Here is a 140,675-nt window from a genome sequence, read left to right as displayed (position 1 = left end):
TGGGACACCCCAGGGGCGGAGGCAGGTGTGAGTTGAGTGTGGGCAGTTGCCCATACGAAACCGAAAATTTTTCTTAATTTTGGATTGATATTTTTGAGTTTTTTTTTTTCTTAATTACATGTTGGTCTTCCTTAAAATTTCAATTTTTTATATATTTGGTGCTCCTAGATTTTCTGGCTCCGCTCTACTTCTGGGACACCCTTAAAACGCCTACCAAATCCCGCTGATTCGATTGGAATAGAGTGAGATTGGTCCCAACCCACCCTCGGATAGAGACCTGCACATGGCACATGGTCCCAACAATATCTGTCATTTTGTGAACCCAGGCTAACCACGTTGCCGGCCTTGTTCCACGTGGGTCAAGTCCAACCCGAGTTAGTAGCCGGCTGGCTTCCGATCTTCACTTAGTGGTTAGGCCAAGGGCCTCTTTCAATTAAATTTTATTACAAACGAACGAAGTGAAAGCTTATATCAATTATCAAGTGTACATGTACGCCTTGACCTATTCGGTTTGGCTTCTTGACCACTAGTTAACTCTCTAGCTCGGATGCGCCAACCTTCTTTTGACATGCAATCTTCCATATCTTATTCTTTGTTAAGTAGAAGAAGCTAGTAGTGAAACCAAGAGGAGTTTGCCTATCTAATTTTCTAAGAAAGCTTCTCTAAATATGATGAAGCATTTGATGCATTTCTAGAGTAAGAAAAGAAGAAGAAGAAGAAGAAGAAGAAGAAGAAGAAGAGCGACTTTATCTAGGTCAAGTTAGATGGCTTTGAACAAGTTATTTACGACAAGAGAACGATGAAGAATTTGACTCAATGTTTCGCGGCCATGTAGAGCCAAATTTATCGAGCGCGGACCACATTCATTAGTTGACCACGTATATTATACTATTCAAAAAATTTTCGATGAAATCTTTGAAATGCAAAACATTTTCTTTTTCATCCATTGTTTTTACAGTACAGTAGAAAGTTGTTCCGAACAAGATAGAGGAGCTCTAAAGCAAATTATGGCGTTATGGGAGGAGACTGTCTTTTATTTATTTACTTCCTTGCCGAACAATTTCTTTGGTACCACTGCAATTTCCTCAACAACTCATCTTAAAATAATTTTTGCTGCACAACACTTGTCCGGCAGAAGCTTTTCAAGATTTCCAGTCGGAATCAGGCTCTCCAACTGTGATTCAAAATCTAAGAAAACTCATGCAAAAGCGCTCTTAAAGGAGAAAGAGCCAATTCTCTCCCCGTCGATGATCGTAAAAAGTAAAAAAAAAAAAACAAGAAAACTGAGAATGACGGCGGCCTGAGGGTTGGTTAACTCCACCTTCTAGAAAGATCTTACACGTAGAGCAACAAGTACCCGGCAAAAGCTCCAAAAGGGAGAAGGGGGAGGGACAAGAGAGGCGGGGCCCACCCGTACCCCAACGTACGGTACTCCCTAGCTGTGAAGGAACTGTCCAGAAGATCCTCGCTACCGCTGGCCCCCACTCTCTTTCTTTCTCAAGCACTATATATCCTTTTAATAAATTTATTTTCACTGGTAAATAGTTAGTGGATTTCTTTTTCGCGTCTTCCTGGCAATTTCTTTTTACTTTTTTGTTTAACTCGTTTTCTTTTCTTTCTTTTTTCTTTTTTTCTTAAAGATCGCGTTCGCACTTTAGTAGAAAAACAGTTTCTAAATTTATAAGTTTGTCTTCAAGAGGTTAGTTCGTATAACTCTGTGCTTTTACTGCCCTCGCATCAACTCTTATGAAAAATATATGAATAGAAAAAAACAAGTTTACCATGTTATTGCTTTTTATATCAACATGCATTTGTAGGACACATTTGGATCATCCAGTATTTTCTACTCCATTTGTTGGAGCTTGAACTCAATTCCAAGTTGAGTTGAGCTAAAAAGTATGATCGTATCAAAGTTGAACTCTCTTTGTTGACATACCACAATGAATTTGAAACCAAAGTTAAAGCACTCTTGGGGTTCCGAAATGAAGCCATGACCAAAGTTAAATATTGTACTGCCTTTTTCCTTAATTTTCAACTGGCGGCCCAAGGAAAAGTCTCTCATCGTAAGAGAGAGAGCAGTGCCTGCTTCGTCAACAAGTTGCAGCTCTCTTGCACACCACGGCAATATGCTCTTCCTAACAAGGAATATGCTCTTCCACATAAGTCCAGAGCCACTACTGGTTGATTACCAAAATTTGCAGTTAAATTGCGGAAGCTAAACAGTCTCGATTCCATCTCTAAGATGGACGAACATGATTCTTCTTAAAACTTTGCCGCTGCGTGAAGCAACAGCAGCTCCTCTTTTTTTCTCTCTCCCTCCTATTAATTTAAGGTGGGGCAGCGTTAACCATGCTCTAACATCGCCCTAAGTCGATGGGAAATCAATTATATATATTTTTATTGTTAAAATGTCTGGTTGACGAATTTCAGAATTTTCTCAGCAATATTAACTAAGTGTGGCGGCAGATGAGGAAGGACGTTTTGGTCATTTGACCCGATTCATAGTCCCGGAAGTAAAGCCGGGGGGCAACTAATTCCGTCATTTGAGGATGGATCGGGATCACCTCAAACAGTAGCAGCAGATAACTTTTGAACTCTCTGATTGCTCTGGTAGGATATGTCAATCAAAAAGTTTATACTGAAATATGCTTTATCAATTCCGGAGACTCTGGTTGTTATGGTAAGATATGTCAATCGATAAGTTTAGAGAGAGAGACTCGAGAACATCACTTCGCTAATATTTCAACAAGAAAAGCAGCTCGATATGGTAATCTCTGCATTCTATCTCTTGAAAACTTTTCACTTTTTCCGGTTGGGTTTCTATGCCCTAAATCTCACTAGTAACTTTTAAAAGGTAAAAGTAGGACTCTTTTAACTTTTGAAGATAAGACTCTTGGGTTCAAAAGAAGCGTTTCAGTTTATATACATGGGGGCACTTGTCACATTTTTCTTAAAATAAAAGAGGAAGAAAGAAGAAAAGGATTTGCCTTATACAATTTCTCCTAAAATGAATACTAAAGAAAGAAAGGAAGGAAGAAACAAACAAAAAGCAACACGCAATGGGTGAGTGAAGAACAAGTGCAGACTATTATGTTCACAAGTTTTTCACACGCGGAAGAGACGCGCCCTCCAGTTCAAGACAGAAGAGGGGACATCACCTTCAACTTGGTGCCTGGTGGGCCTCCAGGCTTCATATGTATCGCCTTGCCAAAGGAACGTGGTCTGTCGTTTATTCTCACAGTGGTCTGTCGTTTATTACTGTGAGAAGGAAAGATGGCAAAGCATATGAACAATTTTTTTAGTGAAGCGTGTCCGTCGTTATTCCCGGCGTTGGTTTGTGTGGAAATCTTTCTCTCTCTTGGCCCTCTCTCTTGGTCCTATATATGTACCTCTTACAGCACCGTTCAGATTAAAAAAAACAAAAACTTCCTTCTTCCCCAAGCTCACACCATCCGTGCTTCTCAGATATAGCGGCTAATCTTTTCCTTCTCCTGCCACAGTTAGAAATTCTGGAATCTTTCGGGAACTACCCTTTTCTTAGTCCTCACCAACATCCTTCAATCTGGCATCTCATTGCCATCTCGCAGGTAATCCCTCTCTCTCTCTCTCACTCGTGCAGCTTCTTTTTTGAATTGCGGAAAGCCTTTTAATGAAGAGTGAGTGTTCCGCCACGATTGGTTTAATGGGGTCTTCCTGTTTCTTTTTTTCTTTCTCCTTTGCGGTTATTTCACTGTTCGATGTTGGTGGTAAGTGAAAACGCATGCTTGTGAAATTGGTAATGGTTGAGAAGATTGTGCAGATGATCTTTGATGGTTTCTTCTTGTTCTGTTGTTTGCTGCAGTTGGTTGGCATGTGCGGTTTTTTTATGCCTTTTTGTGCCCGTTGTGCAGGTTTGGATATCTGCGTTCATTATCTGTGGCTTGTGACTCTTGCCTTTCACTCTGGCCGCTAAGGTAGCGTCTTGTTGGCCCTTGCGGAAGGTGTGGGGTGTCGACGACCTGCCTGTTCTACTCATCCTTCATTGCCCGAGCTCAAATCCTTCATGCATTTGGAGACTCTGCCGATTGAGCAGAGGGTTTCCTATTGATTATGGCTAATGGTCGTGCATAGATGATTTCTGTCATACGCTGGCCCCTGTTCTTCTAGAAGAACTAATCCTAAGTTGGAGTAGGAATTGAGATGTGTTAGATTTTTTCGGTGTTTGAATTTTGAATTTGGTATCCTATAAATCGTACCGAAGCTTGTAGAAGAGTCGGTAATTTGTTCTCGTTGTGTAGCAATGGCCAAGTTTTCATGCTTCGCGGGACTCTTGAAGAAATCAAAGGTGACACTCCTGTTTGCTCTTTTTTTCTTGATTCCCTGCTTCCCTTCTATCTGGCCACTGACAAAATTGTTCGTGGTTTTCTGCAGACTGGACATTCTAAACCTGCGGTAGCAGGAAATCAATGCGGAAGCTTGCAAGTAAAGCTTGAAAAGGTTGACAATTCTTCTAAAAATGGCTCCTTCAAGACTTCGTTCCATGTCTCTATACTGCCTCTCAGTACAGAGGAGCACTCAGATGGTGACGTGAAAATAGTGGGAGATATGAATTGCAATTTGGACGACAAGCAGTGGCATCTTCCAACTTCTGAGGCGAAAAAGGAAGAAGGATCCATCGTCCAGGACGCCTATGAGGGAGAAGATGAAGATGATGACAGCCCATTGGCTTGTAGGGGATCTCCCAACATCGATCTCCATTTACATGGCAGGACGTGCAATTCACATAGCGATCTCTCTGTTCTAGATTCTGTTCCCCCTGATTCAAGCGAGAAATACTCCGGAGATGAAGCGATCCAGAGCGGCCATCTTAGTGATCCTGGCATTTATGTAAGAACAGGGTTCACTGGATCACAGCACTCTTCCCCAAGACTAAAGCGCTCGTGCTCCAACTTGGAGACGAGGATGCTTGAGAAGATTATCCCTTCTCAATTTTCTTCAAAATCGCATTCTTTTGATGATCTTCAAGAAATTTCATGCATTCATAATGCAGGAATTCGGGGAATTGACGGCAGCCCATTGTCTGTTGTGACCTCAAGCAGTGTAGACAAGGTGATGCTGAAACGGATGTCTTCTAGTCAGCTTCTTCCCTCAAGGAGCAGAAGAGTGTGGTGGAAGCTCTTCCTTTGGAGTCAGAGAAACCTTCACAGGCCAAACAGAGATTCATGCCAAGTGCCGCAGTTAGCCATTGCCTGTAAAAATTTGATAAGTAAAGAAGGTTATTCATCGGATACTCAGGACGTCTGCGAGATCACAAAGAAAGGCAAGGAAGCCATGAAGACAGAAAGCTCAAAACTGAAGAATGTGTTGTGCAGCAATCCTTCAGGTGGCTTGCGCCACAATCAATGGATGGCCTTCTCCACACAGCCATCTTCTCAAAATTGGATAGATGACTGGGTTCACACCAGCATCGATGCTGACTCTGTGCCGCCAGCTGATGATCTAGAGACTACCCTGCAGCATGACGATTCTGAAGACACATTTACCCCCTCGTCTGAGGTTTCACGATCACCTGAAACTTGCAGTCTAACGCCAAGGCGACCTTGCCTTCCTATTGAAGTTTTACATGCCAACAGCATAATTCAGGCCATGAATCCCTTATCAACAGTAGCCCACGTCTCAGGAATGGGCTTGAAGATTATTCCTACCTTCTCACCATTTTGCAGCCTCCGAGCCATAAACCTCTCCAGCAACTTAATTGGTAAGTACCCAAAACGCCCATTCAAAAATGTGTTTTAGTAATCAGCTTTGGTGAAAGCTCTTTGTTTTGATTAACATTGAACAATTTTGAATCATCAGTTAGGAGTGAATACTGGTTATCTCATCCATCTCTTGACCAGTCTGTAGCACTTTTTTGCAGTGCACATTACTCCAGGGTCACTGCCTAAAAGCCTTCACACACTAAATTTATCAAGAAACAAGATCGTCACTATCGAGGGTCTCCGTGAATTAACTCGACTGCGAGTTTTAGATCTCAGCTACAACCGGATCTCACGAATCGGCCACGGTAGGATTTGTTACATCATTGTTATTATTACTGTCAGTCCGCTTCATCTTGTTCAACAGAGTACTAAAACTGCCTCTGTTGTCACAGGTTTGTCTAATTGCACAATCATTAAGGAACTATACCTCGCTGGCAACAAGATTAGCGATGTCGAAGGACTTCATCGCCTGCTAAAGCTGACCGTGTTGGACCTCAGTTTTAACAAGATCACTACAGCCAAGGCGCTTGGGCAGCTAGTGGCCAACTACAGCACCCTTGTGGCCCTGAACCTGCTAGGCAACCCGATTCAGACCAATTTAGGTGAAGATCACATAAGAAAAGCAGTATGCAGCCTTCTCCCGAAACTGGCTTACCTGAACAAGCAACCCATTAAACCAGTGAGAGCAAGAGAGGCAGCCACTGACAGTGTCGCCAAGGCTGCATTAGGAAACGGCAGTTGGAGCTCAAGGCGAAGTGCAACACGGCGTTCAAGCCAGGGATCGTCATCCCTCAAGGGAAGAGCAGCCATTCAGCGTTTTAGCAGCACTGGTGGTCGCCCTTCTAAGCTAAGTGGTCGAGATAAACACAGCAGGAGTGGGAATGAACGTTTGTCCATGAGACGGTAGGCTGTGTCGGAAAGTGATCTAGTTGTTAATTGTTATTGTTGGTTCGGCATCGGCTTTCTTCTGGTGGCATTGTAGATAGAATTCACGTGCCATTCTGTATGTAGCTGTCAGCAATTTCCAATGTAATTCAGCATTCTTCTTCTAAGGTTACTTAATGGAAGATCGTCCCTTGTTTTTGTTACCTCAACAAACAGATTGATCTGCAGGCGATCAAGGGAATTTAGATTTAAAGCGAGAACTATATTGTCTTCCTGGGTGAATTGATTGTTCGCACTAGCGATCAAGGGAATTTACATCCAGTGTCAGCACTATCTTGTGCTGCTGTGTTACATACAAGGCATCAATATATGCGATGGTCCATCAGTATATGCACCTGGATACTGGAACCAAGACTTTTTGAACAATGTGGAGTCGCAATCTGGGGTTCTCCCATACTTAACTAGATGGTGCCATGGATTGCAGAAAAAGCTGATTGCAAGCTGATGTCAAAATCCACACATAATTATGTCCTCCAAGTTGTATGTTGCCTTCTACTACATTGTTTCAAACAAACAGTCCTATATCAAAGCTGGTCATTCAATAAGATAGGAATGACAGTCATTCAAACACAGCTTTGGTTTGGCGTTATGCGAATTCGACTTTCCTTGGCATTTTTCGTTAGGTAAGTCCTAGATATAATTGCTGAACTGTTGTCTTCTCGGTAGTTTAGTCCTTGCAGTCAATTCATAGTGCCAAACAACAGCAGCGAAATTGTAGATCTTCAAGAAATTCCTACTTCCTTCAGACTTCGTTGAGAACATAGCAGTTATTTGCCTTTACAAATAGAAAACCTTAATCTAATTTGCTCATTTAAGAGACAACCCTTAATTAAGACGTCAATTCTTATTCTGCCATATTAAATACACCAATTAGTCGCACTCCCAATTAAGTAACTATTTCAGAAAGAGGAAGAAAAAAAGTCATGTGATGGTACAGAAGTCATGTGAACTAACTTGGATACTTGGATAGAGATATAAGCACTGGGGATTGTTCACTGGGAACTGATCTTCAAAGATCCAGCTTATTTTGTTTCCGTTGTAGCATACTCGGTTCAAAATGTTCATTGAATGTTTAGATGTCTTAACATTCTGTCTTCTTTTGCTACTCTAATATCTAAGACCGGATTATCCTTCTGTCCTCTTTTGCTACTCTAATATCTAAGACCGGATTATCCTTCTGTCCTCTTTTGCTACTCTAATATCTAAGACCGGATTAAGAACCTCTGGCTGCGGAATATCATCCATGAGAGACCAAATAGGATTTTTTTCGCAACCGTCGTCCGACGCGTCCAAGGATACTCAATGCAGTCGTCCTTGCATAGAAACAAGCTGGCTTGTCAATATTGCAGTGAGCACGCCTCACTGCGAAAGATGCTGAAATCGGCAGAAAAAAAAAAAAAAAAAAACTAAACTACGGTAGAGAAAAAAGTTCATTGCATTGCTACTGCTAAGATGTGACATGGAGAACACGAAATTTGTTTCAGATGTTTTCCTACGAAAGCAGTTCTTCGATTTCTACAATCACCAAAGGTTATTATTCATGGTAAGTGAGACGGATCGTATACCAATATGAAAAAGGGCGCACGGTCCACTCGTTTCCTTATGAAAGCTACAAAACATCTCGCCATGGTCGCCATAATTCTCCTGGCGGACGTGTAACGACTGCCCCTTTACAGAAATCTTTCATGCTCGGATGCGAGAGAGACGAGAAAAAAAGCCAGAATTACTCTCAGGCTTCAAAAGCGGTACTGCTTAAGAAAAGGAGCAAGGGAGTCCTTTTGAATGGAATGGTGCCAGCTTCAAGGCAGAGGAAGCGTAAAGGGCGCATTCCTGTCTCGATTGTCATAGGTGATATTTACTAAGTTCCAAAAAGATGGAGTGCCTCGTCGAGCTGAAGGCAGACCTCTGCCCACCCAAGCCTCAATGCAGCGCTGGACCTCAGAATCCGGAGGAATGAGGAGGCCAGGTCGTAGGTTGTTAGCCTCCTGATCTCCTGAAATTTAATGATGCTGTCAAGATGGTTTTACTGGAATCGTAAAAATCAAACCCAGAATTTGTGCTTTCATCCCAAAAGTTGTTGTTCTCCAAATCGCAAAAATTTATCAACCTTTACGTAAGAGCAGAAGTGTTTCAACCTTTACATGCAGGCAGTTGATGAAAAGTAGGTTCCTTTTCTGCAAGTAAGTCTTGATGCTGGCGACGGCTTTAGACCATCGCTTTCTGAATCCTAAATTTCCAAAATTGATTGGGTGTTCCTTTACATGCCATCCACCACGAAAGAACATCCAATAAAAGAAAAACCGATGGTTAAAGACCTCCTGTGAACATGGTCCACGTTATTTGTATTTGTTCAAAACCACGGCTTCTGGTTCCCACCATTACAATGTCAGAAAAACAGTACACAGACCGAATGACGTATTCCATTAGATTTTATCAAGACATGCTTTGGCTTCTCAAGAAGAAGGAAGAAAAGCCAGCTCAAAGCTAGAACCTGAATCACAAGACGAAGAGACAGCCCCATGTTCTCTCCAATATGTCCACATGATTGATGACATCAACAGTCACCAGGTTCGCCGAAAAGATGAACGCGGAGTTAACGATCTGGTCTGGCTACCACAAGCAGAAGGCAATTAATGGTAGATTAGAACCTGCAGAGCTGTGAGTCCTCAAGAGCCAAGACAATACACGTTCTTAGGACTGGATGATTGAAGACAATGATGTAACAAAGAAAGGTGGGAATGGCTTCATGCATCTTTCATGCGTCTGTAATGGCATTGGGCCAAGCCGTTGGATTTTTTTTCTGCTTTTGTATGGTCAGTTTGAGACCATGATAGTGAAATTTTAGTTACTCTTTAGATAAATTTATGTTAGGATTCATGATTTACTTGCGTTTCAAGGTAGAGCTTCGAAAAGCGTTAAAAACAAGTTGAACATTTTTTTAGGAGTGAATTTTTCTCCACATAAGGTCTGCATTTTTTTCTCAATTTAAACAATTTCTCTTGCTGAAAAAATTAATCCCGCTTTTTCTAATTTTTTTAAGCATTGATGAGACCATTGGGCTATGAATGTGGCTGATAACAGCCTATGCACAACGAGGTTTTAACTCCCATCCAGATTCGGGCATGTGTAAAATACAAGCATGGAAATTTTTTCCCAAAGAAAAAACAGGGCTAGGAAGAAAGTTTTTGAAAAGGAAGAAAATGATAGTGGGACAAGCCTATGGGAAATTTTGACAAACGGAAAAGGTGGAACGGAATTTCTTTTGGTAAGATATAGCCATGAAAAAATTCCCCAAATGAAAGTAAAAGGAAAAGGTTTTTTGAAAAGGAAGAAAATAAAGTAGAAAACGACGCCGTGCAAGTGCTGACAAAAAGAGAAAGAAACGGAAATTCTTTTAGAAGAAGGGAAAGGAAGAAAAAGGTGGGAAGGAAAAAGACATCCGACCTGCCGGATTCGAACCAGCGACCTAAGGATGACAGCTTCTGCCAACTACAGTCCTCCGCTCTACCAACTGAGCTAAGGTCGGTTGGTGCATTTTTCCTCTACCACAAATATTTTCTATGATGAGTCTTTTCTACGAGTTTCATGGACCCTTCCTACGGAGCGCATGCCGGATCCAGTTTCAAAATCTGTTCGAAAGAGAAAATGAAGTGCATGAGTTTTATATGAAAAAACAAGAGGCAAATGAATAGGTTCCACTCAGATTCTAACGCAAATATGGCACGAAGTATTAATCTGGTAAATCTGATAAGACCATTGTCCGCCATCGTTTTGGAAAATTCTACCTCATTTTAGGTTATATACTATTGAATGGGGACCGTCCTCTAATTAGATCATGAACCATCCAGCAACAGCATTTTTCAGATCCATCTCATTAACTTTTTGTGATATTTAAATATGTTATTATTTGGTTCAAAGCAAAGATGAAAAGCTAAAAACATGAGATGACACTCATTCCATTTGCATCTCACATTTGATTTGCTAATCTTTATTTGGGCATGTGCCCTTGTTTGAAACGCTGAGATAGAATGTCACATGTGTGTATAAGACATTCTCTCGATGAGTGAACTGATGCATCTAACTTTTCTTGTTATATCAAGTGAGATCAATCTTAAAACAAGACAAGTGAACTTGCAGTCCATATTTTTTTCACAACTAACATTTGCTTATTAAAACGAAAAAAATGAAACAAGAGTGTCCCCACGAACGCCTTATCTACGCAAACAAACACCAAAATTTGAAAGGAGGACATCCATTGCAAATTTGGATTAGACGCCGTGATTATCACATGGAGCTGCACATTGGTTTGTGGGAATTCTTGTTAAACCAAACCCGATTACAGAGTTATAAAGAGCCTCTATTTCTTTATGGCCGGTTCTACACCTGCACCAGACCCGAACACCAAATCCATTATGGCTTGTTTGGCCTCAGTACTATGTAGGTGTTTATCAATAAAACTAGTGTTATATGAATCGGTCTTAAGTAGATTCATGAGTTGATATTCACATAGTGTCCCTGTCGCTAAACTAACTCCTAACTCCTTGAATCAACAGCGACACGACAGGACCAACAGCATGGACTACGTGAAGCAACCGGAGAGATCATACCATTTGCCCTTTCAGCAGTTGGGTTGCATATCGATGGACCGGACCTTCCAATTCAGACTCACTTATGAGGTCTTACAGATATCTGTTGCCGATGTAACCCAATCAGATACAAGGGAAACGACGCCCTGGTCCAAGTACAACAAACAAACGAAACCATTTTTACTCCAGATTCAGTAAACTAATCACCTTTTTGCTTTGAATATTAAAATCTTACAGATCTTAATGTACATCTGGATCGAACATGGGTCTGTTTTTGAAGGTAATTTCCTAGACCATAACCATCTGCTGTTTAATCAGAGATACGATTCTGACTCTGAGGACCTGATAAACCGTCCTTTCTCAGACCACAGAATCTGATCGGTTCGAAGAGGAACATTGAAAGCGGGGCTGGTAAGCATTAATGGCAGGCCGAATTAAGACTACAAGGTAGCACATATAAGGGAACCACCAATCTTCGTTTCTGGACCTTTGAATTGCTCAATGAGTTGTATCTTTCTCTCTGTGGACTGGTGATGACCCATTCGCCTCTGCGAGATATGAGCACTTCTATCCAGCTGGGTGACATGGGCAGCCATTAAATTGGTGAGCCAGCTAGACACTGCTGAAATACACATGAAATGAGAGCATTCATTTCTGTGGCCAGACAGATCTGCCCCGAAAACTAAAGAGACAGGAGTGAGATCAGATGATAGAGGAGGTGGCTTGATGACATGGGAGGGCTTAATTTGCTCGAGCGGAAGCACATGGTAAGGTAGATCTGGGACTGCGTCCAAATGGGACCCAGAAGTAGTGGTATGTTCTACTTCTGTCTTTCTGAATGAAATTAATGGAAGGGGAGAAGTAGATGGTACGACATGGCAAACTCACCGACTCACTGAAACCTACGGCCTGTTGGGTGTTCAAATAAATAGGAGAGAGAGGTTTATCAAATAGATAGGTGGACGAGCTGCTGTATGAGGTTCAGCCTGAAAAGCTGCAGGTTGTTCTTCTGACTAATTGTATTCCTCTTCGTCTCCGTGTTTCGATGCTCAACAAGGGAACTTGGTGTCTTGATTTGCACAGACAAAGAAAGCAGATCCGTCTCAAGATTGTTAATGACTTTCTGTCGTTAAATGTTGTCTCTTTGCTGTTTAAGCAAGAGACTTAGTGGCTTAGCTGTGATCTAAGCTGTTTTTTTTTCTTTTCATTCTTTCTCATTCTTTATATTCTTTCTCATTCTTTATATTCTTTCTCAATTTTAATGGGAGGGGAAACCCAGCCCCATTTCATCGGAAGGCTGTAAACATAAAGAAAAGCAACGGTTTGAAGATTAACATGAATCGCTTTTAATTCATGAAAAGTGTTTTAGTTGAAATTGGGCCCTGATCACCAAATATCTCAAAGGGATAATACTATAGAGAAGGTTAAACTTGATAAATAGATAACAAACTTGAGGCTTCATCAAATGGTTTCCAACATGGTACCATTTATATTCTCTCTCTCCCTCTCTCTGCCACCCCCCCCCCTCCTTCTTTCTCTCCCTCCAGACTATTAAACATAGATTAACTGAATAAGTACAATGTAAACTAACCATGACTTGTTGAACAAACTAAATTGACGGCTCACAAAATGCTACAGTAAGTAAAAATGGAAAAGGTTTTTCACTCTTAAACCCTTTCAATTTGCGACTAGAAAAAACCCACCGAGCGGCAATAAAATTATAAAAGTGGTGTTAAATTAACGTTTTTCTCTCACAAGAATTAAGAGGACAATGAGCAAGAAAGAAGATTGTCCGCCGCGTGAAAGAGGCTAGGCTGCCGATGGGTGACGCTAGCGGTCTAGGATATGCACTCGGGAACGCGCTTCTGCGACCATGCTTCTTCCACATTGGATTCTTCAACTGGATGGCCCCCTTTAATCATTTTCCTGTCCCTGTCGTGATGATGGGACGTCCCCAAGACGTCCTGTTTACCGCCGCGTGAATCCTTCGTCAGAATACCTATCTGCTTCATCAAAAGAAAAGGTACTGATGAAACCATTCAGCGCAACCTCGCCCACCCTCCATCCTCACCACAACAGGCATTTACACGCTTTTGGACACTCACCTCCCTCTCTCTCTCTCGTGTGAAACCATTGTTTTTTTCTTTGATTAGTAGCTTCTTTGTTAACTTCGCTTTCTTTTTTTTGCTGATTTTTTTATGCTGTCCTCACTTAATTTTGTTAATGAATTTCCATTTTATCGGCTCTGTCGTCTGAAACTGTTCGGGGTTTGAGAGGCACGTAACCAAAGCCTGACAAAAAAGGAGAGGAGACAAGATGGCGTACACGAATATCATTCATTAACATATGAATTTACTACATTGTTCCTTATTCAGTGACTTTGATAAGAATCTGATAATCTATCAAGAGCTTCCTGTACCCTTGTAAAATGAAAGATTACAGTACCCAGTACCCTTTCTCATGCTCTTTCAACAGCTCATGTTACACTCCAGAGGACACCTTACGGTTCCTCGGGTTCCGAGTCGCGTCCACCGAAATGTCTTCAAATCTGTCCCGGTCAAGTCCTTCCTTCTTTCTTCTCTGTGCTTCCCAGCTTTCATCGTTGGTGGAACTTTATGATGTTTAACTACGATGGCATATGATTTTTTCTATCTTGCCCAAAATGTTTAGAAAGAAAACAAATAAATATGCAAAAGACTTCAAGACCACGGCAGTTTCTTAATCAAAGGCTTTTGGCAAATGAGGAGCCGCTCTTCATTATTACTAGCTATCTCTACAACACGAGCATCCCACTTCATCTGTGTGGCAAGAGATCTAGCAATATCAATGTTAGAAGACTTGTCATGGAGGACCACCCACCCCTGGACATGAAAGACAAATCAGTTAGCATTTTATCTACTAGGCCAGTAAAGCAAAGGTGGAAACATTGACGCGGATACAACAAAGAGTTCAGCATTTAGAAATACCTAAGAATATGCAGATAAGCAAACTACTTGAGCTTCTTCTCCAACAAAAAATCGTCCAGAAACAAATTAAATAAGTTTTGATTAAACGAACCATTAGATTTTTCTACAATAATTCAAAACAACCCTCTGGAGACGAAGGAAGCTGCAGGTATGGAGACGTCCAGTATTCTGAACTTTGTCCACAACCATTTCAAGAAGACAAAACAGCATACCAGGAGGAGGATAGCATGTTTAATAAGCCACACAGTTGTTCATGCCTATCAACTATAAGAATAAAAAATCGCTCTAATTAGCAAACCGGGAATATGCAATTAGAAAGGGAATTGAGGAACGACTTGTTACCATATCAGTTGGCCATTAAATTATATACTGGGATTGTCCTAGCTGTCAAAGATTGACACCGAGTAATGAAGAAGTGCATCTTACCTCCAATTAATGTGTATAGTAGTAAGACGCTTATTGGATAACATTTTTGTTAGTAGCACTACAAAATTAGCTAACTGAAGAACAGGATATGAATCAAGGTGGTTGTGTGCAGGGATAACAGAAGGGAGTCACCAAAGGTGCTAATACTTCAAGTATGTGGGAACCATTTGATTTTTGGCTTGAATATTTTAAAGCAACACAGCTCATAGTTCTTGGCAACAGCTTTTACTTTTCTGAAGCTGTTATTCCCATCACCCATAGATGTAGTCAGCGAAGAATACATAGCCTGCTAAAGTGGAACCATGGATTTTTCACAGGAGAAAAAAGGCATATGAAAACATGTATGGCATCAGCACATCAGTTCTTTTGCAAGTGATAATCCACCAACCCATAAGAAGGAAAGAGATGAACAGACAGAATAGAAATGAGACTAAGTGTGTAAGAGCTAACACAATAGTTGCAACAAGAAGGTTTCCTTGAAATGTGACTTCAAAGCTGGCATGAACAACTAGAAGTTCGACAGCCTTCGAGCTCTTCAAGAGGCTAAAAGGCAATTCAAAGTAGAAACCCGTACTAAAATTAGTAGATGATTGGAGGTAAGATAAATCTGGCAGAGCCTAGAATCAAAACTTTCAGTGATCATAATCTCTGAGACAGGCCTATCTTGCATACAAGGTTGAGATTATCATACTTGCGCCTCTGTCTACTGAAGGAATAATGGTCCAGGATCATGTCCTTTCAAAGAAGAAAGGCAAAACTAACCACCAGCAAGCATATAAGTAATTTCAGTTGGAAATATTTACAAATGCATGCGACTATCCTTTTCCAAAGTTCAAATAGTTTTGGTTCTCCAGAAAGTTCAAATAGTTTTGACGTGCGTGTATATCTATCCACACAAACACATACACATACACATAGTGTGCGTGTACTAGACATAAGTATTTATTTTCTCCTGATGCTATACAGAAGAAAGAAGATTGGCTCCATCTGGAACACCTGGCAGTGTACAAGCTGCTCAAAAAATGGATGCAGCAAAAAAATTCTTGTGATAGATAGGGAACATGGTTTTATTTTCCAGTTTACTGACAATTACTGCACCTTATTTTTTGTTTTCCTTCCCCAAAGAGCTATGTATAGAATTTCTGAGTTTCTCAAAAGAATCCCAGTTTCTAATAAAACAATATTGGTACAGACAAGCAATGAGTGCCACGTTGAAACTGATGCAACAAAGTACAGTACCATGCCTGCAGGAAGAATATGATTTGTTACAGATTCTTCCACATTTTCTCCTTTTAAGTTTTACCACATTCTTTTCCTAGAGATTAGATAATAACACTATTATTTGAGCCTGTGTGCATGAGTCTCCAACACGTGTCTCTGTTTTGAACTCCAAATTTCTTTAGATTACAAACCAAAAACTTGCAAGAGAACAGGACCTCTTGAACCTTCTTCTTAAGGTGTAGAAATGAACCTAGTCCCTAGCCCTGTCGCCAAGAATCTTCAGTCAATTGCAATTGCAGGAATGCAAGGATGTTAAAGCAGCCTTATATATATATATATATATATATATAATCTTGAACACATGCATCTCTGTTTTGAACACAAAATTTCTGTTGTAAAAAGCAGGCGTACAGAACCCGTACCCTGAGGGGTAAAAAAGAGCCTAGCCCCTAGCCATGTCATCAAGAGTCTTTGTCCAATTGCAATTACAGGAAAGCAAGGATGCTAAAGCTGATACATTGACATTATAAAATATTCATGAGCATCTAGACAAGGAATAGATATGATAAAATGAGATAACTATTGAACGGAAATTAAGAATTCAGCACAGTTACAGTAGCACTCTGTGTTCCAGTAATCACACGAAAGCAAAAAGTAAATATGCTAGTCAACTGCATGTCCAAAGCACATTCCTTTCAGACTATATGGTTGCTAAAATCTTAACAAATCAATGCAAAAACAGCTATTTATGAATAACAGAAGAGCTGATCAAGAAAACTACCTCCGGCCGAAGGATGCGGTCCATCTCCAAGAATATGTCAAATACAGTGCATCTGTGTTGGAGCACACTTTCAAGTGAAAACAGGCCATCCACATGCAACATATCATAGGTTCTAGGGTATGTCGGAAATGCTTCACACCTAAACAGTAAACACAATTAGAAAAAAAAAAAAAGTAAACCTTTACAGATGATCAAAACATAAGTGGCCTTTGCTAAATAATGAGGTCCAGAAATGTCAGTGGAAGCCCACTGCTTCGTGGCGGGATTTTGGTCAAGACATTATATAAGCATAATAGAGCTCCTAAGTCCTAACAGTTTCAATGCACCCAACCAAGTTCAGAGGCAGCAATCCATAAAAAATCATTAAAAAATAAAATAAAAAGTGAAAACTATCTCAAGATGGATCCAGCTTTGAGAAAGAAATATACACCATTAACAACTTAAAAGAAGTTGAACAAGAATGAGACTAAACATCCGACGATGAAGTCATGGCAGGAAATTAGTCTCCTTATGAACATCAAAGAATACAGGAGATCAGGGGTGTTAATGGTACTTTGGCCAGCAACAGACATAGAGAACAGAAAAACTAGTTATGTTCCTTTGGGTGGTACTACGCACATAGTTCTATAGTGTTCAGAAATATCAAAGAAATTATCTTACATACCAGTCATGTAGAACACCAATGAATCCTCTGTCTAAGATGAGAGGAAGATAATTCGGATTTGCAACAGGGACCACATTCATGACCCACACAGATTTTCCAGAGTCCAGCAATGCAGCATTAAATCCTCCAAAACGAGCATTCATGTCCATTACATTTCGAAGCATGTTATAAGGCGGAGAAGGATCCTCATCTCCGGGCCTCTTTGGATGATCTGAGAATATGAGAGGCGACAGAAGAGACCAGTAATTGCGGACTGTTGATTTCCAGTGTACGTCATCTTCATCAAACTCATCTCTGCGTGCACCTATTGTGAAAAAATATTGTTACCAACAAATAAACAGAAAGAACTCAGACAAATATTACAGCTAGACCATGGCCTTTCTGTCTGTATTGCATTTAATTATTATTATTAATAGCAGTCTTCGTGTAACACGAACTCATACCATGTAGAGAAAGTTCCGTGGAATTCAGTTTAGCACGAGATGGCCAGGTAGTACGTTCTTCAATAGGAATCCACCGGGAACTCTGAGTTCCACCTATACAGGAGACAAGTGATCGATAATATGGATATTCAATATCATGACCCTTGGTGCAGATAGAAGGCCGTGTACCAATTTCCCTGTAAAGTAAAGTCATAGTCACTTGTCAAATAGCAACACAAGGAGCAGCACTACAGCAACTTATTTTAGCACATCTTTATTTTCTAATTAAAGATGTGAAGAAGATAAATTACTAAAAAATAAATTTTCCTGCTCCATACCGAGAGGTGTAGCAATCCCTCTTGTTTGTCTTTTTCCACACAGCAGTTTCTTCTTGTTGTGAGAGAAGCTCCCAGCACAGGTTGGAAGCAAAATTACGAATATAATTCCATTTTTTCAAGTTCTCTTTGTTTCGCACTGATCTGTGAGTATTTGTAATTGGTGAAGTCCAGACAAAGTAGCCACCAGGCCTCAAAACTCTATCAGCCTCAATAAGGAAAACACCACCTGCACAAAACAAGGACCATCAAGACCCTGAACTCTCCTCGTCCTGAATCCTTTGAATGGCAAAGTCCTGTAAAACTAGACCAATGAAGCAGGTAGTGGCACCTGGGAACTTGGCCAATTCAAGACAGCTTTATATGCACTCCGCTGCTTGTATGGAATTATAGAAAAGAAATCACGGAACACATTATGAGCAATAGCCTTCACTACATTCCCAAGCCTAGCCATGCATACAAATGCAACTTGGTTGGGAATTTTAAAATGCAAAAGTGCGTACATGCTTCGATAGAAATTTTGGACAAACCACATAGTTTTAAGTTTTTAACATAAGTATGCCCATGTACAGAACGACGGATATAGCAATACCATGCGAAGTCATGAAAAGTGTCTACCTTGCTTTCAATGAACAATCTATAGAGAATGATCAGAATAATACCTTTCAGACTCCAATCCACTCCACATCTTGCACAATGGACCATGTCAAATGAAAGATATGGATAAGGCAGTTGCTTTGAACCAAAAGAACCAATCATTGCTGGAAGACCTCGTTCAAGTGTTAGCTGAACCTGACTTCCAGAGGCCTCATAATTTGCAATGCACATAGTCAATAACTGCTTTGAAAAGAGATGTGCACCAAAGCTGCCATAACCACATCCTATATCCAAAACAGTTCTAACCTGCAAGATGAACATAAGGAGACAGAATAAGCCAATGAAAGGCATGATTATGACCTTAACAAGGAAAACACATGCATTTCCAATTCATTTTCAACTGAACCCTAGCAGACAGGAAGCAATTGACAAATACCATTTTCCATTGATCTACTCCTCCAACACAAGGAAAAAACATTTATCGAACCAGAAGCATGAAATGAAGCTACTAAAGGAACAACATAACACACATCTCAATTGCAATTGGACAATTTTCATGTTTAGGAGTATAAAGGTCTTTTTCTGAAATGGGCAGATCTCGAAGGTTTCAACACAACGGATAAATCACACTTACACCAGCACCAACAAAGTAAGCTTCGTTTGGCAACCCAATCATTTCCGCTATTTGATGTGAGTAATCTTCAACACCATCGACAAAAGGAGTTTCAGATCGGAACGAGAACTGGTTATCCTCCAACATCATCATTCTGGAGATACAGGAGACACCACTGTTCAGATTTAGGATAACAACCTTACTCAAGGCAAATTGAAACCATTAACCATATATTTCTTTGATACAAGCAGAAGATTATGAAATATTATAATGCGACCGAAGACAAAGAGCAGAAAACAATGAAGAATAAGAAAATATCCCCTTTTTGTCTCAGCAATTAATAAATTACATATTCTAGTTGTTTCACTAACGAATTGATATTCATCAATATTGACTGTCAAACATAAAAGAGAAAAGAAGAAGAACAAGTCAACAACTGTTAGAAAAAAGGATCAGACTCACCTTTTCGTCAAGCTACCAGATGAAACGACCTCCTCGGGTGTAATTTTTACATTCATGCTCCATATCACATCTCTCCCAGTAGGCCACCTCAGTGGCACCCTGTAATCCTTTGGTGGGAGGATCAAGCAGTTGTTCTTTGACTTCGGATCGCATTTTCTTTCATACTGCTCGGCCTCTGCAGATCCTTCTTCCGAGCTTCCGGTAGCATTGAAACAGGGAACGTAGTCTTCTAATTCCGGAGGGCAAAACTCCAGTTCTCTTATCTTAGCTAGCCCAAGTGAGAGAACTCCAATATCTGAAAAATCCTCCATGACTTGTTCTTGAAGCCGCCTATAACCTCTGTAACCAATGGAGCTCGAGGACGACGACGATGAAGACGAAATCGTGAACGTCCACCAAAAGGAACCACAAAGAGCAAGAAGAATGAGCAAGACGAGACCAGATTTAAGAATTTGGAGGAACAAGCTGTGCCGGCCGCGAGGCGCATTCGGCGGCAACGGCAAATCCTTCAGATCAGATCCAACGCCGTTCCCTTCCGCAAACGCCTTCAAATTCGCCTTCCCGTGATCGTCGTCGCCACCAACAGGCAAGCTACTACGCCTGCTCCAAAACTTCAACAGAGACGCGATCTCGAGAGGACCACCCAAGGATCGAGCCCTCTGCATGACCTCCTTCTCGCCTCTGTCCATCGTCTGCGAATTGCTCGGATCCCCGCAATCGGAGACCCGCCGGCTGCCCCGCTGAAGAGGCCGAGACATCCTCCCACCTGCAAAAAACCGACGAAACCCAAGAAACTCATCTTCCCTTGAAAATCAATCTGTGATCTGCAGACCACCAACATTCTGAAACAAGAAAACATAGAAACAGGGCAAGCAAACCACGCGCCTTTACCTCTTTCCGGTAAAAAACGTGTGTGCCCAAATCACAGGAACGCTTTACGGAGAAGCAGCAGAGCTTTCGTAGTTGAACAGTATGATGAGGTTCTACCGCTGCTCCACCCCTGAGCAGATTCACCACCACACTCTGATGCATCAGTAAACCATAGTAACCCCTCTAGGAGTCGGTGGTTCAGAGCCCACTTTAAATTCCAAATCCGCCACCCCAATAATTCTTTCAAATGATGAAACAGAAGGCAAAGTAAGGAAGAAACATAGAGCCGCCCTTGCTACCACAGTAATAACCAAACCTCCCTCTATAATTCTCTCGCAGTAACGAAAAGAAGATCGGAAATGCCGAAACGGATGTATCAAAATCACAATCGAAGATCGAATCTTGAATCAGAGGACGATACTAGCAATGTTCTTCCGGATTCTGCTTTCCGAGTGTCTCTGATTGAGCGTGCGAGAGAGAGAGAGAGCAAGAGAAAGAGCGAGGGAGTTATCCCCGTCAATCAAGCAAGATAAAAGCACCCCCGGCCTGCATTATATAACAAACAAGGCCATGTGTTTGTGCCTAAAAGTAGGCCAAAACGCGGGCCTCGGTGGGGATCGGACTACCCAAGTGCGGTTGAGTCCAAGAAGGGGTTAGGCTTTGCATGGCCGCCGCTATCCGTGATTTAAATGATTTTAATGGCCGGGGATATGTTTGCTGGGGGCGATTCTATGTACTAGATCTCATGGTTTTGGAGGTGCTTTCCGACTTGATCTTAGGCGGTAGATCTATTTATGCCATGGTCGAAAACGTTACAGACCCACCTTTTTATTCAGAATTTTATAATGCGGAGTTACTGAATTTTTCAGTTAAATGAAGTCTTGATGTCCTATGCTAAAGATAGAAAGTATACCCGAGACGGCAGCCATGGCTGTGGATTAGGGCTGAAGATCTGTCCACCAACTAGATGTTGTTTCGCCAGAAGTCACGTATTTCTTAGGCCATTCGCCGAACGCAAGCCCGATTAGAAAGTTGAACAGAACCAGCTCTTCTTGTCAAGAACTAGGGCTACGTGCGTAACTAATTCTCTATTCATTTTGCATTTGTATATATCTATTCCCCTCATATATGTGTTCATAGATTTGTTTCAAAATATCAGTGTAGGAGACGTTTATCTGAATTGACAACTTCAGTTTCTTGATAAAGATAAGGCTCATCATGAAGCTGCATTTCAAAGTGATATTTATCTCATTCGCGATCCTTGATATTTGAATCACTCGATCGGAAATCTTGTATATGCAATGTTGATTCTGGCAATTCAAAAAACAATCCCCACAAAGCCAAGATCTTTAAATGGCAATCACGAGCCAGATTTACCTAGCAATATGTTAGAAAGAAGGGAAACCGCTTGCAGTTAACTGTGGCAAACAATTTGCTCCTTTAAAAGTTCAGGCTAAATCACCAAATCCATCATATCCTCCGGTTGGACGAACTCATGAGTGTTTTACCACCACCACTTGCTTGTCTGCGTATATTAATCCTGAGATTTCTTAAAAAAGGAAGAGGAAGAAGAAGAAACAATTGTCCTTTCTGTGAAGTTCATCTTTCTCTATCTCTCTCAACAAGGATTCAAATGGGAATCGTCTTATCATGTGCCCCACAAAGCCGGAAAGCGACCCAAGAGTCAAGAGTTCTTTTTTTTTTTTTTTTTTTTTTCGAGAACAGATCTGAGGCACAAAATTATTAAAGAATTAGGGCCTCATGATGATACCAGAAAGTGCAGTATGTGTTAAAATAAAAGAGTATGGATTCACTGTCAAAATACCAAACAAATAGTCGATATCTCAACCCTCCATTTGTTTTTTTCTGTCGCAGGGGGTTCTGGTTGTTTAGTAAATTGATTTATCTGCTCGTTGTGGAGACGTTCAAAAAATAAGGATCCACCTTTGTTTTTCAGCACCGCTTTCTTCTGATATCACGCAGATCAGCGGCAATAGGCGGGAGATCAGGATAAACATGCCTGTCTTTTGTTAGTTCGGTTAACAACCCTTGCTTTTTCTAGCTAACTTTACTGAGCTCAATATTCAAGCAGAGCTTCCAAACATGAGTTTATCGAGTAATCCGCCAGATTGCTTCTCGAAGGAGATTTCTTACCTGGAGCTTTCTTTTTTTGGGGTGGTAATTGGCTGTCGCCATTATGAGCATTAATGCTCTACCTTTGATGGGCAGCCAAAACGGTGGGACGAGAGCAACTGATAATATGGATGTGAAGTCGTTCGGTGAGTAATTTGTCCGGTGATTAGATCTGCAGTTATCATTTCTTTCATTTTTCTGTGCTGAATGCGTACTTTAAGTTCTACGAACCTAAAAATTCCCTTCGTTTGAAGTTCGCTCTGGAAGCAGAAGACTGTATGGCGCAGAAAGTTAAGTAATCCTTATTAGCACTCATCAATCTTTCTCTCACGTATAGTAAATAACAGTGAAATACCATGATTCAAATTTTCAAGTCGAAATTTCATTTTCCTTTTTTTTTTTTTTCTTTGGTAGGGGGAAGCTGGGCAGATGCTGACCGGAAATAAAACTTTGGTTACTTTTTCATGGCATTTTCTGCTCTTCATAAATTGCACACGCATCTCCCATGTCATAGACACATCCTTCGTGAAATACATGATGTATATACTCCGAGAGTCAGATCCGAACCATGGTAAATACTGTAGTATGAGAAAGCAATACCCAAATGAAGAAATCAGTCATGTTAAACCATATAAAAGAAATCGGTCTTTATCAATTAATTAGGAATCATGGAACTTCTCTTTTCTCAGATTTCACTGACAGTGAATTTCTTAGATGCCAATCTCCTGCTTCTCACCTAATTTAGTAACTACTTAACTAGATCAAATTCAAATGATTATTAACGTTTTTGACTCGTCCCATCATCGGACAACGTTTTGTGCCAAACTGAAGTTGAAAAAAGGAATAAAAACAAGATTCCGAAACAAAGCAAATAGGCGTCCCCTTTCAGAAAAAACCAAAACTTAAAAGAAAAGACAAGAAACCAAAGGAAGAAGAGTCAAACTCTTCCAAGCTGGTGTGTTGGCGACTATATTGTTTGCTCCAGCCTCTCTGAATCGAACTCCCCGCTAGTTTTTAAAATCTAAAAATTATAATCGATCAACTTGGTGAACATCAATTGGAGACATGATAACTTATGCAAGTAAGGATTGACATGAGGTGAACATCTCTTACATAAGGATGTCAACAGGGAGAAGATACAGGTTGAAAAGATCCTTCCATTTTTCTTTGTTTTTAGAGCAGTTTCTAGATCCATGTGAAAAATAATACACTCGTTAGTGTCACACATCATCTACCTTTTGCAGTGCAAAGGAGTAACCCCATGGAAATTAAACTGACAACAAGGCTTTCATCAACCTGTACCAGCTCGTTGGGGCTCAATGATTTAGATACTTTTAGAATAAATCTCTCATTAGTAATTGGATTCAAAACAGTGTGTAGGAATTCCTTTTGGATTGCAATGGATACCAAAATAATGTTGCAGCCTTGCACTTTGTCACGCCCGATCAAATTTGGTAGCATCCGACTGATGAAATATGGTAGTAGCTACATCCCCAATCAGTAAGCCAACTTATAGAACTAACTGCAGCCTAGACAGCAGGGCCCAGCTAGAGCTCCATAGTTAAAGTTCTTCGTTAACTTAGACAATAACTCTACATGTTTAATTGATGTTGCACTGAATGGCCATATTACATCATTAATTGACGTAAATGTGACCTCTACTCTAGGAAGAAAAAAAACTCGTACAGGTCCTGTTTCGCCATTTAAACTTGATTCAACATGACTTCAAAACCATTTTCAAGTGCACTCTTGAAGTGTAGAGATTTCATATCTTTGTCCGTATCTCACTGTTTCTGCACTATGGTAAATAAAAAGTACAGTTTCATTGAAGTAGTTGAACATATTAACAATTGAAGCCAAATCAATTGCGCTGTGAAAACTAGCTTTGCATTACCATATTAACAATTGAAGCCAACGTAATTGTGCTGGACGTAGTATATTCACCCAAGAGCACCACAAGCGTCCACGCTAAGTAAAAATGAGAACGAGGTCATGTTCAAAATGCCATCTTGCCACGCCTCTCACAAGCACTTAAAACTAGAAGCACGGAAAACAAGAAGTAAAATTTTTCTTCCTTCTTTTGTGTTAAAAATATCCTACGGGAGTATTCTAAGGCGTATGGAACGCCCGAAATCTCGCCCGTGAAATCAAACAGGAGAGAAATTTCACCAGTGACAATCTCTCTTTTGTTTTTTTTTTCTCTCTCGGGATACAGGAAGAGGGAGGCGTACGTAACGAAGACGAAAGACCATTAAAACATTACATTACTAAAGAGGTTGTCAGTCAACCAAAATCCCTCGGCCAAATAAATTCAGCCGAAAAGTTTTCGGAAAAGTAAAGTGATAAACTGCAAAGAAAAAAATTCCTTTTCACCGACCCCTAGGTAAAAGTTACGGTAACCTTACCTTTCCCGTGGATGTTGCACCAAATAACATGAAGCAAATATATTTGAATCCTAAGAACAAGCCCATCTCCATTGTCCAAACAGTCTGATTTTTCATTGTTAAAGAAAACTTTTAATGGGGAGAGAGAGAGGGGAAGGAAGAAGCCAAAGAGGAGGGGCGACTCAAAGGTTCGGTGGGGCCAGTCAAAGGCCTAGACGACGTTGACTGGGTGTGAACCCGCGTCGAGTCGAGTCAGACGGACCCAGTAGATGCCCTTAAACTTAGCTGGACCATTGAGTCCCACACACCTAGATTCCTTGTGGGTTGGGGTTATGTTAACGTCCCCATCGGTCAATAAACGATCAAAATGATGTACTCAACGTATGGATCATGGTAGGTTCAGAACTTCCGATATTCAACCCGATCCATTACCCCAACACCGAACTGAACTGAACTGAACTGAACTGAACTGAACTGAACTTCTACCGGGGCTTGTTTGTTACGAGTGAAGAAGGTTCTGGACCTCGCTCTTTTCGGGTCTCTTTCCAGAGCTTTTTGCCAGATCTGTGACCCGGATCATCGATTGGGACCTTCCCGGATCGGGCATTAACCGGGTCGAACTCCGCTCTACTCTTTCATTTTCAAAGATCAAGCAGATAAGACATCAACGTCAGAGCGTCCAAATCACCCGCGACTTTGCCGGACCTCTAACTCCCCTCCCGCAAATTTTCTTTCTTTCTTTCTTTCTTTCTGACGTTGTAGTGACGTCACGTTTATCTTTGATTTTGATACTCTCCCTTTTTTTCTTTAGGTGGTTATACTCATTAACAATCTTTTTTTTTTTCCTTTTTGGGAGAAAAATAAGGAGACAGTTGGTGAATTAATATTAAATTGCTTTATCTTCCCCTTTCTTCTTCTCGATCGCCTATGTAAACTAAAAAATTCCGTCCTACATCATTCTAGATTATTGCTTGTTCATATGCTGATCACTGTTGAGTTCTAATATTATATTTTATATGATATCAGGTTCATGCTGAACTACTCTGTCATGCAATGTAAGTTATTATTCATGTTCTTATATGCTTAGTTATGCAGGCAAGAAGAATGGCAATGCATTGTGTAGGTTTTTTGTTCTATCTTCCATTTACCATATTCGTTTGATTTTATACAACTTTTAGAAGTTAACGGGCAAAACGTTTCCACCAGAAATAAAGTTACACCTATTCAATAGAAATTTAATGCGGGTACTAAAGTTTCATAACGACTCCAAAAGTTTTTTGTGTTTGACTGCAGATCAACTTTCTTTGCATTGAAGTTGAACTATGGTTCCATCTCTATAGGTAAAAGTTGCGCGTATTCAAAAGGGTCCTCTGAAAGGCATGAAAGTAGCTGCATAACTCTCTGTAGACATACGTTGGTTGGCTTTCATTTATTGTATTGATGCTGACCAAGGGGCAACTTGGGATCTGAGTGCTAACCAATGTAAAATTTCGTTTGATGCTTTTTCAGACATTGCAAGTGATTTCTAAATTATGTAAACAGCGCATTCTTTGCCTTTTAAAATCATCATGGGAGGAAAAATAATTGCTGTTAGGGTGCAGTGCTTGGATCTGGGTCTACTTCTGGAAGCATGCGATGTGATCCAGATCCGTCTGCATCTTTCCAAACGGACCCTCATCCAATAATCGCAAACTTCCAAAAGAGTGAAGTGGAAATGCAGGCCGCCATTGATTCCTGCTTCATGTTGGATCCAACTTGTGACTCCCCCATTATCTTATCGAGAAAAAGGTTCCTTTATTAACCGCCCTTCCCTTTTGCCCCTCCCTATCCTCCTTTAATAACAAAGAAGATGCTTTTTTAACGCAATTCCGCGTTATCTTCTCTTTTTTCAAGTGAAAAGCCTTTCACGTTTACTTTTTTTCCTGCTTTTTTGTTAATATATCCTTGTTTAATTATCTAAGATTAAACTTTGTTTAGTCTAAGTTCCTGTTGGTTTCAGGTGCATATATATATTTATGAAAGCTTGTGCTTGTGCTTGTGCTTGTGCTTGTGCATGTGTGTGCGTCAGCTGCCATTCAGCTCATGTTTCTTTGACTTGTCGTGTTTGTTTAACGGTTAATTGTGAAGGAGGCTGGACCTGGTTTGAGAGCACTCTTGTCATTTTCTGTTGCATCTAATTCGAACCAAACCGTGTTTGAACGACAGGTCCTGCCAGGACCGACTATCTCATTTTTGTGTTTAAGAGACAGAACGTCGCGGGGATGCTTAAACTCGCATGCTATTGGGGCATTATTTGATAACATGGAATTAGCATCTACATTTTGAATAACATAGTGTTCTATACATATTCTCTTGATGAATGGCGAAAAAACCTGCCACGTCCCCTTTTTTAACTGTATCCTCGTGAGATTGAAAGGGAGATGGTAAGAATAAATTGTTGAAAGGAATCCGTTTTGAAGCTTGAGAGGTACATAATGTACTACTACATTTCACGGGAGGAGAGCCACATTTTGGAGTTTACGAACGGTCAGTGGATCACATCATGTGATTGTAGGACGGCGACCGTGCCCCCAAAATCTCAGGACTTCACCACCATCTTTTATGCCCATGCAAACACCTGCCAAACCTCTGCCTTTTTTGGTCTCTGTCCCCTCTCAAACCCCACTCCTTCTCTAAGCCCCCAAAAATTCTGGTTAAAGGGCATTAGTTTAAACTTTTTTAACGGCAGCATTTACATATGTAAATGAAAAGAATTGCCCTGAAGTATCAATATGAACATAAGCACTCTTTGTAGAACCTCACTAGAAAACCAAATCTGCATGTTGATGTTATATTTTTAGAACTTGGCGTTGTTAGCACCCGGTTAGAAAGACCAAGTTAGTTATTCTTTATATTTTTTGTGGAATTTGCACGTCTCGTATTCGATGCTTGCTGAACATTTTCTTTCTTACGATATCGTTGGATTCGGTGCGAATATTTTACTTGTCCAGAAAACTAACTAACAAGTGTTTGTTTAGGATGATCATGTCATCATGCAGAAGCTTTTTAGAGCAACGATTGCGTGCGTACGTTCGAACATCACATGGCGTGAAGTTTATTAAATTCATTAATTGATTGGCGCCACCGATATTATTTTGGTCGGCCTAACTTCCAAAGTTGTTCACGTGATGGAAACTCGCCAATAAATTCACTTTTCTGATTACACTGACCGACCGTAACAAAGTTAATAGTGATTTCATGAAACGACTCTCAAACATGGATTTATCCATGAAAGAGATGTCCCCCGATCAATTTTCCCTTTTTTACCCGACGTAGAGAACCCCCCCCCCTTCAAAGAGGCATGCCATTTAATAGAACGAAAGCGAACCAATTAATCATCAGAGGTTGATTTAAATTTAACCCACCCTTTCAACAAGGACTGGGCGATCATTCAATGAAATCAATGTTTTTACATGTCTAAATCTCCAAGGACGAACACAACAAGTTCCTTCATACGCAAGCTTGCAAAGGCAGCATCATAAGGTTCAGGCAATTTTAGTTTGAATCTAAGCTTCTACCTCAAATCAATGGCGCTTGCTTGAAGCAAATGCTAGGGTTTCGTGCTCGGCTTAAATGGTTATATGGTTAAACAAAAATCGTTCACATGCCTCGCTGAGTTAGCTGGGGAGATACAGGAGCAAGACAGACTGAAAAAGTTGGGTGGAAAATCCATTCTAGTTCGACAAAATGACAAAATCCTCAAACCCAGATCTGACCCATTTGCCATCATATGACAAGAAATGCCGATAAACTTGTCGGTGCAGGATCAGATGCAATCATGTTTCACAATGTGAACTTGATGCCGACACATGGTTAAGGACCCCACATATTCATGTGCATAAGGGACATATTAATATACGTATGTACATACATACATACATACATATATCAAAATATCATTTGTTAACATTGCCCATTGTAATGTATAAATGATATTGTACAAAAAAAAAAAAACTCCCAATAAAATGTTTACTTTTTCTCGTTGTCTTGTATACCCCACTTCTCTTTCATATTTGACACTTCAGACACCTCACTAAAAAGAACTATGGAGTCTTGTAATGAGCAAGAAAATGATCAAACCGAGGCTACAGCTCGAAAGCACTCAAGAATTAAATTACAAATTAATAGATTGAGATTCTGCATGCAATGTGGAAACGAAAGCCCAGTGAGCAGAGAAGCCCAAGCAATCTTTCAAAAAAAAAAAAAAAAAAAAAGTTGGAGCTCCCAACTTGTGACCGAAGATCAGCCATATCGCTCATTGTGGGCACGGACCTTTGTTTCTATTGCTACCTTTGTCTTCTCTATCACTTTTAGTTCATGTATATCTCAGTACCAAATCATTGGGTGGTGTTCATTCATGGAGTTGCTGGGTCGCTCATAGGTCTAAACGTGTTGATCAAGTAGACAGCCATTGTGTAATGCCATATTCAATGGGCCATTCAAAGTACTCTGATTGCTTGAACAAATTCAAGATATATATCGGGCCGGACGGCATAATTATTTTTCTCTCTCTTTCACCAAGGTGAAAACTCTTCTGGACTCATACATTTGCAGGCCTTTGATTGGTAAAACTCAAGCTCCCCTACTTGTCTACCTGCCAGTCGCCGCAAGTTCGACACTTGCCGGATTCCGGTTAGCAAAATCTTTTCATTCTTGGTGAATGTCCCAAACCTTTGGTGGACCTCGCAGTTTTCTTCTCGTCGTAGGTCCCCCCAAGGACGAAAAATCTAATGGGGGTGGGGTGTTGGTAACTTGGTATCTTCTTTCTTTTACTGAAGAAAATTTACCCTTGCACCAACCGAATTAAAGTACACTTTCATCTTATAATATGCCAACTTGGCTTTGCAGCATTTATGAATTAGATGAGCTTACTCATATCTAGTCCCTTGATTTTTTTGGTATTTTTTTGTTTTTAACCAAAATTAGCATGTGCACTTAACTACATGAGAAAGAAGAATGTGATTTGGGGCCTGTTTGCTGGCCGGATTCCATCGTCCAAGCGGGATCCCAATCCAAATTCTTCAAAAATTTGATGCTTCCAGCAAGCGCTGGAAACGAATCCAGGATTTCATAAGCGAAAGTTTGTAAGGGAGAAAGTTATGGCGGCAATGCTTCTCTTGAACGAGAAGTTTGTTCTTTAGTACTTCTCTTACTTTGAAGAGAGTCATGATCGATTTATGGAAGGATTCAAAAGCATGCATGAGGCTCTCTCAAAATCTTTTTGCAGAAGCGTGAGAAGATTTTTCTCTCAGGAAGCCTTCACCTTTGATCTTAGGTCAGGATTCTTGACAGTAGCAGAGTGAGGATCACAGATCTCATCGTATATATTTAGTTCGATCGACAAACGTTACCAGCTCCTTTCGACCATATTCGGTGAAGGTGGCACTGATGTATATATCAGACAAAAGTAATGGTCCACAGAAACTACTTCGTCGGTCAATTAAAAAGAACTGAAAAGTTTACAGAAAAGCCTTTGCGTTTACAGTAGTTATCTCAACATTTTTAATGAACGATCGAGTTAGATGAGCTATCGGTAAGTGTTTTCAAATTATTGCATGCAGTTCGTACGTGATGTGTTTAAACTGCCAAGATCCTGCACGACCATAATACTTCCGAAAACAATGGATTTTCAAATTTCTGCTTTCCGAATAGTTTAAGAGCTTCATATAAAATATGCCGATGATTCCACAAGTTGGTGGCAAATAGTTCTTAACAAGAAATCTGCCCCAACTAGAAAATTCTAAATCTTGAGATTTGTGGCATTGTCTCATACCAAATCACGCTTTAAGTTAACCAGCACATGCTTTTGATTGCTCTAACTTGTACGGCTATCTTGGATGCTACCATCAGTCTGCAACAGATTAATCTCAGAATAGAAAAGAGAGAAACGAAACATAATTAAGTAATCAGTGAGCAGAACAGAAGCCTCAACAAGGCCTACGGGATTTGCGAAATTAATCTGACATTGGATCTTGGTGGGCAGCAGACATCTAAAGCAATTAGCCTCTGCGGTTGCGCCTTTGGTCTGCAACATGGGCGGTGTAGATCCAGTCTTCCAGATGCCAAACGATAAACGGATTGGTTTCTCTGGTAATGTCGATGCCGTCGGCGGTGGCAGGACCACCATGGCTGACCGATTAATAGAGAAGAAATTAATGGTGGGTGGAATTTGTTGCAGAGGACAAATTGGCTGGAGTGGACAGGGAAGGTGGCAGAGATTAAAAAAAGAAAAAAACGGTGTTCTTGGTTCAGACCATAATAAATGTCCTTGGTTGGGTATGGGCCGTCGTCCCAAAACTGAAACCGTCCGAAAACACCAAATTTTCCCGTCCTCAGTCCTTAGCGTTCGATTCTTTATACAGATGAACTACCTTTTAGACTAACAGCCGCATTTAAATGTAAAATTCAGAGGCAATCTTCAGAAGCGTTCACCTGGAGAATTCAACTTAGAAAGCGCCACCATCAGATTTCAACTCATGCCCAGCCGCCTAAACGCCCGAGCTTTACTTAGCTCTTTTGCCGGTGCTCTTAAAGGGGTCTCGGTGAAAACATTTTATTTTTAAAACGCAAGTTTTAAAATGCATTGTTTCAAGAACATCACGTACTTCATGTTTATATATATATATATTCATGATATATATATATATCATGAATATTAATTCTAAATCTAACAAACAAATGACCATGTTTATGAAATGCTAGTCCCTTGGGTGTCTCTCTCTCTCAATAATGAAGAATGCAATTATTTGGGTTCTGCTTTTGTCATATATGCCCAAGTGTGGCTACACTACCGAGTCAGTTCCGTGTGCAGTTTTTCTTTTCAGAAAAGGCTGGGCATCGGACCGAATACCCTATATGCGGTCCAACTCGGGCCCAGAACTCAGCTTTAAATTTAGGCATTGGACATGCCCGAGTAAACTGGTAGTTTATTTATAATATTTTTAGTTATAATTAATTTTACTATATATATATATATATAATCTGACTGTGCTGGGCCAGTTTGCGTGGTCCACGGCAGAATCATGCTCTTCTGCATATGAGAATCGCTTATTTGACAGGAAGGGTTAAACCCACCTAAATCTCTTTGAGTTCATGACTTCATACAATGTAGGCACTTTGTTGGTGGTATCATTTTTCCGAAGGCTGAAAGCTCATCCACAACGATGTGTCTCAGTTAATTAAGTTTGATTGATGTACCAACTTGACTGGCTATAAATGTCAGGCCATGGCAAAGGAAAAATACCAACGTACGTCATATCATCTTGTTTTCTAAGAACCCACGAGAGGATTTAGCCATTGTTTTGCTAGATATCTGATTATATGTATGTTTTAGCTACGCAAGTGGGGGTTATGCCAATCTTTACCAGATCATGCCAACAAAAGATGTAACTCAAATACTAGTCTCTTCTGCTTTCTTTCGATCATGATAACCCCTAGTTAGGTGCATCGAACAACCACGTGTATATTTTATGCATGCTTATTTAACAATATGCTAGTGAACCAGACCACTTATCAATTGGTGGGTTTGGTTGGCAACTCATGCGCTTCCGTTGCTGCCATCACAAGTTAGGACTTAAACCACTCTCCATGGGCTTCAAAAAACAGTGGTTCAAATTGTATAGGCTGAGTGAAACATTACTTTTTCTTAGTAAAAAAGAGCATGATTTGCTGAATTTCACCTTAAAATGCATATATAGCATATTTGAACAGTATGCCTAAAATGGCAACCTGTAACAACCCGACCCACTCTCGGGTTCAGGCCCTTGATTTGGAGGATCCCAAACCGCCCTTTAACAACAACCCGACCCACTCTCGAGTTCAGGCCTTTGGTTTTGAGGATCCCAACCCACTCCCCTAACAGTTTCGGTTCTGACCCTAAAAAGGGTAGAAATCAAGACAATCATCTCATTAATGACCCCCTTTATAAGTCATTGAAGATCCCTCACAATCTTCAATACGGAAATAAACATTTGGGGCGTTACAATCCACCCCCTTAAAACACACGCGTCGGGCGTGTAGGACCTTAGGTCCGAGTGTTGAAACTGTTGGTGTCAAAAACTTGGGTCGTGACACAACCATTTGCTAATGCACAACAGCCCTGCAATCGACCTCGACCCTTTGGATGAGAGGTGACAAGCTGCAGGCCCGCTGGTTGATCGTCTGTGAATTATGTCTCATATCAGTCTAGATTCCATGTAAAAAATTTTGAAGATGCCAGCTTGGATTGTTGAGCCTGTTTTACTAGCCCTACTCAAGCGAGCCAACGACCAAGTAAAGGGCAACTGGACTTTTATCCTTCATGTTTATGATATACACATGCGTTACATACTCGTAAATCTTTTCAAGTGCTTATATATAGACAAGCCAATGGCAATTAAAAGAAAACAGATGGGGTTAGCACCAGATCGCCTATTATTGTTCCCAACAGTTGAGCTCAATGCAATGGAACCCAAAACAAATGGACGACGCAGCATTTAGCAGCAGACGATTTGAAAAATGTAGGTGCACATTTGTTAACAAGTTGTTGAGGAGATAATGACTTGAGTTTATTTACATGTATTGGCAATATATGATGTTCATATGCTTTACTGAATTGCGACGATACAAGTCGTTGTTGGCTCCGATTTTTATGTAAAGGTTTGATTTGTAAGCAGAAGGGAATGCCAGCGCCCATGTGTGTGAGGCTGAAGTCACCAGCTGCAAACCCACCCTCATTCCCCCTGCCATCAGAATTGCGTTGGGATTTGGGTGAACTCACAGTTACTCCACACAGTTTCAGAGTAACATATGTGAAGTAGTATTTATGAGAGTCCAATTATTTGGGTGAACTCACAGTTACTCCACTCAGTTTCAAAGTAACATATGGGAAGTAGTACCTATGAGAATCCAAGTGACATTTCATTAAGCCGCCAGCCTGACCAACTACGTTATAAAAACTAACTAGGCTATAAAAAGAGTTTTGCCCATGTAATGAAGTTTGAAGGCCATTCCTATTATCTGGCTGGAGAGCAATCAAATCACCGGTAAACGTAGTGGTGCTAGTGTCTAACCTTTCCAGGATAGCGTTGAGATATGTTTTCGGGGCTGACTTTCATCACTAACTTTATCTGTAACCCTATGTTTGATAATAGTGCTCTCCAGCTACTGTTGTTGCCAAGAATTAAGGCAAATGTATAAAAATGGACGTACAGAAAATTCTTACCTCGTGCTGATGACCAAATTCTCAGAGCTCCTGCTCTCTCCTGGTCGCAGCAGAAGCAACAGGAGTTCACCAATATCACGAGGGGATAAAATATGGCTTCCCAAAAACGAACCCGCACTGTGTATCTGCATGAATCTCCACCTGTCATGGGTCGGCCTGCTGCTTCGAAGACATTCCTGGAGCCATGGTCTCCACTGGGAATTTTTTGAGGTGATTTCAGGACACCCTCCCACCAAGAACCATTTCGTCCATGACAAACTGAATACGCGTCGCTGCACATACTGATCAGCAAACCAGGAGCCAACCTGGATATTGCTCCGTCAGTCAGAACCCCAAGTTTATGCCCACCAGTAAGTCCGTTTTGGTACAGCCACAATCCTTTGTTATTACATAGCATCTTGGCAAGGACATGTAAGTCGAAGTATAGTGGGGCTTTACTGTGAAGCACCAAAGCAGCTCTCAACCTTAGGGGATGGGGAAGTTTTCAGCCTTAACTCAGGATGTAAGATTTCCTCCCACTCACCCGAAATAGTACATTGGTCAATGGGGAAATGCAGGTCCAGTTTCACTGCACGCCGATTTCTTGTAGCTACACCCTCTTCTTAGTTCCACTCTTTTCCTTTCTTCTTACACCATGTGTCCAAGTTTATGAAACTAAAATTGTCTTGCCTCTTTCTCGTATTTGTGCTAAAAAGATCACTTCTCCGGTAAAAATAGTGGCAGACAGTTATATGTGAACCTTGAACTCCCCTGAAAATGAGGACTCATGCTTCCATTAGCTGAGCTGTAGGATGTGCCTCAACATGCTATTTAGGATGCATACGCAGTTGTTTCCTCCTCGCACTCAAGATTGGTGATTGTATTTCTTTTTCCTCCTGTTAACTTACAAATTCTACCTTCTATAGGTCAGTTCTCCTCATTGAGCTTGCTACTTGCTTGAGATGATCTTAAAGCATCAACTTTTCTATCGGTCGTTCAGCAAACAGTTCATGATATTTGACAGCACTAGGTGCTTTCCCCACGCTAGTTTATGCAGACGTTTACGAATGAACGGTCAAGCATCACGGGGTTCTAGGTAGACCAATTAACTTTGACACAGGAAATGTACGTCTATAGAGTTGTATGAACTAGCAGCTCTGGATGCGCATCTGTTCAACGTTTTCTCTCATCCCTAGTCCAGGTGGTGGCACATGCTCCACACAAAACGAAGTGATGTTGATTGGTGGACTTTCTTTTGAAAGATCAGCAATTTCATGGCATCGTCATCTGCCTCTGAGCTTGTGAGAGCGGCTAAGAGCTTTCTTCATTAAGGAAATGGTGAGTCGGTGACAGCATGAACGTCAACAACAAGGAAATGACTGAAAGTTCAACGCAAGAACCATAATCTGAAGACATTCGTGAAAAAGGGAAAGAATGTCGTATTTGAAAATGAATACTAGCTGTCTATCAAGACGGCAGCGCCTAGGCTCCAAAAACGTCAGTCTTCCGAATACTCCCGTCGGACCACACTCAAAAATAACATTGGAAGAGCGAGCAACAGAGCAGATCACCACCTCAACCAAAGATTTCAAATCGTTTAACTAATTGAGGAGAAGTTCGCATCCAACACCACGTCGGTTGTTGCAGGAACCAAGTTGCTTTAGGATAGAAGTTTCTCCAAAATGCTGTGTGATAATCACAAATCAAGCATGCAGGTCTATTGAGAAATACGCTTAAGATTCAAACTATTTGCACGGTTTCAAACTATGGCTAACAAACTATGACCACACGATTGCATGACATGCCATTGTAACTATGCAAACATACGCGAGAGAGAGAGAGAGAGATTGCTTCTCTTTCTGAAGATATGTATTCGGTGAGCAATTACTAAAGGAGGTAGTTTGAGGCCTTTCTAATTCGGCTGGTACTAGTCCATAATTCCACTAAATAGCAACAAAACATGCTACGGATAATGTGACCAAATGATCACACGAAACGCATGAAAGGGAGAGAAAGAGAAAGAGAGAGAGAGAGAGATTTCTTTTCCTAAGATCTTTATGAACAATTACTAGAAGGAACAAGTTGAAACTTTTCTAATTTTGGCTGGTACCAATCCATAATTTCCGTAAATGACATAAGGGCATGTTAAAAGGAGAAATTCACCGGCAGTCATGTTTTCACTTCAAAAGAAGTAGATAACGGCTTAATGTTTACATGCTGATATTTCTCTTACTCGTGAAACTGTTCAATACGTCGTCAATCTTCTGTGCGCTAATGTACAAAAGAGAAGGTGGTAGTCATCAGAGTCCACCTCTACATATCTATCAAAATCAGTAGTCAGATGGTTATTGTTTCCCTACACAGAATCCACCTTTCCCCGTAATTCAATAGACTTCCAAGTATGATGAGAATCAGATTCACCAAAGTACATATAGCACAGACGAATTCCCGTGCTTCAATTACGAGAAAGTGCGAACTTTTGCGACCATTTTTAATCGCAGCACCAGTTCACATGCTACCTTAAGGCAAACTCTATAGGGAAATACTAACTGGCAATCTACTGCTATTAAATATTAGTATGTAAATCCTTTACGAAGGTGCATCAGCTAGACCAACCTTGGGTCGAGAAGACTGCACTGCAGCGATAAACTTATCACCCGAACTGCCCAATCCTCTCCGGCCGACTAACCTTGCACCAAATTTCTCGAACAGGAACCTTACTCGATTATCATCGCCTTGAACATTACTCAACTCCAAAGCCTGTGACTTAGGTATCAAAGAATATAGAGAAAGAGGTGCATGCGACCCCTTAACATCATCGTTGCCAGATTCAGGCTTTACGCTGCAAGTTTTCCCCCCAACCGACAACCTCAGCAACGAAACCGCATCAGGATAATCACATGTTGGATCAAACAAAACAGAGAAATTCCCAAACGTCATATCAGGACTAAGAAAAAGATCCGCCAGAACTGATTCCTCGACCCCTTCCCCTCTAATTTGCTCTGCTTGGACTGAGATTCCCCTCCGGGATGCAGCTCTTGAAATGTTAGCAGCCTCCCTCAGTCCACTGAGGAGAGCGCCGTGCATTGTAGCAGGATACCGTCTATTAGTGGCCTCCCCAGCGAAAAATACCCTCCCACCTCCGACACTTTCTGCTAGGATATCATAGTCATCGCCGGATGAGCCTACTGCAACATGGGAGTAGGAGCCATAAGTGAACTTATCCTTGCCCCAGCGTGTACAAACTGCCTGAATTGGATCCGGAACCTCAATTCCTTTGGGAGTAAATATCCCTCTCAAGACCTCAAGGACTCTCTTCACAGCATCGCCTGGAGGCATGTCCTCGAAGTTAATGGCGGATTCTCCCGCTACCAAAGCAATCAGCAGAGGCCCTCCTGACACAGATGCGTAGCTATAGAACAGAAAGAATTCGCCTCGCTGTCTCGGCTCCTCCGTCAGGTGACCAAAAGTGTCAATACCTCCACTCCAGAATACATGGGGAAACAGCATCGCCACCTTGTTCAACAACCCAAATCCCAACCTCGCAATGGCGTCCTTTTTCATCTGTGGAAGCTCAGGCTCAAACTTTATTGAGCCACTCTTTAGCACACCTAGTGGAACAGTGCAGAGAACCATGTCACCGCGGAAAACCTGCCCTCCGGCAACAACGAGAACACCATCTGACCCATAACGTATCTCCTGCACCGCTCTCCCGTAGAAGACCGGCAAATTCTCAACCAGGACTCTCACAAGCCTCTCATTTCCTCCAGGTATGAAGCAATGATCCCCACCCATCTCATACGGGTCATCTTGATCCCAAAATGCAAGAGAAAGGTTCGATAGAAGGCCAGCATTTGCATACTCCAAATTCGCTAAATGCCAATTCAGTAGCATCATTTCCTCTTTATCCTCTGCAACCTGATACACTCGCCGGAAAGTCTCAAGAGCAACACCAAGAGAAACATCAATTGATGCAATCTCGCCCATAGCTTGTCTAAGCTTACAAACCTTGTCAAGCAGACCATTGAAGAGCTCTTCCACCTTGGCATCGACATCTGCGTTCACCGCCTTCCCATCCGGCCGGTACAGAGGGCACTGGTCACGAACCTTATGAAGAGGAAGTCCTAGCTGCCGAGCCATGACGCCGAGAGGATTCCCGTTGATTCCCGTAAGTACGCTCCCTCCAAGATCGGCAGCGGCCATCACTCCATCTCCTGCCATCTTCTTTGTGAAGACGCGTCCGCCAGCTCGGTTCCTCCCTTCGATGACCGCGACCTTGAAACCTAGAAACCTCAGCTGCTTTGCTGCTGCCAGACCTGCAAGCCCCGCCCCCACAATCAGCACGTTGGCCCGAACCTTAGCCTCCCGGACGGGTGGTTGAACTCCGAAGTTGATGTAGCCATGGGCAAGAAGGAAGGCATAGGCAGAGCTCACGAGCGACCGGTGAGCCCTCCGAATCGACTCGAAGATGCGGTCCTCCGTCAACCAGACAGTCACGTTCGATCTCCACCTCGTGAGTATGTGGTTGCGGACGACTATGTAGTTCGCCTGATCGATACCGCCGGTCGATTCTAGCACCCCGAATTCGATCTCCTCCTCTGACAAGGAGTCGGAAGAGAAGCCAACGGAGTGCGCAATCATTGCCTCAATCTCCAGCTCCTTCGTGAGGTCGGCGAGCTTGCGGCGCTTGATCTCCGCCTTGGCCTCCATGTCGTCGATCTGCATCTGGAGAATGTTGTCCATCAGCTTCTCGTTGTAGACACATGACCTAGCCTTCCGCCGAAGAACTCGCAGGCCGCCTGCAGGATCCGGTGGAGCGGGTTGCGGCGGCAGCTTCTTTTTCCGTCCTCGCTTTCGCTTCACCGGCTGTTCCGCGGCCACTGTCGGCTGATTCGGATCCACGGGAAGGTGCCCTGTAGGCGCCTCTGCTGCCGGAAGAACGGTTTCCGGCATATCCTGCAGGTCAGTAGCAGGAATATCTTCCATCAAACCGTCGGTACCAGAATGTGGAGCATGAAGCTCGGACAATGCCGGCGACAGGGTTGAAACGTCTTCCGTTGTCGTCAGAGAGTCCGATAGCATGTTCTCGGACGATTCTCTGGTATCCAATGGAAAAGGGCCCTCGGCCGCCGGCTGAGGAACGGCTTGTGAAGCTGTCCCGGGAACGGAAGAAGAGTCTTCTGGTAGACCTCGAATCTCGGGCGTCATCAATGGTGTTGATATGGCGTTTTCCGGGATGGGACGCTGATCGGTATTGAAAGTCCCAAGAGCCCCCCGCGACTCGCCCTCATCCAAGAGGGGATGCGCCGGCGAAGTAAACGGTACAGGAGGGGAGATTTCCGGCTGAGAGAAGAGCCCGTGCGGAGGATTTTCAGGCGACGGGCGTCCGGCCGAGGACGCTTCTGCCGTGGTATCGCGTCCCTCGTCCATGCCGGCTCATCGGACAACTCGGAGATACGCGGAGGAAATTAATAAACAGGGAAAGAAAAAAAAGAGGAGAGGAACCCTAACGCCTCCTGGTCCACCGATCCGGGTCGAAGCAGAGATGCCCGACTCTCTCTCTCTCTCTTTTCAACCTTTTCGCGCGGCGTTTTAAATTTTCCGATCGATGGTAATCAAACACTTGCTTGGAATTGAATTCTCCGAACAAATTATCCAATCCCATCCGATACTATTTGTATCCGATACTATTTCTTTTAAATGTGTAAGTATATTGATGAATATGTTAGTTTTTTTTTTAGAAAAGAGATTATTAAGAACCTATACTTGTGCCACTACTATGTTTTTTAAACCTAAAGTAAGAGGGCATTCATGAGGTGAAGAAATGGTTTTGCTTTCATTTCAAACACTTTTTGGATGATAAAAAACGAAGGCCAGTGATCTATAACTTGCCATTTAACAGTCCACCATGAAAGGAAGAGTGACTAAAGGCCCGACTTACGCCAAGCCCAGTGTGCAATGACTCTCTTTCGGATGCAGAAAGAAAAATGGGAGTTGAAAAGAAATGGTACACTACAATAAAGGCCCACGGCACGGCACTCCCACGTTTTACACGTAAATCATTTTCCCTTCTTTGCATCGAATCACTGGCCGACGAATACGCCTTGATGCAGAGATGCACCTTGCTTTCAGAAAAATAAGGCGCGCGGTCTCGTTCTTGCGGAGAACCGAACGGATCTCCCTCACGTGACTTCCCCACCTTGCACGTGCACATCGGACCTATTCCTCTTCTTCCTCCTCCTTGCAAGGAGAAAACCCTAAAATAGGCAAGAGGGATACCTTCTGCTCCGAAGACCGCATTCCAGCGGCTTCAATGGCGTCCGAAGCCGAGTCGGAGGAGAACCTCCTCCGAGTCGGGGCGATTCCGGCCATCGACCTGCGATTCCTGTCTCAGGAAGATCTTAATTGCCTCGCTACCCTTTCCGACGAGCTCCGCCTTTTGCGACGCGATGACGTCGTCGTCCCGAAGATCGACCGCTCGGTTTTCAACGAGAGCGCTGGAAGCAGGAGGCAGACGTACTCCAGGCTCCGGCTTGCTCAGAGAAAGGACGAAGCCGTGGCCGTCAGAGGCGGCCGTCGTCGAACCGGGCTTCTTACGGTTTCGCGCCATCCCGCCGGCTCCGTGGACAACTCGGGTACCAGGGACAACGATCTGATCGTCAGTCTCCTCCGAGACTTGTTCTCGAAGGAAAATCCGGCGTCTTCTGCATCGAAGAATGGGTTCCCCCCTAGGGTTTCTTCTCCTGTTGAGGGAATGGGAGCGAGATCCATCGGCACCGTGGGTTTGTTGGAGGATCTTTCTTCGCGACCGAGGAAAAGGAGGAAGAAAGACGACGCAAGGAGGAAAATGCAGGGCTCGCTGTCTCAGGGAGTTCGCGGCGAACGCTTGGATAATGGCGTGAGTTCGTCTTCCGCTGGTGCACAGAACGGAGTTCTCAACGTGCTTCCCTTGGCGAGTGAGGATATCTTCGTTGCGGAGTTGAACAGGAGAACGGCAGGTCTGGTGAGCGAAGCAGATGTACTCGGGTTCTTAGGCAGATTGCCTGGCCGGTGGGCGTCTAGAAGGAAGAAGAAGAAGTTTGTTGAGGCGAGCGATGTTGGCGAAGGATTACCAAAAGGTTGGAAGATTTTGGTGGGCATTCGGCGGAAACATGGTCGTGTGTACGTCGACTGCCGCAAGTACATAAGGTTTTACATCTTCGCAGTCTGTTTCGAGATAATTCTGTTTCTTTTTTAATTCTCATTTTGGGTTTCTGTTCCTGCCTGCGCTCTTCGACTATCCGAATGAAACAAAATTTTCGTTCATTGGCGTGCTAATGCACGTTCTCAAATCTTTATGTCGTTTGATTCCTCAGCATCGTACATTTCTTTGTGGTGATTTTGTTCAACGCCTATTATGTTAAAAAAGCGAGCAGGAAGTGCTAATTTGGAGCCTTGATTCCACTATGATTTTTGAGAGATAAGGCGTAACTGTTTCCTGGCACTGATGGGTAAGAACGTTAAAAATCTAAAGAACTTTTTGGGGCACTGTTCGTCTACATGAGACGAGTAAGTTGGCGTCTGACCAGAGCTTCAGATTTCAATATTCGTATTACGTTTCTAAAATGCTGTATTTTCCAACTATTATTTGTTTATTTATTATTTACTATTTATTTATGTTTGTAAGCTTCAGTGCAATTGTTTTCCTGAAATTTGTCTGACGAATATGTTAAGCGAACTTCCAGATTATTGCTACAACCAATATCTGTCACTACGGGTATCATGAAAATAAACTAAATGTAGCTGGATAATTTAATGTGAACTTGTTAATACATTATTATGACTGTAAGTCCATCTTTTCTTATATTTTCGTGTTCATGTAAGGTGCAATTTCCTGGCCAGTCAAATATAAAAGAAACATAAAACAATTTGGTGCAGACAACATGCTCAAGCAGCATAATCAGTTGGCTCCATTATCTCATCCACTTTTTGGCATTTGGATGAGCCACTTCGTTGAGGTTTTTAAGTTAAAGTATAGCAATAACAAGTACATTTGATAATCAAATTACTTTGACAAACAGTAGTGTATGTTCCCCCAAGCAGACATGTAATGGTAACGCTGGTATGACAATTACGAAATTTGGAAAAGGATAGGAAACTTTGTTAGTTGTTACCTACCTACGTTGATGACTGCATGCCCCTCAGTGGAAGTGTTACACGGGGAACCTTTTTTCAGTTGGCTTGCAGTCTTGAACATGAGTATATGCTTTAAAACAATGTACTGCATGGCTATGTTGTGATGGAAAATACCCACAAAGGGGTGGGGAAAATCGATTCTGATGATTTGACACACATACCCAAAGGCTCTAAAGGAGTACCTTTGGCCATGGTGCCTCACAGTAGATTCCGTGGTCAGAGGTAGGTGGTATGCTCTCAATATCATAGAAAATCAAATAAATGAAATGGTTAGGATTTCTCTCTAACATGCATTGTTTGTTTAAAAAAAAAATCTTTTTGGGCCTTTTGTTTTAATTTAAGTTGGATTTAAGCAAACCAGTTAGTCAGATGATCATATTCAAACGTATACAGGACGTCACAATCAAAAGAACGACGGCATAGAGAGTCACTCGAGGAAATTGGTCCGTTGCCGACTTGTTCTGAAGGTCCTGTTTGTGAGGAAAATAGTCCTTTGTGGATAACCAGCCTCGTTGTACCTTCTTTTGCCGTGCAATTATATATAAAACTGAAAGTGAAGGAAAAGAGCTCAGGCATTATCAATTTATGCCGACAAGCAAAGTGGACACAAGTGGACCTCTTTATAAAAGTTATCCTTCCTTAATATTAGAATCCTGAAATATTCATTAATCTGAGTTTCAAATGGTAGTCTACCTGTTAAGCCCCACAATATTTAATTCTTGGATTTTTGCTGTTGCTTGTTTCAACTACACCAATCATGCCCTGCAACCTTAGTCAATTGAAGTGGAGTAATATCAAGGCATTTCCCTTTGTCATTGGCATTCCTAGTCAGCCACATTTCTGTTAGGCTGTTAAAATGATATCATTCTACAAAGGGTTATCATGTATGGTATTGGTACTGTTCACCCTTCTTCACTTTTCCTAGTACTTCAATATCATTTTGCTAACTTTTTCATTTTATTTTTGAAGCCCGAGCGGGAAGCAATTTATTACCTACAAGGAGGTGTATTCTCATTTGATGTCTTCAGTTGGGTCCCATGCTGCAAGTTGGGACATTTCTCCAAATTTAGGTGTTGACAATACTTCGGTGAATAAATTGCCTCCAGGAAAAGTAAGTTACGTTCTCCTAGATGGGAAAAATTTGCTAAAACAGGTTTTGACAGTTCCGCAAGATTTAGTCATTTAATGTGCTCATGATGTGTCATAGAGTGTTGTTGCTAAGGAGGACAGCCAGAAAGACAACTCTCAGCCTCAAACGGTGGTCGTAAGCCTTGTGTCAACGACTCTCTCTGCTTCTTCTGATAACGATGGACATCTCTCGCATAAGGTAAAGAATCCAGTGAAGGACCAATTCAGGAGTTTGCTTGAATGCCGTCAGTGCAAAGTGAGTTTCTGCAAGAAGGAGGAGTTTATGCAGCACTTGCTGACAGCCCATCAGAGAAATGCGAAGACATGTCGACCTTATAAAACTATTGGTGAAGGTGTTATCATTAAAGATGGAAAGTATGAGTGCCAGATTTGCCACAAGATTTTTGAAGAGAGGCATCGCTATAATGGTCATGTTGGTGTACATGTGAGACATTATGTTAGAAGTCTTGAAGCATTGCCGGATGAGATAATTGTGGAGAAAAACGTTGATCAATTGTCACATGTTGGAGTTACTTCAATGGGTTGTGAAATGCATTCTGCTATTGGTAATGACAGTAATTCATTGGATGATGGCTCTGATGTTAAAACTAATGGTCAACAAACTGTTACTCACGGAAGCTCTGTCAATAATTCAGAGATGTGTATAGACGGGAATGCTTCTGATTCTACTCCAAGGGATGCTACCAGCGCAATTGTTTCTTGTGCTACTTTAACGAACATTGCTGATGAGCAGAATAATGATGCTGCAATTGTTCATCGAAAAGAAGAAAAGGTTGGCTCTGTTGAGAACGCAAATGGATTTAGTAATGAGGAAGATGATATTGCAAATTCCTGTTTGCCTTCCAATCTGAATGGCACGTCTGATAGTGTCAAGCTTGATGTGAAAGACAAAGGCATCGACAACTCTGCAAACAGTTTTGATGGCTTTCACAAGGATCTTGCCAATAATTCTGGAGCAGGTGGACAAAAATGTACGGTCGATGAAACAAGCAAATGCTACAATCTTGACAGTGGTTTTGATGGTCTTTATGGTGATAAAGAGCAGGTTTTTAAGCCAATTGTAGCTGAATCTGCGGTTCTAGTTGATGGAAAAAGTGAAAAACAATGCAAGTTGACAGACTCATCATCTGTGTCCTTGCAATCATCAAGCTGTTTGTTTTCACATGAGATGAAGATAAAAAAGGTATTTGTGGTGTATTTTGCTGGTGTACAAGTTCTTTTTAGGAAACATCACTTGCTTGATTATAGCGAGTGTAGCCCATTTTTCTCCAGTTATCAATTGAGAACACTATTACTTAAAACAGTCCATTACTCTTTGTTCTTGGTAAACTATTTGCCGTTCTTTCTCCTTAACCAGTGAAGGTCAAGCAGGCACATAAATTGCTGTTTGTTTCTTCAATGATTGTCCGTGTAATGGGAGAAAAGGAGCGAGTCTATTCATCTGTGTTCTAATTTTCTGTACAAAAATGCCGGAGAGATGTTAGTGCTGCACCCAATATATCTAATTCATACCGCCAGAATTGTTTGGAGGAATCAGCACGAGTAATTTGAAAATGAATACTGTTTCTGTAACTGTAACATACAATATCCCTCAGTCACTTTTATGTTTTAACACGTGAATGTCATATAATATTTTTTGGGTTGGGTATTACGTGTTTGTCCAAAATCTCGGTGTGGCCACAATCTTCCTTAGACTTGAGGGGGGCAAGTGATGTTTGTTGTGGTCGTTATTTGTGGAAATACTTTGTCTGACTAGTATTGCTTTGGCAGGGAGAAGATGAACCGAAGATTGCTGGCCAGACGGATGAGAGATCTTGTTCGGAGAAGGTACCAGTGGGTGACAGTAAGCAACCGATATCAATCCCAGTGGACCTGGACTGTGGTGTTGCCCTGGTTGAAGCCATTGGGACTTCGGTGCAGCCGGACTGGGATGCATTGTTGCCAAAGATCGTCAACAACCATCAGGTTACTACTGTATGTGTATGGTGCAGAAAGGAATTCAACCATGAGGGAATTGATCCTGAGACACAACCCGACTCTGTTGGTTTCATGTGTCCTGCATGCAAGGCTAAAATCTCAGGGAAACTTAATGTACTGGATGATGGCTTAGTAAAGAATTTTGATCCACTCTAGTTTGGGAACTGTGCAACATATTATTGCTGAGAGGATTAGCTTCATAGACAGGAGGTAATCTCTTCTCTTCTGGGTAATTCCTTATCATGATTGTTGTACCCAATTTAAGTTTGTTTCACCCCATATTTCAGCAGAAAATGTACAATTTTTCTTTGAAACCTAACCCTACAAATTTGATTATTCAAAGAATAAGCTAAATAAGATAGGTTTAGTAAAGTTAACCACAAACATAGATAATGGACGAGTCAATGACGTTGCTAGAAATTCTGGTGAGGGGGCACTGAGCACTCATATGTAAATATGTGCACTTGTAGGCAAATGTTTTGGAAGTTTGTGGGCATGTTCCCCGTGGCCCATATGTAGTTTTGCACAACGTGCACTCTTGTAGCCTGTAGGTGAAGCCAATCAAAGTTGTAAGTCGCCAAAGAGACCTAGTCGGTCTGATTTGGTCATGTATACTTCAATAATTATTTTTGGTGGTCTGGTTTTCATCTCTGACCTAATGGTCTGGGATTTTCCAATTACTCTCTTTTATATATATATATATATATATATATATATATATATATATATATATATATATATAGAGAGAGAGAGAGAGAGAGAGAGAGAGAGATTGGTAAAAACCATAAAACCAGACCTTTTAATTTTGTGCTAAAAATATATTTTAAATAAAATAAAAACAGAAAAATTATATTGATATAAAACATTTTTTTATGAAAAATATTGATTTTTCTATTATCAAAATGTTGACTTTACGAGAGTCAATTCATTTTTGCTTATTATAAAGACACTATTAAAACCTAAAAAATGATCAACTTAATCTGTATTTTGCACCAACCTGAGATCATATTGGTAAGGTTAGTTTTCATAAAAAATAATTCAAATAGTACGTTTGAAGTGTCTGGTTTTTGTTCCTGACCCATTATGGTTATATATATAAAGACAAACATTAGCAGACTGACCAACAGCTATGCTGACTATAGGTTGACTAAATGACTAACTGGATTAACTAGTTGCAGATTTAAAACGCTACTTGGTTTGATGACTGACTCAACTCGCTAACGAGGCTATTCATCGGGATTCTGACAACTGAGGTATCAAATGGGACGATACTTGACGGTAAAAAATTTTCTGGGCTCCCCCAAGTTCTTTGAGTCTACGGAGATGAGCTATTTCTCGAGGACAGGAACCTTTTTTGCAAATTTCCTAAGTGATATGTGTATTGTACCATAAACCATATGTCTTTCCATTAATTGGTTTTTGCTATAAAGTAGCAGTTGCAAGTGTCATCCTCTCTTTATGCTAGCCACAGCCAAGGCACAGGGTCGAGCCTGAGATGCAGAGGGGGCCAGACAAGGCCAGTTAAGTTGTCCCAAACATGTAAATCAATGAGATGCTAATTTCTAAAAGTGAACAACAAATTGATCCACGTTTGATTGAAAAACCAATGATTATCAACTTGCTGCAAAATAAATAAATAAAATACCTGACAACACCCAACATGAAAGATTGGTAACATGATTTTGAATATAGTTAATAGCTTGAAAGAGCAAATTAATAAAATTGAATAATCAAATTTAAAATTACATTTCATAAAACAAATCTGATTTGCAATTTAAATTGCTATTTTTCAATCCTTAGTGCATGTAGTGTTTTAAATTTCCTAAATACAAACTATTAAATCATTGCTTCTAATTACTAAATAATTACTAAAATCTGGTCTCCATGTTAACATGCTTGTCATGCAACCGTCTTCTAGTTATGGTATAAGCTTCATGACCATATAACTAAAAGAAATAATATTAATAAAAACAAAAAATTCGAAGTGCTAATATATGACAAGCAAAGCATGTAAAGACAATATATAGAATAATAGAAACAGCACATAACCACCTCAAAAGCACGTTAAACAATTAATATAACACATAAAAATAATGTGAAAGTTCATCAGTCATATAAAGTCATATAATTTTAGTTGTTCAATGGAAGATTAGATTAAATACATAAATTAGATGCTGGCATCACCAAATCGATCAAAGAGCCGCGGGTCATTTTTCTTATATTGAAGAGAGACTACATAAATATAAGATCTATCTCCCCTAAGAACTTCGGAAATTGATACTGCAATGTGTTTATGCATGGTCCAATTTCTAAATTGAGAAAAAGTTATTTCATTTGTTTTCAAATTCTTAAGCAATCATTTCTATGCACTAAAAGCCATGATCAACATATTGATTTATAGATTTTTGGATATTAGGATCAGTGGTGCATGGTTGTTTTTTGTAGAACTTACTTAGTCATAACGATTTTTTAAATCATTAATGTAATTGTGTTAGGAAATTCAAAATAGTCCAACAATACTGTAACAACCATTCAACGTTAATCAAATTTCATTCTGCTTTTGTAATATTTAAAAAGAGAGATAAGCAAAGTAGTGCACAGCAAATCATCATTAACTAAAAATAGGACGGAAAGCCTTCAAAGTGCTGCAGACGAGCAAGCACACAGAAAAACACACAAAAGGCTGAAATTGAAGAAAATTAGTTCTCGGTCTTTGCCAACACCTGATCATGAAAATCTACTGAAACTCGAAGCATATGGCACAGTCCTATTTGACAAATACACTTCCACCAGCAATTGTCAATTGACGCGCCTTGGTTTTACCTCACTAGTTACATCATTGCCTGACAAATTGAGCATTTTGAGACTGCGACCGTTCGCCTGCTTTTGAAGTGTATGCCTTTAAGGAAACAATGCTCATAGGATAGCATATAAATTATAACTTTAATTATGCTTCAGGTCACAAAAAAGGGGAAAGTACCCGTCTTAGACAGCAGAAGAAAGAGAAACAACTAAAAGAGAGAAGAAGACAGAGCGGCAATTAAGAGATACAAATGTGCTGGAGTTTTGCTGTTTTTCTGTTTTGCCAATTGGGAGCAAATGCATATTGCTTACAGCAATCTGCAGAGTTCAAGGGAAGGTTTTTCGAGTTCAAAGTGCCTCCATTTGGAGTTTTACACTGTTGTAGAGGAGACCAAGCTGCAGTTTCCAGTTTGACACTGTTGGGGGAGAGAACAAGTTTCACTTTGCAGTTTGACACTATTCTGGAGGAGACCAAGCGGGGCAGGTTAAATCATCACAGCCAAGTCTGCTAACGTAAGAATGGGTTTGCCGCTGTGCGTGCGAGACACAGAGAAGCTGATCCTTAAACTGAATTATCTGTGAACAAACTCTGATTTCAGATCCACTGTCCAATGAAATCTGTCCTATATTCACCCGTCTCATGATGCAAACATTGTTGGGATATCTATTGGTGTCTCATATTGCCCGAAACTATACCCAATTCAGGACCTAACTTAAGATGGAAGGATCCATGCTTGTGATGGTTTTGTATGAGAAGCTTGACTGCAACACTGATTTGGCACTGTTTTCAGAGGTCATTACCAGGCTGTGTTTGGAAGTTTTGCATTCACGCAGGAGCATTATGTCCTTGAACCCTTAAAGTTCTGTCCTCAAATGTATAGAACTGGAAACCCTGTATGTTTAAAAATGCTTGCATGAACATTCATTGCCGAATCAAATAACTGATGTTTAGGATGATTTCTGAGTTATTGTAGCATTGCCAAAACAATCTGCAATGTAATGAATTGGCAATGCTAGCTCTTTCAAAGTGGAAGGACTCTGGTGAAGGCGTTGCACTTATTTGACTACAAGCATGTCACCAACCGGAGCTTTAACCTGATCAGGTGATGACTAAACTTCGGTTAGCTTGTCAGTACTGTAAGGTTCATTTGCAACCTTGAATGAATTCCTACTTGATGCTTTCCTTGAAGAGCATTCTCGGAGCATTCAGAACTTCATTAATGATCTCTTGCGATCTAGTCAAGGCCTTGTCATGCTGTCGGAGCAAGGCTGATGAGAGTCTCATGACTCTTCTGCGGTTGAGAAGGCAATCACAAATACAGCAGGCTACTAAAGTTGAACTGCCGTGGGCTAAGAATGGTCTCTTTATTCTTTTGGAAAAGTAGTGAAGATTTAGCCAAATTTTCTTTGGAGGCCCTACTGTTTGCCTGCAATTTCAACAAAGAAATCGCTTTTTGACATTTTCGATGAGAGACACATTTTCATAAAAAGTGTGTAATAACCTAGAGAGATGATGCGTTTACCATAAGTTTGTTGTATCTACGACGAAAGTGCGGGTTGTTGAGAGGATGGTGTTGGTCGTATTCAAAGCCAGCTAATCATGAATCAATAATGAATTTGTGTTGCCCTTAATTCGATTTACAGAAGCTTTGAGTTCCATTTTATGCACAATGATGCTTGAGGAGGAGAGTTGCAGACACTTTGAAGATGCCATTACGGGTTCAATTTTGAATCTGAAACTTCTTTTATAAAGGTAAGGGAGAAAACATTAAAGAGCGTAAGAATACTATGCTTCTATTCCAAGAAATATGATGTGATCTTGGAAATTGTTTTAAAATCTAAAGACAAAATGTTAGATATACAATTTTTACCTTGGTATTTCTTCGGGTGAATCATGAATGGGAGGAAATCCCACCGCCAGAGTGAAGGCCAGAGCCTCCTCCCTTCAATTCATCCCCATAAGGTCTAAGGCTGCTTTTGATGCCTCGGAATAGTATCCCTACCTATCGGCAACATGCCAACATGCCTCATAAGTTCATTTTAAAGTAAGAGTTGGTAGATCACATGATTTAATTACAGGCATGTCTAACCATAAGAAATCGGGGCGAGTAGTCACAACAAGAAAGGTTTGGATCAAATTTATATTATAGAATTTCATATTTAGTTGTACACTAGTCGAGTTAGGATAAATATAAAATTTAGAACCAAAAGCGGACCACCAATTAACTATAGTAATCCCTGCAATCAAAGAGGAACGTAAATGTAAATGTTAAGCTTTTTGTCAGAGTAGTACGTGTTATATATCATTGCTCAGTTGTACCACATGTGATGATTTAATGATATATTTTCCTTTTCTTTTCATTCTTGTTCAACTGCTTTATCAACCACGTTACAATTTGTAGGAAGGTGTTAAGCCGAGAACGCTGAATAAAATCTTAAATTGATCATTCCCAGCTTTCGTGTGAGGATCTATACGTATAGCTTGTTGGTTATAAAGAAAAGGCATTTATTTAAAGAACGATATGCTTGAAGTTATCTCAATCATCTAGGCTATTGATTAGAAGAAGATCAACGTGGATTTTAAATTGCAAAAATAAAAGCCAAGCTTCCTTTTAAGTGTTTGAAATACCAGAGACAATTTTTTTTTTTGTATTTGCAACTTAATGTCATTTGTCTGATCTTTTGGGCATAACAACTTACACGATTCTCATCAAATTTAGTGTAAGAGGTTCTGGTATTTACTTGTTGATATATATATATATATATATATATATATATATATATAGAGAGAGAGAGAGAGAGAGAGAAAGGGAGTGATGTTGGCAGGTGTTAGGAGTATAGGTACTAGATGAATGAGCTTTTGGTAGGTGTTAGGCGTATAAGTGCTGGATCAATAATTTTTTCTAGATCGACGGTTGAGAAAAACATAAATAAATAAAAAGATGAGAAAAAACAAGGTTATTGGATTCCTTCGACTATTTATCTCTCTCTCTCTCTCTCTCTCTATATATATATATATATATATATATATATATATATATATGCTCTAAATATTGGTAGATTGTTGAAAATAAAAAACCGGTCGCTGAAAGCTGATAAGGTAAAATTAAAAGTATGATAAACCGTTGTTATACCATAATCATAATCGGCCACTGTTTTTAGCGACATATGTTTAACAAATCTTCTATGTAACACACACATTTAAAGACACATTATATGAAATTAATATGACAGGCAATGCATCCTACCAAAAACAAATACGAAAAACTTGCGTTAGGGTGCTTTTAAGTGCACTTTTTAAATTTAAGCAGACCGATCCTTATCCCAACCAGCGAAGGTTTACTGGCGACAGTGACGAATTCATTTATTGTGAGTGACAATGAGCTCCGAAAAAGTGGATTGGTTCACTGTAGCAATACGGGACTGCTCTATTCACATAATTCTTCGTCTCAATGATAGGGATCAGTGGGCATCTGATTTGTTTGTAGTTTGGATTTGAATGTTAGATCTTAATCCAGGTTTATTATTCTGAGTTTTGCCTACTTCAAAAAGCTCATTCATCTAGTACCTATACTCTTAACACCTACCAACATCACTCTCTCTCTCTCTCTCTCTCTTTCTCTCTCTCTCTATATATATATATATATATATATATATATATATATATATATATATATATATATATATATATATATATATATATCAGGTTTATTATTCTGAGTTTTGCTGGCTCGACGATACCTGGGACCGAGCTCCGGTTGCCGGTTCGGGCGAGACAGGGTGTTGTAATTTGCGCCAATTTATAGGGGTACGAAGGTCATGTAATGAAGTCCATGTCAGCCTGCCGCTCGCCCTCTTCAAAACCACCCGTCCTGGACGACGACGGAGGCGAAGCAGCGGAGTTTGTACTTGACGAAACTGCCCTCTTCTTCTCCAATTAACGACCCCTCCCCGGCATTCTCTTATGGGTTGGCGGTCGGCAGAGAGTTGCAGAGAGGAATTGGCTCTGCCCAACACCTTTTTCCCGGACGTGGGCTTTTCAACTCTTTGCTGAAACCCATTTCTTCTCTTTCCTGGAGGAGCAAAAACAGGGCGTGGTGGTGCCCTAAAAAATCCCAGGGTCTGTCTCTCTCGCTGGCTTGTGAGGGATGTTAAGGGCGAGGATGCCGAGGGAGATGAGGTTCGTCCTAGGGTGGATGCTCGGCTTCGCCTTCCTTTTGACGCCTATCAAGGTTTCGTCTGCCTCCGTGTGCCCCTCGATCTCGGCCATTGATATGGTGGTGTTGGGGTTGACGTATTCGTGCTTGCCGGCGGATTCCGAGTTCCGTCCAGCGTATGGCGGTGATGGTCGGAATGTCATGGAGGTAAACTTGGTTTTCTATTTTGCCCCTTTTCGGATTTGTTGAGTTTTTGCTCCCCTTTCTTTTGGTTTCCTGCGGAGATGCTCTTGATATTGGGTTTGGGTTTTGAGGCTTTCGTTTTCTTTCTTTTTTCTTTTTCTAATGGTTTCCTCGATCTTTATGTGGAGCGTGCTCTTTGGGCATGGGTTTTCTCTGGGTACCTTTTCGGGGTATTCAGGTTCTCAATTCAAATGGACTAAAGAGGCATCTCGAAGTTTAACCTTTTTATAATTCCCGCCAACATCCAGGCGTCTGCCCTTCCAACAGTGCTGGTTCCACGGTGTTTTCCATAGTTTATGTCCTTGCGTTCTTGAGGATTTTCGGCCTGCATCTTATCACATTCTGGGATAGGTCTGCCGTTTATGACAGGATATCATGATATTTTTTGCCGTGAAATTCTTGCGAGAATCGTCTCGAGGATGGTATGAGAAGACCGGGTTGTTTAGGTGTCCTATTTTCGAGGCGAATTGCAATTTTTCCATCGTTGGTTGTGGTTTTTCGTTTTGACGAGTGAATCATATGTTATCCCAGCGATTTGTAGTGTAGGTTACCCACAATATCGGCCGCATTAGAGCACTTATATTGGAAATGCTGGTTATTTTTCGACATCTTTTGAATGTGCTATCATCTTTAGATGATTTGCAATGCAGGCATAGTGTTGTTCTGTTGATCTTCGGTCACTTTAGCCACAAGTGTATTAACCTAAGGATCTTCTGAAGAGACTCCGTTTTTACCTCAATTACTTAATCGATGTGCATTCTGCAGCGGAGTAGACGTCAAGAAGCACTCTGCGAGAACATCTCTCTTGATTCATAGTTATCTCTTATTCTTTTTCGGAGTTTTTTTTTAATTGAATACAAGATGGAGCTTTACTTTGTTAATAACACCACATAGTTGCACTTGAGCATGAAGAGCTGTATATGTGCATTTTGGAATTGAAGATTCCTATTTAGTGCTCTTCTAGCTTTGGATGGCCTATTTGAAGAAGCCATAACCAAAGAGGTACGTATCCAAGTATGACGAAAGCCTGATGTTGATAACAACTTGAAATCAGTATGATAATAATTGATGTTCTTCTTTAGACAAAAGTAGTTATTTATAGCTGAATTTTCACCACTCAGATCAACTTAGGAATGCAAAGAAACAATAGTACCACTTCTAACACTCATTTCTGATGTAAAATTTAGGGTATCCCATCAAATATGACCATCTTTGAAGGGTGGGTCAGAAGAAATCAGTCTCATTGAAGGGGAAAAGAATAAAGACAGAAGATTCTTTTCTAATGAAATATGTGCCACAGCATTTATATAGAACTTGCAAATAGGTCAGTTGATGCGCAATAAGCAACTCATCGAAAGATTGAAACAAAAGGAAAAGGGACTAATCTTGGGTTTTAAACAGCAAGGGCTTTCTTGGGTATTTTTTGGCAAAGCTGAAACTCTTGGGAAAATCAGGAAAAATTAGGCAATTATTTTAGAAAAGGACTATGTGACACGGGTACATGAGATTTACCCATGTACTTGTGTCAGTATGTGGGTACGGCGACATGGGTACGTTGGTATGGATAGGTATGGCTGCATTTTAAAACGTTTAAAATTATATTTTCAAACTTAATTTTTTCTTTAATTTTGATTCTTCCTTCTTCTATATTTCCCTTCCATTAAGATTCTATATTTCCTCTCATTTTGCTTAATTTTGAGAATTTTTGTGGATTATTATATATATATATATTTACATGTACACTCTGCCATACCCTTGTATCCAAGTTTTTTAAAATTGTCATACCCATACCTACATCTCCGTACCTGTACCCATATCATACCCGCACCCATGTGACATAGGAAAATAAAAAACCTAAAATTAGGAAAAAGTAAAATAAATGAAAAACTAGCAAAAAAAACATAAAAATAACTTGATAAAATGATAAAAATGATGTTTTAGTGACGACATAAATGAAGATAAAAAAACATTAGCTTAAGTTTTAAACTTTAAAGCAAAAATAATGAAAAAAATGTGAAAAGTTTGGTTTTGGAGGTTTTAAATAAAAGGGGAAAGGACAGGTTTTTTTAGTTTTCATTGTTTTTAACATTTTTATTGGGTCTTTTTCGAAAAAGACGCACTTTGCATCGATTTGGTTGATCAATTAGACGATATTCACGGATACTATTGAAGTTGGTGATGTTAGTCCCTGTTTAGATTTCTATTTATGAGCCATCATCATATTTTAATTTGTATGTAATTCTTCTTTGATACTGATCTTGATCTCCCTTTGCCATATGCTGTGAAGTTGGATGAGGTCTCCCTGCAGCGGGCATTAAATCTAATCCACAGAAATAGTGACAATTATGTTGCTATGTTCTTTCATGCATCCTGGTGTCCTTTCTCGAAGACAAGCATGCCTGTGTTTGTCATTCTCTCTTCCTTGTTCCCCACTATCCACCATATTGCAGTTGAAGAATCTGCTGTTAGGCCAAGGTATAGTAATTCATCTTTTCAGTTAATCTGTGTTTTTTTCCATTGGTACTTCTGGTCCATCTTGAATGACATAAGCGCAATTTCAGTCTGCTGTCGAAGTATGGGGTTCATGGATTCCCTACCCTTTTCTTGCAAAATTCCACAACCCGGCTGCGCTACCGTGGGTCCAGGACTTTCAGCTCAGTGTTAGCTTTTTATGTGGATGTCACAGGTATGGTTCTTTAAAGTGGTACTTGCAGACTTTCACTTTGTATTGCTTCACGGTGCGTGCAGTTGTTCTATGTGGTGATTGGTCTAAGTGAAGATATGTCTTGTAAAAAAATCAGTTAGTTATTGAAGTCCGGCAATCGTTAATGCTGTTTACCTTGTCAAATGTGTTCACATTCTTTTTACCTGCATGGCCTGACAGAGGCGCACTCCTCAGGTCATATGCCCACTTCACCTGAAAGCTTTAATGTTTTCTCCTGAGTGAAGTGCAGTGAGGCACACGCTTCATGCCTTGAAGCGTGTGCGTCTAATAACATTGATTTAGAGTGCTAGTGCAGCACAATATTCGTGCCATTGTTAATATTTGTTTCTGGAATTGCTATTCATCAGGCATCAAACCATCATCTCCAGAATTATCACCAGAGAAAGTGAAGGACTTGTTGAACCTGACAAAGGCGGTTAAGGATGCTGAGACAGAATATTGTCCATTTTCATGGGCAAAGTCTCCTGAAAAATTGCTTCAGCAGGAAACCTACCTAGCATTGGCTATTTCGTTTCTGGCCCTGAGGCTCCTTTATTTCCTTCTCCCAAGACTGCTTGCAGGGACAAAATGCTTTTGGGAAAGGTACGTGCAAGGCAGGGGTGTTGCGATCCTCTGGGAAAGGCTTCTAGCTTATCGGGAACAAGCAGTTTACATCTTCAGTTACATGTTATGTATTCCAAGGCTCTGCAAAGGGAGCAACTTACAGGGTGGGGCAATGAACGCAAGGGCATGGGCTTCAAAATCTTTGGCTTGTGTCCATAGGTGAAGGTACATTTAGTAGAACTTCTCTGGTGAATTAGATCCAGTACCGGAGCCACTAAATGGTTTTTGCTATACAAGCCTGTACAGCCTTCTTTTTCCTTCCAATATTGGCGGGTAAGCAAGGAAAATGTATGTGGATTTTGACATGGCCAGAAGAGTCGGCAACTCGATGCAGCGCTCTGACCCATCACTTGTTTTCTAGAGGTTACCTGATTCAGTTGGGATTAGCTGTTTGTGTTATATTACTCGCTGCCCAGCCTTGTTTCCCATAATTGTTCTATTAGATTACTCTACACTGTCGCTTTCAGGTAGCCCACAGCTTTGTTGCAGTCACATTACTCACTAAATAATTCATGTAAGATGCTGTATTTGCCAATTGATGTAAAAGCAGTTCCCTTGTTTGTTTTCTAGATTCCTATTTGCTCCATAATTTCTCTGATTCCTTTCCTTCCCTGCACATCGTCATTGTAGTGAATCATCTGTTAACATGTACGCCCATGAGCCAAAAGTGTGTAAATGGATGGCACGCATGAAGGAATCAGGATAGCATATTGGCAGTAGATGTGAAGCAGTAACCTCGTCGAGTTAGGGAGAGCTTGACTTAGGCAGCTTCATCGATCATCTGTGCATTCTGTCAGCTACTTGCTACTAATAATTGAATTGGGTCGCTTTCATTCGAAATGTCTAAGCTGATTGACGAATCATGCATCGCATAGACGGGGATAGGAGGTTGCTTTAAGATATTCATGTTGGAGCTTACGGGTTGAATGGCACTCTTGATATAAGCTGGTGAGGCCTCTTTCACAGTTTCATGTCAAAATAGGTCATTCTGCCAAGAAACAACAAATTATTTTGACGAAGAATAGCGAACATCGTATGGGAAAAACAAGCGAAGCCCAGCACCAATAAATGAATGAACAATTTTCTTGGCAGCTGCCATTTTTATGTCCAACTTCAGTCCTACTTCGTGCTGCGGTTGCATTTTCACTTCAAAGTTCGTTCCCGTCAAAATATTGGAAGGCAATAAAGGGCTAAGGGTCTATCCTGCGCAACTAAAGCCTTTTAAGGACTTCTATTTTATGAGGGAAGCGTACCGTCAAGCACGTACTTAGGCTTGATATGGTAATGTAGCATTTATCATCTGTTACTACAAACATACCGGTGCCCGACCATTCATGCGTCTGAGCCGAGAGACTCATGGGTTCATTTTCCTAAGCAGCACTAGTGCCTGGAGCACCAACCCCTTGTATGGATATCCTCTGATCAGATACTGGGACGACTGAATGAATGTGGTACCTCTTCTTGTTATTACTTTTTTTTTTTTTCCTTTGAATGAGTTCTACGATTAACATTAACCTGAACCGTCGTGTAGCAGTTCCCTGTGTAAACCTTCTTCTGCGCATGTTGTTTTATCTTTGCAAGGAGTGATGATTACGAGAACGGGATCGTAAGCACAAGACGTAAGAGCCACCGGCAGTCCGCCATGTCAATTTGGGTATCAATCTTCTTCTTCGCTTGGAAGTTGGAAGGTCATGTTTCAATCAAATTTGACCTTGACCTGCCTACAGCAGTTTGACCTTGTCAACATTGTAAAATTTGTTTCAGTTCCAAATCTAGAACTCCTTTTGTGTTGTTTGTTTCTCTGGGGACTGGATAGAATATGATACTACGAAGCTATGACCATGTAACATGCGACAAAAGTGATCATCGTGGTGGTAAAAGAACATAACTGGAATGTATTTTTTAGTGCAACCCCTTTTTCTATTCTCCCCTGACCAGGGCATCAAACCGCAGGGAGGCATTTTCAACTAGGAATTGTTGGACTATTGCACACGTCTTAGACAGTGAGAACCGACCTTTCTTTCAGTATTTTCAACTCAACTTTTTATAGTCTTTTTTTCAAGATCAGCTGAAACAAGGGAAGATGCTCGCACTGCAGGAATGACTCCATGCAAGATAGAGAGAGAGAGATATACAGAGGGGCGGAGCGAGAAATTTTTCATAAGGGAGCCGAGTTAAAATTTTAAATTTTAAATTTTAGTTAAGGCTGAAATCTCATTTTTCAAAATTTTTATATATAACAAGTGAAATTTTTAAGAATTTACATGTTTTTTTTTTTCGGGCAGAGCCCATGCAAATCCTACCTTTTTTCGGGGAGAGAAGTTGCGATAACAAACACATAGAGGATACAACGGTCATCGGACCAACTGCATAAGAAAGACATGCAGATGGAAAAGGAATTATTGATGCTGCGAATCCATCATCAGCCGCCCCACAATGGCTGTCTCCTTCTCTTTTCCTTATGTGTTTAATCTCAAGCCAATGAAAGTACCACCAGCTTCACTGGCCTTTAGATCTATTCTCTTTCATATGAAAAACACAGTCCGTCAAAATAACAACACATGGGATACAACAAGTGGAGCCCATTTTCTTGGTTAAAGAATGTTTCGGTTTTCATGTGAACGAACCTTCGAACCAGTAGCAGAGCTATATCTGTGTGCTGCTTAAGGGTGGGCATCGAACTGGGTATCTGGCCGGGCAAGAAAAAAAAAAAACTACTAGGACCAGCTCGATAATGTATCGGGCTAGATAGGATCGGTTTAACAGGATCCGATTCAATCCAATATAAGTAATTTCTATTATTTTTATTTTATTAATAAAAATTTTTATTAAAATGAAGTTGGACCCGAATGTGGTGTCCACACCAGTCTCACGGTAATGCTCAATAGGCACTAAACCTAGTAAAATGTATGCTCTTTTGAATTTTTTTATTCTGCCACTGCTTCGACTTGACCCTCTCAGGCTATCGCCCACATGCATCGTTAAATACGCAGCGGCTGCGGCATCTTAAATGTGAACAACTTTTGTAATAATCACATTTTATGCCTTGATATCTAGAAGAGAAGGCAGAATATCCCTAGCACGAAGCCATGACCTCGTGCACTCGCACGACAAAGGAGAATCAGATTCGCCGTCGCAGCTAAGTAAGAATAAAGGGTGTCTTCCCTTTTCATTCCTTTTTATTCTACCGGCTCCTCCATAGCAACTTAGCCTATGACCATGGGAAGAGGGCAGAAAATGAATGGGAAGATGATGACCAGGTGTTCTACTTGTGACTCACAACTTCATGTTCAACCTGGATCTAAGAAAGTATGGTGTTCAACATGTGGTAGCTGTACTCGGGTGCGGATGCGAGATCGCGCCCGGCGAGCTATCACTTGGCTCAAGGGATTTGTGAACGCTGTGGCGAATCCTAACAGTTCATATATCAACGGTACCCCACAGCCAAGTTTCCAGAGAACCAATGGCTCATCTCACTTAGGCCGGCTGCCTAGCTTCCCATCTGCCCATGGGAGCAAGAGGGCTCTTCTCTGTGGGGTCAGTTACAGGTCAAGGAGCTATGAGCTGCAGGGTACCATTAACGACGTGATGTGCATGAAGTACTTGTTGTGCCAGAAGTTTGGGTTCCCAGAAGATTGTATCCTCATGCTGACTGGTAATTAAAAAGAAAGAACTCGTCCCTTTCTATTTTAATTTGGACTTGTTAGATACATGTGGCGCTTCAGTGGCATATTATCATATGGTGAGCACACTTTTGTTTGTACAGCACTAGCACCATGATGCATATGATTTAATGTGCTTAACATGGTTTTTCACCTTGTGCGGATGCTTGTCCTGTCTCTATATCATAAGATTTTTCCCTGTAATTTGATCTCTTTAAGTCTCGTGTAAATCTTGGAACTGGTGCTGTTCTGCTTAACCCCAGCTTGAATCTCAAAGCATGATGGTGACAATGATTGTAAAGATCATAAAAGTAGTACTAACAGTATCAACAATATAAGCGCACGATTCGTGAAGATAAATCTGAAAGCATGAAATCTAGCAAAACAAGTACGATTCATAAGTTCTGGTTACTATATAATTGAGATAGCACGATTCATAAGTTCTGGTTACTATATAATTGAGATAAGGTGTTCTGGCCATAAGTTATAGTGGCAATATGAATATACTACATGGTTAGAACTGTAAATGTCTCTGTAACAAACAACTGTTGCTGCAATTATAGAATTAAGCATCTTTTCCCAAGTAGCTGACAGGTTTTGATGGTTGCTTTTTGCCATTTGTTCTAGAGATATTTTGGTTGGACTCGTCCCAACTTGTATTTGGGTTTGTCTAGATTTTGTTCCTGACCTGTGGGCAATTGACACATTGGTTCCTGCCTTATTGTGACAGATTCATTTATGACGGTCGCAGTTTTAAGCCAAGTTCAGACTGTGATTGTTTTATGATTTTATCCATGCTTTGCAGCTCATCAGTCATGTACTTGGATAGGGGGTTTGAGTCATCTGAAAAGTGCTTGTCCGCCATTGTATGAAATTATACATTTTGTTTTTTCCTTAAGGATGCTTGCGTAGACTCTTTGAAAACCTCACCTACCAGTGTGGTGATTCACATTTATCTTTTGCAGAAGATGAAAGCGATCCATCTCGGTGGCCCACCAAACAAAACATTCGAATGGCAATGCGGTGGCTTGTACAGGACTGTCATGCAGGAGATTCATTGGTTTTTCATTTCTCTGGTCATGGGTCGCAGCAACCAGATTATAATGGAGATGAAATTGATGGTTATGATGAGACACTTTGTCCCTTGGATTTTGAAACGGCAGGAACCATTGTTGATGATGAGATCAATGAAACAATTGTCAGGAATCTTCACCATGGAGTGAGACTTCATGCAATCATAGATGCTTGTCATAGTGGCACTGCTCTTGATCTGCCCTACGTGTGGAAAATCGGTCGGTTAGTTGCTAATCTGAACTTTTTATTTTTCGTGAAGTCAAATGAGTTCCAAAGGGAAACTCAGACTTGATTACTTGAACCTTCCTGGGAGAAGCAGTATTATCATGTTACACGCTTCTAGCATCGCCAGTGATGCTTCATGGGAATTCAACCATGACTGGGACAATAAGTTCAATTAGTGCTGTGGAGAGGTTCTTTTGATGGTTCACCATCTTCTTCTCTCCAAGTCAATCAGCCTTTTTAAAACTAACATTTCTGATGGTTCCACTCGGGGTTAAGCTTCAGTGTTAGTAACCTTGTGACAACTGAAGTTAAGATGTCCTTAAACCTTACTCCCACCGGGCATTTCTAATTCGAATCCTGATCTAAATAGGAGCGGGCTATACGAGTTGCAAAACCAGCATAGTTCACTACCAGCGGCAGCAGAGAAGGGTACAAGTGGTGGAGAGGCATGGTCATTCTGCAGCTGTGATGACCATCAAACCTCAGCTGATACCTCGGTAAGGAACACCAACATAGAGAGGTACACAGTATGTAAATTCCTATTATGAAGCAATTCCTGGGTGTTGCATTTTAGATTAATGGAGGTGCATCTATTTTTCTGATCCAATTAGCTTTCTGTTGCTATTTGATGTGTTGTTTTAAAATATGGAATACAGTATGGTATCTGTCATCGTAACCCAATGATTTTTGTGGTTAAGATCCTGCTCTTTTGACTCAACTTGTTACCTAGAAACGTCCTTTTCTCTCCATCTCTATCAAATATGTCAGTAAATAGGGGAGGAAGAAAAAATACCATTGGAGCAGAGACTATAGCAGTCATATTAATCTTTCCCTAGTAAGATGCGATAGAGATTATTTTCATAAGGTTAGGAACTTAAAATCGAGTTCTAGAAAGCACTCTGAATACGAATGAGATCTGTCGAGAATGGCGTGGAATAAAGTTCACAAGCGCCTATTTACCAACACAAACATGGTTGGCGTTTAAATACAATATTTTCCAGGTCGAATGACTCAAGAATTAAACTTTTATGAAATCTTCTAAGGAAACAAAAAATGTCCAAGATACTAGGCGCAAGACTCTGCTGGATACTATGAAGCAGTAGTCCTCAAAATTAAAAAGCTCCTCAACGCAGTTTCCAAGCAATTTATGGAAGCGCACATTCAGCTTAAGCATCTTCCATGCCCTATTTTTGAACAAATTTAGTTGTAAATATAACAAAATTCACTCTATGGATTACCGTGCAAAATAAATAACGTGTGGATGGATTTTCTTGCTATGCAGGCTTTTACTGGAAATACAATGACAGGTGCCATGACTTACTCTTTCATTCATGCTATTGAGAATAAGGGTGCTGGAGCAACCTATGGCAGTCTGATGCATTCCATTCAATGGGCTATCAGAAATGCTAATTTAGGAATTCAGGGAAGTGGCCCAATTTCCTCGCTCTTGAAAAGAGTATTCGGCAATGGGTTGGCACAGGTGATTCCCTTTTCTTTGTCATTTGGACCAAACGCATTACATATGCAAAAAGCCTAAAAGACCGCAGCCATATTTTGGAATTGAATTCGTGGAAGTTCCTCGGCTGCTGCTGTTGCAATTATTTTTGCCCATGACCCTCTTTGGGAGTAGTTAACCGAGGACTTTTCCCTCTAATTTCAGTTTAATTGCCTGCCATTCATTTAATGGTAGGCTTTTCGTTCCAAATCCTGAAAACCTTGTGCTCTTGCATGTTTTGGCCTTTGACTTAAAATTTTGTTGGAAAAAGTTTGTAGTCACCAGGCAGCAGTATGGATAGTGTACTCAGGTCTGGACTGTAACATAGGAAAATCGGTGCTGGCAACATCATCAGAGGTCACTGATGATTTGTAGCAAATGCATACTGAACGATAGCGTGGCTGTGCATCAAAATCATGAAATGGGAGACAGTGCATGGTTTCGATGGTCAATGTCCTTCTGGAACTGTAGCTAAGCACAAAGATAATACCATTAACCTAATAGCTTGCTGGGTTTCTGAAAAATAGATATACTTCAGTGATTGTCCCTCTCTGACAGGGCAGTTGAACAGTAGGGAGACAAAACCATGACGCCCCGGCATTATTGTGAAATGCTGCTCATCCATTTCTTAGCTGATTTGATACATAAATCATGCAGGAGCCATTATTGTCATCATCAGAGCCGTTCGACATATACCAGAAGCCGTTCTACTTGTGATGATTCATCTGTCGAGAATGGTTGATTTAGATGTTGAAGCCTAGAAGGAGACGATCGAAACCAACTTTACCATCTCTTCGTTGGGAGTTGTAGCCTTCTCCTGGGAAATCTAGCACTATATGCAGTTTGTGTTTTATAACCTATATGGACCGTCATTTGGTTAGAGAGCCATAATGATTTGAAACTGGTCGTCGAAGAGTGGACACCAACATGTTCAAAAGTTTACTGCTCCTGTTCCATGAAAAATTCAAGCTGGTTGCAGGAGGTTGAATAAAGTTTCCCCCTTTCTCTTCCTCAGGCTTGTCATCGTATCTACAATCCATGTAAGCTCCAAGAGACACATCTGTTGCTCAAGAACTTGGCTATTCAGCCAAGCCAACCACTGCTCGTCACCAACAATTGCAGTCTGAAATTTTCAGGACTCTTCGGTGCGTGCATATCCACGTGCGTGCAAGTTCGCATTGTCAGGACTATGCCTTCGCCTTTTTATCCATAAAAACTTAGAGACGGACAGAAGTATACACTACATTAAATATTCGATTTATTGCTAACCGGAGAATATAATCGACCATTTTCTACATGAAAGGAAAATAAAACAACGGAAAAAGGAAAAAGTTAACTTGTATACCTACTGGGTCTATGATATAAAAATATTAAGATATGTACACCATGCAAGAATTTGTACAACTACAAAGGGAACGAGAAAGTATACAATAAGTGCATCTGTCATGAATAATGCATTCTATAATGTGGATGACCTAATCCTTTACAGAAATAGATATTCGTCCACAGAATCCTTTACAGAGATAGATATTTGCTGACATTTGTTGATTCCAGTCTTTCTCTGTTTGTCAACCAACAAGTTTTCTGGATGCAGAGTACCACCTGTTATAGCATTGTTGCAAGTTCGGCCAGTCGGAAGTAGAGCTTGAGTACTGCTTAAGCCAAATCCTTAACACCTTCTCCTGATCTTCCAAAGCCAGTCTGTTAATTGTCTCCTCTATCACACCTTCCATATGTACTCTCTCAACGGATGATAAAACTGGTGCATCCGCGCCATTGCTAGCATGACAAAGCAATGGCATCCAACATAGCAGAAATTGGAGTACTTCTGACCGTTCGATCTTGTTATCTCCATCTTCTTCAACTTCCTTAATCTTCTTCAATATGAAAACTGCACAAGCCAAAAGGAACAAGGTAATAATTTATTGTAAATACCTGCAAGAACTTGACCAATCATGCCGCTCACTAACAAACGGTATAATATGAAATTGATTACATTAACAAGTATTTATCTAAATCATCTACACTGCAAGCTCAGCCTTTCTCAATTGCTATTTATTTAAAAAAGAAATCCCCATTTCTACTGCTGATCTGTAGATCAGATTAGATCAATAAACCAAACCAACCAGCAAAAAAGAATCAAATAGGATCCGAAGGTTTATGGTTTAACCAACGTTTTAGCTTTCGTTTAAATAAAGATTTCAAGATTCATTATGAACCTTCGTATAGATGTTTTAATGTGATACAATTCGCACGACCAACTAAAAGCATAGAAGATAGTACCAGCAAGACCAAGTTTCCCAAGCCGAACTAGCTCAAAAGAGCTGCTCGGTTAATTTACCAGCACTCACTAAAAGCAACACAGATTGCCTATACTAGCATACACAGTCCGGCCTTCTTCAACAAATCCATAACACAACAATTTGACTGCTTGGAAACAAGGTGTTAGAGGCCATGATAATTGCAAGAGGTTTTATGACTTTCACTGTTTGGAAGCAGTGTTGTAAAAATTAGCCTAATGGACCTGAATCGGCTGATTCGAGTAAAATCATATGCTTTTGATTCCTTAGAGGGTCAGAGATAACGTTTGTTGCTTTCTCTTTTTATGTTTTCAAAACTTTCTTCCTTTGTTTTTACTTTAAGATATAAAACTTTCATCTGATCCCATTTGCAAATGATTCCGAATCTGATTCTGATTCTGATTCAATTCAGCCTATTCTCTCAATCTTTTTCGGTCGGATTCGTTTCAGAACCTGATTTTAACGACCTTGTGGGGTTTGCGTGAAAGTAGTAACTACGGTCAGACATCGCACTACAGATTGAGCTGATAATTCGATTTCCGTACCACCCTCAGTAGGATGCTGTTGACAACACGAATTCTTCTGCTCTTGGGCGATCTCTTGTCACCAGCTTCAATGGACTTCATTTTTTATGGGCTATATCAATAAGAGAATATGGATGGCCGATAGCTCTCCCTTTTAGCAACGCCAACGCTATCAAATATCAAAATGAACTCCCAACAACTTGAGTTTTAAATTTCATGAATTTGACAAAAACCATACTTGGGTCCGAGTGCAGAAATTCCGTAAGGAGTCTTAACGGCGTTGATCTCGACACCAACCAACCATGGAGCAGAATGGCCGAAGTAGGCCCACTCCATTTACTGAAAGATCTGACCCAAATTGATAAGGGGAAAAAAGGCCGGCATAGTCGGCAGTATGGTCTATCCTGTGAGGGTACTCGTGGTGAGCAACCTCGCTTGGATATTTTTCCAGCCAGGTAAGGTTCAGCAAATAGATTGTAAAATTGCAACCAATCGTAATTAGCAAACGTCACGAGTCAAATTCAGACCCGAAGAACAACAGCCAGAGACCAAACACGCGTTCCAACTAGCATATGCGTAGGGACATTGTCGCCGTCCAAGGAAAAGCGACAGTGTCGAAAGCTTCCAAGCGATTCTCTACCAGCCAAAAGGACGGACGGAAATCAGGGCCGAGATTTTTCATCTCTGTTCCTCCCTCTGGGATGTGGGGCGAATCACCATCGCAGAAAGAAATCGGTGATCCACCAGACCTAATTCAGATAAATCGTTTTGGAGCAGGAGACCAACAATTACTACAATAATCTAGTTGTTTCCATTGTCGGTAGAGGGTCGACCACTGAACTTTGAGCTCATGTTCCGAAAACAGGAGAAAAGACTCGCAAGGTAACTGCAAAAATGGGGTCCAAATGCAAAAATGGACAAGGGAAATTGCTACGGCTGGGAGTTGGACGATGGAATCGTAATTTGTCTTGAGAGTACCTGAGAGTTTGACGATGCAAGTCTGGAGCCGAGGGTCAGCCGAGACAGCGAGTCGAGCCACACGAGAAGCCGATCCCAGACGTCGGATGGCTTCACCAACGGCTCCACAGACGTCCAGCTTCTGCGCAAGCCAGAGCAGCTCCAGAGCCAGCTTCTCCGCAGACAACCTGCTGTCCCTGCGCCCGGAAAACCCTAGGCGGCGCCTAGCCGCCTCCACGACTCGCAAAAGCCCGATGACCTGCGAGCCCTCGACCTTCTCCGAAGATGGGAACTCGCCCTCCGACGACGAGCGCTCCTCCATCGCCACCTCCAGAAAGTCGAGGGTCCTGCCGAAAGCAGAGGACACCACCGCGCGGTTGATCTCTGCCAACACCGCGCTCCCATCGCGGGCGTTCTCGTCGATGATTCGATCGGCGAGGTCGCGGACGACGTCGTACTTCCGTGAGCCCACGGGGATCTCGCTCGTTAGAGAGAGGATCTGCGTGAGGGCCCGGCCTATTCCGGAGTCGAGGACCGCGGGGCTGTTACTCCCAGCGGGCTCCGGGTTGGGAATCCGGCGGGAACCGGCCGGAAAGCGGAGGAGGAGGAGGCGGAGGGCGGAGAAGAGAGCGTAGAGGAAGAGAGCAATTGCGTACTGGACATGGTGGAAGATCCTGCATATCCTGCCTTTGGCGAGTACCTCGAGGGCTGAATCGATGCAGTAGAGCGGGAGCTTGAGAGGGAAGACGGTCGAGGGGGCCATTTCTGAAGCCCGACTCCACGTCCTCCCCGGAAATTAACGGGGCTCCCGTTTTTCGCGGGGAATGGAGTCAATCGACACGCTTCCGTCCATTAAAATAGTCGATTTTGACTTGTGTGAAGCTGTAAAGAACAAGCTTCCTGATCATCGAACGGCCATCTCATCCGTGGGTCTCTTTTCTGCCATCGCAGCCCCACCGGCTTCGGGTTCTTAAATGGAAACTTTATGCACTGCCCAAAATCTGACCTAATCGAATCCAGTTTTCGACTCGGGACTTGATTTTTTTAAAAACTGAACTTGGATCTGATTGCAGAGAGATGAACGGAGTTTTAGGCGAAATTGTGTTTATTCAATCTTATGAATTATGATCATCAAGTCACGTACGCAATCTTGCTAACTCGAGCTTGAGCAAAACTTGTTACCTTCATCAAACAATTTCGTACACTCTCATCTTGAAGAGAGTATGCGGGACTGAGCTTCTTCAGGCAATGGTCGCCGCCTCTCGCTTCTTTCCTGCTTTTATTGTCTTTGACTGAACATTCCAACAAGCAATTGGAAGGTGTTCCTTTTCTTGACTAATAGGCTAAGATGGAAGCTGGATTACCTACCACCCAGTGCTGCTTTTTTCAGATGGTGCTTCGCCAATAAGAGCTCCAAGTTGCCCAGGCTGGGCCCGACCCTAAACAAACCCAAGCTTGATGGACTCGACGCTTAGCTATCGGACCAAACCCAGCTGTGCCTGTCGTCTGATGATACCTGGTTTATTGTTCTTTCTTATTTAAAATTCTTATTACTTCTTTTCTAATATTTTAGAGACCTTTAGCAACACATTAAAAGTTTCCAAGGAAAGGAAGCGCTTCATTGATTGCTAAGAGTTTTCAATTGAAGCCACCAGTAACACGCCATGAGTTTTTAGGAAACCTGAATACCGGCATAACAGTGAGGAATATATATATATATATATATATATATTCTCATAACTTAACAAAAAAAAAAGTTTTAAAAAATGTGAATGAAGCAGAAAGATACTTGTGGACAAACTGATTTTATATAACTTGAATGCTTACAATCGATGACCACTTCAAATTCTGAAGACTGAAAGGGGCCCCACCAGAGCAGCTTTACAGCTATATGAATCAAGGCCAATAAGCGCTCTCAGGAGAACTTGATAGAAATTAATGCCCAAATGGTATGTGTACATAATATATGTTCTTATAACTCTGCTTATCGAGGCTTGCCCAACAAGGACTCTGAGTCAATCTTCCTGTCATATAGAGGTTCAATCAAGAATCTCTTCAAATGCCTGAAAAATTCCTTGGGCTTCTCTAGATTCACAGCATGGCCAGCATTTTTTATAACAACCAATTCAGCATTGTCTCCAATGTGTCTGCAAGTAGAGTCATTAACCAACATGAATTGCGGGAAGAAGCAAAAGGGTGGTGAAATCATGGAGAGGAAAGAAGAGAAGGAAAGCACGTAAACGAACTAACCCTTTAAGTCTGTGCCCCAGCTCCAGTGGGAAGATCTGATCCTGCTCACCCCATATAATTAGAGTTGGCTGCCACAAAAATGAACTCATTAGAATAGGCAGTGTGGAGTTATTTCTCCCTTTTTCTTAACCCTCTTCTTAAGAATAGGCAGCCTGTTGAGACATTAATGAGGATTTCTTCAATTAATTTTGCTGGACTCAGAAGGTTGCCTGAATGGGGATGCCACAGCAAACTCGGTACACCCTCGGTTGAACAGTGTAGTTGGATAAAGTTTATTAAGGTCCTTCTAAATTTTCTTCTTCCATTTATCACTAAGGCTCCGAAATGCTTGTGGACCAAATAATGTTAAGCCATACCTGGGTAATTCGAGGCATCTCGGAGCATTTCCTGTCCTTGACCAACTCCATGATCAGTTCCTTCTTCTCCTTTACATATTCAGTACACATGACCTACAATAATATTTCAGCCAGCATGTGTTAGTCAATAGGAAAACGAATCTCCACTAAATCTTAAGAACAGCACAAGTATAGTTAGACAATTTGAATATGAAGCACAGAACTAGAAATACGAGCGCTCCTACTGAGATCAGGTCCACCGCATCGAAGGCCTCTATCTCTCCCCTTTACCATTTAGAAAACTTATTCAGCATTGATAGTTTGTCCACAAGTTTGCACACAAAATTCCAGTGCCTGTGGGCATAAATACCGGTTGTAGTTAAACATTGAAAGTTACCCCATTTGGTCATTTCACTGTGGAGACTCTATGGTTACAAGTGAAGAAGTAACGCACACAGACTTTTTTTTTTTTTTTCCCAATCAAAATGCATGGATCGCGACTGTACAGTATCCCGAGATACCATTCAATCACAGCAATGAATGATATCAACCACTGTCCCTGGATCCTTATGTTTCAGGACATCACCACAAAACGACGGATTACACCGAATCACCAGCAGAAGGTTACTTATTTTTGTCGTGGGCAAAAACAAGTTCTCGGAGTTGATGATCGTGATGAATGATGAACCAGAGGCCAAGACCAGCCGCTTCGGCCAAATTGTCTGCGGCTTCTGTTACTCTGAACGAACAGCAGCTAAAACACGACTGTAACTGCTCTTAAGGCGAATAACCTCAACTGAGAAACCCTTGACCTGATTCTCATTCCCAATCGCTTAAAATTCAAGTCAACTTAGCCCTCTTTAAGTCTCAACTACTATCATGTGCACGCACAACCATCCCTACTGCCTCATTATTGCAGCACCATACTAAAGAAGCCATGTGTTGGTTGCAACCCAGGAAGAAACTATGCAATTCATTTATGCTGTCCAGCAGCTGTGCAATTCATTAATGCTGCTGTATGTTATCTCTGCCCACATAAGAGACAAACAAAGCGTCAGTACGTCAATTTGCACCCAGAAATGTGATAAGAGATCAATGGATCTCAATATTGGGCCGAGTGAAATTGGCATATTTGTTGGCAACCCTGTGGCTGCTAGTACTTGGGAAATTATAACATAAAACCTGCTAACAAATGCCACTGGCCAGAAACCACCAACCACAATAGAGACAATGAAAAGGATGACACCATGGCATTATATTCCAAACAAAATTGCCAGCCATGAAACGGCCAAGAAAGGATCTGCAGATTGCAGAAACTAGCGAACATGCTTAGTTCTTTCCTAACTAAACCTTAGCAAGATATTCCTGAAGTCAGTGGAGCTCCTAAAAAATCATTATCCACGTCAATAATGAGACACCTAAAGAGACAGAATTTCCAATCAAGAGGTTCGTTTTCTTAAAGCGAGTCCCGACATAGGTATAAGTGAGGACGTTCCTTTTAACACAATGGTTCCAGACACGGTAATTTTTAATATGGAAAACTTCAGGAAAGTCTTCGACGAAAAAAAAACTCTCCAACTGTGCATGAAGAAACTTTTACATACAAGCTGCTTCTCTTTCTCCTTTCCCAATCCCAACTTCCACAGCTTTCCTGAAACAAACGCGGAGAAATAGTGCGGGAAATCTCTTAATAGAATTTTTCTTTTTCATTTAAGACTTATTCTTGCTTCCAACGCCCATTCTCTTCACAGGCTTTTATTCTTTTCCATGTAATCTCTACCCTGAACGTACTCGTAGCGATTGAGCACCAAGCATTTCATAGAGAAATCCAGCTATAGATGCTTGCTATAAAATAATAATATTAACATGAATAAAAAGAAAGTTACTGGGGAAAAAAAACAAAGGCTCTGCGAAGAAAATTCAAAGGAGAATGATGAAAAGGAAAAAGAAAGATGTTGCTCACAGGAGTTCCTAATTGAGCAATGTCTCCATCTAATTTCGTTGCATGAACCAATGGTCGCCTTAACACAAATCCAAATACGTCAACAAACACATAGAAATGCTGTGTTGGTTTTTGCTACCCAATACCATGAAAGAGCTACACGAACTTTGTCATGCTTTCTCAGTTAGTGGCAAACAAGGAAGATCAAGAAGAAAAAAGGAATGCACACTCACATGAATGAAATCCTCCAAGAAACAAGAGGGTGGCGGCCTTGGAGGTTTGCAGAAAGAGAAGCGCATCAATTCCCTGAGCTTCGCCGGCGTCTGCGGGATCAGAATCCCGACAGCCGCGTCCAAATCCGATACCTTGAACAGACCCTGCTCCAGGTCCTTAGGCTCCAAACAGACGCCGGTGCAGCAGAGCACAACCTGATCAACCGCCTCCGGAAACAATGCGGCAATTTGGTACGCAACAAACCCGCCATAGCTGATCCCGGCGACGCTCATCCTGGTGACGCCGAGCTCCTGCATGAGCCGGATGACGCAACGAGCCTGGAACGACTCAGTGCGATCAGGAAGTGTGGTGTACGACTCGCCGAAAAAGAGGAGGTCAGGGATGTAAACATTGTAGTGTGCGAGGAGGGCGCGGAGATGTCCGGCCCACTGCCACATCGCATTGGCGCCAAATCCATGGATGCAGAGGAGGTTGGGGCGGGCCTTCTTCGGAGCCTTCGGAACCCAGCAATGCATCGTCGTCCCATCGTGGAAATCCACCGTGGTGGGCGTCATCCCCGCGCGGACAAAGCCATATCGGTAGCAGTAATCCCTCGTCGCCGTGAAGCTAAAACACCGCGCCATCTTAGGGGGCCACCAGAGTGGAGTGGAAATCTGCGGGAAAATGAATGTTGGCAGCCGGGATTTCAACGGGAGGAGCTTTCTCAGGGGGAATTTCGGTGTGGGTAGGAGAGATTTGATGACCTTTTGAAGGAGTTTTTGCAGAAGATTGATCATTTGTGACGGAATGGATGGGATAGCATGGTGGTTTGATAGGACGAGAGCTCAGATGATCCGTAAATTCCGTTTGGGGTGGATGGATTGATGAGGATGGCGAGCGGTTGAGCCTCGATTAGGCAGGTAGGTTAAGGGACTAACTAAGGCCTCCTCCGATCGTTACAGAGATCCGGCCGGCTCGCCGTGGGCAAAGTGAGCAACGAATGGCGCGTTCCAGCGTCGTCTTTATAAAAGGACAGGGAGGGGGTGACTGGGCACAGAGTGTCCTTCGGGTTTGGGCCGCATCAAATTTGATCCGTTTTACTCGTTACCCTTGGACCCGTCCTATGCTATCTCCATTCACTTGGTCAAGAAACAGTTTGCTCATTTAACTCTTGAGAAATTTTCTTCTACAAGCCAACCTTCTGAAATCATTTGGGCCTGCAGTGTGAATTTAATTATATGAGCATTTGGCTTTTCACAAAGTCAGAGCTACCAATTGATTGCCGCTGCTTAGCATCATCTGTCATCTCGGAGGTCGTTGTTTTCTTCAGCTTTCAGCGATCCATTTTGCAGTTGAGGAGATTTAAATGCCTTTAAAGATGACCAAGAGCAAAAGTCTTCGATATCTTTTCATTTAATGCAACTCAGATCAGGATCTGGAAACAACAAGATTCACGGTTTGGATACTATAAAAGAAGTTTATTTGAGCTTAGCCGATCGACCTATCGATTACAATGATCTTAAAAGTTGTTCTACAAACTGATCCATTTGAATCAGTCCTCATCTCGGTCATTACAGCATGGATTACAATTATGTGTCCCATGTAGATGGTCAGTTTCTATATCAAGTGTTAAGAGCGTCAACAAGTGCAAAAAAAGGAAGTCATCAATGGCACTTGGAAACATTAAAAGCCGACTTTGTGTTGAAAGCTTCAGCTATTGTTCACCTGCAAGGAAACTACTTAATGCTTCAATAAAACTACGCTCATCATGATGAGTGCTTGGTTAGAGAGCAATCAGCATCCGATGCACACAAAAAAAAAAAAACTTTCACAAGTACAGATTGGCCGAAATGGTCGACATCTTATCTAATCTTGTCTCTTTTTCTGTATTTTTAGTTGTTCTTGTTTCTTTTAAGTTTGTAATCTGCCTTGTCTACTTGGACTTTCTCCATTGGACAGTCTGGACACAGAGACAGCCAGCACGTTGGAACGAGGGTGACCAAGTTCAAAATCATCGAATCTGACAGCCGCGTTTGTTTGAAAGACGCTCTTGGGAAAATGAAAACAATTAAGAACATTGTGAGCTGCCCTGTAAAGATAAACTTTTAAATATATAAATGTCGGAAGTTTCTATTACGTGGACTCCTGCCACCAATCTCATCAATTTCTTAACGAAATCATGATTTCGAAGTCACACTTTTCGAGAAATTATAAATTCTAGAAAGTAAATGTAGCATGGAACTGCCCACAAGAAACAGTTCCAAACTGTGGAGGCCTCTCCATGCTTCCACTTAAAAGCATGTGCCGGCCTCCAGCCTATGGGTGTCTTCACGTGCACCCATGTGGGTTTTGTCCTAGCAAGATATTATCCTTTCAGGAACCTTCCAAGCGTCGTCCTCTTGAGTTTCTAGGTGTTCGCGGTGTTCTAAGGAAGGTCATGTTCCCAGCAAATGGGTGACCCTCTATGCAAACAAGGGACAGACAGAACGCTTCATTAAAAGAAAAAACTTTATTCGGAAAAGCCTCCTTGATCAGACGAACTAAAGTTCAAATGCATGACCTGTTTTGTGACAAGTGTTTTATCCAACACCCTTCTCGTCTCGATCATGACCAAGTGATTGGAAGATATGACTTGGTCCTCATCGGTTCTCGTTTTTCTTTTTCTTTTCTTCCTTTTCCCAAAGAGTATTTCCCCGATTTTATAAAACTCGGATAATCATGTAGTAAACAGATTAGATCATGTCATTTTCGAATTAAATGTTAGATTTAAACGTATCCCAAACCTTTGAACTCTTCATTTTTTGTGATTATTTAGAGGTAAACTAGTGAGCCCCTATTCTTTCATATTATGTTGGTGATCTGACCTGATGTATAGCCAAACCTCGTCTGCATCTGTCATAGTCTCATATCCAGCTTATATGTTTTGGAACCTGTCACATGACAAAATTAATCCACTTTGACCGTATTTAATTCCAATCCGTTTTTTATACGGAACAGTTACGTTCATTAAATCGTCTTGAACAGCCTACCTCATAAATGTTTATAAAGTTCGGCAACTTTATAAACAGCTGCGAGGCAAAAGGTTCATGCATGCATTCCATTGGATCTTTATCGGATTTTGGACTCAAATATCTGAACCACGTATCGAATCCGAGTCCGCGGATTGCAACTTAGATCTTGTTTGAGGTTGGCAATCGGATCTTACACACCAATTTGCATCCCTAACCGGAATTAGAATCAAGCAACTTGCACTTTTACATACCCAAGTTCCACACTGTAGTGAGAGGAGAGGAAACCTTGCTAGCATTTTGGGGAGTTAAACCACACCACACAGATGCATTTAGAGAGAGGAAATTTTGGTCATATTACTATAGAGAGTGAGAATTTGGATCACGACTTATTGAGGGTCCATAAAATTATGGAAATTATATATATATATGTGTGATCAGGATCGTCACGTATCCCAGGCTGCCCATCAGTTCATACGCAACTTGTCACGACCCAATTTTTGATACCAAATGTTTTTTCATTTCTATAATAGATAATAGCAGAAGTAACATTGAGTCATTACCAAAACATAAAGAAATCTGACACTGTTTTATTTCAACAATAAAATACTTGGACCCAAACAACTAAATTAACCACAAATCCCAAAACCGACGTAATGTCCAGAATGTCAATGTCCGTCCATCACAATGCTGAGGTCGTCCTTCCATGAGCCATAATCTATCAAGAACTATCTGTAGAGATATAAAAAAGGGGTCAAAATTCCTCTGAGTATGGAAAATTCCAGTCATGAATGAAACATGGCCCAACAAAATAATATTTGATTTTGTAAAACAAGTTCATATCACAAGACTCCAGATCTTAACATATATTGCAGTACTGTCACATTATCAAAAACAAAACGACTCGAGATGTGTACAACCTCTAAAATTTCATAGGTTTCCAAAGTTGATTCTCTGACAATGTCGTGATCATCGTGCCGAGCAACAACAGAAATTCTCGTGAGCACAACTAATGGGCAGAACAGAACATATATTCACCAGGCGATCCAACAGATCGAGGGTACCTGCAGTGAAGCCTCTTGAGATATCCCAGATCGCCGCTGCAGCAGCATGACCCTTAGGAACCCAATTTGAGGGACCAAGAGATGCCTCACTCCCCGATAGAAACAAAACAAAACCCCGGGCCCTTGTGCCACCCAATACCCTATGTGCCCTCCAATACAAACGGAAGAGTGTGCGACAACAGTGAGCTCACGTGCGCCACTACCTTTCGGGACAAAACCAAACATTAGGCAAAAATACAAGCTCACACTCGCATAAACTATTGCACACAGTCCACGTTTCGCCTTCGAATTTCAAATATGAGAGTTTCTCATCATTATACATCGTCTACTACCTCTCACAAAAACCGCCCTTAGGCTCGGTTTCTCAAACAACAAAAATAAGTGATTTTATAACTTGATTTAATGGTAATAGAACAAAGTCGAGTAAACATGCAACAATGTATAGTATCCCACATCAAAAAATTCAAATAATAATATTGTAATCATTATATATAATCAAGAGGTTTAAGAACCTTTTTTTCTGAAATTGTAAATAAAACTAAGGGCATTAAAGAGAAAATACAACATAATATTTCGCTTTTTCATCGAAATTGCAAACAATTTAATGAAAACCCTCTTTTAGAAATTTTAAGGACTTAAAGGGTAACGATTCGTAATTTCGTAAGAATTCATCGGTTTTTATGGAAAATAACTTTCGGGGACCCCTTTTTGAATATGTTTTTAGCAAAAACGTTGCGGGATGAATTCCTGAAAAATGTAACACCTTTTCCGAAAACTTCACTATTAAGGTGGACCATTCTTGTAATTTTCTAAATTTGATATAAATTTAGTGGAACCCTCGCCCTCATTTCATTTCTCGCTGGTCTCTCTCTCTCTCCTCACGGGAGCACCTCTGCTTCCTGTTTCAATCAACAGTCATTCAAAAATTAATATATCCTGATCGGTTTTTCCAAAAATTATGAAATTTTATCAAGATAATCTTCAGAAGCAAATGAATCCAACGAGTTTTTGTTCGACAATTTCCGACAACGGAACTGACAGCACCAGCTGCCGGAATACTGTTCAGTTTCTAGTTTCACAAAAAAGCATTCCAGCAACAGGTGATTACTCAAAAATTCGTATCTCATCAACCGCTTATCCAAAAATTATGAAATTTTACAAGAGTAATCCTCAGAAGAATGTGAATCCAACAAGTACTTACTCGTTATTTTTTGATACCGGACCTACCACCGGTCGCCAGAATCCGATGTAGTTTTCAGATTTTCTGTCGCATAAAACACTCCAGCGATAGACAGTCATGCAAAAATTCCATATCTTTTTATAGACGACTCCAAAAATTATGAAATTTTACAAGCATAATCTACAGAAGCAGACGAATCTAATGAGCTCTTACTCGTTGTTTTCCAGCACCGGAGCTGACAACGCTGGTCGCCGGAAGTCGCTTTAGTTTTCAAATTTTCTAGATACTTTAAAAAAAATCACAGGCGACCAGCGAGCTAACTCCCTAACGCCTTTCATCTAGGGAGCTAATTTGTGTCGGTGCTTTAGGGCGTCCCATCCTCCCTGGTAACACAAGGTGCTGCCCAAGTTTCCTCTAAAAGGGAGCTAGTATTGATTTTTAAATATTGTGTGATTTCTGTCCTCCCTAAGTGACGCCTGAAATAGGGATCGCCTGATGGCGTTTAACCGCCTCACGGTATTGCCCTCATTATATCCTTTTTTTTATTTTCTGTACACATTTAATTAAATCTCATACATGCATGTATATATTTTCATTTCTAGGAAATCAAAGATAACACAACTAAGAACACTGTATACTACTCCCATCGCCTCGTGCATGGATTCATAGAATCATATTTAGGCATATGCATACATAGATCTACACGTATATGTATCTATACAAAAATAAAAAAAATACACCGCTTCATGCTACAATCATAATTGAATATCCCCATACCTTTCAAATCCGAGCTAAACTTCCAGCCGCCGCAGTCTTTTTGCTGCGCTTCCAGTTTCTTCACAACAGCCACCAATCTCTATCTAAGCTAGAAAGAGGGCAAAGATGAGGACGTCCCTCACACACACTCTCTCTCTCACGTTGAGTCTTCTCCTTTATGAAGGCAGCAAAGGAATGATTAATTTCTGGAAAGTAGGGGTTAAATAAACTCTCTACAAGGCCTCTCTTATTGTCATACGAACTTTCTTTTTAAGTTTTTTCACAAGAAAGGAAACGGTCTCTCAGTTTCCTTTGGCATTTTTTTTGAGTTAGGAAAATCCTACATTTCTTTCCTTAATTGTTCTCTTTATTCAAATGAAAAATGGAAGGAGAAACGAGTGGGCATTGGGTTACTCAGTCTTCAATTGTTGGGTCAGGATTTGACTCTACATGAGGCTGCCTGCTAAAACATGTATATTAAAGAGGCAGCCCTCTAGTGGATTAGGCAGCACCGCACTCTCTTTGTTCCAAATTCCATACAATATGTTGTTACCTACCATATAAGGGTGGCCTCAAACATTCTAGTTCTAGATGTAGGGGCACCAGCAGATTCTGTGTACTATTTCTCAAATATGTGGGCCAGATTTGAATAACTTCCTCTTTTGGATCTGATCTGTGCCAGCTTGGTTCTCAAACAGCCCGTCGTTAACTCTAAACCTCCACACTTGGTTGGGTATTCAGAGTTTGCTAAATCTATTTGAGCCAACTGAGTGTGAAGGCTCTGTTGGGGAGCCAAACAGGGCCAGCTTCAAAGTTCATGCATGATCAAGTGGACCCAGATCCATTTGCAAGTCCTATGGCCATTAGCCACCCACCCCGATCTGAGTGGAATCACATCTTCAACTCTACTCCATATTCTTTTTTTGCTTCTCTTCTCAGACGCATACTTTCGAAAGGCGAAAAGAAGAAGCATCGATCCAAATAGAACATTAGATTTCTTTCCTAATGCTCAGATATGATCATAGACTTCTAGATTTGAAGCTAAAGTGCGTAGAGAACAGGAATTTTTTTTAAAAAACGAATGGGAAATACTCCTTAAATATATTATTGGTAAGAGAAAACCATCATGTTGAAACCAAGAAAACCTTAGACCATGTTTTGGCAGTCATTTGTGAATCCCTTCTAAAATCAAAAGCAAACTACTAATCCAGTTTTGTGTTTGAAACAAGTACACTTTTGTTAAATCAAAAGAGAGAAAAAGTCATGGAAAAGCTTGTTTGAAGAATGGTAGTGCTATGCCCAGAATCATTATCTTCATTTTCTGATCTGATTAATAATTGTGTTACAGATCAGCCCATGGGTTGAATTCAATAAATACGACGGAAGAACAATAAATAAATGGCACAATGCAAGTGGATGATCTCATCTGTGAGGACTGATATTAAACTTTAACCATTCTTTATTTGAAGCCCACATCCACTAATCAAAAATTGTCGCCTTTATCAGGAAGGAAAAATATTCAAGTCATTGTTACAAAGGAGCACTTAGCCGCATAATTGACCTGAACTTTTTTAGGAGAAAAAAAAAAAATCTTCTTCTCGGCGTTGATGATTGCACCAACCAGACAGACAGTCCATCCATTAAGAAACAGTAAATAGTCATGATTTGGCTAGCTCATAGGCAATGGTGGAAGCATTTAGCATTTATTTTACTCTACTCATCATGCAATTGAATTCTATAAAGTTCCTTTTCATATTTGTTAAGTAATTCCCTCACCAAATCTGATAGCCACCATAGTTAGAGCACGCACGAAAGGTGATTCAAAAGTTAGTCAAACCTGTCCTTTCGAAAAATTGCCAATGAAAAAATAAGTTTAAAAACATACAAAAAATAAAAAAAAGCTGCATTTTTTCCTTTTTTTTTTTTGCGTTTTTTTCCATTTTCCACATTTCTTGTCACTACATTATATTTTCGCATTTTTTGCATTTTACTTTTAGGTTTCTTTATTTTTAAAAAAAATTGCCAAGATTTTCATCTTTGTGGCGTTACACTTAAGAAAAACGTCGTCATTTAGAATCCATCTGACAATGATTCTTTTGCATTTTATTTTTTTTAAATTTGCCAAGATTTTGATCTTTGTGATATTATGCCTAAGAAAAATCTCGTCATTTAGAATCCATCAACGATATTTGTGACAATGATTTGATTTGTATGAATAAAAGTCTACCACCATGACCGTAAGGCACTTTTAGGGGTTGCAAACAGATTCGGACCCGGTCAATGAAATGAGTTAGCCCAAATTGGATCCGGTACAACAGAAAGCACCAAACCACCCTTTGTTTATATTACTGGCTGGGTTGGGTTCGGCAGATGCCCACATTCAAATATAATCGATCCTATGTAGCCTTGAATTAAGTTGATTGTGTATCCAAGCCACCCTCTTGTGTCAATGATGTTAATTCATTATGATTTATATATTATTTTATATTAAAATTATGTTTTTTAATTTAATCGGATCAGAGTCGGGCTCGGGTTGTAGGTATCGAACCAGTCCCAGGCCTGGGTTTTGGGTTTTGGGTGTTGGCCGGCTAGAGCCCGACTCCTTATCGGCCAGACCAAGCTGATGCCCAAGCTTACTATGTAGCATTGGATTACGGACATTGTGTATCCAAACAACCCTCTTGAGTGAATGAGGTTAATTCTTTCTAGACATTCAAGGAAGCAAGCAGTCAAACATTATGAGCACAGTGCAGGATTTGTACACTCAACAGTCAAAGCAAAGGAAATATTCAACCATTCTGTGCTCCCCATTAGTGCTCATAAAGGCCACCCACCTAGTGAATGCATTACCCTCAGTTTCAGACTCTGGTACAACTTTCTTGAGTACCCTTTTTCTCAACTTCTTTCTCTTTTTTCTTCTCACTTTTTACCTGCTTCAGAGTTTGGACACACGTAGAATATGTGCGCAAAGTTCTTCTGTAGTTCAAAAAAAGAAAACGAGGGAATGAAGCACAGGTTCCGGTTTGTGACCTCACCTGTTTTCTTCGGCATGCTTGAATGGCCCCTTGCATGATCAACTTCAATATCCCCACTTTCAATATACAGAAAAATACAACTCACGAGTAGTTGTTTGAAAGATGTTAGATCTGAGATCTTGATAAATGAGCCAATGTGGGGCTTGTCGATGGGATGTTGGCCCTACATGTCGACTCCACGACAACACCATCAATGTCATACACTTCAATTCATGAACATGAGGATGTTTCCAAGTCACTTACACACTTCTCTTTCATCTTCCCTGATTTTTTCTATACTTTTCCATCTTGAAATATCTATAGTTTTCGTTTAATATCTGAATAAGTGCGTCTAAGATTATGTGTCGATCCTTAGCGGTTTAAATTGAGTTCATTTGAATGTACAAGAAGAAGCCAACTGCGGTGAAATTTAATTTTTACTGCACTGAAAAGAAGCAAAATTTTGGAAGTATGTATGAATGAATAATCCCTACAATACAATTTGCATCTGTTTGCATTATTGTTGGAAAAGGACATATTGAGGCGTCATTCATGCACCTCACTGATCTTAAAAATGACCATTTTTTGGAGCCACTCAACTCAAAACATGGGTTTTGGAGTTTCATGAGCATTTCGGTGGAAAAACCATAGCTGACAAAATTGCTGTTTGAAATGATGGGTTGCCGTGGCAAAGGGCGTGGTCCATTATTGAACATGGCTTCCGGGACCGAAGGACACAAGACCCTGACCACCACGGATCGGGTCAAGGTATGTCGGGATCCACGTTGGTGTCCAAGTTTTTGCCGTATTGAATTGAACTAATGATAAATATGGACCGGTTTAGCCGATTGGATCCACTTTCTATGACATCTAGTTAGTTGATGTCCAAGATTGGGATATATGTAAAAGCTACATCGTATCTTTACTTTGTTCATGGAATAATCCGATTTAGATTTGATTACCTAATCTTAAGTAATGTCACGCGGATTCTCCTTCTTTAAATCATTCCACTACATAATATTCTTAGCAAAATATACATCTCACCGTTGTTTTAACAGTCATTTGACAGATTCTGAGCCCACTTACAATTCCCAATTGGACTTTTCTTTTATGTATATATGTGTGTGTGTGTAAGTTTTTGAAGTTTTAAGCCATATAATATTCAATTGCTCATCTTTGGATTGGAATGCAAACTTGACTGAAACCAAAGACTCGAAATATCGATGTCACAGTTATGGTCAGACGCACAGTTAAGTTAAGAGATGCCTAACTTTATTGCGCGCTGCTTTGGATCAGATAGCGGGACAGATGTTCACCCGAAGACTTGACCCGGGTGGGCCCCACAAATTGAGACCAGAAGAATCAAATTCAAAATTTTGACCAGGCTGAACACATCTTGGATCGGGCAAGAAAGCACCGGGTTTTCTTTTCACTGAAATCCAGATTTATGTCTTGATTCGTTTTCACTGGAAGAGAGAGAGGAGGAGGAGTAATAGCGCTTAATGACGTGCTTAATCTCAAGATTAGATTAATACTGAAGCACCCGAAAGAGGGCATAGTGCATGCCATCATTTGGTAGAGGAAGAAAGAAGGAAGGACCGAGAGGGAGATGCTATGACAAACACAAAGAATCAAAAGAATAAAGGGTTTATGTTCATTTGACCTTTCCACCCTAACATCTCAATAATTGAATTTAAAAGATACGCTAATAGAGAAGATGTATTGTCACTGGTAGATGGATATCTTGACAGTCAGTCCAAAGAAAACAAAGTGATGGGGGCATTTCAGTTTAACCTGCACCTATTCAGTGAAAGAAAACCCCTACTCACATAAAATATAAAATTTTAATATACAATAATACAAGCGCCGAAACCGTTCATCCATTAACTTACATCAAAAAATTATGATGTCTAAAAGTTAGCCAACTCAAACATGAAACACCTTTTACATTTTTTCTGGCAATTCCTTAATATTTAAATTATATAACAGGTAAAAAAAAAAAAAAGGTTATCATAGTGTGCTTCATAAATTTCCGGATAAGCAAATCCGGACATTTATGAAACACAGTGGCTAAATTTCACCCCCCGTCGCAGCGAAGAGAGGAGTGGCGAAAAAATTTTAGTCGGGGAAAAACGGTGAAGACGCTGTGTCGCTTTGCGGCACCACCCCAATACCTGCTGTAACACAAAGTAGTTATGCTCGGACAAGCCCCATGATAATGGAGATCCACGTATCACTATGAAGACTTTCTACCAAGAAGACCCTCAGTTGTTTACCCAGAACAAAGAACTTGTTCTTTGGGTTAACGTTTTGTCACGAGGCAGATGTTCGAAAGGTGGGAGTCAGTCAGCCAAAAGGATAGGTGGGCCCATCCTTCACTCGCTTCACTGGCACACCGTACCATTCCTTTCCCTGTTTAACCTTTTTCGAGAAATTTATTTATCGGGAGAGACGCCAGCGGCTCCCGACTTTCCTCTTCCCGGGAACCTCTCCCTCCTCCGCCTCCTCTTCCCCCGAAGAACCCAACATGAAGCACCGAGAGCGCGATGGGGAGAGAGAGAGTTGATCTGTCTTCGCTGCTGCTCTTGGATTTCCCACCGTCCCGTGCAAATCTTTGTTGCTTCTTTCGTTTCTCTCTCTCCTTTTGTCGATCTCACGGTTTGCAAGTGAGTGTGTGTTCTGCTTGTGTTTCGTTTTTTTGTTTTTCCTTTTATTTTGACTTCTTCTTCTTCATCGCTCGTGGTAATTGCTTTGCGGACTTTCTGCTTTTGCCCCTTCCTTCTTTTGACTCTTTTTTCCTCCCCTGGTCAGCTGGGTTCGGTCTGTCTTTGGATTGTTAGTATTATGATTGCAACTGTGTGGGCTGATTTTGGTTTTCTTGCTAGAATTTTGTATGTAGCTTGTTCACGTTGCAGTGATGAGTTGATAGTTTTACATCGCGTGTGTGTGTGTGTGTGTCTGGAGGGAGGGAGGGTGCCTTAAGGGTAAATTTCTGTTCTTGATTTTCTGTTTCTGTTAGTGTTACTAACTATATGAGGTGGTAGTCCTTTGGATGAACCACAGCAGATATTTGCTCTGCTTTTCCATTCTTTTGATTAGGTGAAATATTCATGGTTTCCCTCCCTCTCCCTCTCCAGTCCTTTTCTTTTTTTTCCCTTAGAAGAGTGAGTGCTTTTCTGTCGCTCTCTTTAGTGAATGTGTCCTTCCTTAGAAGACTAGCTTGCCATTAATTACCCTTTCAGAAATTGTTGAATATTTCGAGTAAATGGTCATAAATTCCTTCCATTATGTCCGCTAATGAAAACTGATCCCCAAATTTTGTTTGTTTCGACCACATGAACTTAATGTATCTGTATTCACAAGTATGAAAGATAAGCGTGGGCTGATACTGTGAGGGATTCGTAATCCGGGTCCTTGAACTAATATCTGAAATTGCCTTAAAAAGTGGTAAGCGACAAGAGGGAGTAGAAATTATGGCGAAAAGGGTTGATGCTGAGGCTATAATTCTCGGTACCAGCTATCTAGATCTTGTTTACCCCATTCCCGTGAACATTCTGAACTGAAAAGCGAGAGCACTGATCATGGTATTGTTTGGTAGCAAATGCATAATTGAGCTTCTGAACGTTACTATGGTTTCTTTGTGCTATCAGAGCCTCTTCTGTCTGCTACGTCTTTCTGTTGGTGGTGTCGGTGGTCAGGTTTTAACCTAGAGAAACTGGTTTTTTCGTATTTCTTTTTCTTTTCCTCTTATATTATGCTCTGTCACTGATGAAAGGAACTGGTGTCCGTGGTGCCGTGTAATGAGTGGTTTCAGTTGCTTTAAGTAGGATATTACCTGCTTCTGTAGATTGTTTGCTTGCCGCTTTATTATTATCCTTCTAATCACGTGACTTCTATTTGCAGAAATGATATAGAATCAAATGTGAATCCTATTGCAAGTTCTTTCTCCTGCTGCATACTCTTTTAAGAAATGTGGTGGGTTTATGTGTTCTTCACTTTGTCATTCTTGCTGCTGCAGGTGAGGTCCAATTATGAAGGTATGTGCTTCTGAATGCTACGACATGCTTTTTCTTATATCAGGCTTTATTTGTCCGAGTGGAAAGCACTGTGGGTCTTATGGTTCAAGAACCTTATTCCTGTTTTCTATCCTGATATTCCTTCTTTGACTCATTTTGTGACATACAAGTGTCATTATCTTATTCATCCATTTGAAGGCCATGGCTGCTTGCCTGAAGTTGCTACTGGTTTCTTGTTGTGACAGGGGATTCACTGATTCAATTGAAGAAGTCTCTAAATGCCTCTTCCACTCAGCTTCGTGATTGGAATCAATATCTGGTTACCCCATGTACTTGGTCTCTTGTTTCTTGTGACACGAAGAATAATGTAACTCAAGTGTAATTTTCTTCTACTAGTAACAACTTTCATTTCCATTTCAAAAATGATGTTGATAGGATTCTATAACTATAATCATACTTAAATTTTCCCCTTCTGTTTAATTTGTGTACAGAGTTTTGAACTCTATGGGATTATCAGGAACGTTGATACCTGCAGTTGGAGCTTTGCGGTCCCTTTCTGTTTTGTAAGTTTACTTCATTTCTTAATCTTCAATCTCTCTTCACTCTTCATGAACTAGAAATCCTGAGATGTCTTTATGTCATTCATGTGGTTGATATTGTTACCAGTAATCCTGTTCTTTGGTATTTTGTATATCTGCTGAACAATGAAATATTGAAACATAAATGATACTTGTGTATGTTACAAATACTATCTGTATGAGTGCAAGCAAAAGGCTCGCTGATAGTTACTAACATGTAAAGATCAGAGTGAGCCAAAATTTGGCATTGGTTAGTTTCTGATAATTTATTTACTTAAGTATGATCTTTTTGCAATTGTAAAATGGGGCTGTTTAGTATAGTCTTGGTCATTGATGACGATAATGTGATTCATCTTAAGTTCCAAGCTGAGGAACCTTGATATGCTATTGCATAGCTATCTAGCTCCTGTTTTCACTATAATTATTCATCATTCATTCAAATCAATGTACTGAAAGGTCCTGCATGCATATGCTTTGGCTGTTTTGTGTTGTTTCAGCTTGATGCCTGCACCTATAATTGGCTACTTGGTTTTTTTTTTTCACTTAATACTTAATAGCATCTTTATCCTGGCCCATCATGCAGTTCAGTACTAGATAACCATATCTCTGGTGGCATACCAAATGAATTCGGGAATTTAGTGGATTTGACAAGTTTAGATTTGTCAAAAAACCGATTGACTGGCGAAATACCAACGTCTCTTGGGAATCTGACAAAGCTTCAGTACTTGTATGTTACATGCTCATGTCCCACATATGAATTCTTGCGAAGCCCATGTTTGATATATCTAAATGGTTTTCCATGTCGTCTTCTTAATTGTGATGGCAGGATTTTGAGTGAAAACAACCTTGGAGGAAGCATTCCTGATTCTCTTTCAAATATTCCAACTTTAGTTGAAATGTAAGTAGTTGTAGTGTTCATACTTGACCTAAATAAATACAGTTGATGATTGAAATCGTGGGCAGCTGTGCAGCTGAATTTAATAAACTACAATTTTCTTTCTAAAAATATGTACAGTTTTAATAATCATTTTTTGGTAACTGTCTTCATCAGGAAGTATGCTCAGTTGTTTAGTGTAATTCTCTTTGCAGTCAGCTTGCTTTCAATAATCTGACTGGTGTCATACCGAAGCGATTATTTCAAGTTCCTAAATACAAGTATGTCTCCTTTTTATTCTTGGTTATCCTCATCTTGAATCTTGCATTTGCCATTTGGATGCCTGAGTTTTATGAATTTATGCTTTTATTTGCCTAAAATCTATTTCTTCTTTTGTCAGTTTTACAGGAAACAAATTAAACTGTGGTTTGGGTCATCCAAACCGTTGTGAATCCGCTCCACAAGATTATGGTAACTACAATCACTTACTTAGCTGCTGGATTTGAAGAAGCTTCTTTGGATGGTTAAATATTTATGTAAAATTGTTGATATTTTTCTTCTTATGAGGAACTGTATCTTTTCCTTGGTAGGAAACACAAAGAAATCGAAAGCTGGAGTTGCATTTGGTAGTATTGGAGGTGTCTTGGGATGTGTTGTCTTGGGAGGTGTGTTTTTTGTTTGGTGGAAAGGTCGGCGCAAAGGCTATAAACCTGAAGTATTTGTTGACGTCTCAGGTCTGCATATCTTACATATTTCTTGTATGCTGTGTATATTCATGGATGTCGAGTCCCTTTTCCCTTTTAACTTATACTTTAGAGCTTCAGGAGTCTGAAGTACTTTATTTCTTGTTCAAATTTAATACCTTGGTGATTACCACATGTGTAGTCGATTCGGTTTTGTACATGCATGCACTTCTACGCTTATAGTCCTACTTCAACTGTTGAGAATGGGAAGTTGTTGTAAGGCTGAGTCTTTGCCTCTTAAGATAGTTTTTGGTATCACAGTGCAACACATCCTCATGAAGAGTTTAAATATTTCTTAATCACATTTGTTGTCATGGCTTTCTAGGTCAATTTTAATTTCTATGAGTGGCTATTTTCAACATTTCCTGCCCTCAGAATGCATGCCATTTGTGAAAAATGCACTAGATCCCTGCAGTAATTCCATTAGGCATTAGGTGCTTGGTTGGAGGGTCCTTACTCTCCTTTGCAGGATACGGTAAAGGATGATACTTTGTTGTACTTGGTTGGTCCTTATGTGTGGTTTCAACCATTAATTGTTTGCTAGTTCAGGTGAGGATGATCGCAGGATCGCATTTGGTCAGCTGAAGAGGTTTGCTTGGCGCGAACTGCAGATAGCCACTGACAACTTCAATGAGAGGAATGTGCTTGGGCAGGGAGGATTTGGTAAGGTTTATAAGGGTGTTCTTGGTGATAATACGAAGATAGCTGTCAAGCGCCTGACAGATCATCAAAGTGCGGGTGGAGAGGCTGCATTCTTACGAGAGGTTGAGTTGATCAGTGTAGCAGTCCACCGTAACCTTTTGAGATTAATTGGATTCTGTACAACTCCTTCAGAACGTCTTCTGGTCTATCCTTTCATGCAAAACCTTAGTGTTGCATCTCGCTTACGAGGTATTGAACCTTGAAACTGTTCAAATAATAGGGTTTTTAAAATTTTGTTAAGTTTTACCTGAAACTTGTTCGAGGCAGTTGTTGTTTCTCTAGTCTCTACTTTAAATTCTCCAAGCCTTTGTATTTGCACATTTGCTTGCTTAGCTTTTTTTAGGTTCCTTGACCATTTTGCTGAAACAGACAATTTTCATGGCACTGAAAATTTAGTGATTTGGCTTCAGTCACTAGGAAATCATTAGTCCTCAGAAGTTTGCCTTCCGACATTTATCTTTTCTGCTAATACATTTTGGCAGCATTGAGAAGTGAGAACTTGATTTCTGACTGGGACAACACCTTGATCCAGTTAACTAATAAGTTTCTTGGTAATCTGCACTGGTTGAATTAGATCTCAGGCGATATTAGCATTTTGATATGCTCTGCACCTTTCTGAATTGATAAATACACAATATGTTTGAAGTTCTTGCTCATGCTTTTTGTCTGAGCATTCTTATTTTCATTCTTGTTGATGCCAGAGATTAAGCCTGGGGAGAAGGTTTTGGATTGGCCAACTCGAAAACGAATTGCCTTAGGCACATCTCGAGGATTGGAATATCTTCATGAGCACTGCAATCCTAAGATAATCCATCGTGATGTCAAAGCTGCTAATGTTCTATTAGATGAAGAATTTGAAGCTGTTGTTGGGGACTTTGGCCTCGCAAAGTTGGTTGATGTCAGAAAGACCGATGTAACAACTCAAGTTCGTGGAACCATGGGGCACATAGCTCCTGAGTATCTTTCCACGGGGAAATCATCTGAAAGAACTGATGTTTTCGGATATGGCATTATGCTCCTAGAGCTTGTTACAGGACAACGTGCAATAGATTTTTCCCGCCTGGAAGAAGAAGATGATGTGTTATTGCTTGACCATGTAAGTCCCTTGAATGATCCTCCCAAGCACATAAAATTATGCAGAATGCCCTTGTCAATTGTCATTGCTAACTCGTTGACATTCTTGTTGAAAAGGTGAAGAAGCTGGAAAGAGAAAAAAGATTGGATGCCATCGTCGATCCGAACTTGAAGCAGAATTATGATGGCCAAGAAGTGGAAATGATGATACAGGTCGCACTGCTTTGTACACAAGCATCACCAGAAGATCGCCCAAAGATGGCAGAAGTTGTTCGCATGTTGGAAGGTGAAGGCTTGGCAGAAAGGTGGGTGGAATGGCAGCAGGTCGAGCATACGCGCAGACAGGAGTACGAGAGAATACAGCGAAGATTTGATTGGGGTGAAGATTCAGTATATAACCAAGACGCAATTGAATTGTCTGGTGCAAGGTAACCTGATGGACTGAAGCTTGTTCCAAGTCCAGTTCAATTTTTGGTTATAGCCTACTGCGTGCAGGACAAAAAAGGACGCGTATCTGGTGTTCCTATGAGATCAATTGTTTCCTATGTCCAGTCGCTTGGACCTGCACGTCGAGAGAAGCTAAGTGTACCATATGACTGTTTCTATTAATTATATCAAGGGTCTTTCGTTTCTTTCACGGGTTCGACGTCATAACGTCGAACCCTCTTTAGTTCCTTTCCTGAATTGGATCTTCATCATCTAATGTCACGATGGTATTCAAGACTTAGGTTCTAAAAAATCATTAGAATGCCAAGAATTACCAAATTGCTCATATCGCCCTAGCACAAGGTGACACTACTTGTTAAAGTATTGTTTTTGCAAGAGTTCTACGCCACCATTAGAAAACAAAAAATGAGCTTCCCTTTTTGTTATATAACCTTTTTTTCAAGTAATGGTTTTTCTCAGTGTAGAGACAAACAAATACATTGAAGAGGTTCAAAATTTTTTGCACCATTGTACACGACTAGTGCGGGCATCCACAGTGTGACTAAAAACAATTCCAACGAAATTTTTCATGGGTTGCAGTGGCCCGCACCAGCACCACCTCCTATGTATCTCCACCACTGGCTAGAGTTGAATCATTGACGTGACAACAAAGGCTGCACGCCCTTGCTTTCTCCTGGTGGGTTCTTCTATGAGCATGCTCAACGTGCGGACTAATCCAAAGTTTACTGAACATGAGGCTTCTAGTCATCCGAAAGTCGCCTGTGCTTAACGGAATCTGCGTCCTCACGGATCCTACCATCATTATTGTTATTATTATTATTATTATTATTACTATTTATTTGTTGTTAAATATTATTTCATTTAGTTGTCCACGCTTCAACTTTAATGCCAAAAATGGCACCATATATTTGAATTCCCTGATTGAACAAGATTATGTTGTAACACGAATAACTCTGAACTGAAGTTAAAAATACGAACAAAAAGGAAATAGCATATAAGAAGGACGATGCGTGGTTAGGAGATTTATCTTTCCAACCAGGAAACAAACTAGAATAACTTTTATCAAAGTGGCCTAACTTTAACATGAGATTGTTGTTGCCAGTTTCGCCTCTCTCAAAAGCGTCCACAACAAGAAGTCTCATATTCTCTAAAAGCAAAATTTTGGACCTTGAGAAGTCTCCAAGTTGTGTTGGTGGTCGCTGTTCAACAAACGCGGTGCCCACTATAGAGATTACTGGTCAATAAATGAGACTCTTGAACGCATCTCACGCCGGCTACAATGTGGGAAAAATATTTCCTCCGTTCACTACTCTCGTAAGTTCGAATCTGTTAAAAAAACAGAGATACTTTCTCAAATTATGAGCACACATTGGTCGTTGAGCCTCTAAAGAGTAGGATTTAAAGGTTGCCTCATAAAAAAATACACAATTATCACAGCAAACAGAGAACGTGAGGACAGTCTGACAGAGGATCAGAAGATTCGCCTCCTACATCATCATCTTCACCAAGAGCTGGTTACTTCCTGGTCAGATTAGACTTCTACTTTTGACGGAGCTTCAATAGCCGTTAAACAAACAACAGCCAAATTGAATGTCTTACTCTTATGTATATATGTATATCCCGAGAGAGCGACAGCCATTGATGATTTGAAGCAAGCAACATGAAGGTAAGTGGAGATCAAAAGAAATTTGTCCCGCCTTGAAGAGAAAGGATTGGGGGAGGAGCTTTTTCTCCACATCAATTGTCAATAGAGGCTTTAGCCATGGCTGGCCTGGATTGGGAGACGCACGATGCCGAGTTCTTGGAGGATGACAGCCACATAGTGGCACCGCCGCATCTTTTGCAAGATGGCCTTGAGATGGATCTCAACGGGGAAGGCCTGAGAATAAAGTGTTCGAGGGTGGAAGATGAGGAAGGGATGAAAGAGATTATGAAGCAATGGGAAAGAGCTGTTGCTAACTACATTCGGAGATAGATTTCTACATGGCTGCCAAGATGATAACGTTGGTAATGGAGGCTCGACTCCAGAAGAAGGTTACAGCAAGTGATCTCTCTCCGGCAATGCTTAGCAAGTTGGGCCATGCAACGCAAGACCTCAACCGAGAGAGAGAGAGAGTCAGCAAGTTCAGCAAGAGAGAGAGAGAGAGAGAGCCATACGTTTTCTAAAATGTCGCAGCTACTATTGATGTTTTTAGTCCACTTAAATGATAAAACACTCCCGAATCCGACAATACTGAGGCCGATATTGAAGTTATTATATAATGTATTATACACACAGAAAAAGGACATGTTGAGAATAATTTTGTGGCGTTAAACAAAAAATTGAATGGAATATACCCGCTCTTTCTGATATATATATAATTAAAATATTTATGAAATAGTAAGAAATTTAATCGGTCTATGATACCTAGCATCCCTGTATTGTATCGGCCTATGACGTGTGAAACAAGTTGATTTCCCACTGATTTAATTAATTCCAAGCAACTGATCATTGAGGGCTCTTTTACAACAATACTGAAGGAAAATTTCAAATAAATCAGTCTGGGAAAGAAGTGCAGATCATAGTCTTTTTATGTGTTAATATATATTATTTAAATAAGATATCTGTGAAAAAATCGGATATGGAGAAAATTTAATATTTTATTATGAAATTTGGATTTAAAAAAAAAACATCTGATCAAATTTGGATTTAGATTTAGATATACATAAATATTCAATCGGATTCAGATTCAAATTGGATTTTGATTTAAATAAATACCATACATCCAATACTAATACATTTTGAGAATTGGTCAAATTTGGTTTAGAATCTGGATGTAAATTTGGATATGACTTTTTTTCATTTGTATTCGAATTCAAATATATGAATATTCAAAAATAGATATGGTTAAAAGTATATTTAAGTAACATCCCTATGAACAAATGCAAGTTGTTTGCATGCATAAAATATTTACGTTGGATTCCGAATGAATGATTTGATGTGTGTGAGATGGCAATCTTATAATCATAATTTCCAAAGTGGTATATATATATATATATATATATATATACTGATACGTTTTGTACAATGTTCTGTTCATATTAAGAATCATGTCTCCAGTGAGTCAGTTGTTTTTGACGTATGATAGCTCATATTATTTGAAGTCTTGATTTTTTTTTTAAAAAAAAAAAGAAAAACTTTTTACCAAACCAATTCGATTTAAAGTATAATGTACATGCTCGTGCTGGACAAAAAAAAATTACCAACTTTTTTGGGGGCCTAAGCATTAGACGTCTGGAATCAACCCAATTAGATCAAATGCAATGCTTCGTATGTCATCTTATCAAAAGGCTTTTTTTCAAGTCAAATTTTAGGTGACATACGCTACCTTCAAAAAAAGCGAGAGTGAGAGAGAGGAAAAAAAAACAATTATGACTTTATATCAGCTCTGATAGACGGCAGGGTGCCGTTAGATGCTCACGAGCCAGTACAGGCGGCCAATTCAGTTCTTCGTTTCTAGCTAAACGATGAGAAGAACTCAAACGAAATACCTTGAGCTGATTAAATTTGAACAATTTCTTTTACCAGCAGGAGCACAAACGGATCAGATATTCAGCTTTAAATCAGTTAAATGCGTTGGAGAATCGTCCGCGGATTGAGAATGGTGCAGCCAAAGTTGCAATCCTACCATCGTGGAATTGGGATCAGGTTGCCATCAATTGTTGTCTCCACTTGAATCCTTCCACCATGGTTGCTAATCTCCTCTACCAGGGTTATTCATCAGGTACAGTGACAACTCAGAGAGAAAGTCTTTGGTGACGAAGGGGAAGCTGGTGGTAGTGCGGTGATCTCTCTGTCGCTCTGAATCCGCACCAAAAATTCAATGCTCAAATGTTTTACCTTACAAGGTAGCAGACTAGTCAATTAAGTTATTAACGATTTGTGGACTTAATTGGACAAGCTACGGCCACCAGGAGCTGGAGGAGAGTCACTTTGGCGTCATGCGCGGGTGCTCGACACAAGGTCTGGCCCTTTTGTGAATCTTATGAAACAGAAAAAGCTGTCGGCTCATGAATTTGTAGGATCCATCCAATTGATCGGCCAATATTTGTCCATTACAATGATTGATTGAATTTCCATTCTGAACCCAGAAGAAAACGATCGACGGAGTTATTACTTCAATTTGCTGGAGGCCGTCCCCATTGACATCCATGGAGCTATTACTTCAAACTGACAAGCAAAAGCAACAAGAAGAACGGAAAAGAGGAGGAAAATTTTGGTGCGAAGGAAGTGCAAGGTTCAGCGCTGATAAGCCTAAAAATAAACATGCATCCTACTCTTGAGAAACTGAAAACGAAGATACAAAAATGTAGAGTTCCTGTACCGCCATCTCTATAACTGTTCCCTGAAAGCATCGTCGGCGGGTACTACATCGGAATAGCCTAACCCCATCTCCATCTCAAACTCTGACCCGAAGAAATCATCCCCCAAACTATCGAAGTACCTCTCGTCAATCGCCTGCAACTCCTTCTCCACCGTCCCTCTGATTGTCCCGGATGCCTCCGCCTCCGGTCGCTGCTCCTCCTTCTTGGTCTCCTCCGGCAGCTGGTTCACCGCCGGCATGTGGCCCTCGAAGAGGGCCATGTGACCGAAGAGCTTGTCCTTCCTGGAGAAAGTCGTTCCGCAAGAGCACGCCCACCGCGTCCGTCCGCAATGCTTGAGGTGGCTCTTGAGATCGGCGAGAACAGAGAACGTTTTCCGGTTGCATTTGTTGCACGAGTACTTCCTGGGGCAGTGGCTGCGCTTGAAGTGGTTCTTGACGCAGATGGCCGACTTGAGAGGCCGGAACCTCGGGTGGCGCTGGTTCCGGTTGCAACCGACGAAGGGACACGAGAACCGAACTTTCTCGAGCAACTCTACCGCCGGATCCGCCGTCCGGCCAGGCTTCGCGAGCGCTTCTTGCGACTTGTACCGGTCGCCGTGGGCGCGCATGTGCATCCGGAGGTTCGCGTCCCTCTTGAACCCCTTCCCGCATATCTCGCAGAAGTGGACGTGCTCCGTCAGGAGCTCCACCGCGTCGATCTCCACGATATCGTATTTCCCACCCGCTCCGCCAGTCCGACCGCCAATCTGCATCGCCGGCGGCGGTGGGGCAGACACGGCAGGGTTTTCCACACCCGGCTGAAGTCCCGGAGCTTGGCCAAGCCCTTGACCGCAAAACTGGAGTAGCGCGGAGCCGCTAGAGATGATACCGCAGATCGCAGAGTCGATTTCCTTCGACATCGCCATCGTCTGCCCCGAGTTTATCGGGTCCAACAGGATCCGATGGACGGTCTCCAACTTTCCTTGGATGATCGAGAGGTTCTGCAGCAGAGGCCCGAGGTTATCGGTGCCGGTGGCAGTGGGCCGATCTCCATAGTGAGACGCCGCCGCCGCCGCCGAGGCAGGCTTCCAGCCGCCGGAGTACGTAACGGACGAGAAATCCATAGCGTCGTCCGACAGTCAAAGCCCTTTGTTCCTGGTAGGATCGCACCGCCGAGGGCCGTCACGAGGCTGCTCCAACGCCGGTAGGCACGTATCAGTTCCCTACCACCCTCCTCTTCCTCTTCCTCTTCCTCTTCCTCTTCCTCTTCCTCTTCAGCCTCTGCAACGCCGTCGCTTCGTTGCAGCTTCCTTCATCGACAACCCAGCACACAGTGTTTCACAAACAAAATTATTAAAATTTTATTCATGAACTGATTCATTGCCTGCGCGTCGTGAATAAATTATTAATGTTGACCAACTTAAATAAAATAATGGTTGCCATTAGGAGGACCCACCGTACATCTCCGGGAGCTCCAACGGCCCAGATCGTTTGAAACCCATCGCCAGAAGGAGGTTGACCTCCCGGAATCGGAGATGGCCCGCGCTTACGAGAGGGATGACATCGACGGTGGCACCTGGTGGACGAAGCGTGCCGCCAAAAACAGTAAGAATGCAGGGGAAGAGACAAGTCGTTTGGGAGATGAAAACTTGAGAAGAAAGGGCAGTGATGTAACTATTCGGACCAATTTGTTCGGATTTATTTCGTAATGTAGATGTGGAGACGTATTCTAGTCGGATCTCAGACTCGAGTGGGGATTCGATTGGATTGGAGAACAAACTGGATTACTGTTCAGATCTCTCCCTTCACATTTCTCCAATCAAGAAGATGAGGGTTAACATTCGAACAGCACCGACTATCGAGTCAATCGACATGGTTAGCAAGCACCACGTGAAGCGGAAGAGAGAAAATAAACATTTTAAAGAACATTTCATTTAACATAAATAAAGATAAAGAGTGTGAAGTGGGAAGCAGATCGGAAGCCAGAAACTGAATATTCCGGCAACTACAGAACCAGGGGAATGGAATGATCCAAAAGAGAGTACGCAATCCTAGAAAAGTAGTTTGACTATCGTTAAAAAAAAATTAGGACTTGAAATTGGACAGTGGCCTATTTGGGCAGTTGGACGATAATTGAAATTTGATGTTATTGAGGCATCTTCCCTTTCACGTAACCAAGTCGCCATGCAAGTGGGATTGGTTTTTCTAGTTGGACGGTTGGTCTGAAAACGTCAGTTCCTTACTCATCGCATACGCATAAAAATACAGGAACAAATACCTTTGTATGTATGTAGTCACTGCACATACAGGAATTTGTATTTGTAACATTGTTAGTTTTTCTTTTTCTTTTCTCACAAAATAATCAGTTGAATTTCACATGTATAGTTTCCCTTTTGCACAAATGAATATATGAATGCGATTTCCAAGCTCAAAAACATAAAATTGCCTTCTGATTCACTTTCGTTGACATGCAGATATGATGATTAGAATGTCGATGAGATGAAATTTTTTTAGGGTTACAAATTGTACTGTAGCAATATAAGCTAGTGCTTGAGCATCCAATTTTTAAGATTTTACGTCGTGAGATCCCGTTTGCATCATTAGGGGAAATTGCTTTTCTATGAAAAATATTATTCCACATGCACGCACATGCCAAAGGAAGATATACAATATTCCTCTACCAAATTTTCTGAAACATGCATCCAGATCATGATATCACACAATGGCACACACTCCTGTTTGCATACATTTTAACCAACGCAGGATTGTGTAAACATGTGCTTAATATAATATGATTTTTTTTTCTCCAACCTAAGTTTAGTTTAGCAATCTTCCACTCCTCTCTCCGGTACAAGTGCAGTTACGCACGTGTGTGCAGACGAGGAGCTGTTCTTTGAACAAACCAAGCGTCTCAAAACCAAACCTATCTATGCCAAAACAAGTCAAACAACTCCTAATCCGTCTGTTCTTGTCAACTTGCACCCATCATCTCCACAATATAACTCTTGGCAAAAAAGAAAATCCAGCTCTCGAACAAACTCAGGCAAATTCAAATTTAATGCAACGTGATCAACACCAGTTTGAACAAGAGATTTCACAATGAACATTAGTTAGCATTAGAGGCATAATGGTACGAGTACCAAGACAAAAAAAATGCCTCTTCATTAAGAAATTGACAAACCAAGACAAAAAGTGCCTCTTCATTAAGAAATTGACAACTGTCATATGTAAAATGCATATAATTACAGAGAAATGGTGACAGAAAAATATTTTCATTACATTACCTGCTTCTATGAGCAGATTCAACATGACTGAGCAAGCCAAACCTCGATGAGCCGTGAGAACAGAACCACTCAGACTCAACGGGATGTGGATGAGCGAGACAAAGGCAAGCTTAAAACTCTAATAGCTGACTAATGTTCATAGTGAAATCTCTTGTTCATTAAGAAATTGACAACTGTCATATGTAAAATGCATATAATTACAGAGAAATGGTGACAAAAAAAAGATAATTTATTACATTACCTGCTTCTATGAGCAGATTCAATATGGCTGAGAAAGCCAAACCTACAGCCTGTGCATGGAAAATTTTCGATGATAGCTGTGGAAACAGTACCACTCACACTCAAATGGGATGTGGATGAGCGAGACAAAAGCAAACTTAAAAAATCTTATTCCATCAACTTCTTGAGCCTCTTCGTTGCAGAAAGGGCAGCCTTGTTTTGTGGTTCCAGGACAAGGGCATGCTTGAAATCTGGAATCAAAGCAACCAACTTTCAACTTTGTTTCTTAGTCAAGCTATCGGTTTCTATCTAAAATTCATATGGTTAACACTAAAATAGTTCTATACGAAACCAAAAGCATGCTAATTGGCCATCTTATTTACCAGATAGAACAACATTGCTAATGCATCCGGAAATGCTATGATGTCATCATATGTATAAAACATTCAGTTAAACAGCTCACCTTCATTTGCATCCCTGTAGAAATATAGCATTTCCTTTGCTGTACCTCGTCTCAAATATGCCTTTACATTCTGTAGAAAGATACAAATGACAACATTAACACATCATGTAGATAAAAGATTCAGATACTTAAGCATGAAGTTCGCATATGAGATCTTTAAGCTGTCAAATCACAATGCAATCATCCAAAGGAACACGCAGAGAGCAATAAGGACAGAAAAAATTCTACTGACTTTGTTAGGCTAGTGGATTACTGCTCTAAAGTTCTATCCAAGACCACATGGATCCACAGATCCATGAGAAAGAAAGAAAACATTGTCATCTATGATTAGGGTCAGAAGCAAATCCATGTTAGTCAAAGAAAATCCGGAAACATAGACAGCCAGTAACATCACATGACCTTTCCAATACAAACTGCAAAATCTATGAAATTTTATAGCTTCAAACATTTTTGTAATGTTGGATCACCCATGTAAATATGCTGTCACTTCATGCCAATTGCTACAGGGCGCACTCAGCGCTCAGCCATTTAGACTGAACCAGAAAAGATTGATGTGATACGCAAGTTGGCAGATCCTAGTCAACTCAGGAACCAAGACATGCCTATTTCTGATCTGTTTTCCTCACTATGGCTGCATATGTAGGTGTATCGCATATCAACATGCCCGCAGGCTGGCTGTCGGGCTCATTGAGCAGGATTGGAATGATGACCATCCATGATGTTCTTTACTTAGCCCGATATTTTCATTGCTTTCATGAAGCTGCCATAATGAATGAGGCTGTCAAAATTGCTGCAAATTCATTGATCAAACCAAGCAGAAGAACAGAACTACAACCATAATTGTCTCCCAAACTTAGATTGGGAATGTCTGGAAAATTGGAAATGCTCCTATCTGGCTTGACAACCACAGCTTGACAAGTTGCTAGCTTGACAAGTTGCTTGTAATGCCACTACAGCACATGGTCCTATCTAGCTTGGCCTCCTGGATTATAAGGTAAATCAAAAGACCAATAAGAATATATGCACTGAAAACCTAAGGAGACAAGCCTGACTACTACAAACAAATTCACAGCCTTGAACAATCTCCCCAGCACAATCCAACAGAAGATCATCAGGCTTTTCATTTGTTGTCTGCCTCTGGTTGTGCTGCTTCAATTTATACGTGTGGCATTTCTTAGTTTGGCTACAGACTTGTCACTTGTCAAACTTCCATGCAACAAAATTTGTAGAAATACTAGCACAGCGGCCTCTATTAACTGACGAGCAGATTTAGCAAGAGCAGGTTAACATAAGACAGACAAAGAAAAACATCAGGCAAGATTAACTGGTGACAATTTTTCACCTTCTTATCAAGTAAGATTGCCTCATTACAATCAGATTCAGCCTGTTGAAAGCTGCCAAAAGAAATAAACACATGTTCATTGGTGAACCACTGAATAAAATAGATTATATGTAGACAAAAGTGTAGCATCAATACCATCCCAACTCCAAATAGGCAGCGGCTCTATTACTATAATAGGTTGCAGTTGTCCTGTTTAACTTAATAGCTTCAGTATAAAATTTTACAGCCTTATTCCACTGCCTTCCCTTGAATGCAGCATTTCCCTGCAAAATATGTGGTGAACAAAGTAAACAATCATCATTCACAAGGAAAATAGAAGGAGGCCTTTTGGACAAGTGTTCATATACCAAACCATAAAACATGGAAGGAAACAGCGCTAGATAATCCTCGTAACAAAACTTAAGAAAATTACAATTGTCGAAACTTGTCCTCTTCATACTAGTGTTGGACATGTTTTATCATTTTACGTTACCATGACACCCAAATACCAGGCTACCAGACATCACTAAACAGCTGCATCATAATCTTCCCACATATGTTTTCACATGCTGGAGAATGAACAAGAGATAAAAGTTTTGGATTTTTGTTTGCAGGCTCATAGATACAAACACAACTGCAGGTCTACCACCTGGGCCCACCTAGGTTCCTAAGTGGCAGGCCTGTTTAGGGACACCCATGATCCTTTTCCAATTTCCCCTTTGCTTTTTTACCTTCATGTGTCATATTGTTAAAATATGTGATATTTAAGTTTACATCCATTATTTTCAGTTTTTTTTTTCTAGGCTTACAACATTCAAGAGACCCCAAAATTTATGGGTTTTGGTTAGACCTACTAGTTACATAAGCCCAACAAGGCCTTTAGGGTGGCCCTAACAACTAGAACTGGGAAGCAATTAACTACCTCGACATAACCACATTCAGACATTATCCCATAGCAGTGGTGAAACCCACATCCATGTGCCAATAAACTGACTTCATACAATGAACTGAAAAAGATGGGAGAACAAATACTCTATTCATTAACTATGCAGATAACTTCCAAAAAGCTGCAGAAGGATTGCCAAAAAGAGAAACAAAAAGGAGCTTCGTCATGGTAACACTAGAACATACAGAAAAAATGTGCCATAATCAAAGAAAGCTTAATACTGTACACCATCAACATTCTCAGATAAATAGAAACTAAAAATAATTTGACCATGAAGTCCCACCAGTATCAATAATACTTATAGATAAATGCTAGTCATATTCTTTCTAACGATAAGGAATCCTGTGCCTGAAAGTATGACCATAACTCACCCTTACGGATCTTGGCAAGCTACTATTCAGACCAGCCATGACAGGACTTTTGGTAGTAAATAAAATGATATCTCCATAACTTAACAAACAGAACCACCAAATTCTGTGTCAAAGATTTTCCTCAATGATTCTTTGTTTCTGTTCCTCATTCTGGAAATTAGTAGGAGATTGACCTTGAAAGATCTAAAGTGGTGGTTTCTGCATTGACTAGAGGATAGCACCATAGGTTGTCCATACACAAATATGCTTACCAACTTGACCACCATGAAAACCACAGAAACACGTTTCTTTAGCAAACAATCTCAGTTGATGTGGAAGCAAACCTTCTCTTTGAAAAGCTCAGCAGTATCCATGTCTCCATCAGTATCAGGAACTGGGGGTAAATTAGATGCAGCATCAGCTGCTTCTCTAAGTGAGGAGTACATGTCTAAGACTGTATCAAGTAGAAACTTGTCCCCACCATATGATGCTATTAATGAAACCGAGATGGAAGAACCATCATGCTTCCCAAGTGGAATGGAGACCTGATGAGCAAAAATGGTTACAAGATTAAACTGCTAAAGGATACATACTGTAACATACAATGATTGAACAGAAGGCACGGAGTAAACTCCATTATGAAACAAATTAACAAGAACCATCATGCAACATGCAATTCAGTACCTGACAGCAACCGGAAAGCGTAGCAAGACTCATTAATACAGATGCCCTATTTTGGAACTGATTGTATGAGCTTTTCTTTGAGTTAACTCTAGGCGGAGGCTCGGGAATTGTTGGGACCACTAATATTCCATCATCCTGCTCAAAGAACCATGAAAACACAATTTTAAAAAGTAACTATAAGTAACCAACTTCAATTGAATTAAAGATGAGAAAATGTTACCCATAAAAATAGTTGACCTACTGATCAATCAATTGAAGACTATGGATTACACTATTATTACAACGGAAAGTCATTATGATCTCCACAACAACAGCTTTAGCAGATAGTATCCTTCAGCGAATGCAGCCATGTGGCTTTGTAACATTGATTTTAAAAGTAGTGCTTTCTCAACTTATTGGCACAAAGTTACCACCAAGCTTCTGCATATTACCAAACAAGCATAACAGCTTGATTTTGCTCGTATTTGAACATATGATTACCCACCTTGATATATCATCATATTTTCAATGATCTTATAATCTGTAGTACAGAACAAAAAAGTACATATAATCATGTGGCATTCCTCATCATATGGATGGTACATGGCCACACTGGCAAGCCATGTGTATGAAGGTTTGTAATGGACATATTAGACTCAGAAGAAATGTCTTCAAGAGGATATTCAACACAGCCACATCTCGCACTTGATGTCAGCAGTGTGAGCATGATATAGTAGTCAGTGTCTATACTGTGTATGTGTATGTATACAATATACATATACATATATATACATACATACATACATACATATATATATATATATATATATATATATATATATATATATATATATATATATATATATATGAGTTTTTTTAGTCCAAGATAACTGATTCATAAAAACATACCTTCAAGAGGCCATTCAATGCAGACCTCATTTCGGACTTGACTTTGTAGCAAGACTTGATGTTTTCTTCTGTGCTGTTCATTGCTGAGTGCACTTGAGCAGAGACGTCTGGCCCCAAACTTGGCTTCATTTTATTGAACCATTCCTCGTAGTTCACTCGGAATTCATATCTAAAGTCAAAAAAATTTTGATTATCAGTACTTATGGTGAAATCCATAAATCACTACCAACTAAAAGTACAGATTCATGTATTCAAAAAACATAAATCAACATGGTGCCAGTTAACTATAATCACTTCCAATAATAATAACACATTAAAGATAAAAGGCACAGGCATTGCTCGTTGCACTAACAAGGGGGGCACGTCATCAATTAATTATAGAACATGGTATTGTTAAAACCAAAATCAACTAGAAAAAACTTCCAAAATGTTCTGTTTATCTATTTAAAAAAATGAGAAAAACATAAAGCAAAAAAGCACATACAACATTCGGAGAGGCCCAATAAAGGAATTAGACAGGTAAAAAAAAAAATAAGGACATCATGGCTGACCAAGGGAATCTACAGTTTCTCAATTCATGCTCTGAAAATTTTTCACTAAAAAAGGGTGCTACTTAGTGAGACTTAAGAGGCCAATATAGAAATACAACTCAAGCATGAACATTGAACATGTATAAATAGCAATGTTGTCACTGGCGTATCGTATTGTATCGTGTATCAATCGGGCCAACCTATATGCCATATCATAACATATCGTAAATGTACAGCAACCTATCATAAAAATGATTTTTTAATTAAAAAAACACTAAAAAGATTAGTAAAAAACATGAAAAATCAGGAAAAATTTAAGAAAAATAGCCAAAACATTAGAAAAACTAAGAACAATGTATTTGCTATAAAAGAAAACTCATTACACATAAAGCACATTAATGATGCATCATTCGTCATTCATCGTTCATAAACCATAGGCATATATAACAACAACAAATTCAAAAAAAATGAAAAGTAAGACTAGAGATTCAAAATAACATACTAAAACATTCATGATCTATCACAAGTTTAAAGACCATCCATCACACGAGTTTAGACTTTAGAGTGTTGTACAGTTTAGTAAACTACGTCACGAGTTCATCAAATCGATGGTTTCTTCCTCAAATCAGCGATTTTTTGGAGAAACCAGCAAAATCTCTCCCTCTCGCAGGCTTTAGAGAAGTTTAGAGAGAGGAAGAGAGGGTCTCGGTTTAAAAGAATGAAGCAAAAAGGGACCTCAGGCCCCTTTTTAAATTTTAACCCCATACCATAAGATACGGTGTGTCGTTCATGTATCGTACAATACACCCGATACGGGTGTGATACGCAGGTGCATCGTGTATCAAACCTGTATCGTCTAAGTTCTCTTCACCCAAACGAGTTGTATCGTACGAAACAGATAACACTGCTCATTGACGGTATCTTGGTCAAAGACTCAAAATGTGTAAGTGGAGTACGTGGCATGCTCTATTTTTCACTGTCGTGTTGTCAACTTATAATGCATTACATTCTAAGAGTGTAAAATATTCTTTTTTGAACTTCATTATACTCAGTGATATCACACAAGGTCCTTTGTTACTTTAGCATTTAATCATTTAGTCACATGCATGGAAAAAACTCACATAATAGATTTTAAAAGCAGCACCATGAGACCCGACACGCACAGATAGACAAACAAAGAGGGAGAGAGAGGGAGGGGGAGAGAGAGAGAGACTTATCCACTATGCACGAATTGTTGTCTAACCAGTGACTTAATCAAAATAGTAAACATTGTGCTTAACACCATTAACAAATTAGAACACACAAAAAACAGGAATCCAGATCTATTTCTATTTTTTATTTTTTACTTCTCCCATCTTTTTAGTAATAAAAAAGTGGCTGCATTTTCAAAGACAAATAATATCCAAAGAACTTCATTTCAAGCTCGTAAAATGCAAGAAAATGCAAATGATAACCAAAGCAACTGTAACTGATCATTTACAAGGGAAGAATTGTGCAAAGACAGGTTAAACCATAAAATGGTCCAATGAACATGTAAAGAGAGTATCTCAAACTTCCTCCACTCTATACCTTTGCAGTAGTGCCATCACATATGAAAGAACTCTTAGAGTAGATGTTCCTTGTTGTACAGTTACTGAAGGTTCATGAAACCCCCTTAAACTTGGAACAGCAGAAGCAATGTATTGGCCAAGATTGATATGCTTTGGAGGTTGATCTGTATAAAGACAAAGGTTCACTTCATCAGAAACCCATAAAGGTGAGTAATAACACTGCTTTAAGTGTTATTTACAAACAATATATCCATTTCTGTTGAAGTGGATATATATAATATTATTTTCAAATATGTGAATGCAGTGCACACTACATAGATACTTCCCTTCAACCAATGACCATCAGTCACTTCAATAATTTACCGTATCTCTCTTCTCATCACATCCCAACCAGAAACCGTGGTTGTTGAGCAACACAAAGAAGGAAGATGAAATATTTTGGACAATGAGTGAGAAATAGGAAAAGGAAATGAAATGTAAGAAACCATAGATTGTGATCTAAAGCATAGATTGTGATCTGAAAGTGCATTGATTTATCAACATAAGTACGGTTAGAATAAATTCCTAAATTTTTGAGTCCAAACGGTAGGGCCAACCAAACTAACTATATGTACTAATTTTGTGGTGTTTGGCCACGGTATAAGATGAGCAGACATCTTAACCTTTTTAAGGTAGAAAAACTGGTCCGAGATTAAATAGAATATGAATCTGCGAATAAGCCTTGATAAAATCATTAATCATATTATATAGGAGTATCTCAATCTCATTTAGAAAGAATGGAAAAAAAAAGAAAAGAAAAAAAGTTGAGGTGCACTTACAGCCAGACAACTTCTCTGTTGCCTTCTCAATAACACAAACTGACTTTTGCTTAGGAACTGTTGATAGCTGAAAGCAATCATCAGCAAATATAAACCTCCTTGACCTTCGGAGATTCCCAGGCGCTAACTGCAATAGCACATGCCCTACCTCCCGTAAAACTGAAGGGTCTTTCGCAAGCCATCCTGAAGTTTTTTGCACAGCAAATAAAGTACAAAAGAGTAACGACTCCCGTAAAAAGAAAAAGGGACCAAGAAGGAGAAGGAGCACAGAACTCAAAAAAAAAACAAATTCAGATCACTGCAGCTAATTAAGTGTGCCACAAAGCTTCCAAGAAATGGAAAGGCCATAAAATAGTGTTCATATTAGGAAAAAAATAACTTAACATGCAAAAAAATGCAGTTCTGAGAATACAATCTGAGAAAAACTAGAATTTATAGCAGCTTCTCAATAATGTCTGGAGCCCACTTTCCAAGAGATTAACAAGAGGAGTACTATAGATAAACACACTCATCAATAATAAGGGAAAAAAACAATTTACAAAGTGCATCTTCTAGAAGTCCAGAGAACATACCTATTGTATCCAGACTTGGAGAATTCTGCAGAACTCCAGCTGTGGGAACAGAGCCATGAGAGGGACGAAACCCTAGAATTCCACAGCATGCAGCTGGTATTCTCACGCATCCAACAGTGTCAGTACCTAAAAGTTCACAAACATTTATAACTGGCAATGATTATCAATCTTGTTCACAGAATACATATTTCAGCATATAATTCACAATGAACTTATTAGTTCAGGATTAATGCAGCCAGATTTAACAATCAGTAATTATCCAAAACATTAGGCAATGCCTCCTAGAGAACCTGAAAACACTTTCCCTCCATCTTTGACAATAGGAAAAGTAAAATCTAATCCATTTTGGTAGCATGAGTAATTGCAAATGCATTCTGCTACACAAGTGCTACACATAGGGAGATAAACATGGTTACACTAAGAATCTTATATACATGTCTCTTACATGTTTTGTTTTTCTTTTAACTCTTTGAACCATTCATTACTAAATAAAGATAAAAAGTCGTCCGAAGCTTCAATTAAAGTCTCACATGGACTTAAGCATTTAAGTAAAACTGTATATACATGAAGAGCACATGGGTATGTGCGTGAAAAACTTAGACAAAGGTTCTTCTATGAAACATATGCATATAATAAAGTTATAACCATTAGTATAAGTTAAAAAAAAAAAAAAGAAGCTGCCAAAAATTAGCTTCGGAAGATAAAAGACATACACCACCAAAATTCAGCATTTTGAATTCAAATAGGTACTCGCATATGCAACTACTTGCAAAAACATTTCATACAATAACAGGGTAAGAAAGGTTCACGTTATGACCCTAATCAATAGAATAAAACTTCTCACGATCTAGGATATACACCAGAAAAGCCTATGTTTTTGCACAAGGAGAAAAACTTTGATGCACGCACAAAGTCAAAACCTGATCTCATAAACAATGAATCAACACATACCAAGTGCAAAGTCCACCAATTCACCAGCAACGGCAACAGCAGAACCACTTGAAGATCCTCCTGGAATTTGTGATGGCTCTTCTGGATTCATAGGAGTTCCATAGTGTTTATTTTCCCCAGTAAAGCTGGCAGTCATTTTCGTTAAAACATATCAGATTTGTTCAAATTTGTGCAAAAGATTATTTTAAAAAATATCATGTAGTTAAAACCGCTGAATAGAAGTCTATTAAAAAAAAAAAAGTCATGTGTCAATGACAAACAATAATGAACGTACATTTTTTTTCTTTTGAACACTACACACAAAATACAAGCAAATCAAGATTAAAAAGTTGCAAGAAACTGTTCATCAGACATGTAAATAAGAAATACCATAGTTAACATTTAAAAAAAAATATTAAGTTGTTGGCTACGGAAACTTGTTCATCAAGTACTAGGGATACGCAAAACCATCCAGAATGGGTAAGCGTCCATTTAACTTCTACAACTGCAAGTAAAGTGCAATGAGAAAAAACAGAACAAATAAGATAGGACACTCAATCAAGCGAAATGCTCAATGCTTCTCACCATTAATTGAATTTTGGAAAAGACATGTTCTTAATCAATTAAGCCTACATTTTTCAAAATGTATGCATGCAATACATATTACTCATTTGAACACATTTGCTCAGACAAAGTTGGTTCTCCATAATGATCCATGAAACAGGAAAAGACAATTTTGTGATTCACAACACTTGAAGTTCCTACTTTGGCAACAATCTATACTGAAGGCAGAAACTAGAGTCCATCAGCAACAAAGTTTACAATGTTACACAAGGAAGCAACAATTTTTACCTACAACTGGGACTTATAGCGACAAAGTTATACATAAGTTATGATAAGAACTTATCTTATTCCATATGGGGCACGAACTAAAAGCTATAACCAACTAAGGTTTATCTTCAGCTGGATATAAGTAGGAAATCTATAGACAAGGGCCCTACGTTTTACTTTTAGCTGGTCCACACTTCAGTGTCAGAAGAAAATTAACCAATGGATTCAGTAAGGGTAGTTTAGCAAATTATCGTTAGCAGAAGGGCAGCTCACTAGTGCTTGCTGATGGCATGGGGTTAGTACTCAGGTCTACCAATCATTTAGAATCGAGCAAGTAGAGCGACCGCCTATATGCATATGGCCTCCCAAAAACAAACAGCCAACAAGCGACTTACCTATATTAATTCTGAGAAGAAACTGCCGCAATTTCTAATCAGGGTGGAACAGAATCTTGAAGGCAGAGCCACTAATATGACGTCTACCGTGCAAATGCAGCAGTACAACTCACCGGCAATCTATGATCACGACAACATGTCTAGTGTAGCTACAACGCAAATCTAACTTACATTACAACCGGAAAATAAAAAACCGTCATCAGAAAGAGTATCATTCGATGAAATGAAGAAAATCGAACATTAAAAAGCTTCCGGGGAAAACCAACAAAGTGCCCAAACCTACCCCAACGCAAATTCATCCAACATCGTCTTTCCAGCGCAAGCGGCGCCTTGCTTTAAGAGGGAAGAGACGGCCGCCGCAGTCCGCGTGGCCGGCTCATGTGTCGCCTTCCAGTCGGGGTTCCCGAACCCCGTCACATACCCCTTGACATCGAAACTGCAACCGCGAAAACACCGATCAATCAGCACAAAAAGAAGCAAAATGGACACTAGAATCAAACCCCGATCACAGAACAAGAAGCTTACACGTCCTTGACGGCGAAAACGAGATCAGTCAGGGGGAGACGGGCGGCAGGAGGGGGCGGCTGCGGGGATGGTAAGAGGACGAAGCGATCGATGAAGGCGCCAAGATCCTTCAGTCGGGCAGTCGACTTCAGACGCCTCCGGCTGAGAAGGATGATCCCAGCGACGCCAAGGCCGACGATGATCCAGACCTTGGCGGAGGAGACATGAAGCTTGCTCAGACTGAGGGACGAAGAGGTATCCAGTTTGGCCGTCTCTAAACTATCTTCCCGGAGGGCGACCGGTGACCGGCACTAGGGTTTAACGAAGGCTCTAGGAAAGGGAAGAGAGAGAGAGAGAGAGAGAGAGAGATTCGCGCTAAAACCCTCGGCTGGCGGGGTTGGTCTTATGTCTCTCGACGCCGTCAGCGAAAAGAAGAGGGGGGGGACTGAGAGATCCTTTCCCCGTCCAGCCCGAGGCCCCGCGATTTTTTGCACGAGAAACTGGTAGGCCCACGCTTGCGCCATCAACCAATACCTCTTTAGACTCAGGTTGCCCTCACATTTTCGAAAATGTACATACGCATCCCTCCTTCGGCTAGTGTGCAAATAGATATTTTGGTTATATCCCTTCATTCGTGACACTTGCTTTTGCACCGTCGCTAATTTTCGCCTATTTCCTCGCTCCGTTTTCTTTTTTCCTCCTCCTTTCCTTCCTTCCAGAACCCAAGCTCCAAAAGAAATCCAGGCTCCACTCTTTCTTGGTGCCAACGGCAAAGAACCCTACTCAAGGGCCTTTCCAGATGACATGACCAATTATTCACAGTCTGGGATAGGATCCAAATTTAACTAAATCCAGATATCCATATCTGTATTTGAACTCGTGCATCGATGAACACGTAAAGCAAGTTAGACGACTTATTTGGAGGGGATTCGGATGCTAGACCAGATTAGCTACAGTTTGGAGATACATTTCTACGTCGATACACAAAGATGGAGACTGCAGAGTTGCAATGTTTAACTTTGAGGGATTCAGTTTTTGGTTGGATAGTAAATGTACTTTGACCCTATCAGGTTCGAGTTTACAACTAGATTATTGAGTATTAACCTGTATGGTGTTCCCATTTTGAAGATCGCTTAAATTTTCTTCCCATCATCTCCAAAGGAAAAAGTGAGCAGAGCTGCAGCTGGAAAACTCCTTGGGTGCACCTTCTCAACCCATAGGGATGGGAAGGACGCGGTTCCAACTAGAATTGAAGCATACTGTTATGCAGAAAGGTCTCCTTCTCTTAGCCGAGCCACAGGAAAATCACACCCTTTATTCGAACCGAGTCAATCTTTTACAACATCAGGGCATGTTTAGTTGCCTCATGTAATAGATCGAGGCGGGGCGATTTCAAATCATCCAAGTTGATGAAGACAAATCGACAGGACATGGATTATATGGCCATTTTGATATGCGGTAAGCGAAGCTTGGATCTGTCTGTCTCTCTCGTGCTCGGCTGGTTCCTGTCATGTCATTGCTGCTTCTCATGCAAATCTAACATCCATTGTGAAGTCCACCCTCAGTCCAAGCGACAATGTCAGTGTTGCTTCTCATGCAAATCTAAAATCCACCGTGAAGTCCACCCTCAGTCCAAGCAACATTGATGGGGCTGACCAGGTAGTGAAAGTCCAGTTGCCAGTTTAATTCCGCTCCTAAGAGAATGGGATAGACGCGACAACGAGCTGAAAGTTACACCACCCCCACTCAAAACCCTAATGCAGCCATAAACCTTTGAGTGGCAGAAAAGCATAGGCTTCGGATCTCACTCACGCGGTGGGATATTCCTCTGGCTCACCCAAAGTTCATCTGATTTGACATCCACCTTTTTGGCATATTATAAAATCACGAATGACAAATCCACCATTCTTTAGAACCTCGAGTCTCCCAGCCCTTCCAATCGTTGGATCTACGCCCTTGACTCCTTGAGCTAACAATTGCCCCCTTATTCCTTGGATTTCGAGGATAGATGGTAAAAAATGAACGAAAAAAAAAAACCTATGGCAAGGGGTAGAGGTGGAAGTTCTCTTGTACAAGTTTCAATTAGGTAGCTCATCTCCTTTATATGCACTGCGCATCTTGAAACTTAAATTTTAATTAACTCCAGCTCCAACACCAAGATTTAGATAAATAAATAAATAAACAAATAAAACTATTGCTGAATTCTTAAACCAGTTACCATGATAACGGAAAACTTTTGCTGCACATCCGCTCACTTCCAGCTTTAACCATGAAAACTCTGACAAATTGTTAGGGGAAAACAATAGACCCCCGTCTCTACACCAATCTAGGGATTAAGGAAAAAGATGAGAATGAAACAAAGAAAAAGGAACACAGAAATTTAGTTGGTTCGGGGAAAACCCTCCGACGTTCACGGCTGCACAAGATTCTCTTTTCTCTTATTTTTCACATACGAGGGAGAGAGATTCCTGAAGTAATGGATTCCTAAAAAAAGGACCCAAACCCCGAGGTAACAACAGCAACCACGCCCATGCTTTTAGACATCACATTCCCATACGATGTACAACCACACACAACTCTGCAATACTAATATGTTTAAATACAGAAAGCAGAAAAAACTTCATCTGAAACAATTAACAACTTTAATACCTTGAACAAATCATAGATTTTTCAAACCACAAAAACTAGAAGGGGAGTGGAACTTTACAAGAAAAGGTTATATGGGGTTTTATCTGCAGACAAGATTCCTATGGCATAGGAATCATAAAGGTATGAATGGTGATTTCCATTTAGATGGCTTCAAATACAATCAAATTTCATGATAACCAAGATTCTTGGAGAAGATTGCCTCATAGAGATCTGAATCGTACAACAATACATGATATATCATCTTTACTTTCTCTACTCACCGCTTCTGCTGTTAATTGCTTTGCTGCAGCCACGGGATCCTTGATCTTTCTGGCAAAATCAACGACCTCCTGATTATTCATTACCTAGTTTGGATTTAGAGAAAGAAATGGCACTGTTAGGAACCAACCCTGTCCATCGCAATGGGAAAAACACAAATGCACATAGAGATGGAAAACAACCTTCCAGAGGCCATCACTTGCAAGAACAAGAAACTCAACGCTGCCAGTGATATCAACATGCTGTATGTCAGGATCTGATCTTAAATGTGATTTCAGGCTCTTATCTCCAAAAGCACGAGAAACAGCAAGTTGACCATTGACTCTTGGTACATCACCTATGCATCCAAAAGCAAATGTCATTATAACTCAAGTTGCTTATATCATGTGCATTCCTCATGTAACCAAACAATGACACAGAAATGACCAGTCCACCGTAGATAACGTGATAGCCCTCTCAAATCAACTTGTGCTAGAGTTCTAAAGCATTAAAACGGACCTTAAAAAGGCAAATCAAGAGAGGATCGATTCATGCAATCCACAAAATTCTTTGAGAATAAACATACTAACCAACCAAGGTTCATGCTTCTTGTTAAGCTTGCAAGTGGCATACTTTTTTGAGTAAGAATAAGCTTGATCCTCTATAATTCCCCTTACATAAAACCCTTGATAACTCAAAGGTCCACTTGAACACTTCTCCCTTTCTTTGAAAGGGAAATGGGAGAGAGAGAGATCATCTTCGACCAGTAGTCTGAAGATACCAGCAACTACAGAACCAACTAAAGCTTAGTTTAATCTTCAGAACTTTCTAGAACACACCAATCAGCCCCCCATGCAATGTAACCTCTCATATAAGTTACCCATGAGCAAATCATAACTTTTACTTAAAGAGGCATGCCATTCGCTGCTGAAGGAAACATAACAACTAAAGGAAATACAAGAAATAAAGGAATGGATAGAAAGGAGTATAAGTGTGTGCCCTTGAACCGGCACAAAATGTAACTACCATTGAAAGAATGACAGGAGAGTACAAATGCAACTTGAAATATAGAGATAGAGAAAACGAGAAAAATTCCACAAAATCCATTTTGCATGATTAGAAGTTTTCGGTCCACATGAGGAACATATTGCCTTCTGCACGATTACCATTTCTTGTGCAAATGTCCACTGTCAAAAGTAATTCTCAAATTTGCACATAAAAACCACTAAACAGGAATACACATTTACATTTAGGCTCATGCATATGAAGTTTAGTTCATAGCAAAGAATGTCATAAGTGGAAAGAAGATGATATATGCATGGATTAGTTACCCCTGATATATGCAAGGAATAACCCATTACATGTGATTTGCGCACTAATAGAAGAAATCTAAACAGTTGAACGTATGCCTGTAGGAGTGGAAATTAATGCAAATGCAAGCATTCATGGTGCTTGCTTGCATGCTAGAAATAGAAGGGGTGACGCCATCAACTATGGCACCTCACTTCCAGCAAATTCTAAAATTAAGACCCAATTGGCTAAAAATGAAGTACATAATCACATGAGAATCCAATACTGCAAAAACCCAAGTGTCTTTCTCCTTCATTAAGGTCAAGCAACAGAGGATGAACCAAGGGCTAATATCATGCCAAAAAGGTGTCTCGATTTATAATGCTGCTCGGCCTTCAGCCACAATAAAGGACAGTGAAAGGAGTGATGCAACATATGAACTTTACATGAATAGCTAGGCCTGCTGGTGCTAATTTAAACAAGTTCTACACAATCACTTGCGCCCACAAGCACACACACACACACAAAGAAGATTCCCTGAGCAAATAAATAGTGCAAAGGACCAAATGAGAAAGACAGTTGGCGTTTTCAGTTGATGTGAGCCTGCAGATTTCTTCACTGTGGTATGCTTACGAGAAAATATATTTTCAATTGAATTATCTCAAATTAAAAAAAAAAGAAACTTGAATTTTCATTGAAAAGTAAATGATGCAAGATGTGCTTTGATTTTTAATTTTTTAAATAACTGTTTGAATTTTGAACATAAAACTACTTTCCTTATCTCGTTATAGGTTCCCACTTTGGTAAGTGAATGTCATGTCATGTGTGTTTGTGCCTGTGTGTATGTGTGTATAATATATAAAAGAAGCTTAAGTTACACATATGACATGTTCTGCACTCATACACTTTGAAATGCACACCTATAGAATCTTTTCTTAATATGCAATGAGATGGTAACAGATTTGGCTGATGACTGCCAGGTTGCTTAGATTGGAGGAACAGATCTCCCTCTCTCCCTCTTTTTCCCATACTTTTTTGTGTCAATTCATGTATGTGTTTATCTACGTGTAGATCACACAGTGTGCATCAAATGCTACAAAGAACCTGTTTCAAACATTTGCACAAGTGCCATACATAGTCACACAAACTACAAAAAGTTTGTGTGGAAAATAGAATAGGTAGGCCTGAGTTGACCATGTTAAGGATGACAGCCTCAGAGTCTGAGACTTTGCCAGGAAACCCATTTTTTATGACCATGCTAAGGATGATGCCTGAGAATTTAACCAGGAAATCCCTTTTTCACATTTATCAGAATGTGTTTGCTTATGTGTAATGTATATTTCTGTGTATCAAATACTAAGATGGTTTCAAACACATGTGACATGACCAAGTGTGATTACATAATCACACCAACAACCAAAACGTTGACTGGAAAATAAAGTGGCTGGAGTTGGCTGTGCTAAGGATGATAGCCTGAAACTGTTTCCAGGAAATCTCCAAAGGGAGGTACCTTCTAATTGTGGCTCCTCCTTCAATCTGATTAATATATTCAGCTATGGATATATTGCCATTTCAGCACAAAGAACCTAATTTGGTACTCTGCAGCAACAAATCTGTATATGACAAAAATGACTGTTGCATAAAAAGTTGCCATTAAAACTCATTGAAATCAAGCCACTCAATCAAATTGGCAATACTGCAGGCATGTAGCCAGACAGTGGGCTTTTCTTGGAGTTAGTGCCCAGCATTTCAAGGCAAGATAGAATTCCAAAAGCCGAGCCCTCACCAAATATTGTAATCATAAAAAGTTGATTAACCTGTTCAGAAACGATATTGCAATTTTCTGGACCAAAAAGCAGGTCATGTCATACCACAAGTTTTCAAACAGTAAAGTTCTAATATTTTGTAACTCAAGGTAAATTGACACTCTTTAGGATATCCACAATTTCTCCAGCCATTGATAGGCATGAGCTACTCTTTGCTCCCAGAATTTCTCATTCATTATAAAGGATACTCAGCTTTCAGATGACTTGCTGGTTACAAGAAACTTGTAAGGTGCACACATACTAAAACTTTGTTGAGCATTTTAGCCCATGAATGATTTCACCCTCAAACAAGTCCTACCATTTCAAAGCATGCTAAGCAGCCGTCCTCAATATTGCTACAGTAAATTACATTTGAATAAGAATAATAGGAAACACAGGAACGGATGGAAAAGAGCAGCAAAAGATTATCCAAGTTCTAGCTATTGCAGACCAACTTATACCAGGAGAAAATGATTGAAAAATAACAAAATTATAGAATGCTCTAAGAACACTACATGAAAACTAATATGATGGTGGCCCTGATGCTCTGGTTCCAGACAACAAGCTGATCCCTGCAGAAGGTTCAACAGATTCTATTTTCTATCAACTTTCACGTCAATTATCGGTCTGAATCATGACCACACTTGCCAACTGAGCCCCAGAGTTCAGATTCTTTGGGACCACGATTGCTAACTCCACACTGCCACACATGGAAAGTGTTTGATATATATCTTGTTAAAATTTATTCAGCGGTTGTAGAATGATTCCACTTCTTAAACTGATCCTATTTTCTTTTTCCCCTCCGCGTCCCTTGGGAAGAAGAAAGAGAACAATTTACTAAAAATGGTCATCCCGATGCTTTAATCATGCTGATATATATGTGTGTGTATTTGCTATGTTGAGATTACTGCTAGACCATGTTCCTTTTCAGATATGAATATATCTGCTTTCTCGGTATGCTAATACTTTAGGTTATTGGGTAAGCAAAACATGTTGCAATCTTAAACAAAACAGTACAGAGCTTCATGTAAGATCAAGTGAATGCAATTTCAAGCTTTTAGAATTCTACTGTTTTCTATTGGTATCTCCTACGGTTGCAAATAGAATTTCGTAGCACCTGGCATGTTTGAAACAAATCCGCCTTTTGTCTCTATGCTCCCACGTTCAGTGTTAGGTTCATGATCAGTTGTCAGCTGCACTGCATTCCCACTGCTAGAAAGAACTGCTCTCGAGTCACCAACATTGGCAATCCAAAGCTTTTGTCCGTCTACAGTAATGGCAGTAACTGCTGTGGATCCACCCCTTCCCAAGTCAGGGCTATGAGTCAGAATGGCTTGGTCCGTCTTCTCATAGGCTCTCAATATGGACAGCTGTGGATTAGACCAAAATTCTTCCTGCAAATTAAACACCAACATACAAGCATGTCACACCTACAAACATCCAGGGTGGCCAAAGCTCGCCCGGACATGCATATTTCAGCTGAGAACTCAAAAAATACCTCCTTAAGTATGTTGTTGAACAGGTGCTTCTGCAGATAAGCAGGAACACTATCTCCCAGATGTCCATCATAGATAGCGAATAATCCAAGCTCATGTCCATTGACTCGAACAAACTTTGCTACATGATAATCCTCCATGGGATGACTGGCCTTGCCTTTCACCAAGCTGAATCCATATATAATTTTGACAGGACCTTGCTGATTTTTCCCTTTACCCGAGTTAGCCGAAGACCGCACACCCAACTGAAGGGGAAAAAAATATATCCAACTTCATACCCACTAAAAACTGCTAAAATCCACAATCTGTTCGTTACTCTTAATCAATTCAAAATTTACAATAATTCAGATCTAAAAATTACAAAATCCACAATCAATCCTCACTCATAACCAACCCAATCACAAAAAACTGAGACCTCAAAAACACCAATCAACTCCAATTCCACCTATTCCATTCATACTAAAACGCTTATTAACACCACGATCACCCACGTCACAAATGACCAACCCCTGAACATTATAAACAAGTACGACTTCTTGCAATATAATGAATAGAACCCGATACATGCTCCGATCCAACCCCACCCCCACCCCCTCCAAAAAAAAAAAAAACAACAACAAATCATAAAAAATATATCAAAATTACACGATCAACACGACTAACAAACCCGTCAAATTACCAACTAAGGAACACCAGAAAAACCCACAAAGAAGTTCAAGAATTCAACAGTGGACATTTCAAATCAGGCAACCAAGAAGCCAACCATGGCAGAATCAGGAAGACAACGACTTCTAATACCCATAACGGAGACGACGAAAAAGAAGAACCAAGGGAAGAGAACTGGTACCTGCGAATAATTAGTACCAAAACAACATATCTTATCGCTAAACATCTGAAACGTTACGTGCTTCCCCGAATCAAAATCCAAGCACCACTCCCTTCTCCGACGCTCACTCCATCCGCTCCATAAACAAGCCCACAAAGCTCACAAAAACCCAATTCGCGCCAAGCCAAACCCTAGAACCGCAGAAACCCTAGATTTGCAGCCTCCATATTCTCTCTTTCCCCCACTTCTTCCTCTCGATTTCCAGAATTCCCCTCACTGCGCAGAGAAAATTTTGACAGCCGGTCTTTGTTCCTTTCCTTCTTTCCTCCCGTCAGGGTGAGAGAGAGAGAGAGAGGGAGAGAAAAGGAGGGAAAATAAAAAACAAATAAAATAGGAGAACAGTTCTGCGGCCTTGGTCCGCCGTACTTGTCAAGCGGATGGTAAGCTCGTCAGCGAGGTTTCAGACGGTCACGTATAAATCAAGGCAAATTTCTGGAAAATGCCACTTAGTTGGCCCAAAAGAGACCCAACACGTGTTGCGCCATAATGAAGGGCTTATTCTCTCGGAAATCCATGTAGCGAACGAATAATTTCATGAAAGACTACGCGACGCTCTGCGATGTCAGGCTTTTCTCCGATGTTGACTTTGGCGTTCGCAGCCCGTCATTCTCATTGTACGCTTCTCCAATTTAACCTTCTTGTTTTGCGTTCATTACTCATTTACCCCTGTCACTGGTTGTTTTTTATTTTATATGAAGGAAAAATGCATCGCATAACGCATGGTTCAACTTTGTCTTTCCAAGTTCAGTTTATATTAAATAAATTTCGTTTAAAAATATCTCTTTACATGTATATAATGTTTATCATTTCATGCTCAATATAAACTTAAAATAAGGTTTTACCAAGGTACACCAACGTCAGAAAACAAAAGAACTTTTTTTTTTTTGTCTTTGACCCGGAAAATCTGTTAAAAAGAATGTCAGTTATTTTTTTAAACCATGGTAAAAGCCTAACGCAACCTCCCACAGTCGCATTTTTTACATTTTAGCCGCAGAGTCACGCGGTTATGCACGTGTGCACGGTCAAAGCCTGACAACAGGAATCTTTTACGCCTCAGAACGGTACATAAACCCGTCTCGGTTGCTGTGTCTACAGGGAAACGGATCGGTGAACCGGATAGCCGCCGTGAAGTTGGCGGTAAAAAAAAAAAGGATCGCTGTTTTAACTGCATTCGAAACGATTTCCAAGGTTTTCTTAATATATATATTGGTCATATCGTCGCGTCATTTTCGTTCAACTCTTGGCATCTGGAACAATTATTTACAAGGATTTTGAACGTCTGTCTGGTGAAGAGCAAAGTGTACTTCTTCCATTCATTGATGAATGGAAATGACATGGGAAGCTTTACATAATATTGGCACTCCTGCTCCACCTAAATCGATGTTGTTGGTGTTTAGAGAGAGAGTGAAAGCATTATGAGATGCTAAATCAACTTCATTGGCAGGTCATAAATGTTAATTTTTCCAACAATAATGCAAACGACTTTGATCTTGAAACTGCACTTTATGAATTGCTGATCAAATTAATCACATGATTCATAGATCAATTTACATATCATATTTGTTATATTCATATACTTTAAATCAAAACACACATGCATGCATGCATGCAGATATCTTTTTTCTCTTGATATACAAATGGTGGCGCCACAATCAGGGGCGGAACCATGATTTTTTTTTAGGGACGGGCCAAACCATTCGCGGGTTGGGCCAAGAGGAGCAACGGTAAGGTCAAGAAGAGCGACGGGTCGAGCCAAACTAAAAAAAATTGATTTTTTACATATATATTTTTTTTTCTCTGAGTTCACCCAGGCCAGAATGATAAAAAGTCAAATTCATGGGCGGTTAAACTGAGTCTCCTGTCTCAAGAGCGACTACTCTACCAATGGGAAAAAAATAAAAAAGTCATCACCAATGTGGTTAACCATGAACGCACTTCTCTTATATATTGATTCTCGATTCTCTTAGATATTGATGGTCAACAATATTTCTAATGGAGAAAAAAATGTCCATTTCAAACCGGAAAAAATATACTAAAGATGCTTAAGAGGCTGACCCCATCTTGGTTGGACAAGGCCTCACAATGACCATGATAATGATATAAAGGAGCTTTCTCTTTTCTAAGTTGACCTAACTTGTCCATCATTATCTCAGCATGCTAATCTCATTCTCTCAAGGCCAACATCCCATCTTTAAGTAATTCCAATCACCCACCCCACTAGTTACATATTTCTTGACACGAGGCTTGTCGTTAATAAGTTTAGTTGCCTCATGTCAAATGCAATTCTTTATTTTCTTATGCCGAAACATACAAACAATCTAAAATAAAGTCCGGAACTTTGCACTTTGTAATTTAGCCTTGTTCGCGGCCTCGATTTAGTAAAATCTTACACCAAGATTATGTGTGTAAGCCGCAATGCAGCACCTTTTTTGGGCGGCCCTTGAAAATTCGTATGGTCAATTAGCTTTCTTATTTGAATTGCATTTTTAAATTCTATATGTTTTTAAGAATAAGCTGTTTCTAAGTGCCAATGCAACATTGGAAGGACGCAATTAGATTTAATAACTAATGTAGATTACCGTGGAAAGTGCCCGACTAAGAGCACACTGCACGATTTGCTTTTCTTAGTCGAGTTATCTTAATGATTGCGAGTGCGTATTAGATGTGACGTGATGATGCATTTTGCATTTATACTCTACTAAAGGGGCAACTTTATTTCCTTTTTAAAATGTTGCTTTCAGATATATAAAAAGTCGTGTTTGCTTTACAAAAGAATAATGTGCTTCGCAATCATATTTGCAATAAGATTCTACAAAAACGATGCATGTCGGGTATCATGTTATGTCACGGAGCATCTTTCGTGAACAATTAATTGTTACAATAAGAAGTTAACGACGTGGAAATAGTATTAATAATGAAGAATTGTCAAATAAATAAAGTTTCTCCTATGAATGCATATCTTCAGTTCAATTGGACAATTCTACATGTTCACAAAAACTATGAGCAAGAAAGAGACTTTAGAACATAAAATTATGCTGCTTTCTAACATTAATACAAAAGAAGACAAATAACCATTTATCAAGGTGCCACTCCTCTAGCAGAGGAGCTTATAAATGTCATGTCATAAATTCGAAAACGGAGATAGCTATCCAAAATAATGCTACTGATATATTAGATGTGACTCATATACCAAACTGATGGGATGTCATGAGTTTAAAACATGCCATAGTTATCCACAGGGCACTGTTACATAATTCGCCAAATTAATGAGATTTCATGAGTTCAACGCCTGAGAGGTTCACTTCTAAGGTTGAAGCACTCACCCAACTAAAGGCAGGACGAGGATTTTTTTCAGGGGCATTCCAAAAAAGTCCAACAAACTTATCTGGATAGGACCAAACTAAATCCGAATCTAAAAAATACATTACTCAACTAAAAATTTTAAATTTTTTTTAATGTATTTTTTTTTTTCAATTAGCTGGAGTAGGGCCACGGCCTAGGCGGGCCCTCGGTCCCTGAACCCAACCCTTCGTGTCCATAGGATATAGTACTTGCTTTTGGTGTCTCGAATATTAGCGCATTTAGTAACTTATTTGAATAAACCTTATTACTGGATTTCAAATTTTTTAAGAGGGATATTGTGGCTCACACTCAATGTTCTTTGCCAACTTTTTGACAAAATGAGAACTAGTGGGGTCTGAAGAATCTATATTTTTAGGAGTCAATGCAAGAATTTGGAATCATGTGGACACACAAAGTTTCGCCTTTTCCGTATGTTTGGTGTTCAAACGATGCACAGAGAGACAGCATTATTACCGTGACGACATGCTCCAACAGAGTGACATGATTGGAGATGTGGGAGCATTCTCTTCTAAGGCCTATGAATTTTCGTAAGGTAAGTATATATCTCAATAAGAAAATTTAAATGTTAATAAATGAAAGATTTGCAACCTATTACTTCTCATCTCTTCTCAAGAAGCAAGAAGCTCAGGCATTCGTGTCCCAAACTTGATTTATAGAGCTCGGTTCTACAAACACAGATTTGGAGTCTTAGAGATGCTAATATAACCTAAAAATACAAAATATTTGACGCTGGTATGGGAATATTCGAAATGTTGAAGCAGAGCGCACGGCACAAACTGCGTTATTAACTTGGTCTATGGGCCGTTATTTGGCGCTAGTATCGTCAATAACTCAACTGAGTCTGTCAGTGTTTCATAAATTTACCGCAGTCTTTGACATGGAACATGGTGTTAGTGCTCCTATTGCCAAACACCTTTTACATTATATATATTTGGAAGATTAGATAAACGAAAAAAATGAATTCGATGGACAATAATAATGTTAAGAAAATCTTTTCAAATTGTGCTCAAGAGATTCAACCGCCAAAGTATCGAATACTTCGACGAGACACACCGATATTACGTTTGTTTTTTCTTAAATCCATGTGCATTTAAATTTAGAAGCAATAATCTAAGGCATAACAAAGGACTACCGTGGACGATTAAACTCAAAAACAAAAAAAGGAAATACATTAAGATTTGGCCTGTATGTTTCAATTTAACACAAAGTGAGAAGCATGCTTTGAAAAGTTTAATTGAGTCGTTTCACTTGTGCGATTCTTATATTAATTAATGTGGCTAATTTTTTGGGTGAGTGGAATATGACCCACCACTCAAATCCTCTCGTCCCAAGTAGTATGTGCTTGACTTTAGTGATTGGAGGTGCAGCTTTTACTCTGCTTCAACTTTGTATTCATGGTTTATGGTTTGCAACACAGTTAGTTGAGGCTCTAAAGGTTCAAAAGTCATTTGCTAGGGCCTATCGGATTTCATTGTGCAAACGTGTTTGATAATTAATGTGGTTAACTGTGAGGCTCGGCATCAGGTTGAGTTGTCGGTGGGGTACTCGGTACGCCGCCCGAATAGAGCTCAGGCTCAAAAAACAAAAAAATCTGATAGGCTTGATAATTTATTGAGCCGGTCCAAATGGACATGATAATTTTTTTAAGTATTTATTTTATTAATATATATATATATATAATATTTTATTATTATTAATTATATTTATGTATTATTTTATATTAAAAAAATATATTTTTAATTTAATCAAATCAAACTCGAACCCAAATTAAGGTGGAGTTCTGGTTTTAATAATGGAGCCAAACCCAAGTTCGAGCCAGCGTAGCTACTTATCGAGAGGACACGACGCAGCTAAAAAAAAAGGGTGACAAAAATATTACTAAAGACAGGAAAAGGGTGTCCACGGAAGAAATGACGTGTCACGTGCCACGTGGCATGGGTTTGACTGCGCGATTTCATTCCCGCGGGGACGAACCAAGTGTCCTCCTAACTCGCCTCACTTCCCGCGCTCCCTTCCGAAAGGCCTCCTCCCTCCACTTCCTCCTCTCCCTCTCTTCCCTCCTGTATTTCTCTGTTTCCTAGGTTTTCCTTCTTCTTCCGCTTCCCTTTCTAGGCTTCCAGATTCCGGCATGGCGCCGTCGAGGCTTCTGGATCGGTGGAGCGAGCTCATAATGAATGCGGTAGGGGAGGAGGGACGGAGAGGTTACAGGGAAGGGAGAAACTGGTGGGACGAGATCGACGACTCCAGGGAGTGGCAGGATGGCATATTCTTCGCCCTCACCGTTGCTTACGCCCTCGTCTCCCTCGTCGCTCTGGTAGGGCAAATCCTGCCACTACCTTGCTCCTTCGCATTGTGCCGGCCTCTCCGTCTCTTTTCCCCTCTCTTGTTTTAGACGAAAATCGTATCCATGACAGTCATTTCCTTATTTTGTTGGATTTCTGTTTGGTTTCTTTTCCTATCTGCATCGAATCGCTGTCGAAATATGTGTGTTTGTCTTGTTTTTTCTGTATGGTTGGAGCTTCGGGTTTTCTTTCGGTGTTTCTTGCATAATGGCGTTGCATGGGTTGCTGTTTCGTGATTTTGGGGCTATCTAGAAAGGCTTCATGAAGTGAGCGCGCTTTTGAGTTTCCATTTTCTAGTATTGGTCTTTAGAGTATCGTGAAGAAATCTACATGTGCTAGGACGACGTCGATTTTGGTGCCGCGTGCTTTGGTTGCAGGAGCTCGATGAAGGAACTTGTGTAATCTCGAAGAAGCTTTTCTTGGTTTGTGAATGCGAGTGTTGCACGTCTCGGACGACATTATTTTCGACGTGAAATTTGGGTTTTATATCAAAGTCCTGCGTCGCTGGGAGTGTTTCTTGAGGCATACTCTGGTTATCATTCTTGGAAGTTCTTGAGGATTGCTGTAAGGTAGGAAGGCCTTTCAGGGATGACATGCGTCAACGGCATTCAGTATCTGGTCCACTTGACTCAAACAATCTGACTGAGTTGGGGTAGCAGCCATTGGTACAGGCTTGCCCCAGTTAAGATCCGATCTTGAGTATATTGGGTTCCAGTCATAGTGCTTTCATGGTATAGTTGGAAATCTGACGAAGATGATTCAATGATGCATTCAAACTTTCAAATACGTTGATTTAGTGTTTTACTGTGGTGAAAATCTGCAATATGTCTGGCATATTTTTCTGAAAGACAATGCGATATAAAAACTGCTTCTGGAAGTGTACTAAAACAGCTATTTATTACATTTCAAATTCATTTAAGGCAACAAGCTCTCAGATTAGTAATGTTGGGATAATTTAATTTTAAAAATTAGGAAATGAGCTCAACTCTTTGCCAGAATAATATAATTAAACAATGCTGCAATTTGGATCCCTTGAATATTTTAAAATCAAATTTTCAAAATTTATTACTTCTTTTACAAGATTAAGCTTACTAATTTCCTCACAAACCATAGTTTATCAAGTTTATACTTTGGTCAACACTTCATTATTATTTCTTGTGAGCTTCCTCCATGGGATTGCTGTTCTCATGCCTTCTGCTTAAGCTTGTATCTTGTTCCATTTTCTCAGGTGCAGCTTTTTCGGATTCAAGTGAGGGTTCCAGAATATGGATGGACAACACAAAAGGTTTTTCACCTGATGAATTTTGCTGTGAATGGAAGTAAGCCAGAATTAGATAGTTTTTTTGCCTGCTCCTCTCTATGTTTTGTTTAGGCTTATTCTTATGGTGTTGTTTTGTTTTGGGCAGTGCGTGCTATTCTTTTTGGTCTCCACAGAAATGTCTTTGTAGTCAAGCCAAAGGTATGATTTTCAAATGTGGGCTTAATATGTCAAATGTACTACTTTGCTACAAGTATCTTTGTGCTTAAGCCAAAGGTGTGGTCTTATGGGATGGCTTTACATAAATTGCTGATAACCTGCACACGAATTTTGGTTCTCCTTTTTCCAATTTTAAGAGGGACAACTTCTTTTGGTTTGGGGGCGTGGTGTGATGTAGGTGAAGGGGTTGCAGAAAATGGATTAGGGTGGCTCAAGCTGGGGTTTCTAGTTCTCTTTATCAGCCTATTATTCATGTAGACCTACAACATGCGAGAAACTCGGACGAGAGGGAATTTCTGTATTGTAAATAGAAGGGTCCATCACTTATATAAAATAAGATAAACATTTATTATTTATGAATATAAGCTTGGCAAAATTATGTATATGAAATCTACATGTGCAATACTAGTATCATGGTCAGCTTACCCACCAGACCTTGCTTATCGGTTGCTGGAAATTAAGTGATGAATTCTCTCATTGCACAATGATGCATCCATATACTCTCTATATCAATATAGTGCTTCAGGAATGAATACCAGCCTGTTCTTACTTTTGTATGGCTGTATCTTGTCACAAGAGCTTGCTGTTTTATGCTTCAAGGTCAACTTGATTTCTCATATGCCTGATAGGCACATGGTTGAGCTGACCAGTTTTAGTTTTTCTCATAGTCCCAGTCCATGTCCAAGGGTTATGCAGTTGAGTAATTCATATATTTGAGTCTGATTAAATTTGAAAATACGTAACTATTGTTTCATCAAATGCATGTACTTAGTGGTTCACTTTTTCTCTTTTTCCTTTAGAACCCTGTTTCGTTCCACTTAGAAATATTCAGTGACTTGCAGGTTCTCGAGATGGCTCTTCTAGACATTCCATCACTTCTGTTTTTCTCAACATATACATTACTTGTACTATTTTGGGCAGAAATATATTACCAGGTATTATTCCTGCATCTGAAGATCCCTTTTTCACAAATCATGCATTGACTAAAATGGTAAAATTTTGCCGTCTGCTTGTTCATTTCAGGCAAGGGGCCTTCCAATAGACGGACTCAGACCGGCCTATTTAATTTTTAATGGACTTATGTATGTTCTGCAGGTTAGCACAAGAATGAAAGAATACATTATGTTTCTTTATTAATGAAATATTTGCGTGAGATATTGTGCAAGTCTCTTTCGCAGGTTTCCATATGGATATATGTGCAACTAAGTCAAAAGGCCTTTGCGATTGAAGTGGCAAAACTATTCTTTGCAGGTCAACATTATTGAAAGAATTTCAGTCTGTCCACTTCCATAAATGTTTATCCAATTTGATTTTTGTCTCAAGAACAAGTAATAATAAATATTCTATTCACAAATTATTTTCTTTGGGAACTTACTTGGAACATGTAGGTTCGTGCAAGTGATTTTGTAACTGATGTGGAATAACGTCTTGCAGTTGTTTCTTTCTTTGCTGCCCTCGGATTTGTCATATATGGTGGAAGGTACCATTCTTCCACGAACTAAATTATCTAGTTACTCCTTAGCCCTTATTAGTTATTACCATACAACATTAGTAGCAAAGTTCTATTTTCCAAATATTGTATCTAATAAGTTTAGTTGGCCTGTAGGTTGTTTATCATGCTGAGGCGCTTCCCAATTGAATCCAAAGGACGTCGAAAGAAGCTCAATGAGGTTTTATTGGATACTTCTTTGGTGTCTCGTGTCTAGTACAATGCATGCAATGTTAATAACAGGAGTTTGCAAATAATCATTTGGTTGGATGAAATTTCCCATATCTCTTGCGTTAAGGATGTGAGCTTATCAGATGCATCTCCTGGACATTGCTTGTATATATACTTATGTAACAGCCGCTTGATTCATAAGCTCCATTTTCATGATTCTTTTGTGCTTGGTACTGCAGTCATTGTAATTTGATGAGAATTACTGTTCAGTAGTCATGAATTTGATTGTCAGTTTAGAAGCTTAATTAGTTTTCTTTTAAATGTTAAGACTTCATATTTTTCATGTCTAATTTATCCAAATTGTGAAATGTAGGTTGGTATGGTGACAAGCATATGTTGCACATGTTTTCTGATAAGATGTTTTGTGGTAAGAGCTATCCTACATCTCTTTACAGTGTACGCTTCGATAGATGAATTAAGATCCTGGATCGTTTTTTGCAGGTTGCGCTTTCTGCATTTGATAAAGAGGCTGAACTTGATGTGCTTAACCATCCCATCCTCAATTTGGTCTATTATACGGTACCTGCTCTCTCCCTCTCCCTCTCTTGTACACACACACACACACACACACACACACACATGCATGCACAATTATAATTACTATTTTTTTTTTAAATTCTTGTTGGTTTATCTTGCTTTTTGGCAGTTAGTGGAGATCCTTCCATCTGCTCTAGTTCTTTTCATCCTAAGGAAGCTGCCACCAAAACGTGTTTCTGATCGATATCATCCTATCAACTGAAACATGGTCTTAAGGGGGGAGTGATCTTATCCTGGTTCTGCGTAATCTGTGCTTTCGCACCTGAATGCATCATTCAGGTTAAGAAAAAGGGGGCAAAGGTTTGAGCTGATATTACAAGTCAAAACGAATTCTTCGAGTTATTGCATTGATAATAAGAATCCGTATTATTTATAAAATTGGTGATTCTTGGCCTGGTTTCTTTACTGTGATAGCTCGTGGTTTCAGAACACTTCCATCAATCACGTATGATTGTTTCTGAAGGCTCTTCGGGGAATAATATGCTGCTCATAGTCGTAGATGCCTTGACGCATGGTCCGCTAACACGAGAAGACAATGGGGCATCGCTGGTTTCTCTAACTGGTGACTGCCATCTTGATGAGTCATTCCAAATGGGTCCCCTGTGAGGGTAGATCAGGTTGTTCAGTCTTGTAGGACAATGTTACTGTTGCATATCATGAAACACCAAATTGAATCATGAAGCACCAAATCTCAATTTAGAGATAGAAAAGTAGATAATAGTACTATTAGCTTGCTAGTTAGAATAAGCGGTACAGTAGCAAATAGTGTACAATTAATAGTTGGAGCACGATTATAATTACGCATATTACCTCATAACGGGCCCAAACGGGTCAGGCTTGAGATCACACGGGCGACCTGAAAATCTCAAGCACCGTCGAGAGTTCAAGACTACGGCCGGCAGTTCATTCATATCTTGGTGAAGAAAGTAACAACAAAAATGGCACGGGGAAGGCCAATCCCAACTCCACCTGCAAATCTAACCTTCAAAAGAACAATAGCTATGAGCTCATGTTCGGTGGAGTCAGCAGCCACACATTTGTTCTTAAAAAGTTCCGGACGGTTTTTATTTTACTATACAATGTCATAACCCTATGATACAGCGAAGTTACAGATGGGGAGTGGTTTAGGTGCCTGATGGCCAAGACCTCAAGTAAGCAGATTGTGGCGGAGAATATGCCCCCGGCAGCAAAGATCAGTGGTCAACACGCTTACAAGCTAGGACCGTCTACGACTATCCAGCAGCTTTTGGTCGTATAGTCGTGTCTATCTCCAACTCCAATCTTGTTGGCCTGTGACACAATTTACCATGAGACAGAAAGCTTTGTCAATTAGGAAAAGTAAACTTGTAGAATGTAGACACCCTGCATATAAACGTCATCGAATGCATGACATTTCACAACATGCTCCACTTGAAAAGTGCGAGATGACAAGGTATTCCCTATTAAGAACGTTTTCATTTCAACGAAATAATTGCTTCTCTGGTATCTGCTGAAATCAAAGATGAATAAATAGGCTATTCTGGACTTAAGAACCTAGAAATAAAGTGAAAAGCTAATAGGTTATTGACCACTTCAGAATCTAACGAACCATGCAGCCAACAAGTACCATAGTCGGAAGTTTTTTTGTTTTTTTGTTTTTTGTTTTTTGTTTTTTGTTTTTTTTTTCAGACAGCCAAATATCCAAGGGACTCTAAAATTTTTTTCAAGTCTCAGTTTACGAATATATATTCAATAAATAAAAATATAAGTTCTACGAATATATTTCAATAAATAAAAATAAAAGTTAAACGATATTTATGAAAAATAACTTTTAAACTTCCCTTTCAAAAATTACCCACAAATGTCATGATTGATAAACATATGCATGGTAGGAAGTCGAGAAAAGATTAGCCTTTTCTTGAAAAAATTACATGCACAATAAAGTTCCTGAGAAGTGCCGTGCCATTTCTTGTCTGAAATGGCTACCTAGGTTGTAAAATGGTAGTTCACAAGTTTGCTTCATTAAATCCATCCATCTACTGGCCGTTTGATTGTCTCTCATGACACACTAAGACATCTAGTTTATCAAACTAAGGATCTTGAGACTGACTTGTACACACCAGATATTCTCGTTTTCACCTTTTTTTACACTAGCAAAAGGTCGGAGAGCCAGAGCCTAGATAAGGGGAGGATCTGATCTTAAACCCAGGATCTAAGATCAGAGGTAATCAAACATCTCATAAAAAAATGTTAAATAAATCAAACCTACTGTTTCAAAATGACTTTTATCCCCAAAAGATAAAAGAAAGTAGGGGGAATGTGGATACGATGACTCCAGCAAGGAGGCCTATCTCCAGCTTGCCGATTGGAAATAAAAAAAAGTACATCACCTTACCCAGTGTGTGATATTTGCCTCCAATTCATGAGTTGATGCGACTCAGGATGTCTTTGAAGGAAAGGTCTACTACTTCCAATGGCGGTTTCTTCTTCTACAAACTGCTCTGACGGACCCCCTGTCGAGGGCGACCAAACTGGAACAACACCCCCATCTCTTTCTCTTTGGGTGCTTGATGATTCTGCAGTAGATTCCTCAGCAGCTTGCAATCTACTGATAACATGGAACTGAGAAATATCTCCAAAAGTTTGTCTTCCAATAACGATTGGTTCTTCTCTCTGTGACTCATAACTTATGTTCACTGCTGATGGAACTTCAGGTCTGCTACCCACTGAAAGTGTCTGGTTGTTTGAAGAGGGCTCCTCTTCAACTCTAAGGAAAGAAAAGGTCATACTGGGGACCATCTGATCCTGCTGTCTCCTCGATGCATTTGTAGTGTTGATTCTAGTTGGTTGGTGATCCACTTCCATGCTAGCTTCAAGAGGGTAGATGGCCATAGTTTCTTCTGACGAGTCCCCTAACCCTTCTTGTGCTCCATTCTCAATTGCAGCTCTTGAAGCCGCTTCTAGCTGCCACATCTCTGACAGTGCCTCCTGCAATCTGGCTTTTGCTGCTGAGATTTCTACAATTGGAAATGGATAATTTGAGCCAAGTTCGACGCCCGCAGCTTGCAGTACAGATTCAGGTGCACTCCACGGATGATGAATCCACTGAGTTGGTAACCTTGCTAGTTCGGGAAGCCACCTTCTAACATACTCGCCATTGGGATCAAACTTATAACCTTCGAGCTGCAAGATCAACGATTTTCAATCCGTATCAGAAATAAGAAATCAGAAACTAGGATGCCAATGTACATATATGAACCGAACAAACGTTAACGCTACCAATCGTATTAAAAAAGGACTAATCTGAAAGCCCTCAGTTTAATTGGCCATCCTCCTTTGTTTGGGCCGTGCATGTGGTGACATATAATTTGCAGTTAGCAAGGGAGGTGGCTTTAATGCAGAATGGCCAGTGTTTGTTTCACAAGGAACAAATTGGGGAACTCCAGGTATATTGTTCCAAGCCATATTTACAAGTCAGGAATTAGAAAAATTTCGGTTCAGAGAAGAGCAGCGTCTGTACTCTATAATGGTTTTATTCAGAAAAAAGGCAAACCTGTGGATGATCTATACGATCAAATTCACGGCCATCAGGAAGAGTCCCAGATATATATTGCCATCCCAAAGCATCGCTTTCCAGATCAGCATCCAGCAGTGTATCCCAGAAGTACTTCATTCCCCATCTCCAAGGAAGTTGCAGGACCTTGACAAAGAAACTTGAGACCACCACGCGTATACGGTCATGCAACCACCCAGTTGCCCAAAGCTCTCTCATGCCAGCATCAACCAGTGGGTAACCAGTCCTGCCCTGCCTCCATGATTTAAAATAACCCTCATTAACAACCCATGGAAAGAACTTCAGGTGCTCGAGCAAAGGCCTTTCGTGACCGCAAGGATGGTTAAACGTGAAGTATCTTGAGTATTCTCGAAGACCGATGGACTTGAGAAATAGGTTAACGCTTTCTTCACCCGAAGTGTTCCCTTCATTTGCCCAGAGCACCTGTTTCATGCGTACGAGATGAAAAGCTTTACGGACACTTAGCTCTCCAAAGTGCAGATGCGGAGAAAGAAGGGAAGTACTTGCACTATCTGCCTTTTTACGGTTCACCGAATATTCAAGCAAAGGGCCATTAATAAATGCAGCAAGAGCTCTATCAGCATTGCTCCATCCAGGCGACCATGCTCTTGCAAGAAGGGCATTGCTTGCTTTCTCAGATTCATCCTCGAAGGCCAGAATGTCCGACTGGCACCTTGAAATATCAGCTGCAAGCACCGGGAAAATGCTCATCGTTAAACAAACTTCCTTTTTCATTGTAATTTTGTTGGGGCAAAGGATAAGCAGTTTAAAATGAAGATCAGGTGAATTCCATCTAGCGATGAACTGCATTTCTTGGAAAATATTCATTCTTATTAGGTTAGCTTCTCATAAGAATTTCTGTTTCCTTGACAATCAAACGAATCAGTAAATTTAGCCAAGGAAACGAAATCATAGACATGTATATTGGATGGAACGCAAAGGAATAACACCGGACCACTGCTACATACAATAGGATTATGAAAATCCCCTGGCTTTCTAATAGGTATGGCGTTTTGATATTATAATAACCATATTCATTTCCTACTAGGTTTTACTGGGAGATTTTTAGGGCCACAAAAAGGTTCGCAAAACTGTTTTAATTACCATTAGTCGAATTTTCAAATGACCTTCCGCATTTAATTGTAGAAAGACTGCCATGGCACTGCCGGATACTTCTGAGTAATGAATAGTATGAAGAGAAATACTGAGAAAAACCTGGTTGGGATTTTTCTTACTGTGCATGCTAGCTTTCTCCGGCGAGGAGAAGTGTAATCACTTTTTGGTTAGCAAGCCTCCATTTGTTTGATTATAGAAAATAAGGCTGTTCAACTGGGAATCTCTCGAAACAATCCTGTGTTTTCAAGAGAGAACGACGACTTCCTCCTAGTTAATTGAAAACCTCTGATGAAGGCTACGTTTCTGCAAATTTACAAACCCTGACTTAATATAAAGAGCATTTTCGGCGCAGGGTCATAGTCACACAGTGAAACCGCAAGCCAAGGGTCATAGTCACACAGTGAAACAGCAAGCCAAGGGTCATAGTCACACAGTGAAACCGCAAGCCAACGTTCCATACATGCGGCACAACGGAGTTAATGACAACATGACCCACAAGACCATATACAAACTCAATCCAATAGGACCAATACCAACTTGTACTAAATAAATTACCAACTCATCCTGGTGTAACGGTGTTTCCACTGCATCCCCACATGGATGATTGTTCCCTGTATAGTCTTAGTTAGCCCAATCACTATCAAGGAACAAATGAACTACCAAATTTTTACCAGAAAGGAAGAAGGAAACTTATTTAGTGCTACCATCTAAGAACTGAGACTTGGGCAAGTTTTCAGTTGATTAAGGAACTCATGTTAAGAACATAACGTTTCCAATTCTACAGCAAAACAGCTGCAACAAAAAGAACACAAGAAGAAGCACGACCAATACCTGAAATTATCCTCTTGGGGGGGAGCAGAGGCGCGGATGGGTCATAGGGCATGCTGAGACACTTGCTCCAGAAGGGTGCGAACGTATTGAAAGACTGTCCGTTATCATCCTTCACCTCCCAAGGCTCATAGAGCAAATCCGCATTAAACGACCGAACGTCGATGCCATGCGCCACCAAAACCTGCTTGGCTTTATGGTCTCTCACCAGAGAGATTGGGTCTGAAGAAGAAAAGGAAATCACATCAGCAGACAAAAAAGCAACAAACCTAATTCCCTAAAAGGACGAAACGAACCAAGAGAAGCGAAAACCCAGAACTCCCCAAAATCGAACTGTGGGGACCGGAAGAGGAAGAAGGAAGCTTACCATAGAGATGGTTGAAGAAGAGGTGCGTTGCTCCAGTTGAGCGGATGACTTCGAGGAGGCAGGAAACACTGTCGGTGGCGCGGCGGGTGAGGATCGGGGCGCCAAGGGTTCTGAGGGAGGCGTCGAGATGGGCAAGGCTCTGCTTCAGCCACCACCTGGAGACCCTCCCCGGGTGATAGTGGCCTTCCTCCTCCGGCGCCCATATGAAGAGTGGGATCACCGGGCCGGTCCTGACACCAGCGGCCAGCGCCGGGTTGTCCTCAATCCTCAGGTCCCTTCTAAACCACACTATGCTACATCCACCACCAGACATCCTCTGTCTCCCCGTTTCTTAATTTCTAGTCTTGTGCGAGTGGAGAGGAAGGAAAAATTCACTGCAGATGATGGTCGTGGTTCCGCCCCTGTGGCATCAAATCTCTAGATGGAGATCATTGAACCGAGGCGGCACCCGATCATCAAAGGAACGAACACTGATCGTTGCAGCTATGAAGGAGGCAGCCTAAATCTGCCGTGGATCTTTTGGGTTTTAATTTCTCGGTGGAAAGGGTTGGGGGGATTGGTGTAGTGAAAGGTCAGCCACACATTGTCCGTCTCGATGTTATCAAAATCAGTTTTTTTTTGGAATCGAATTGGAATGTTAAACGATTCAGTGAATTGGTGAATCGAATCGAAAAGAAATCAAAATCGTTTGCGAGTCGGATTGACTAAAAAAGGATTCAAATACAAAATTAAACTTAAAAAAATTCAAAAAGAAGGAAAAAAAAACAACGTAGAGGGACGAACACACTTTAAAAAAAAAAAATTATTTTGAAGAAACATAAATGACCCCATCTCTAATGGGGATTCTGTTTAAATTTATGCAGTACTTTTCTTAAGTACCGTAAAGAAAAATGCAGAACGTGTACGGAACATGTATGCATATACTAAGAACAAGTCGGGTGGGTAATTGTTAAAAGAAAGAATCGGCCGATTTGGACTCGGCTCTTGAAGCGAATCAAAAGAGGACCGATTCGAATCGAATCGGCCGATTTTAAGTACACTGGTCTGTCTCCGTTTCCGTTTTGCTCTCAACGTTAATGATTAGAGAGAGACAGATATCCGGTTGTTTTGCATTCCATTTATTTTCCCTCTCCTCTCTTCTTTTTTCTCTCTCCTCTCCTCCAATAGCACGTGAGCGCGATCACGCTGGTGGTAGCCGTTTAGTGTCTTGATCTTTGCATGCAACACGGTGTCACCATCGCCGTAGGGTGTGAGGGTGGGACCACGGGAGCCTGGTTGAAAGGGGAGGAGAAATTATCATCCAGGGTCCATGCTTTTTAGTCTTATTAGTCCCAGAAGGCGGTTCGGGTTTCGGATTTCTCATACGGCTCTACTCCAGATCTATTGCACTTTTAAAGTACGAAGAAGACGCCCTGAAGCAGCAAAAAATGATGAAACGCCGTCATTCTTATTTTTCAGAATAGATTTTTCTTGTTGTCCTTGACAGTTAGAACTTCATCTAACCAACCAGTTATGAAATAAAAAGCCAAACAATTAGTCGTATCGTATGCAGGAATTGGTAAAAATAAGCCTTTATTGAGTAGCTTTTAGGTCATTTCTGACACTATATATGTCAGTTTGTCTTTGGGATTTTCCTGGTGGAATATAAAAATATCTAGAGAAGAAGATGGCATCCATCAAACAGGTTCTAAAATTCCGCATTTATAATCACATCACGTTTCTAAAACAAGAAGATAATCTTCTAATCGATTTGATCTAAGAATATCTATTATAATGTTCCTCTTATCCAATAACCTATCAAGGGACACAAGGAACAGACAAGAGCGCTGAGAACAAGGAAACTGCATTTCTATACTCGCGAGGCCATTTCTGGATATTAGAAATAAATGCATGCCTTTTTCTTTTGAAATGAAAAAAAAAAAAGAGAGAGTGGCAGAGGACACAGACAGTGGGACACTGACCGATCACCATGGCTGCTCCACCATGACTCTATAATCGAAATCTCCTGCTTCACTTGAGTTTGGATCCTTGCTATTCCATGGTTGGTCCCACCAACCGGCTTTTCTCTTATTTAATTTAGGATATCAATCAACCAGCCAAAAAATCTGATAAAATGACCAAGTCAGAAATCTATACATGGAGTTGCAGGCGCCAAACGAGAAGCATCTCGAATGGCAGATCTACCCAGAAAAATTTACCGATCAAACTCAATATAGACGCCGCCACTGCTTAAGGGCATGCAGTAAGAGAGGAATTGTGAAGAATGAATCGAAGATCATCACCCTGACGCATTCTCTAGATACATATGAAGTTGTCAGGGACTGCTGAGACAACTGCCATTAATGGAGGAGCTGTTACGTGTGCTTTGCATGGAGCTAATAAGACAACGAATAATGACACGCATGGAGCTGTTACTTTAAAAAAAATCAGAATTGTTGGAATCTGCTCTTAAAATCAAACGAGGAGAAGCCAGTGATCGATGTAAAGATTGATAAATCTCTTTTTACGGGAAGTCCGATACTGTTCTTCTTGAACCAATTCTGTGCTACAAGAATTATGCCCACTCTGGTTTAAATTTCTGGTTCCACGCTTCTATGGGCATGCATGTTCTTTCATGGTATCTGATCCTGATCTCAATTATCTTTTCCCCTTTTTCTCCCATTCCAAAACACTTTTAGTTTCGTTTGACTGTACTGAATTTGCTAGAATCCGATTCTCAATGCATTTGGATTTCACATGAAGAGCGTCTATCCCTAAGCTTTTAGAGACGGAGTTAGGCAGGATTAATTTGAGCCTGAATTCAGTTCAGATGAGGATCAAAATTAATCCAGCCGAAATGGTGATGGATCTAAGGGCATGGTGGGAGGACCCGGAATGGGGTTGGATCTGCTGAAAGGGTTTTATGATTTTTGTCTGTGGTAAATTAAATTCCTAAAAGAGATCCAGATGTATATGTCTCGGATCCGTATTCCGTTACCTAGTCCTCAATTCAGGTCCAAAACTAGAGGATTGGGATGGCCAGGTTTCGTCGGTCCCACGGTGGTTCATGTGTGGTCTCGGACAGGGGTGTCGTGCTTGAGTCACGGTCTTCTTGATGGATCCATTCCCATGCATGCTCTTTGTTTGAGTGGTCGCAATTTGTTTGCAGAGACTGGCGGATCTGTCTTGGAATTGATTTAAAGGCGTGTTTGATAGGCGAGGACATTCTTCTCCTGATAACGGAATGGAGGAGATAATCTCGTAATCTCTCACTCCGGGGATTACAACAAAACTTGAACAAAGAGAGAGCCTCAATCGTTGATCAAAAACAGGTGGCGACGCCTATGACATGCAATAGTGTTACACATGAAAGTGTTTCAATATGAAGTAGTAGTGCGCAAGATTGTCCATCTGATCAAACAGATAATTCCAAAGATGCTTCGTATAAGGCCAAAACTAGGGACGTACATGTTTGATCTGTTGAATTCATATGTTTTTAAAACTTGTGACAAAGAGAAAGAGAGAGAGAGAGAGAGAGAGGTTCGTGAATCATAGTGTGGTGGCATGGGTCCAGGCATCACGCAAAAGAACGACAACCGTACCATGATTGCTAATCGTGCTCGGAATTGGCTGTCTTTCTGTTTGCGAGATTTTTTCCGATGACCGTCCTCACCTTATCAGCCATATATGTTTTTCAAGATCCGTCCCAAGGCTTCCATTTTGAGTTTGTGGATGGTTCAAACTGTTAAGAGTCTCGACAAAGAGGATATCGTCTTCTTGCTTCTTGCTTCTTGTTTCTGAACTTCTATTGAACAAAAAGTTAAGTCAGGGACACCTTAAAAAGACAGAAGCCGCTCATCTTCTCCTTGCCCTCGAGGTTGAGGACGGCTTAGAAACAATATATCAATCAAATAAAGTATCATACATGTCCACCATTTAAAGTATAGATGAATAACATTCATCAGAATCGAACTGGCGTCTACACTTTCACTGATTCCTTAGTCTGACCAAGTACCTCGAACTAAGAGCGCCATTTGTGAGCCCAAGGATATAGTCTCCATGTACTTGGAAAACTTGTATGGGAATAGGCTTCAATGTAGGGATTATCTTGTTGCTTGCATAAACATAAAATTTGCTGAGGATTTAGAATCAATTGTTCATATTTTATCTCGCGTGCATATAAACAATCTTTATTTATGATGAACCTTATCTTAAGAACGCCCAGGTTTTTAATTGGGATGTCCATCGGATAGCACTTGTGCAACTGCTAGCTGGTCTCGTTAATTAAAGGACTTTGCATGCGTCCAGACGTCACGTCCTGTTCATCAAGAAGCGGCTGAGGATAAAAGCAAATATTTTCTTTTCACCAACCTCTTGTTTTAGATTATCTGGATGAAGGTGGAGGAATGAATCTGTCTTATCAGAAAATTACAAGAGTTTGAACATCGGAAACTTGAAAAGAAACCGTTGATTATGGAAAAATGACGATAAGGTTGGGAGTAAATAGTTAAAGAGATTATATCGATCCAAGTCGGGAGAGGTGGTCGGTTCTCTAGATCTGATTACCATATCCAAATCCATCAATAGCAACTCGATCGACTTGGAACTGCCATTAAGGAAATAAACTTATAGCGTATAATTTTTGGAAGCTCGCCGCCGCTTTTTTCGAAGTGGTTTTCTGTATATAGAAATTTAGATTTGAAGGGCACCGCACCAATGTTTGATTTAATAGATTATACATTAAATTATGTGGGAGATCTTGTGTGGGCAACCGCCCTCTGGAGCCACGACATGCTCACCTCGGGTGCGGTTGGAGAAGGGGGTCGCACACGAGCTAGAAACATCAAGCAATCACCATGAAGTTCCTTCAACCATGCAAGGGGACTTGCTTCTTCTCTGCATGTCAAACTTTCCGTTATCTGTCTTTGTTTCTGCTCTTCTCCCCATTTCTTCCAACTTGGAACAGTTGAAGATTGGCTTAACGTCACCATCGTAGACAGGGCGATAGATGCCAACTGAGAAGCTTCTTGAGCAAGTCGACCATGTGTTTTTTAATAAGACCCTATTCTGCAAATATGATAATATTAAGTCGTTAAATGGGTCAATGGTGGTTCCAGCAAAACTTGTACGTGTCTTGAGTAGAGTGTAAGTTGCACACTCTGCTTAATGATACTGTAAATTAATGATCTCGTTTTTTCCTTTCTGTTCTTTTTTTTTGTTTTTCATGAGAGGAACTATTGATTAACGTGAAACTGCTTTCATTTATTTATTTTTTTTAAATAAATATAATAACAAGTTTTGTCGATTTAGCTAAACCGCCAATATGGCCTATTAGATTCGCTATATGCAATTTTACAGTACATAATTCAAACCAATTTTTACAACACCAGTAGTGACAATTTGCATCGACCAAAGAATTGGTTTGCCACTAATTCAATTATAATCAGCAACTTGTTTGAGATCAACTTCGCAACTAGTGAAAATGCCGTGTGCCTCCTGACCGATTATATATATTAAAAAGTGCAGGCAATCATATTCGAATTTCCAGTGCAACCATAGAAAAAATTATGTCACACGTAAATTCAACCACTACTAGTTGTATCCAAATTAAAATCTTCTTAGGATGCCCTTTTTGTTATGTCCAGATCGACGTTCAAATCTAGATTCACAATCACCAATATTTGATGTTAGGACACATCTAATTGAAAGGTTGAATTTGACATGGATGTGGAAAGCCTAATTAATAGAATGATATTGGATTTGGTCGGATGTTCCCGACATGTTGGATCCCAGTCCAAACTCTATTAAAAAACATTCGATAAGAAAAAAGTTGCGTTTAGAAACAAGAAAGTCTCGCGACCTGAGCACAGGATTCTTATGTAGCAAATGAGAGAAGAAGCAACAAATTATCCTAATTCACTAGTATCAGAAGCTTCTCATTCACATACTGACATGTAAAAAAACACAACATTTTGAAAAATAAGCTTGATTTGATCTAATTCAAGTGGGCATTTTTACTTGAATACTCCGCGTACAATTACATGTATGAAGAACAATTCAGAAGCCCTGACTTAGTTAAACGGATGGAGTATCCCACTGCACGAGCTGCATGAGTGAGAGTAAAATCCTATGTGAGAGCCTTCCAATGCACGCCAGCTAGTACATTAGTCCCAACCTATTGACACAAGGGAGTTGATGCCCATGCCACTAGAACCTAAGCCAGTGTCCCAACCCCCTCGATACTTGCATGCAAACCTCTGAGGTCTAGCCGGAGAGCCAGAAATTTGAGGGACTCTGGCCATAAGTCTTTTTGTTTCTCTTCTGTTTTTTTTTTTGATCTGGGCAACCTGAGTTTGGGCTGCCTAGAAGGTCCAAGACTATAGAACTCCATGTGTGCCGAATGCGGACCCCGCAAACTAGAACTCCCCTCTAACTTTGATTCCCAGCTTCATTATATCAAATCTTCTTAGGACCAGCTTGCATGTTTTGTTTTCCCATATATATATATATATTTCTGTGAGTTATTGTTGATCTACCTATCTTGTAGCCTGCTTGACGGCCCATATTTTAGCTAAAATTGTTAAAGTGGACTCCCCCTCTTGTAACCTAATCGTATCTTAGAAAGTCAGCCACTTGATTTTCGACCATTATTATAAGGAACCAATTGAAAATGTGCTTGAATTAGAACGCAAGATCTCCCTTTTGTTTTTTGTCCTTCTTAGTGTGTCGCTTTCTAACACATCATGATGATGGAAGGGCACCGAAGATTTTACTTTCAAATATGAAATCAAACATCCCTTTAGAGCTGCAGTAAAGAATTCACTTGTTTACAAGGGAAATTTATGTTATATCAGCATTTGGGCAGCGAGCTTTCTAGATTCTAATATAGAATGCCTGATCTATATATGATCTAATGTTGGTTGAACTGTTCTTACAATATGTCTTTCATGATCGGCCAGGTTGATCAAGTCTGATAACAACATCAGGTGAAGTTAGGTGATTACCTGTTAAAGCGAGGTTTCCATAGTTTGAACTCCATACGATCTCTGTACACCTTTAGCTGGGTTTTACAGGAAGGTTCCACAGAAGAACGATTCCTAAAGATAGTAGTAAGCAAGAACACCGGATACCGGACAGTTGCTTAATTTTTAGTAGCCATTGTCCCATGGTCATAGACTCATTGGCGAGGTTAGAGAGAGAGGAGGGGGGGGGGGGGGGGTGTAATATAGCTGGTTGAGCAGGAAGACACATAAAAATGGCAAGTTGCCTGATTGATTCCTCTAGGTGCCACTCTTTTGGACGGTAAAAGGTGTGCGAAAATATGACACCCTAGTTGACGGACATATCCCACTCAAGTTCTGACACAGCCTATGTCCTTGGAGGCGCAAAGGGAATGAAGGTGCCTCATGCTCAACGGAAGTGCATATATACATTACATATCATTAATTTGATGATCCGATCAAGGGATTTGAAGGGACTCTGCCTTCAGACCCAGATAAACAGATTGAATTCAAGATAAAAAAAGGGAACGGGTTATAACCATAATAGCATTCAGCACCACACAATCATTGAATATGAAGGCAAAATTTCAAAAGAATGGGTCATAATGAAGTCTTCCAGATTAAGAACTACTGGAACTGGCTCCATCAGCCTCCCCAAGTTGTTTGCAACCCATGCTTTTCATCAGGAGTACCCAAATGTACGTCAACTCCTTCAGCAATTAAAGACTAGATATGACCAAACTTGAAACTCAGTTGATGTTGTGGTCTAGCTCATGAGGGCAACTCATCTGCTTCATCTTGAAACGTGAAGATTAGGTGAGCCAACATAGAACAACCAACAGTATGGCCAAGAACGAAACACATTGTCATAGGTCAATTCACAGGTAGCTTATTACATTGTTAATCGTTTTCGAAGTGTTTGAGGGCAATAAATCTGATAGTTTTTTTTTTTTTTTTTTTTTGGTTCTTTAACTGTGTCACTCAGATTGCCCTATTTCAATCTATCTGACATCACATAAATATTTGTTTAGGGGTGCTGGGGAGGCTACCCAAGATGCTAGATTGTCCCGTTTGTTCACCCTAATGGGCATTTCCATGACATAAATATGGGGTAGGATTAGGTAATTGGTGCCCTAATTTAATTGGTAAGACTGCACCTAACCGGATCATGATTTTCTTCCCCAGTGTTGACGAGCATGACCCAGTTTAATTTAACCCATTTTGTCCCTAAATCTTGAGAACAACCTAATTGGGATATATTCGCATCAAATCCATAAATGGTGCTGCATAAATTATGCGCAATAAATAAATGCGCAAGCACACCCGTGTGCTAAGTGTGTGCATGCACGTGTGTATGAACTAGTTGGTAATGTATATATATATATATATAAACACACACCAGACCACTTGGGTATGGATGAAAACTAAACCTCTTCAATTAATGTTAAAATGTGTTTTAAACAAAATATGATCCATATAATGTGTTTATAACACTAATATAACATAAATCATGCTTTAGTCCACATCATTTTCCGTAAAAAAAAATTGATTTTTATACTATCAAAATTTCGATGTTACAAGGGCTGTTCATTTTTAAATTATTAAAAAAACATTATTTAAGTAAGAAAACAACTAACTTAATATATGTTTCTCATCATATTACTCTTAAGACCATATCTATAAGCTTAGATTTAAAAAAAAAAAATTAAACATTAATTTCGATAATGGACAATGAAAATGACTTTTTCTCCTCATTTTTTTCTTAACTGTCCATCATCATTAATCGGATGGCTCAAATTGCATGTTGAGCAGATCCCTGCGGACGGTTGGGACTTGGTAGCTAAAGCCGAGAGATATGGCTATATATGTATACATATCCCTTGAATTCTTCCCTTGAATTCTTCATGAAGGTCTTTAAGTCAAAACGCATAGCCAGGTTTAATTAGCTCTTGCGGGTTAGTGTTTGCTGGCTGTAACTCATATATATGGTGCATTCATGAACTTATTTGTGTTATTTTGTCGATCTCTTGGCGTATTTAATTTGTTTAATTTGGTGTGTGTCTACAAGTTGGGTTGGGGACAGTAGATGTTATTCCCTTTATGTGGTCCAGAGAAGTGGTTTTTGCTTGTGACTTAAGAAAACCAAAAAAAGGTTTGATCTTCATCTACTTATAATCGAACGTCAATTTTATACTCTGGAAACATATATATGCATATTAAGCAGCAAAAACTTATTTTATGTGAGTGATGTGTGTTAATTAGGCGCATTTCCACATTCACTTGATTGTCTTCGTGCAACCCGACATGGCAAATCTCTCTCTCTCTCTCTCTCTCTCTCTCTCTCTGTCTGTCTACAGAAACATAGACATACACACATACAAGCATAAATTGAGTTGGTAAACGAAATAACCTTCTTGCTAGATTGTTAAAGGCTGATATGCGATTAGCTCATTAAGAAATGAATCGAGCCAAACTTGAGTTTCTTCTAGAACATAAACAGTCATAAAATGGCTACAGGTTGTTCATCTCTGATTAGCTTGTATAAGCTTCTTATGTTACATATAAATAGTGTAATAATGCATGCAATCTAGTTTGAGATATTTGAGATTTTGTCAGTCAAATTTGAGACCCATTTTCTTAAATTAAGTAATGTATTGGGCATTCGAATCTGACAGAAGGCTTCAATCCTTATGTGTATACCTGTTCGCTCAGATACATATATATAATCACTCGACTTACTCATGAGGGTAATCTAATTTATCATCAAAGAAAAA

The 140,675-nt window shown here is 40.3% G+C and overlaps 14 protein-coding genes and 1 non-coding gene across 16 annotated transcripts; 6 read left to right on the top strand and 9 right to left on the bottom strand.

The window, feature by feature from the left end:
* The first annotated feature begins 3,283 nt into the window (after positions 1-3,283).
* LOC116259012 (uncharacterized) lies at positions 3,284-6,826 on the top strand. The gene is made up of 5 exons (XM_031636594.2): positions 3,284-3,587; positions 3,891-4,324; positions 4,411-5,737; positions 5,897-6,043; positions 6,131-6,826. Exons 2-5 carry the CDS (start codon positions 4,280-4,282, stop codon positions 6,643-6,645), a joined length of 2,034 nt encoding a protein of 677 aa, XP_031492454.1. The 5' UTR covers positions 3,284-3,587; positions 3,891-4,279; the 3' UTR covers positions 6,646-6,826.
* A 3,295-nt stretch (positions 6,827-10,121) lies between these two features.
* TRNAY-GUA (transfer RNA tyrosine (anticodon GUA)) lies at positions 10,122-10,209 on the bottom strand. The gene is given in 2 exon segments: positions 10,122-10,157; positions 10,173-10,209. It is a non-coding gene; the product is annotated as a tRNA-Tyr (tRNA).
* Positions 10,210-13,591: 3,382 nt separating this feature from the next.
* LOC116258632 (probable pectin methyltransferase QUA2) lies at positions 13,592-21,214 on the bottom strand. Its single transcript, XM_031635889.2, has 9 exons — positions 20,648-21,214; positions 19,757-20,522; positions 19,316-19,448; positions 18,747-18,987; positions 18,088-18,313; positions 17,771-17,946; positions 17,328-17,631; positions 16,664-16,802; positions 13,592-14,130 (listed from the first exon to the last, which is right to left on the bottom strand). Exons 2-9 carry the CDS (start codon positions 20,512-20,514, stop codon positions 13,969-13,971), a joined length of 2,139 nt encoding a protein of 712 aa, XP_031491749.1. The 5' UTR covers positions 20,515-20,522; positions 20,648-21,214; the 3' UTR covers positions 13,592-13,968.
* Positions 21,215-36,508: 15,294 nt separating this feature from the next.
* LOC116259016 (lysine-specific histone demethylase 1 homolog 1-like) lies at positions 36,509-40,015 on the bottom strand. Its single transcript, XM_031636599.2, has one exon. It carries the CDS (start codon positions 39,791-39,793, stop codon positions 36,953-36,955), a length of 2,841 nt encoding a protein of 946 aa, XP_031492459.1. The 5' UTR covers positions 39,794-40,015; the 3' UTR covers positions 36,509-36,952.
* A 592-nt stretch (positions 40,016-40,607) lies between these two features.
* On the top strand, positions 40,608-46,311 carry LOC116258934 (uncharacterized). The gene is made up of 4 exons (XM_031636436.2): positions 40,608-41,551; positions 43,508-43,649; positions 43,746-44,870; positions 45,458-46,311. The coding sequence occupies exons 1-4, from the start codon at positions 40,677-40,679 to the stop codon at positions 45,818-45,820; spliced, it is 2,505 nt and encodes an 834-aa protein (XP_031492296.1). The 5' UTR covers positions 40,608-40,676; the 3' UTR covers positions 45,821-46,311.
* A 6,023-nt stretch (positions 46,312-52,334) lies between these two features.
* On the top strand, positions 52,335-56,763 carry LOC116259365 (5'-adenylylsulfate reductase-like 3). Its single transcript, XM_031637145.2, has 4 exons — positions 52,335-52,830; positions 55,154-55,341; positions 55,428-55,552; positions 55,939-56,763. The coding sequence occupies exons 1-4, from the start codon at positions 52,615-52,617 to the stop codon at positions 56,355-56,357; spliced, it is 948 nt and encodes a 315-aa protein (XP_031493005.1). The 5' UTR covers positions 52,335-52,614; the 3' UTR covers positions 56,358-56,763.
* Positions 56,764-59,408: 2,645 nt separating this feature from the next.
* LOC116258941 (metacaspase-1-like) lies at positions 59,409-63,661 on the top strand. Its single transcript, XM_031636449.2, has 5 exons — positions 59,409-59,849; positions 60,822-61,152; positions 61,526-61,652; positions 62,438-62,635; positions 63,308-63,661. Exons 1-5 carry the CDS (start codon positions 59,414-59,416, stop codon positions 63,365-63,367), a joined length of 1,152 nt encoding a protein of 383 aa, XP_031492309.2. The 5' UTR covers positions 59,409-59,413; the 3' UTR covers positions 63,368-63,661.
* Positions 63,662-63,886: 225 nt separating this feature from the next.
* LOC116258942 (uncharacterized) lies at positions 63,887-67,545 on the bottom strand. The gene is made up of 2 exons (XM_031636451.2): positions 66,453-67,545; positions 63,887-64,541 (listed from the first exon to the last, which is right to left on the bottom strand). The coding sequence occupies exons 1-2, from the start codon at positions 67,192-67,194 to the stop codon at positions 64,219-64,221; spliced, it is 1,065 nt and encodes a 354-aa protein (XP_031492311.1). The 5' UTR covers positions 67,195-67,545; the 3' UTR covers positions 63,887-64,218.
* A 659-nt stretch (positions 67,546-68,204) lies between these two features.
* LOC116259363 (uncharacterized) lies at positions 68,205-72,179 on the bottom strand. Its single transcript, XM_031637138.2, has 4 exons — positions 71,192-72,179; positions 69,038-69,130; positions 68,682-68,749; positions 68,205-68,578 (listed from the first exon to the last, which is right to left on the bottom strand). Exons 1-4 carry the CDS (start codon positions 71,966-71,968, stop codon positions 68,416-68,418), a joined length of 1,101 nt encoding a protein of 366 aa, XP_031492998.1. The 5' UTR covers positions 71,969-72,179; the 3' UTR covers positions 68,205-68,415.
* A 10,461-nt stretch (positions 72,180-82,640) lies between these two features.
* Positions 82,641-88,812, top strand: LOC116258861 (LRR receptor kinase SERK2). Its single transcript, XM_031636284.2, has 12 exons — positions 82,641-82,859; positions 84,097-84,230; positions 84,455-84,587; positions 84,701-84,772; positions 85,371-85,514; positions 85,614-85,685; positions 85,877-85,942; positions 86,062-86,132; positions 86,252-86,395; positions 86,954-87,295; positions 87,808-88,202; positions 88,298-88,812. The coding sequence occupies exons 2-12, from the start codon at positions 84,164-84,166 to the stop codon at positions 88,610-88,612; spliced, it is 1,821 nt and encodes a 606-aa protein (XP_031492144.1). The 5' UTR covers positions 82,641-82,859; positions 84,097-84,163; the 3' UTR covers positions 88,613-88,812.
* Positions 88,813-92,865: 4,053 nt separating this feature from the next.
* Positions 92,866-94,599, bottom strand: LOC116258413 (protein SENSITIVE TO PROTON RHIZOTOXICITY 1-like). Its single transcript, XM_031635550.2, has 2 exons — positions 94,427-94,599; positions 92,866-94,354 (listed from the first exon to the last, which is right to left on the bottom strand). Exon 2 carries the CDS (start codon positions 94,092-94,094, stop codon positions 93,000-93,002), a length of 1,095 nt encoding a protein of 364 aa, XP_031491410.1. The 5' UTR covers positions 94,095-94,354; positions 94,427-94,599; the 3' UTR covers positions 92,866-92,999.
* A 1,765-nt stretch (positions 94,600-96,364) lies between these two features.
* On the bottom strand, positions 96,365-107,838 carry LOC116259543 (outer envelope protein 64, mitochondrial). The gene is made up of 14 exons (XM_031637403.2): positions 107,815-107,838; positions 107,277-107,566; positions 107,035-107,187; positions 105,547-105,671; positions 104,596-104,721; positions 104,024-104,206; positions 103,225-103,369; positions 101,126-101,294; positions 100,238-100,372; positions 99,898-100,098; positions 98,414-98,541; positions 98,279-98,330; positions 96,937-97,006; positions 96,365-96,724 (listed from the first exon to the last, which is right to left on the bottom strand). Exons 1-14 carry the CDS (start codon positions 107,836-107,838, stop codon positions 96,642-96,644), a joined length of 1,884 nt encoding a protein of 627 aa, XP_031493263.1. The 3' UTR covers positions 96,365-96,641.
* Positions 107,839-109,880: 2,042 nt separating this feature from the next.
* On the bottom strand, positions 109,881-115,927 carry LOC116258889 (probable protein phosphatase 2C 10). Its single transcript, XM_031636333.2, has 5 exons — positions 115,580-115,927; positions 114,735-114,977; positions 114,354-114,630; positions 110,345-110,499; positions 109,881-110,248 (listed from the first exon to the last, which is right to left on the bottom strand). Exons 1-5 carry the CDS (start codon positions 115,622-115,624, stop codon positions 110,105-110,107), a joined length of 864 nt encoding a protein of 287 aa, XP_031492193.1. The 5' UTR covers positions 115,625-115,927; the 3' UTR covers positions 109,881-110,104.
* Positions 115,928-120,985: 5,058 nt separating this feature from the next.
* Positions 120,986-125,458, top strand: LOC116258888 (tobamovirus multiplication protein 1-like). Its single transcript, XM_031636332.2, has 11 exons — positions 120,986-121,295; positions 122,552-122,642; positions 122,730-122,782; positions 123,643-123,735; positions 123,824-123,895; positions 123,979-124,051; positions 124,235-124,280; positions 124,407-124,470; positions 124,834-124,887; positions 124,962-125,039; positions 125,167-125,458. The coding sequence occupies exons 1-11, from the start codon at positions 121,110-121,112 to the stop codon at positions 125,257-125,259; spliced, it is 903 nt and encodes a 300-aa protein (XP_031492192.1). The 5' UTR covers positions 120,986-121,109; the 3' UTR covers positions 125,260-125,458.
* Positions 125,459-125,752: 294 nt separating this feature from the next.
* Positions 125,753-131,512, bottom strand: LOC116258887 (cryptochrome-1). 2 transcript variants are annotated; one of them, XM_031636331.2, is made up of 5 exons: positions 130,922-131,512; positions 130,558-130,776; positions 128,590-129,296; positions 127,427-128,219; positions 125,753-126,347 (listed from the first exon to the last, which is right to left on the bottom strand). In XM_031636331.2, exons 1-4 carry the CDS (start codon positions 131,232-131,234, stop codon positions 127,428-127,430), a joined length of 2,031 nt encoding a protein of 676 aa, XP_031492191.1. In that variant the 5' UTR covers positions 131,235-131,512; the 3' UTR covers positions 125,753-126,347; position 127,427. The 2 variants fall into 2 exon arrangements, with proteins under 2 accessions (XP_031492191.1, XP_031492190.1); XM_031636330.2 differs by having other exon boundaries at positions 127,432-128,219; positions 130,922-131,510.
* Positions 131,513-140,675: the final 9,163 nt, after the last annotated feature.

This window comes from Nymphaea colorata, chromosome 8 (genome assembly GCF_008831285.2).
Source record: "Nymphaea colorata isolate Beijing-Zhang1983 chromosome 8, ASM883128v2, whole genome shotgun sequence".
Classification (NCBI taxonomy): Eukaryota; Viridiplantae; Streptophyta; class Magnoliopsida; order Nymphaeales; family Nymphaeaceae; genus Nymphaea; species Nymphaea colorata.
Note: the sequence above shows the minus strand (reverse complement) of the source record. Positions and strands in the feature narration are given on the sequence as shown.

Bases quoted from the DNA above. Each gene is read 5' to 3' on its own strand.
- LOC116258942 (XM_031636451.2), bottom strand. From the start codon at position 67,194: ATGGCCCCCTCGACCGTCTTCCCTCTCAAGCTCCCGCTCTACTGCATC. The intron at 64,542-66,452 runs GTACTCTCAAGA...TGGCTTGTGCAG, and splicing joins TTGCATCGTCAAACTCTCAG to TTTTCATATTGAAGAAGATT.
- LOC116258934 (XM_031636436.2), top strand. From the start codon at position 40,677: ATGGCGTCCGAAGCCGAGTCGGAGGAGAACCTCCTCCGAGTCGGGGCG. The intron at 41,552-43,507 runs GTTTTACATCTT...TTATTTTTGAAG, and splicing joins GACTGCCGCAAGTACATAAG to CCCGAGCGGGAAGCAATTTA. The intron at 44,871-45,457 runs GTATTTGTGGTG...TTGCTTTGGCAG, and splicing joins ATGAGATGAAGATAAAAAAG to GGAGAAGATGAACCGAAGAT.
- LOC116258889 (XM_031636333.2), bottom strand. From the start codon at position 115,624: ATGTTTAGCGATAAGATATGTTGTTTTGGTACTAATTATTCGCAG. The intron at 114,978-115,579 runs GTACCAGTTCTC...TTTCCCCTTCAG, and splicing joins TTGGTACTAATTATTCGCAG to TTGGGTGTGCGGTCTTCGGC. The intron at 110,500-114,353 runs GTGCTACGAAAT...TTGGATGCATAG, and splicing joins ATTTGTTTCAAACATGCCAG to GTGATGTACCAAGAGTCAAT.
- LOC116258632 (XM_031635889.2), bottom strand. From the start codon at position 20,514: ATGTCTCGGCCTCTTCAGCGGGGCAGCCGGCGGGTCTCCGATTGCGGG. The intron at 19,449-19,756 runs GTGAGTCTGATC...CTGTATCTCCAG, and splicing joins TCTGGTAGCTTGACGAAAAG to AATGATGATGTTGGAGGATA. The intron at 18,314-18,746 runs GTATTATTCTGA...TGTTTTGTGCAG, and splicing joins AGTGGATTGGAGTCTGAAAG to GTGGTGTTTTCCTTATTGAG.
- LOC116259016 (XM_031636599.2), bottom strand. From the start codon at position 39,793: ATGGACGAGGGACGCGATACCACGGCAGAAGCGTCCTCGGCCGGACGC.
- LOC116258941 (XM_031636449.2), top strand. From the start codon at position 59,414: ATGGGAAGAGGGCAGAAAATGAATGGGAAGATGATGACCAGGTGTTCT. The intron at 59,850-60,821 runs GTAATTAAAAAG...TATCTTTTGCAG, and splicing joins TTGTATCCTCATGCTGACTG to AAGATGAAAGCGATCCATCT. The intron at 61,653-62,437 runs GTAAGGAACACC...CTTGCTATGCAG, and splicing joins AAACCTCAGCTGATACCTCG to GCTTTTACTGGAAATACAAT.
- LOC116259365 (XM_031637145.2), top strand. From the start codon at position 52,615: ATGTTAAGGGCGAGGATGCCGAGGGAGATGAGGTTCGTCCTAGGGTGG. The intron at 52,831-55,153 runs GTAAACTTGGTT...TATGCTGTGAAG, and splicing joins ATGGTCGGAATGTCATGGAG to TTGGATGAGGTCTCCCTGCA. The intron at 55,553-55,938 runs GTATGGTTCTTT...GCTATTCATCAG, and splicing joins TTTTTATGTGGATGTCACAG to GCATCAAACCATCATCTCCA.
- LOC116258861 (XM_031636284.2), top strand. From the start codon at position 84,164: ATGTGGTGGGTTTATGTGTTCTTCACTTTGTCATTCTTGCTGCTGCAG. The intron at 86,133-86,251 runs GTAACTACAATC...TTTCCTTGGTAG, and splicing joins ATCCGCTCCACAAGATTATG to GAAACACAAAGAAATCGAAA. The intron at 87,296-87,807 runs GTATTGAACCTT...TGTTGATGCCAG, and splicing joins TGTTGCATCTCGCTTACGAG to AGATTAAGCCTGGGGAGAAG.
- LOC116259543 (XM_031637403.2), bottom strand. From the start codon at position 107,838: ATGCGTATGTACATTTTCGAAAAT. The intron at 104,722-105,546 runs GTATGTGTTGAT...GTGAACTTTTAG, and splicing joins ATTGGTGGACTTTGCACTTG to GTACTGACACTGTTGGATGC. The intron at 104,207-104,595 runs GTATGTTCTCTG...AAAAAACTTCAG, and splicing joins TCCAAGTCTGGATACAATAG to GATGGCTTGCGAAAGACCCT.
- LOC116259363 (XM_031637138.2), bottom strand. From the start codon at position 71,968: ATGATCAATCTTCTGCAAAAACTCCTTCAAAAGGTCATCAAATCTCTC. The intron at 69,131-71,191 runs GTGAGTGTGCAT...ATATTATTGTAG, and splicing joins TCTTGGAGGATTTCATTCAT to GTCATGTGTACTGAATATGT. The intron at 68,750-69,037 runs GTATGGCTTAAC...TTTTTGTGGCAG, and splicing joins AGATGCCTCGAATTACCCAG to CCAACTCTAATTATATGGGG.
- LOC116258413 (XM_031635550.2), bottom strand. From the start codon at position 94,094: ATGGATTTCTCGTCCGTTACGTACTCCGGCGGCTGGAAGCCTGCCTCG.
- LOC116258888 (XM_031636332.2), top strand. From the start codon at position 121,110: ATGGCGCCGTCGAGGCTTCTGGATCGGTGGAGCGAGCTCATAATGAAT. The intron at 122,643-122,729 runs GTAAGCCAGAAT...TGTTTTGGGCAG, and splicing joins GAATTTTGCTGTGAATGGAA to TGCGTGCTATTCTTTTTGGT. The intron at 124,888-124,961 runs GTAAGAGCTATC...CGTTTTTTGCAG, and splicing joins TTCTGATAAGATGTTTTGTG to GTTGCGCTTTCTGCATTTGA.
- LOC116258887 (XM_031636330.2), bottom strand. From the start codon at position 131,234: ATGTCTGGTGGTGGATGTAGCATAGTGTGGTTTAGAAGGGACCTGAGG. The intron at 129,297-130,557 runs GTATTGGTCGTG...CGGTGCTTGCAG, and splicing joins CCCCAAGAGGATAATTTCAG to CTGATATTTCAAGGTGCCAG. The intron at 128,220-128,589 runs GTTTGCCTTTTT...TTGATCTTGCAG, and splicing joins ATCGTATAGATCATCCACAG to CTCGAAGGTTATAAGTTTGA.
- LOC116259012 (XM_031636594.2), top strand. From the start codon at position 4,280: ATGGCCAAGTTTTCATGCTTCGCGGGACTCTTGAAGAAATCAAAG. The intron at 4,325-4,410 runs GTGACACTCCTG...GGTTTTCTGCAG, and splicing joins GACTCTTGAAGAAATCAAAG to ACTGGACATTCTAAACCTGC. The intron at 6,044-6,130 runs GTAGGATTTGTT...CTGTTGTCACAG, and splicing joins GATCTCACGAATCGGCCACG to GTTTGTCTAATTGCACAATC.